This window comes from Thermobia domestica, chromosome 13 (assembly GCF_964235325.1).
Source record: "Thermobia domestica chromosome 13, izTheDome1.hap1.1, whole genome shotgun sequence".
NCBI lineage: Eukaryota > Metazoa > Arthropoda > Insecta > Zygentoma > Lepismatidae > Thermobia > Thermobia domestica.
In genome coordinates, this window is record NC_137466.1 from 37,104,194 (window position 1) to 37,223,842 (window position 119,649).

The following is a 119,649-nucleotide window of genomic DNA, read 5'->3' on the forward strand; positions in this document are numbered from 1 at the left end:
GAAGGTAATATGAGACAGAAGAACCCTAAAAAATTAAGCATATGGTTGCAGTGATTCTATGTATTTAAAAGTATTTCCTTGATCGATATCGTATCGTACAGTAAATATCGTTCATCAAGAATTTAGGCTAATACAGTGGACTCTTTTTTTAATTCGAAGTCCAAGGGGACACGAAAAAACTTCGAGTTATCCAAAATTCGAATTATCCAACAAGATTTATTTTCACATACATAACAACCAAGAAACCAAAGTACTGTGCATCAAAAACATATTCATATGGTGTAGACTTTACCTTTAAAGCAGCTTATTATTTGCGTGATCGAATACCGCAAACTAACAAACGACATTGACTCCACATAATTTAAACTACGTGTACAATGAAAAATATATTTACGTACAATACTACAACATACATTGAATAGCCCAAACAATTAAACACCACTAACAATTTGAATATTCTGTTCTCACTTTTAAGAAGTCGTAAACCTCATTTGCTTAAATTTGATTGTTTTTGTACGGTCAATAAATCTTGAATTTCATGTATTGCGTGGAATACGATATTAATAACATTTGGTTGACTTTATCAATAATTCATCATAAATTTTCAACCAATTCTGAAACAAGATGAGATTGGCACACGTTCTCTATCTTTACTTCTTCCCCAACTCACCTTTATCATTACATAGATTTTCTATTTATCTTCTGTATTACTCTTCCCAATGGCTGCATCTGGATAACTGAAAACACGTTAAAGCTGCATTTCTCTGTTTACATCTGTCCAACATTAAACATTTTCAACTGTATTTACTTCGAATTATCCAAAACATAGGTTCAAAAGTTCGATTTATCCACGATTTTTTACTATTGTTTTCAATTCAGTTTTGAAGGGGAATGGACTTCTGTTCGAATTATCCAATATTTCGAATTATCCAAGTTCGAATTAAGGAGACTCCACTGTACTTACTTAATCGTTGTAGAATGTTGTTATAATATTACACCATTCGACAAATATAGGTTCACGATGGAAAGAAATGAAAAGAACTAAAAAATGTGTGGATATCGTTATTATTTAGTACAGGGCACAAATTTTTAAGGTCAGACGCAATCGCCAATCCAAAAATGATGGTCGTACAAATTATGAGAGGTGGCCCTTCCCCATGCGGTTTTGGTTTGACAAAGATAAAGATTACATCAGGGGATAAAATTCAATTGATTCAATTGAGGGTGAGGAAAGGAGGGGTGAATTACAACGTTGTGAAGACTTCACTTTCCGTGTCCGTTGTGAACACTTCATATTCCGTGTTTTCTCTCACTCAGCGACAATTATTTTCGTGCGAAACAGAAACTGCGCAGCCCTGTGAGTTTTGGGCAGAAACCATTCCTACTGAGCACTGGTCGCCAGCTCAAAATTTCCAGTCGACGTTGGCGACCGGAATTTTTGCGCCCTGATCTAGTATCTCTTATTATGAATACAAGATTTTGAAGGCAATTTCCTCTTAATTTTGGAATTAAGTTTCTTACCACCTTACCTCGTATAGACATCAATACAAAGATAACACGAAAAGCTTTTTGGGTGATACGATTTTCTGAATCTAACAAAGCTATAGGCATTCAAAGTAATGAACCGATATACTTTGTTCGTTCTTGGAAATCAACTTAAGAAGCTATCCTTCAAACCGTCTGGAAACACACCCTCGATTTCTGTACTGAAATGCTGTAACGTCACTTTGTCACTGTTAGACTAGATTTCCCCTGAGTGCTTCCTTAAGTTTTGGAAATAATAATAATAATAATAATAATAATAATAATAATAATAATAATAATAATAATAATAATAATAATAATAATAATAATAATAATAATAATAATAATAATCATACAGTGAAAATATCAAATCCTCAGAATACGAATGTTATACTACGAATAAACCCATATGACACCTTGTTCTCATTGTAACCCTTTTCTTTACGGAAGAATCATTCAAGAACACGTTTAGGATGTTCAATTGTATTGTACTTGCAGTTCTGGAACATTAATGTTTAATGCGTGGTTAAAATTGATGAAATATTGCATAGAAACTAATTCGAAATTTAGAGAAAACCTCGTCAGTTAAAAAACGAGGTTTTACACATTAATTTACAACTTCAAACGCTTTATTCAAAAATGTTGTTCTTGAGGATATCACCCATTTTTCGACCACACCCTTCAATTGAAATTTACTATTGATATTTTGCTAGAATAATTGCTTAAATATTTTTTTGAGTCTGAGTTCCGTCTCTTCTGAATCGAAATGAAAACTTTTAAATTTCTTTGCTTATGGGTCCGAAACATGGACATTATGAAAAACGATAAGTAGCTTTCGAAATGTTGGTGTGGAGAAGAATTGAGAGAATTAGCTGGCTCAAGTGGAAAACAAATGAGAGGGTGTTTGAAATGGTGGGAGGGGGAAGAACAATTTTAGATATTATTAAGAAGAGGAAGAGAAACTGATTGGGACGTCGGCTAAGAAAGAACTATATCATGAGGGACGTGCGAGGGTATAGTGGCAGGAAAGAAAGAGAGCTTGTTGGATCAAGGATGTTATAAAATAGAGGATCTGCCCATACCTATCTTAATCATACGAACTGAATGAAGCCAAAAAAGCAACCGAACATCGTCTAAGCCGGCACGTCTGATTGGCTAGTCTCGTTTCCACCATGATTGTTGGCTCGAAATATTGCGAACTTAGTGGCGTGAAGTGGGCAGAGTAGGTGTGGCGAAGCTGTGACGTATGGCTTCTCGATTTTGTTGTATGTGCAGATTCTCTATTTTATAACATCCTTGTGTTGGGTACAAATTTTTCACAGCCAAAAACAATTGATCTATTTAAAGAACTTTGCTTTGCTCTGTACGTACCAGAAGATTAATGGCGGGGTGAGGAAACGGTAAATTTTATTTTCAGTGTCTTTGTTTTTAGAAATTCTGATAGTTATAGGGTTAAACATATAATCTTTCAGAACAAGGTATAAGCGTTTATTCCTTAATCTCGAATGCTTAGATACCAAAATAAGAACTGGTGTTATATACGTGAAGTGGTGAGCGTTATTTGTTTTTGAAACACACACATATCATTATCAAGAATTGTCAATACATTGATGGATGAAGGTCCTTCCAATACTTTTTGACAACCATCTATCTTGGACAATTTGCTCCCAATATATTCGCCATCCAATATCCAATTCTAACCTATACATCGCCACACATCCTTGTAGTAGGATCCTGTGTAGATCACTCTTTCTCACTTGTGATATCAAGTAAAAACTTTGGTAACTTTCTTTCCTGTCTACCTTGTATGGTTGTTAAAAAAATTAGAATAGCACCACTGACCATACCAAATGAACTTTTTCGTGGTTAAATAGCTATAGCGTTATTTCCAGACGAGTTCTCGATTCCCGGTGGTAGTACATGATTCCGACGCCATGTCGAACTGTAGGTTCACATCTCACATAGCCTTAATGCTGAAAAAGAAATTTGAAAATACTCAGTCCTATGCTGGAATACTCAGTCTTGGAAGGTTTGAGGTGAAAATAATTTTCCCACTAAACTGTCTTCTTCATTTCTTTCTACGCCTTCAATATATGAAACAGCATTTGTTCACTGTCATGATTTCTTACCCTGCGGAAATAGGCTATTAATAATGTTTCTTATTGAAGCTATAATGTACTGTAGACAGAATATCAAGCATACTCAGTAATCACATTCACCACGCTTGTATACATATCTTAACACGACAGACATTTTTCATACTATCTTATTGAATGAAGTGGGTTAAAATTCTTATTCTCTTTCAGGGCCGTGCCGTGTAAAATTTTCGCCCGTGGCGCGAGTATACGACGGCGCCCCCATACATATATTCCAAGCAATTTTCCCTATATTTTTTCCTTATTCTCCTGAATTTCGCCCCCCCTTACTTCGGCGCCCGGGGCCGTCGCCCCGCTCGCTCCCCCACGGCACGGCCCTGTTCTCTTTCCCTCTTCGCGTACTCCATTGTATTTATCAAAGACATTAATCGTATCTACGCTAAAGAAATTAATATTCCTGAAGTAAAAAATCTAGATAATTCTTTTGGAAGTTTGTATCACTACTTTTTTGGTTGGCCGAAAGCTGACAGATGACGAATTTCCGCTCAAAATCTTATCAGGCAAAGGTGTCTGTGTGTGTTTGTGTTTATGTGTGGAGAGCGTGCGATTTTGATGTTTTCTTCGTAAGCACTTTTATTTAGGTATAGAATTGCCGAAACAGCCGTGAGGTCAGCACGTTAATCAAGACAAGAGGCTGTGGTGGTACCCAAAACGCTCTTGATACAGAGTGCTTATTGTTTGCTGACAGAAAGAGTACATTTTGCATAAGAAATAATACTAAGCGCAATTTAAGAAATTATTTTATAATTTAGGAAGCACCGGCTACTTGTGGGAGAAAAGTACACATTATTCCTAAGCTCATTCCAGGGCCACCACGGAGGCCAGAGCGAGACAAGCCAACCACTACAAGAAGTTACATTGCCTGTTTCAAGTGGTTGGTTGCAGGCTGGTGCTGTTGAAGGTGTTCACTGTGTGGTGCTTGTTTTTTTTTCAGTGGATAGTGTAGTGAATATATGTTATGTATCTACATTTTGAAAGGAGAAATTAAGTGTTGACAGTAATGCAGTGGTACGATATATTTTGGATTCTTGGTGCAACTCTTTCATGGACAGGGCAAACGACAATGGCCTCTGGTAAGTCCATCCGATTCTCTTTTGTCCTTCTTGAATAACCATATGTCAGGGACAACGTGGGTTCGTATTTCGTTCGTGTCAGGTGCAGCGTGCGTGCAAGTGAAAGGTGCATTGACAATCTTAGCTATAACTATTTGCAAACATATTTATATGGTAAACTGGAAAAAGATGTGATCATGGATAAATTGTAACGAAATAATTAACATCTGGGTATTGGAGTATAATGCATGGATTAAAAAGAGAAAAAAAGAGTGAAGAGAGGAGGCGTGTGTTCGCCTACTTTGAGGGTATGGTAAGAAATTGGCAGAACAATCGACGCGTCATCAGGAATATTTGAATCCAATCAAGTGTATCAATTACTGAAACCATCTCGCAAGATTAATTTTGAATCAGTAGTTTTTCAGATCTTTGTAAGAGTTTATATTAAATTTTTGTTTTAAATGTTCTTTTTAAACTTCTCAAAGATCGTTGTTATAGCGGAATTATGTTAACTAGGGATTTTTAACTAGAACCACTGTAACAGCTGTTTCACCACTGGCCTACACAGAATTTGATCAAGGGAGAATTTGCTTACCACTGGAGGCAAAGCTGGACCTAGGCAATTTGCCGCCCGTGCAATGGCATCATTTCCGCCCCCTTTCTCCGGAAAGAACGAATCTTAAAAACCACGGTTTTAAGTATGTTATCCCAACGAAGGGGAGGGAAAGTGCAAATATCGTTGTGCCTGTTTTTCCCTTTTAATAAGAATCCATTATGTTAGTGAAAGATAAAGCAAACACACCAGCAAAGAAAAAAAAGATAATAATCCTTTTTATAGAATTTAATATCGAGCTTTAATCTCAATATATCAGTTTTCAATTCTAGTGCAACTGGATCTTTCATCTTTATTTCTTTATTTTCCTTCTACATTTGTTAAAAAAATAAAAATCTTGTTTTCACCCTCAATATAAGAAACTTGTTTGTGACAAAGACTAGTTTTCATATCAAAACTGTGATAACTAACTAAATGAAGCAAGTGTTCACTATTGTTCGAAACTTGAGTTCTTGTATTGATGCTGGGATTTGTTTGACCATTTGCTTTAGCACTGTCCAAGTAAACTAATGCGACCTAAACATAATTTATGAATGTAGTATTCAAATAGAAGGTCAATTTAGTAAATTTAACTGCCATCATCATGAAGTCTGTTATCAACAAGAAATATTTAATTTAAATAATATAATTATGATAGATTTTGTTGCCCCTTGAAATTTGCCACCCTGTACAAATGCACGTGTTGCACATATGGTAGAGCCAATCGTGAGTGAAGGAATGTCATTTTAGGACATGCGCGATTAAGATAAATGATATTTTTTCCACAATAATTTCGTTGAACAGAGGGAGGTTATAACCTGGAAGCTCTCCCCTTGCGTATGTCACATTGTTTCATCATAAAATAATGAAAAGGAGCAACTATTTATTACCCTCTGTTTCATTAGTATTCAATAATTATCCATAATTATATATATATTTAGACTCGTTAAGTCAAATGAAATATATTGTAATGGTCATTTCCAAACATTGCTTAATTATGTTAATTTTCGTAACGAGACATTGAGTAATAACATATTACCGATAAGTTAATTTTTATGATCATTGGTGAGAGCGGCGGTAAGACATCTGCAATATTTGTTACCGAGAAGAAAATAAAAAAATGTTGAATGTAATTCTCACTAATGTACTCCCTGTAAACTACAAGAATGGATAGTTCCAGAATAACCGGAATGATATTGGGTTTAGGACATGGGCGTTAATCCTGTAGGGCAGCGTTTCCCAACCTTTTTCAATTTGCGGCACACTACGGATGTAACTTGAATTCTCGCGGCACACTCATAAATATTATTATTTGTAAATATAAAATACTGTTTTTTTTTAAGTGATTTCTGATCTCACAGAGAAGAAACCTTGATCACTGGTTTTCCCCGTGGTAAATCATTATCTTATTTTTCGTTCTAATTTTAAAATAGATAGCAATCGCAATGAAATATTGCACTCAGGTTTTTAAAAATACGCTTTTTCGAAAACTATATCCAACCTTTCACTAAGAAGGAAGATCACTAAATAACGAACGAAGAAACAAATCTGTTGTACTTTTAAAACAAATGTAGGTAGTTAGTATGCATGTTTGCCATGTTTGCTATGTCGAAAGGATTAAATGATATTTTAAAATTTCAAGTTACGAAATATTTACAACAATAAAGAAGCAATAATGGTCATAACAATGATAACAAATACTTTTTTCAACATTAAAAATGTACAGAAAAGTAAGAAGGTATGAAACAAACTTGTAGATTCATAATAGAGGTTTATCGTAATGTGAAATACAATTATACATTTTCCCCATGTCTTGCAATTTGATACCTATAGAATTAACAATTTTGTTTCGATTTCCTCGCGGCACACCAGCGGCTCATTCACGGCACACCGGTTGGGAAACGCTGCTGTAGGGGGTCAAGGAGGATCAGGCTCGCCTTTGTATTTGTATTAAAATCCTCAATGATGTCTTGTTACATAATATCTAACATCTCAATGCCCTCCCCCCGAAAGTTATACAGAAATCGGCGCCACAGGCTTTGAGACGATTCTTTATTGGAATGTGTACATTCCGATACAACTTCTACCCAGCACATAGAATAAATAGGAAAATGAAATGTAATGAACTCTACCAGTTTAACGTCCTACGATTGTCCTTTTAGGCTGAAGGAGACGATGATTTAGTATAGGCAAGTGAATGATGATGAAAGAATTGCTACAATGAGAATGTAGAAGGAAACGAGAGTACCCACGGGCACGATGTTGTACACCACAAACTTTCTTGGTCGGGGATCGATCCAAGGACCCCATGCACCCGAAGTAAGCGCTCTACCACTGAAACTGAATCAGCGTGTCTCCTCAGAGACAATAGGAGACAACGGGTCCCAACCCAACAACATTAATAAACTTGATGTTCCCAGCACAATATCACGTGACTTAGGTCCGTACCGCGGCAAATGCAAATGCTCTGCTACATTTACTATATCAAGACAGTACTGTTCTACTAAATGTTTTTGAAAAGAATACTCCCTATCCATTTCAGAGACCGAATAGGGCTGTAGCTCAAGCCCGTAGCTGGGGTGGCCAGAATGGATCAGTCCCTGTGAGCAGCTTCAGATTCCCTGAATTTTCCGTTGTTTGTTTAGATCAGCAGTGCCGTTTCAGATTTTACTTGGGCGGGGGGAAAGCGGAAGGTAAAACTCCCTAACGTAAGTAGATCTTCACGTTCTTCGTTGATATATTATTATTCTATTGAATAAAATCACGATCGTCGTTAGAAGCATAGGCGTGCGCACGTGAGGGCAAGTGGGGGCGCTCGCACCACCTAATGATTTGGCATTGCGTTTTTTTCGATTTTCAGCTAATAAGGATTATATTTCACGAAAACGGACCCTGAAAGACGTCTATAATCATCGCTATACAAAGTAACACTTTGAACTTTGCAATACTCGACCAAAATTTATCGACTTAATTATATTTCAGTCTTTCTTCCGTTTGTTTACTCCCAGCAGTAGATTATCATATATACACACACACACCTAATACACTATCTGTAAGCTTCTGTGTCCGCCACCTTCCCAGATACTTCAACATCCTCCGGGCAAATGAAAATAAAAATTAAATTATAAAGAAAGTAAAGATTACAAGAGGGTTGCATATCTTCAAGAGTACCGCTATTGATTTGTCCCCCCCCCCTAATCCAAGAGTCTGCGCACGCCAATGGTTAGAAGGGACGGGTAGGACATATCCCAGGCAATAATTTTCTGTGTTATGTCTAGAAAACAAACTGGGACGTATTTTACCGCTAGGTACAGTGATATTGCTGCTAGTTCGGTTCAGGCAGGCTTTTATCATAGGCAATTTGTGTGGGGATACCGACAATTTCATTTCCACAGTTGGCAGCCCTAGTCATGTCTCTTATCAATGTTTAATTTCTTCTACGATGTTAAATGTGGTCCTTGGTAAAATCTATATGTTAAAATGGCTAGTTTTATAAATGAAATGAAATCTTTGAGTTATGCCGTTTAGGCTAAAGGAGACGGTGAGGATGAGAAATGAGTGAAATGGCGAAATGAAGAAAGTGAGGGGAAATTGGAGAACCCCGAGGAAACCCACGCACACGCGGAATTACTAGTTTTATGTGTTTGTGGTCAGTGCCCAATTCCTTTTGACAATGAGATCTCAGAAACCATAACCTCTAGAAACGTACTGCTTTCAGTGGTCTATTTCAAATTTTGTGTAGATCTGCCAGTTCTAATTTTTTTAAAAATAAATAAAAAGTGCCGTTATTATTCTATTCATCATATTATGGGTCTTTTTAAGTCCATAAGATTAACGTTGTTGCTAGGGTGAAGCTAAAGTTCATGTCCTTGTGTTAGGCAACCAGTAGAGGAGTTGCGTATGTCGGGTTGACGGGCGTTGCAGGCGCTTTGCTTAAATCTGAATGGCAAAACCTTATGCATGATGGCAACTTGAAAGGCTTGAAGAGCCGTAATGAGGCGTATTTGGACGGATATAGATTTACAAGGGGAAAGATTCCATTCGACATCACCTGTCACTTCTCCAAATTTGACACAAACTCACATCAGTATCTATATGTATGTTTGTCTATAGCAACTCATTCCCTTTGTGAGTCGTCCTGTCCTTCACTTGTGTCTGTAAAGAGATATGGGCTGATATAGTAAGGAAGTGGGAAGGAGATCCATTGTCATAACAGTGTTTCTTTCAGAGAAGATGTTCCAGTGGGGGACTCTGAAACTACGTATTAACAAAGCCTACAGCTACTTGTCTTATGTTTTTCTGAAGTAGGCGCAACAAGACGTTTAATTGTCACTTACCGATTCAAAGTTGGTAGTTACAGACAAGGTACCACCTAATCTCTAAATATGAAAAAATAAAAGTAGCTTCAGCACGAGCTTTAGAACACTTGTAAAGCAGCACTAATAAAATATTTAATTATTTATTGTATTCTGAAATTATCTCTCACTGCTGGTACTATTCTAGTTAAACCTACCATATTTTCTCCATGAGAATACGGGACACCTTAGATCTCCCAACCTCCCCAACTTTCCAACACAATACAATGAACTGTAGCTCTGGTTATGAACAAAAGTATAATGGGCCGCGGTGGCTCAGTGGTAGAGCTTTCACCTCTGGTGCATGGGATCCCTAGTTTGATCCTACCTCGCGCCAAGTGAGCTTTGTGGTGGACAAACACCTTGTGCGTGCGTTTCCTCGGGGTTCTCCCGTTTGCTCCCACTTTCTTCATTCCACCATTTCATTCATTTCTCATTATCACCATCTCCTTGAGCATAGCAGGCATAACCATGAGACTAAAACTAAGAGATTTCGTTTTATTTATTTTTTTCAAGAATATAATAGGCGAAAATTCAATAAGTTGAAGCTGCTTTTCTCTCTTCGTACCCTGCAATTAATCGTACGGACTGAAGATGCCTAAAACTTTAGATGATGTCTTATAAAAATGCTTTACAGGAAAACAATATGCAAATTATTTAAATCGGTGGTATACAATCTACCTTCAATATTATTCCCGCGTTTAGCAATATTTATTTACATGACTGTATTCGTCGAAATTACGTTCGTGAGTTTAATCTGATGAAAAGCTGATTTTTCTCCTTGTGTCGTGCGTAATTGTCAGAACCAGATTTACGTATTTCTAAGACCTGAACCAAAACACAATCCTGTGCCCCTAGTCTCTCAAAAAGATTATACTTCTTGTTAACTGATCTAATGTTTTGCTGGAGAAAGGGTCAGTCATCTTCCCTATGCTTGTAGATGTAGAAACATTCCAGCCATCTTATGTTTTTTTTTTCTTTAAAAAAAAAATTCCGGAGAGTGTCCGAGTTTCCACCAAGTGCAATGGAAAAAGTAGCATTGCAAATTTCGCTCGCTATCAAGTTGAACAGGGTGGTGTAATAACCTCCTCGAAACTGTTACATGCTACAGCTTATTGTTCATTCACTAATACAGGGTTCCCAGACGATGTCAGAATTTTTTGTTTTGCACTTTTCGAATAAGCTGATATTGATAGCAGAAATGGAACGGAATTAAAATAGGGACATTTCCCTGTTTCGACTAAATTTATGGGGACGGGAACACTCAGGTCCAAAATCGGGACTGTCCCGTTTTTTACGGGGCATATGGCAGGCTTAATTCTAGTACATATTAACTTTCTCTCCTTCGGGGGGCACTGCCCCCTTTAAACATGGCCGAAAGAAATACTGGTCATATGAGAACGATGCATGAGTAGACAGCGCAGGTTCAGCTAGTACAATATTAAAACTTGAAGCAACTATATCAGGAGCAGTAACGGGCGGAGAATTTTGGTGATGTGGGTGCAAATTGGGGACGGATTAGACAGAATAAAATGAAAATGCTGACATGTAGGAAATAAATACATTTATGCACTAACTTAAGCAAATGCATACATGTATCTGTAAACCATGAATACATTCTAGAAACTATCTGATAAAAACTAAGTGTGTAAGGGTACGTATTTCACAATGTAAACCTCTTAAGTACAACAAGCATAAGATATTTTATTGATTTATTTGATTTTAGTGTCCCTTTTAGCAGCGAGGCTATATGAGACATAGCCCTAAAACCAGTTTCCGAAGTGGAAAAAAAAAGCAGAGGTGTTATATTTTATTACGATTTTGACTTGTCATACCGGCTATCTAAATGTTGAAATACAGTGAGTTATGTTGCCTAAAAGATTGCATTTCTATTTATATTATGACTGAAAACTATTGGAGTGTTTCTCTGCAGTTATGGGGGCAGGGACATTAAGAGACTTTGATTCTCTAGCAACAACTTTCTGAAAAAAAAATTAAAAATACATCCCCTTATGTTGTATTATAGAGAATTATAAACGAAAATACTCAAAAACCGAGTTTTTATATTAACAATTTCCTGCGGAAAAACTCCCGGACCTCTACTCGACTGAGGGGTATTGCAAACTCCCTGAAGATCCGCCCCATAGCAGACAATCTCTAAATCCGCCCATGCTCAAAACACGACATTTATATGCATTAAGACAAGAAGACACACACATACATAAGAAAGAAAAAAATCAATATGACACATCAAAATATAAACTAGATGAACTTCTTTCAAGATAACTCATTTTAAAAACAAAAATTAGGAAAAAGATAACAAAAATGTCGGTGTTGTCAACTTAGAAATTATTTCTACATAAGAGATAAAATCTTCTTACGTGTAAAGCTATTCGTCAGTTACTGTGTATAAAAATGGACTTATAAAAGGTATTTAGTATGTATTTTCCAGCGATGGTATGTCTTGATCACTGAAAAACACATGACATACCACCGCATACCGTCTCACTTCGACCACTGCCTAAAACTGAATGTGAGATCCGATCCACTTAGCGTATGGCTATTTGAGAATGTGTTCGGGGAAACACGGTCAAAGTGACTACTCGGTAATTTTACTTTTGCCAGAGTTATAAATCATACTGTGAGCCAGTTAGGGTTTCCGGGTCTTTTTGCCAAGTCCAGGTCTATACTAGCTGAGTTCTAATACTTTGCACAAAGCATCTTCCAAGCAGCTGTTTCTTTCTAAAATCCCCTTGCTTGGCAACACGTCTTTCCTTTTTGTCCTTCCTTTAGACATCTTTTAAACAGCAGGCGGTCTATTGTTCCGAAACGCACCAAATACGCTCGAGCTGACGTTTTCTCCGCGTTTGTGATTAGCCATCTACATTTAAATACATGGTCAGCGTATTCCAAGCGTACGCATGAGCAATAAATACGCTTTGCAAACGCTACCAAATAGCCGGGTACTTAAGCTCTCGCTGAAAACCACTATGGAACCATGGCCATAAATTCTTCAGTGACATCTTTAAAATTTATGTTCATAGAAATCGGTTTTTCAGCAGAAAGCAACATGACGGAGCAACATGAGCCGAACACAGAAAAGAACAGATATTCGAAACTAAATGAATTATTATTGGAGGAAAAATGGAGACCGAAGTTAATGTGGGTGCAGGTCAGGCGCGCACCCAGAGTTTTTGTTAGGAGGTGTTCAAGGTTTGGGGGCACCCATTACTACAAATCACAATATCTATGTAACATTGAACGGGTATTATTTCCCTCTTGCTCACTGCTGCATGCACCCATGCTTGTTACATGTGTTGTCACTGCCTACAAAAATAAATTGAAAAAATACAGGAAATGTTCTGCCATCACTTGTAGATTAACCTTACTTTATACTCATCAACAAGAAAAATAACGGGACATGTAGGAAACACACACAAATGATACTCGTAGCGAAGACCGTACTCGTGATATAATACTTATTCAATGTCACTTATTAGTCATTATTCCTCTGATGGAGAACTCCTGACTTTGCTGACCTTGAATCGTAAGACTCGTGGACGAAATTAAGCATTCTTTTGCACTTCCTCACTGTATTTTTCTCATTTCAAGGAAACTAATCTAGCTATAATAGACTACATTCCAATCATATATATATGTATATTTGTATTACATCACGTTTATCTGGAAATTCTCATCGTTGACTTGAAACTACAACCATTACGATAGTTTGAGATTAAGTAAGAGACTATCTCGTTACTACTGGGCTGATTTTTATAATATGAGTATACCTTTCACATGATTTGATCCCGGTTACCTCATGTTTCGCAGAATCCTGTTTTGCAGAATGCCTTATCAGTGTGCAACGTTGCTAAGTTGACCGATTTCTGTTCTGTAGAACTATCCTAGCGGCTAAATTACACCTCGATTACCTCCTGTTCTGCAGAATCACATGGAATGTTTTGGTAGCATGTCAATATTAAAAATATTTAACGAAAGGAAAAAATACCAACATAAATCTAAAGAGGATCAGCTCGCATTAGAGCTTTGTCGTGCAAGTCCAATCGTGATTTACTGCAACAAGAACAAATTAAAAATACACAGATAAAAGAAAAATCATTTGCATTGAACAGTAATGGCATAAACTTTAATAAATTCAATGTACAGGTGCGACTCTTAATATCGCCTTGTCTTCATTGGATTATAATTTCAACTATCCAAATGAATGCAATGAGATACTTCAATAAGTGCGGAATAAGCCCAACTTCGCCAGACCTAAACTTAATCTTAAGAAATCGAGTACGACTGTCTAAATGTCTTCACATTCTTCTCCGCAAAGTTAAATTTCCTGTCTCTGGCAGTCGCATTGAGACTGATCTTCAAGGTGACCAGAATTTTTACTTGCAAAAACAGGACACATACGAATCAGCGACGCGGGGGGGGGGATAAATATGTGACTTCCAGATTGTATTTTGGGACGCAACAGTGTTTTCAATTTACAAAATACACAAGTAAGAATGACAACACAGCGTGTCTAACTTAAGTACTACCCAACAAAACTTTTAACTACTTGAACACTCAGAAATCGAACTCAATTCCCACTTGAACCACAGAACATTCAATTCTCATTTGCATTCAGAAGTTCCAGACACGGCTCAACCTTCCCAATGAGTGTTGGTACGGAAGAGTGTAGAATTTGCATCGGCCATTTATATTTTGAATAATAATTACGGGACACCTGGGTCATTTTTGCTTAAAAACGGGACATTTACGCGTCCCGTTTGAGAATCAGATAAAAAAACGGGACAACGGTTGAAAAAAGGGACTGTCACGGCTAAAACGGGACGTCTGGTCACCTTGCTGATCTTGCTTCCCGTGCAAAGTACATAACTATGAAAATAGATATGGAGAAATTTTAAATGTTCTATCCATCACTATATTTTCTTTCCTTTCACTTTACGGTGTGCTGATATACCAGCCATCTTGACTTTCTTAATAATTATTGAAATAATTTTTTTGTTACAGACAATTTGTATACGTGATTAGAGTGATAGGATGGAATCAGTTTTTCAACATGTGGTACAAATATCGGCGTACCTCTGGTGCAGTACAGATTTTCCACAAACCTATGTGAACATTAAAATCTCTCACTCTGCGAAACAGAAACATATTCATTGGATTATTTTTTGTTCTTAAAAACATGGCAACACAGCGTTAAAAAAGCAGTTTGAACTCCTTTTTGGCGAAACAGGAACACACATCGATCCCAGGCCAAGTGAGTTTGTGGTGGACCATCATTATGTCTTTGGGTTTCCAGCGAGGGCCTTCCGTTTCCTCATACATGCTCATTCTACAGATTATTTTTAAATAATTTACTTTCATTAATCATTTGTCTTCTTTGAGAATAAGCGTAGGACGTTATAGGCTATACAATATTTTATTTTCAATATTAATTGACATATGTGAGTGAATATTCGATTAATGAAAATATTTTTTTTTTTTCAAGTCTTGTAAATCTGATACCTGAAATCCTAATTCTCAATTTTCTTCGTTAACTTAAGTTTTCCTTTCACTCTTTTCGAACAACAGCAAAAGAACCCTGGCCATTCTACGCGTATTCTACTTGATTGCTGCCTGCACCTAGCTATGTTAGGTGAACAGCTGCAGAACGTGTCAGAGTAGAACACTAACGTAAGATAAGAACATGAAATAAGATGAAATCTTTCAGTTTAACGTTACGCGATATATGCAACCCACTGTGCAGTACTGTCTCGTTGGCTGTCTATACGAACGGCGTTTGCATCCTTCCTACGTGTTCTCCCATCTTCGTGCATTGAGATGAATCTGCGTCTCTTTCCTATACGGGCGACGTATGCACCCAGAGCAAAACCACGTATTTTCTGTTTTCTTTCTTTCTTCCTGCTCCTTACCATCATTTTCGCTCATTTCCGTAGCACATTGTGTGCAATGTTGTGGCAATGGATCCGGATTGGTCCATTTCCGGATGTTCTGCTTTCTTCGCATGGGTGTATTCTATCTCATTGCCTTGCGTGGATTATGGGTAGTATTTCGTACATTTAACCTTTTCCGATATATCTTCTCGTTCTCGCTATATTCCACATAATCTCATTTTGACCCCATTTTTATGCCCCTATTTGACCCTTTCAATGTACTTGTTCGCCGATATAGAAAAATACGTGTCGCTTGTTTTCGATGTTCTCTATGTCTGTGGAGTCTTATCACAATCGGCCTGTTACACCGGTGTACCCTGCCTTGCAAGACAAGAAAAGGTAGAATAATCGTCAAAAACAAAATTTTCTTGTTCTCCTGTAAATTATTTTTTAAAAAGATGTTCATAAAGTAAAGCCGTTTATTCAGCTGAATATATAATACAAAAATTGACTATACCGTATAGGGTATTCGAGTGAATTTATCTCCTCTACTTCTCTATTGCAATCTGAAATGGTAGAAATCGATAGTTACTTGAGGATTTAATATTAATTGGCATAGAACGAAAACGTTAAGAGAAGGCGACCAATTATTCTTATGCGGATTCAGTATCCGAAAAATAGATTTGATCTCAGATTTACTATTCTACTGAAACCAGACGTAGTAAGAAAAAATAGAACTCTCAATTTCAATATTGATTCGTATATTGTAAGACAGACATAAATAAGCTTTATTTCGCTCTTGTAAGCATGCATTTCATATCAACAAAATACATTGCGAAACACTCCATTTCGATTACTCTATAAAACTCATTCCATTCGGACTGTGTGCGTATCTTACGGCGATGTGATAATATTGTGTTAACAATAAATTCTAATTTCCAACTAACATGGTGCTGCATGTAGTGGGTTGCCTGACATTCCGGGCGCTGTGTTTGAATCGTAACGTTAATACCTACTCTCAAGAAGGATTATAGTGTCACAACGAGATCTTATCGGATACAGGTTTATAGGCAAAAATATTTCCATTTGGAATCATTTGTCACTCTTCCAATTATTTTCGCATTACGTTGATAGTTTCCAGTTGAATAAATTGTTTTCTTTTATGAAGATCACTATCTTTCATTCACATGAAACTAAAAGCTGTTCTAGGATTATATTTTTCTTTTTCTTTTCCCCTTCTTACTAGTTATATATATATATATATATATATATATATATATATATATATATATATATATATATATATATATATATATATATATATATATATATATATATATATATATATATGTCTGTCTGTATGTGAGGTCCTGGCAGCCTATACACAGTTCTTTCTTTCGAACGGAAAATACGTTTATTCGGAACACTTATACGGAAACGTTTTCAATTATACGTTTTTGGGAGCCGCGGTGGCTCAGTGGTAGAGCGTTCACCTCTGGTACTTGGGGTCCCTGGTTCGATCCCCGCCAAGTGAACTTTGTGGTGGACAAACACTGTGTGCGTGGGTTTTATCGGGGTTCTCCCGTTTCCTCCCACTTTCTTCATTCCACCATTTCATTCATCACTCATCATCACCGTCTCCTTTAGCCTCACCGGCATAAAACGTGGGACGTAAAACTCGTTCAGAGAAATGAAGATTTCATTTCATTTCATTTCAATTATACGTTTGCTGCAAAATGTTACTTAGGGTTGTACGTTAAGTCCAAAAACTACAGAATTTACGCATGTAACCTACGCTTTTACGTACACCATACCCATTTTTTCTCAGTGTGGCACACAATACTTCAGACGATCCCTCAATGCCTGTATGAATGATAACCTTTGCCCAGAACTGCTTTTGTGACACTCGGAATAATACATGTTCTATTAAGGTGAGTACTGTGCTTTGTGAACTCACTGTATAACATGTTCACGATGTCTGACAGGTTGTGTTGTCTACTAGAAGAAACGAGACGAGAAGTAAGGTCTCACACCTTCTCTCGTAATTTTTTTGTCGGAATTCTCGTGTCGTCTCGATACTCGGAACGCTTTTCTCATCTTATCTCGATTTTTCGTCTCTTTGTAAGTTTATGTAAATATATATGATAAATATATATGATGATTAGAAAGATGATAACTCTCGTCTCGCTTTTCCGAGACGAGAAATTTCTTGATTCTCATAGGCAACATTAGTTCGCCTATGTCTTAGCTCTATAATCCTGCTTTAGTGTTATATGATTCATAGTAAGAAAAAGAAACAACAACTAGAATTTAATAAAATAATAGGTCAATAGCCTAATTATATCATATCCTTCATGAATCTCTCGTGACGCGAAAAGATTCTGATGACTTCTAGGTGAAATCTAGAAAATCAAGCTATATATATATATATATATATATATATATATATATATATATATATATATATATATATATATATATATATATATATATATATATATATATATATATATATATATATATAGCTATAGCAATCAATGGAATTTAAAAACAGGTATTTGGTCTCGACTCTCGTCTCGTTTTCGACATGAACTGAAAAAAATTCTTTTTTTTGTACAACACTACACAACTCAGAAGTGATATGTTGCGATCTCTATCGTTTACCATTGCCTTCTTGCGTACCGACTCTTTGGAAGATTAGTGAATTCCTAATGGAATTTCTTAAATGCGTTTCCAGCAGTGTGTACGATATTTATGACATTCAGTACGTAGAAATAGACTTTTCATCAGTAATAAATCTATAGCTTTGTATAAATATTTATTATTATTATTATTATTATTATTATTATTATTATTATTATTATTATTATTATTATTATTATTATTATTATTATTATTATTGCTCTCGCCGTTGATCTAATGGCTAGCATTTGCACCTTTGATGTACGTGATCCCGGCTTCGATTCACGGTAAGAGAATATTTTAACACATTACGGTGATTCCGATTTTATTTTAAATTGTAGGCTCACGTCTCATATAACTTCGTATAAAAAAAGGGACGCTAAACTTTCAATTAATACATTACTATTATTGATGTCCCTGCTGGTCTAGTGGCTAGCACCTGCGCCTTTGGTGCATATGATTCCGGATTCGGTTTACCGTGAAAGACTATTGAAATTTGAGCGCATTACAGTGATTCGGATTCCCCTATGAACTATAGTTCCATGTCTCATGTATCCTCGGTGCTGAAAAGGGATGCAAAACTTCAATGAATAATTAAATTATTGTTATTAGTTGCTGAGAATTTGAGAAAGCAAGTTTCAAGTATAATTGGGAGGTTATTATTATTTTTTTTCTATGTCTTAAGCGTGGTTGCCACGTTAAATGAATCTTGTAGCTGTCATTAAAAAAAAATAATCTTGAAACAATATCATATCTCACCATGTAAACATAGTCTTGAAAGGGACACACAACATTTTTCTTTTTCCCTCTTGCAAGGAGTTGAACCATGTGCAACTTTCTGGGACGTCTTGCTAGCTACCTGCTATCGCTCTCCTGCTGACATAAAGGAAAAATCAGTTTCGCCGCTTCCGAAACAACGGATCTTTTGGACAGGGAGGGAAGCGCGCCAAAATACAGGTTTTTAATGAGGAGGTTCACTGTTTGTCCACTAGAGTGCAGTCCGTGCATGGGTGGAGATGCCTTTCTTGCTTTCAGGAAGTTGTTAGATCTAAACAGTAAATAGAAAAATCGGGTTGCATTTTTTTTTTTTTTTTTAATGACAGCAACAAGTTCTTGTAAGCTGACAATGTGCCTTAACATGGACTAACACAGATACTGCCGGTCTTCTTTCCCTTGTTTAATTCAAAAACCTAGAGTTCCCGAGTTGTATCGTTGTATGTTCCAAAGCGGTTATTTATAGAATATCCATAAATATTTAGAGGTGATTCAATATGTCCTGCTTTTTCAGAGTGATTAGAACATGTTTGTCTATGTTTGGAAGATAAGAAGCGAGTGTCGAAGGAATGCTGCGTCTTTCACTTGCCTTTTAACAAATCCTTCGGAAGACTGAAACAGTTTGAATCATAATGGTGAAGCTAGGCATTCAGTCTTACAGGTTATAACAAGAAGGGATTTGTTTAGAGAGAGATTATTACACTTTTGGAATTTTGCACGTGTAAAATTCAGTAAAGTAAATAAATAAATGAATAATCTGTTCCAACATCATAAAAAAAAAAAAAAAAACTAACAATTATTATTTGGACACTTTTTTAAAAGCATAATGAAAATTATTTTCCTCGATTTTCTCTAAAACTGCGCATCAGGATTTGCTGTCACCCATCATATTTCGTCACCACATTTAAAATTTTTTATCTTCATAGTAAACTAATAATTAATTTCGGAAGTGTTTTTCAATTACTATTTTTAAAGGCTTGAATTAAGTAGAGTTAGCGACTATCTATCATTAAATATTTGGAAATACAGACTAAAAATAAATGAAATAAAATCTTTCAGTTTGTGTCCCCCATGATTATGTTCTTTTGATCAGGCCCGTGACGTGGGGGGACGAACGGGGCGACGGCCCCGGGCGCCGAAGTAAGGGGGCGAAAAATTTGGAAAAAAAGAAAAGTTGCTTGGAATATATGTATGGGGGCGCCGTCGTATACTCTCGCCCCGGGCGCTGATTTTCCACGGCACGGCCCTGCTTTAGATTAAGGGAGACGATGATTAAGGCAAGTGAATGATGATGGGAGAATTTATGGAATGAGAAAGTGGAAGGAAACAGGAGTACCCCGAGAGAAAAGCCACGGACACCATGTTGTCCACCACAAATTTACTTGGCCCAGGATTCAACCAGGGATCTCACGCACCAGAGGTAATCGCTCTACCACTGAGCCATCAATTCATTTTCATTTCAATTACCGTATGAACCGTTAGCAATTTAAATTAATGTAATCTTCTTTTAACGGATACAACCCATTTACGCACAAATATTCATTTCATTATTTATACGTTTCATTGTAGAAGTAAACTGTGTGGTTAAAACTGTGGGTGAGTTGTACTTGTTCGCTACATTCATTATTAATCATAAACCTGAAGTATATGCAGTGTATGACATTGTGGGATTCTGTTACACATATGGCTCATTGAAACAATATGGTAGTGAATGTTTTCATCCCATGTAATGGCTTGCAATATCTCCGCGAAAAGCTAGTTAGATATCGCTGCTTTGCAGGAAGTTACTATCTAAATGAGAAGGATGATTGATTTTCCACTTTGATACTCAAGTGTTATCACACAAAGGAAGATTATGGGAATTTTATACAAAATCCTGTTATCTTCGTTACGTCACTAGTTCTTTATATGGTAGCGTAAGAAACAACATTTAACTGACGTTACTCAAGGGCGCCCACAGCAGTGACAAAGAGAAATAATGCTCTCTGATCTTGAGTACTGTTTTAATTTTATTTGTGAATTTTCTAGAAAAAAAAATGTTCACTAGTGACGTAATAAATGTGAGAACATAAATTAAATGAAATACTGTGAGACCGCTTTCGTTCCTAGATCAATTGCCAGGAAGTTTTGACCTTATGCAGCACCGAGGTGAGAGAGAACAGGACCTACTATTAACATAGGTTTCGAACCACAATCGGGATTTGAATTCGAAAGAGTTGTGGTGGGCCCGCAGACTATAAATGCAAAACGGTTAGAGCAGCTATTTTCAAACGTCGTCTGGACAAATTAACATTTAATAGAAGAGTTTTAGATCTTTGTAATTATGTGCCCGAATAAAAAAGGAAAAAGTTAAATTTTTATATGTGTGTCGTAGGAAGTTTACCTCTATAAGTCCGAATTTCTTTTGACGTGAACTCGATATCTCGAAGCTATAACTAACTCTATGTAATTGTCATTGTTGCTAGTCCTGTCCTGACATTGTTGCTATCAGTGGCGGATCTAGGGGGGCGATCGGGGCGATTGCCCCAACAGAAGAGGAAACATTCTTATTTTATATATAAATAAAACCAATCCCAGAGTTTGGAGCTCTTAAAAGTAGCTCTAAGTAGCAGTATTACAACCCCCCCCCCCAGAAGTCCGTCCTGGATCCGCCCCTGACTCATCTATATATATAAAAGAGAACGCACAAATCCTTTGTGAACTCATCACGCTAATACGGCTGAACCAATTTCTTTCATTTTTGGGGGGTTATTATGATTTGGACCCTAGATGGTTTTTATCATATCACTTTAATTTTTAATTACCAGTGTCTTGAGATAATTGACCATTCAAGTGTCCATACGTACAAATCCTTTGTTATTAGTTCATCATAGGTAAAAATAAACGTATTTATATGCAACCCGCATGACCATGTGACTCGGCGGGTTAACATAAATGACAGGCGCTATAATGTTAACATTTACTGCAATTTGAAAGCGAAAAAGTAAAAATTATCTAAGTAACAAAGTTTATTGCGTTCCGGGGTGACCGCAGCGAAGCGGGGTGAACGCTGCTAGTGTCTAATATTTTATTTTTACTAGTCAACTTATTTAATTTAAGGAACTTTCATAACTTCGAGTTACAGCAGTTACATAGTCACTTTTTATAAGGAAAGCTCAACTTGGTATCTCGAGTTTTGTTGTGGCCCTTGATAACTTGAACCTTGATTACTCGAAAAAATCGATAACTCGAATTTTTATCAATTCCCTTCAGCTTCGGGTTTTTGAGGTCCCAGTGTTGCTTCCAGATCGCCGGGAGACTTTCGAGTCACACATGATCTACTATGAAAAGCGAGGCCCATATCCAGAGATGTGACCCGAACAAATGTCGTGGCCTGGTGACTTATGACGTATTCCCCACTATTGATTCAATCCTGAAGTGTTAAGAAATAATTCATCTCGGGTTTCAACATTGTTTACCTTAAGAGTAGATATGACAATAGCCAACGAGAAGCGGTCATGTGGTTGGAATAGATCCAGTGCCCCAAGAATAGATTCTATACCCTCCAATAATCCTCTATTCAAACCGGCAGTGCTAGAAGTCAATCATTTCCAATTTCAATATTGAACTCCAAAAACAGTATACGAATAAAAGATAGCGAGAAATGGCTTTATTTTCTAATTTAGATTATTCACCTCCTCCCACCCAAAATGAAATGAAATCTTTAGTTTTACGTTCCACGGTTATGCCGGTTAGGCTAAAGGAGACGATGATGATGAGAAATGAATGAAATTGTGGAATGAAGAAAGTGGGAGGAAACGGGAGAACCCCGAGAAAACCCACGAGAACTGTGTTTGTCCCCCACAAAGTCCACACTGCGCGAGCTGGACTCCAATTTACAACTGGAAATGGTAAAAATTCAGTATTATCTCGGTTCCACTATTGATTTCTATGGAACAAAAATAGTAATTGGGGAAGATATTTTGTTATTTGGTATGGACTCAGGATCATAAGATTAGAATTTCATCTCAACTCTTCCTTTTCTACTGAAACCGGATGTACTAAGAACTAATACAACTTCCAGTTTCAAAATTGATTCCTATGAGAAACTGTTTTTAATATGGATTTAGTATTCGAAGAACATGTCCCATCTTTGACATAATCCTTCTATTGCAACCAGAAGTTATAAGATCTACTATTTCCGGTTTCATAAGAATAGGTTACATCTAGACTCTTCCTTTTCTACTGAAACCGGATGTATTAAGAACTAGTACAACTTCCGGTTTCAATATTGATTGCAATGATAAACTAGTTTTGATATGAATTTGTCGTCCGAAGAACATGTTCCATCTCTGACATATTTCGCCTATTCAAACCGGAAGTTGTAAGGTCTACTACTTCCGGTTTCAAGGGAGAGTCTACCATAGCTTCATAATGTGAAACGAAATTCACTTCTTTCCCAATTATTTGTGTTACGTTGCTATTTGGTAGCATGTAATTGCATTTTTTTTTTAAAGAAAAGAATGTGTATTGCATTGCGTTTAGCGCGACATTTCTGTAATTGCCTTGTTTTGCATTGAAGGTCAAATTACATCATAAAACAAAATTTTATCATCTATGTTTCATTTGAGTTGAAACAAGACACTAATTATTTGCTCTTTGTACACGTTAGAGTTGTATTCATAACTTGATAATACTTTTTAAAAGTAGCAACATGAAAAACGAGACATTGAATCGAGGCAAATGATTGTCACGCATAGCACGAGTGCAGGAATGCGTGTCATGGGTGGGTTTTTAGATGTTTCCGTGCTGGAGTATCAAACTGTTTCATTTAGAGAAGGATATCTCCTGCAAAGTTGTTACTATAATAACATATACGTACCTAGATAGATACAAACTTAACACTTGAGGTATTCAATTTGCGTCGTTTACAATAGCATATTTTGTGTATACTGCAATAGGATCTTTTAGGTTTGACTGAAGTGATAACATTAAATTTACGCATGTCAGATTAAAAAAAAAAAAGTATTTTGCATAAGAGGTTGTAAGAAATATCATAATTTTTACTCATGCTTATTTGTATTCATCATTCTTCCCTCCCATTTATTTTTTACTTATATACATATAAAATAAGAAAGTTTCCCCTTCTGGGGGGGATCGCCCTGATCGCCCCTCCCCCTAGATCCGCCCCTGAATGTTACAAACATCCAAGACCAATCTTACGAAATGTTCGCTTCACTTTTTGGGCTATATGACTATGATGATTAGATGGGTGGTCAATGGAATTGCGTTTCGGTGATAGAACTGTCACGTCTGGATCGAGGAATCTCTGATTTGAATTCCACCGAACTATTGTATATTAGCCATTTTTTTTTTTTTTAATGTAACGGGGCGGATATTGTCGTTAAAATTATTCGAAGAATTTTTCTTCCATTATTAGAATATTTGAGTATAAGAATTTTAGTTTCTAATATTCGAACAATCATTGGAATATACGAATATTCTTGTTTATTATTCGAATATCGAGGAATATTCTTGTTCAAGGTTGAAATAATTATTCTAATATGCGAATATTCTTGTTAAACGTACGTTCGGCCTATTTTGCTACACTACAGTAACCACACAGTGGTAGGGGCCGCGGTGGCTCAGTGGTAGAGCGTTCACCTCTGGTGCTTGGGGTCCCGGGTTCGATCCCAGTACCTGCCAAGTGAACTTTGTGGTGGACAAACACCGTGTGCGTGGGTTTTCCCGGGGTTCTCCGTTTCCTCCCACTTTCTTCATTCCACCATTTCATTCATTACTCATCATCACCGTCTCCTTTAGCCTAACCGGCATAACCGTGGGACGTAAAACTCAAAGATTTCATTTCATTTTTCACACAGTGGTAGCAGTACCGGTAATAGTTCTATCTGTGCTACATAAATAAGAAGTTACATCACTCTACGGGGACATACTTTCGATTCTACCCTAGAAGGAGTTAAAGCCTTTACCGCTTCCACTGACAATCAGGGCCATATTAAAGAATAAAGCGCTTTTGATCTGAACAAGTTCTGGTGCCTCCTTTAAACATGTCATCATCCTAATTTGTTAGCCTTTCGAACTAAGCTACTCATAGGTATGGAAAAACTCTCATAGAATGATTATAACCACTCGTCTATTGACAAGTATGAAAGCAAAAACGGCAAAGGACAAGGAGTAATGGCTTTTTCATGTGGTTTCAATGTCGAAGAATAGGATTCAGTGTGAACTTGGAACATGCGATTGCATTACTTTTCTTTATAGGGTAATGTGGCACAGTGATGGACATACAGTATATGGTGGTGTTGATGACAGGATTCCCTACCTGGAGGGGAGGCAACTTCAGCCTCCCAAATAGGCATAGGTTAAGCTTGCCCACCCTACCGGTAGTAGGTTTTCATCTCCTAATGATCATGCCTTTTCCAGCAGCCACCCTACACATCAATCATAAGAGTAATGTACAGTCTACCTCAGCTATAATTTGAGATAGGCCGGGTTTGAACCCTGTTATCCATACCAAGAAAGAAAGATTTCGCCATATTTTTAAACGGGAACTACACGTGCCATTGGATCTGGAAGATGCATTAATACCTAAGGTGTACATGGTACCCCAGCACATAAATTTGAGGTAGTCAGGATTGGCCAGCAATGGGTGAATTCGGACGACGCTATCGGGGGATGAGAGACTTTGCCTAATTCCCAAATTGATGAATAAGACATGCCATTGGTTCCAAGAGATGTTGTGGTTGGTGTGTACCTAAACTCGGATTTTGAAAGTTCTGAGTGAGGCAGGGCCAGAAAAATAGCAAGCATCCTCTGAAATTCCATGAGATTTAGGATTTAGGTTGGTCTCTGCTGGGCTGGGGTCATCCCGTGAAATTCTATGCCTTGGTGCCTTGGCACTAAGAAGGAGGGGAGCATCGTAACACTCAGGTGTCAACACTCTGGATGCTAGTGGACTTCCAGAAGCTGGAAGACTTCAAAGCGCAATTGGGAGTTCCCTCAATCAGTAGGTATCAGCAATGGAATGGATCGCTGGGCCGCTTCGGTCACAACTTTTTTATGGGTCATCTGGGTCTGGGTCTCGCTTCTCAGACCCAGTCTGACCCGGTGACACAGAAACATCCGAAATATCAATTCTGCAGCATTACTCTAGAATTTTATAGTAGATTAATAATGTTCGCCCTTGAGATCAAACATTGATTTGTTTGATTCTCGGTATGGCATTTCTTAATCAAGATACCATGTTTTGAATAAATCAAATACAATTTCATGTTTTTTTGTCTTCCCGTATATGGGTTTTGAACATAACCTGTAACTTACAAAAAGAATTGACAAAAAGCTTTTTAGGTTCAGCGGTATCTTTCACATATTCTAAACAAGTTTTAGAGGTCATTTGAACTTTGATGATCTCTCGTAAGAGAAGCATATAGTTTATCTTTTCTGTAATTCTTACCCGTTTATACTCTCAATTACCTTGCAGTTATCTTTCAGTGCAATGCTTTGACACATGCAGACAGAAACAACAAATGGGAAAGAAAATTATGAATTTAGTGAGAAGACGCAGAGGAGAGAATTGTGTTTTTTACATATGAATTAGAAGTCTCAAATATAGCCCACCAGAAAAATGAATTATACATATATTTTTTTAAAAATATTACCATGAAAATTTTCCTCTAATCTAATATAGAATTTTGCTTATTATAAGATCTCAAAGTATTGTTTATATTTTCTACCTTATAAACACATTGCACAAATGTAGAAAATTAAGAGTTATTCTTATCCATTGGAGGGTGAGAGGGGAGGAGGGGTAACTTCACCCCAGAAATGCACGAAGGTATAAATATACGTGTATTATACAGTGTTTGCTAAATACTTTATCATTTATCACATATGAATATACGCGATACAACTTCCATGTTTTACAGCCACATCTCGTCCTTTACCACGCCGCTACATGTGTTATTTCATTCCTTTGCATCAAAAAAAGTTTTCTAACAGTTTCTGCAAAGTAATTGGCAATTATTGACCTGCAGTGCAAAAGGTGAATGGCGCGACATTTCCTCTCTTGGTCACAAAGCATAGAACCGGTACAGATAACAACCTCGAAACAAACTGTGTTCACATTGAGTTCAACCACAGGTTATTACACTATACATCGTCTTATTGTTTTGTTATTCGGGCACTATAAAGGAATAACTCCAGAGCAGTGAGTTTATGTCTTGAGACTGCAGAAAATTACAAAAATAAGACCACGCTCCATTGACATCTCCTTACAACAACAGTTGATAGAGAATGAATCATTTCTAGCTATTGTTTTCTTGATTCTGGTTTTATGATGGTTTGTTAAGATATATTTATTTATTTAACAATCACCAGATACAACTCAGAGGCCATTTTTTTTACACTTTATATCTAACAACAACAAGAACAATGGAAAGAATTTGGAAAGGTATCGGCCATAGCCTGTTTAGTAGGTACTATCCCGGCATTTGCCTGGTAGGACTGAGGGAAACGCTGGAAAACCTCAAACACGATGGTCGGCAGCAGGATTCGAACCCACGACCTTCCGAATGCGAAGCCAACGCTCTACCACTTGAGCTACTTCGCTCGGTAAATAGTGATGATTCTAATTGATCCAATGATCAAGTTACTCTTGTCGGATGTACACTCATGTCCAAAATGATTGTCGCATATCTATAACTGTCTTCTTGTAAGAATATAATTCGATAATGATTTTGCAGGGTACTTTTAATACTGATACAATGTGAGTAATCGGGAATTGTATATTTGTGGTAAATTTGATAGGAAAAGAATTATAAATACGAAAATTAGAGTGAGTAAAACAAAATGTTGCTAAATTGACAAGAAAGTTTTATTTTCGTTTTATTGTTCTTATTTACTGCTCTTTTGACATGAAATTTGCCACATACATGTCTTTGCCGATTATACACATACTAACATTATAAGAAATACCGGGCGAATTCGTTATCAAATTATATTCCTAGAACAACATATTTATAGTCATGCGACAATAATTTTGGACATGAGTGTACATATGTGTATAACAAATTTCGGAAATTTAATATCCGATCTTCATATACGAAGTGTGATCAAAAATACAGTGAATAATTTTATTAGAAACAAGTAATAAGCTTACGAGGGAACCTATCCAAGTGCAACTCTGACTTCGAGTCGAGTTGCACTTGGATAGGTTCCCTCGTTAGATGGAATTTTACTAGAAACAAAGTAATAAGCTTAGATGGAATTTTATTAGAAACAAAGTAATAAGCTTACATAGAGTTTTATTAGAAACAAAGTAATAAGCTTAGATGGAATTTTATTAGAAACAAAGTAATAAGCTTAGATGGAATTTTATTAGAAACAAAGTAATAAGCTTAGATGGAATTTTACTAGAAACAAAGTAATAAGCTTAGATGGAATTTTATTAGAAACAAAGTAATAAGCTTACATAGAGTTTTATTAGAAACAAAATAATAAGCTTAGATGGAATTTTATTAGAAACAAAGTAATAAGCTTAGATGGAATTTTATTAGAAACAAAGTAATAAGCTTACATAGAGTTTTATTAGAAACAAAGTAATAAGCTTAGATGGAATTTTATTAGAAACAAAGTAATAAGCTTAGATGGAATGTTATTAGAAACAAAGTAATAAGCTTAGATGGAATGTTATTAGAAACAAAGTAATAAGCTTACATGGAATTTGTTTTAATCTCCTTCTAAGTACTGTTGTCCTTGGCTAACAATGCACTTACTCGTCCCAACGTTGAATCCATGACTGGAGGTATTTCTGGAAGGTTTCTTTCGGAAGGGCGTTCAGCTGCTCTCTCGTGTCTCTCTCAATGTCAAACGTCTTTCTTTAAACACGGTTTTAATTTTTGGGAAGAGCTAGAAGTTGTGTCATGTTATATCTGGAGAATACGGTGGATGTGAACAGACAGGAATATTTTTTTTCGGCCAAAAATTCCTGCTCGTCAGTCAAAAGTCAGGGAACTAATTTCGCACTCACTCTTCTCGTTTTCAAATCAGTGGTAAAAATGCTTTATACGGATCCGTACGAGTTGTTTAGTTCTTTGGAAAGCTCTCGAATAGTTGTTCGCCTGCTTGAACGAACACTCGAATTGTTTTTTTTTTGTTACGTTTTCCACGTTTTCTTGTTTTTGAAGTTAATGGACGTCCCGAACGTTGCACGTCTTCTGCCGATTTATTTCCGCTTTTTAATTGCTCATAGCACTTGTAAAGTCTTCAGAGTTACAGCGTTACCGCTAGGGATGGCCACAAAGTTCCGGTTTTCAAAACCGGTTCTGGAACCGGTGCCGGACCTGAATCCGAAAACCCGGTTCCAGAACCGGATCTTAGGGACCGGTTCCAGACCTGGATCCGAAAACCCGGTTCAGATCTGGATCAGAAAACCCGGTTCCAGAACCGGATCTTAGGAACGGGTTCCAGATCTGGATCTGAAAACCCCCAAAGACCCCTAAAGGAGGCAGAAAGTTCACCTTCAAAACACTGCAAAGAGGACCATGCGCTTGTTCCCTCCCCGCCCAGACCCGCTTGTGCCCCCAGAAAAAAATTTTGGTCCACCAGTGGGTGTTTAGCCAAATGAGTTGACCAGTTTGTCTGTTTAGCCAATGAGTTTGCCAGTTACCCAGTCTGGGCGCCCGCCTGTCGATTGCACCATTTCATCTAGCACACTGTTCACAGCCTGCCAGCAGCTCGGGTTTAGCGTAGAGATGGTCAAAAATTTTAGGTTCTTGTAGATCCTGTTCCAGAACCGGAACTTGGGAACCGGTTTCAGACCTGGATCCGAAGAACCGGTTCCAGACCTGGATCCGAAAAACCGGCTCTGATGTGTTTGTGTCTGATGAAGAGGACGTTAGGTCCTTGAAACTGTAACACATTGTAAGTATAGTTTTTAATATATTTCATTCTGCTCTGGTCAGAACTGTGTTTTATTTGTTACTCTACTTATCCAGAGCCATGGAGTTTGTTCATTAAAGATAATTGAATTTGTAAAAAATAAAACGAACTATGGCTTTAAGACCAGAAATAGTAGAAATGAAATAATCAGTTAATATTCAGTCGAGTATACCTGATCCAGCCAACCAACCTTAACGATAATCGTATATTATCGTTATTATTGCAATTCTAATAGTATTTTCAAGATCTTAGATTTTACTAATTGACTAGTATCTTCAAGATCTTAGATTTTACTGAATTTTACAGTTTTGTGTATTTAAATTTTGAAGATTTTTATTTGAGTTTTTTTTCCCACTGGACATATAATATTTTGCTTGAAATTACGGTTCACAATGGACTACGGTTGACCAGTTAATTGGGCAACATTTATCAACACATCGGCTTCATTCGCGATATTTCTCGTTTCGTAGACCAGGATTTGCTACTGCTTATTTCAAATAGTTGCCAATTACTCAGTCTAAAAACTTTGTAGCTGCTCCACCGGAGATCGAATCGGGACATTCACACTGTAGATATCCGTGTGTGAGCATAAAATAACGCCCCAGCTATTTCCAAAATTTGTTTACGATGTCAACTAATTCGATTTGAACACTGTTGATCATGGGTCTTCTTAACGGTTAAAAGAACAGCTGGCAACTCTGCCGCCCATCTACCTAACGGTTTTCAAGTATGTAAATTACTGTTCTTGTAACCGCCGTGAAAGGTGTTCAAGATAAAGACAATGACTGGAGCCTGTTCTGCATGTTGGCTTACAGAGAAAGAGAAAGTGGGTGTCGGAGTTGACATTTTCAAGTAGAATCGTATGCTGTTCCTAATGACTCTTACTCGCACGCATCGGCAGAACACTATTTGAGGAGCTCTTGAAGAAGAGAGAGAAACGTGGCTATGGTATTGTGATACGAATCTTGTATCTTACTATGACTCGTCCTTGTTACATATAAAATAGATAGAGAAACTTCGCCTTCTTTTTTCCCACACCAGGAAGTAAAGTAACTGATTATTATATTACGACGTGATTCATTTCTCTGACGTATTGCTTGGTACGTATTACCTGACTCCGTGGCATTTTGAAGGATATGGATCTGCAGATACATAAAAGAACTTTGAAGATGCCCATAGTGTAATAAAACAATTGTTTGTTTCTTTTCTTTTTTTCTTTTCGTAAAAGAGAACAATATCAGGTGATACGTATTTAAATTATAGGAGCCTCGGCGTACAGAGTTCCTTTGTTAAGAATATAATCTCTTGACCGTGACAGACCAGAGCCTTATGTTGGGAGAAATATAATGATTGACGTGTGCATAAGTGAATAATCCATTGTTGTTCACTTCTTGTAACAGTGGTATATGGACAGCTTTTCTTCTGAAATATATGAGGTCGACGTATTTGTTAAACTGTGAGAAGCGGCCATACTATCCTGATGAATGTCACTGCAGAATTTGTCAGTACATGCAGATATGACCTAGATGAAGTGTCCCTACCTCGAATCGAACCCAAGATTGCTAGCACCAAAGGCAAGAGAGACAGCGACTACGATACGCAGAGCCACTATAGTTTTAATTCCTCAACATAATCCTTAAAAAATTATGTGTTTATGTATGGTTGTTAGACAGCTGGAATTGAAGATTTGCAAAGCTCTTGATCTTACTGACTCTAATGCCAGTGCATATTATTATTATTATTATTATTATTATTATTATTATTATTATTATTATTATTATTATTATTATTATTATTATTATTATTATTATTATTATTATTATTATTAAATAATGATTGATGTCTTCATATATTTATTTTATTTGGTACTACTATCGAAGCATAAATTGCATTGGAAGAAAGGGGCCGCGGTGGCTCAGTAGTAGAGCGTTGCCTCAGGTGCTTGGGGTCGTTGATTCGATCCCAGCTTGCGCCAAGTGAGCTTTGTGGTAAACAAACACCGTGTGCGTAAGTTTTCTCGGGGTTCTCCCGTTTCTTCGCATATTCTTCAATCTACATTCATTTCTCATATTCACCGTCTCCTTTAGCCTAGCCTTCATAAGCATGGGAACATTTAATTCTTACATTGAAAGGAAATACCCATTAAATCAGAATAGCAATGACTTACTACGTATTTACTTTTTATTATTTTGCGCACGTGTAGTAATAGGCATGCGCACGGGGCAAATACTTGAATATTACTATCTTTTCATGTTTTAACATCCTTTCAAATATGTGTCAATTTTAAACAGTTCACACATGCTTCTTGTTTCGAGTAGACTATGTGTACAGTTCCTCTTCCCCTTTCCCTCTTCATAATTCGTCCGTCCGTGTATGTTTATGGCTGTTGTTATAACTAGTTTTTGAGAATAATCGTGGTTAAGGAATAAAGATGCGTGAGTGGTGTTTTAGTTTTCATCAGTGTAGATTGCGCTGGAAATGATGTTCTTTGTGTTGAAGAGAAAATCACGACCTCATTTTATTGGTTTCAAGTCCCAAGGGCGTAAGATTCTTGTAGTTTGTAACTAAAAAAAATAAGAAAAAAATATTGCAATAACCTGTATTTCACTTTTTAAAAAAGAAAGAGAAAAATAATTATATCATTTTGTATGTTGCTCTGAAAGAATGACACACATAAGAATCATTTGAAGCAAAGATTGCCAATTCTCAATCGAGGCTCTCTCAGGCTTAAGTTCACTATTTTCAGTGACACTTGCGCCTACTAATCTCAATGAGTAATATTGTCCACGATACGAGATGAGTAATAAAATTTCTTATCTTGTAAACAGTGTTGCTAGATCTGAAGATTAAAAAGTAGCGAGGTGATGCTCCAAAAGTAGCGGATTTGAACTATTTGTAGCCCAAACGTAAAAATGAATTATTTTTGCAGCTATGCACTTTTACCAATCCAAATATTTTCATCGTTGCAATGGAAACACGAAAAGTTGGAAATACACGAGATGTCCGGATTGGCAACAGTTAGACGGCGACTGCAGTTTTACTGTTGATAATGGCACATTAAAACGAACTTCATACTTCGTCAGGAGCAGTAGAACTACGGTAGAACTACAGCTGGGTGGACGGTAATGGTGTAAAGTGGGCGAGTTTTCAAATTTCCTAGCAGACAGTTTCCTTAAGTCAGTTTTAGGTTCTGGAATAGACTTTACAAAGTTTACAGCATGTTTTTTTTCACTGTTATTCCTCACGTCTTTGATTCAGTTCAGTTGCTAAGTTCTTTGTCTGGAAGCAATGAATTTTGGAAGTTTTTATTGTAACTTCACTTACTCATTATGATAATATCGATAATACAGCAATACAGTTAAATTTGCGATGTTCACGTTTACACAGCTCCGTACAGTCTCAGTGATACTGCAACAGCGCAAACTCAACAAAGGTATAGTGTTGTCAGATCTGGAGATTATAAAGTATTAAAACAAGAATTCAACTAGTATCGGTATCGGTAGAATTAAAACAAGAGTTCAATTAAGAATTTTGGTAGCGAGGCCACTTAATATCGCCAAATCCGATACTTGTAGCGCAATCTGGCAACACTGCTTGTATATTTTGTACAGCTCTCGTCTCGTCTCAATTTTCTTCTTTCTTCTGGAAAGTTTTCTCGTCTCGTTTTGTAATTTTATGTACAAAATTTACGCCGTGATTTGTTTTAAAACATCTAGAAGTTACCAGAATCCGTGAGAGCAACACGAAGGATGTGATATAACAATATTTAAACTATATTTATTATTGGAGTATATTTGTGTACGTTGATAAATGCTTTTCGTTGTGTTCGTGCAACCAATCACTTTAGCAATTTATAGTTCTTATACTATGAAACATGTAACAGTAAAACTTTGTTTCAGATGTAAGACTTCGAGGAACTAGTGTTACCCATGAAACTCGTAACATTTCTCGTTTCGGAAGGGAAGTGACAATTGTCATGTTTCTCGTCTCGTTACGAGCTTACAAAGGCGATTCTCATCTAGTTTTCGAGACGAGATGAGATGTTTTCCGCCTTGTAGGCAACACTATCAAATTAATCTTACGCTGTTTCAGGCTCGTGTTGAGAAACGGCTTGGGTTCGCTATTCTCACTGAGGCTCGCGCTCGCTTGGACTTTGTTTGATTTGCTATCTATTTACGGGGCTTGTGCAAACCTATGGATTAACGAGTCACTTGAGACTCGACTTATGTCCCGGGCATCTGGAGTAGCCGAAATACCGATCTCTACAGCATTCTGCAAAATTTTACAATCGGTTTATGATGCCCACTACTGGAGTACGAATGTTGACATGTTGTGATATTTCTTCATCAAGTACTATGGCTTCAAAATTCCAAATATAATTTCATGTTTATTCGTCTTTACAATCTGATTCAACCTAGTTGAACACAAACTATTTGGACTTTGTGGTACCTCTTATACATTACTACACGAGTTTTACATTCTCGCTTGGTTAACTTTTGACGATTCCTCGTAAGGAAAATATGTAGCGTTTCTCGTTTTTCGTGGTTCGATTTTCTTTATGCGTTTATTCTTGAAGAGACCTTGTAGTTATGTTTCAGTGCAATGATTCTCTGATACATATTGTAGTTATGTTTCAGTGCAATGCTTTGACACACACAACAAGAGAATAAATTTATAGATTAGTGAGAAGAGAAAGGGATGAGATAATTGTGTTTTTTGAAATTACTCTAGCAGCTTCATTATACTCTGCATGTATGAAGATATTAGGTCGTCTCCGGGTCACACTGGGTCAGGTGAGGTCACAGGTCTATCCAGATCATTGACTGTGGTGAGTTACTTGCTATCAGATCTCCCGGGTCACAAACCACGAAATTCGTGACATATTTCAACTCTGCGGGCGGTCAATTATGAGCTTAGACGAATTGAACCCAAAGCCAGGGAAAGGTTACAGCAAAAGCATTGACCGTCTTCTTAACAAGGAAAGCTAAAGTTTCTTTTAATTTCTGTTATATTCAATCGCGGCTTTCAGTCTTATTCTTGTTTCTTCCTTTCACTCAACCAAGAGGTTATTTTCTCCTTCTAATGCATTCTATAAATAAATAAATAAAAAAAAAACATTGTAAAAGGTATTTTCAAGGTCATTAGCTTTTATTTTTGATCATAAGATATTTTCAGATTCAATTAGTTCTTGGTCGAATTTGAGGAAGAAGATTGCATAGTAAAAATCCTACTACATAGGATAGGTGCTGATTGCCACGGGTGCTGACTGCCACAGCCAATTATTGGTGCTGATTGCCACGACTGTCGCTAATTGCAAATATGAAGGCGCTGACTGCCACGACGGCGTGCTGACTGCCACGAGCCTGGGAGAAACTGTATTTGGAAAGAGGAATTAATCCCTCATACTAAATTTATGATTATTAATTTATATAGTAAGGATTAATTTAGTAATCATCACAGCAAATCTATGTGGCATCCTATAAGTTACAAAGTTGCTCACTAAGTGGAACGACATACACTTGAATGTTTATAAAGGGATTGTCTTTTCTGTTATATGTACAATTTGCACATTTTATTGTTTATATTAATTGTTTTATTGTAGCTATTATTTAATGGATATGATGGTCTGAAGCCAGCTGACAAGGGAGGATTGGGAGAAGCACTCGCCTGCAGAGAAATAAGCATGTCATTTGAAGGACCAATTCATGCTGATTACAACAGGTAATAAAACTCCTGTACGTTGAGAACTGTTCGAGATATTCAGCTTGGAAATTTATGAGAAAATGAGTGGATGCACGTGTCAATGCGTTAAGTATTCTCACCCATGGCGAAGCCTGATGGTTTGAACTTGCTATTGCTTGATCACTGGGGTCCATTCACAGACAAATTATCCATTACAAGTTGCATGACGGATGGCAAAGACCTAATGCTTGAGAAGATACCAAAGAATTGCACACGATTTATGCAACCATTTGATGTGTTTTGATTCCGATCAATCAAAGATTATGGCAGGAGATTTGTACATAGTATGAATCTTCTTCATCTGGATGTTATAATGTACCAACGAAACAATCAAATAAAGTTCGTGTCCATAAGAATCACTTCCGATCACCGCGATACATTGGATTGTTTCAGATTGCGTTCTGCAAGGCAGGTTACGAATAAATTATAGGCCTATAACTCTTGAATCACTTGTCGAATTTGCTTTTTGCTTTGGTTCTGCGAACTGTTCTCTTGAGGATGCAACACAATTGCACCTATAAAATGTTCATGGTGCAAGGAAGTGTTTTGCCTGCGTCATTTCTTCATAAAACAGAAGAACAACAGTGATCAATTTTCATCTCTAATCTATGATTATTTTGAACAATGTAATGATGACTAATTGTATCTAACAAACCCGTTAGTTATTGCGAAAGACTTTTTTCTGTTACTTCCGATAGCTTTCAATTCGTATTATCAATATTCGTTACTAATTATGTTGTACTTAAAGCGTATAAATGCGTATATCCTCATTTTCTCATATAAACTTCCAAGTTGAATATCTCGAACCGTTCTCAATCGTACAGGAATTTTATTAGCTTGTTATAATCAGCATGAATTGGGACTTCAAATGGCGTGCTTAGTTTCTCTGCAGGCGAGTACTTTCTCCTGAACTTCTCTTGTGAGGTACAGCCAGCAGTGCTGTTTTGATGGAACTTTTAAGAGCTGCTCGGTACAATTTGCACAGCTGTACACAGTTCATGCTGACATAGGGAGTTCAAGTGAGAATACATAAATCGTACCAATTTTGTACGCACCGCTCCCTGACAAAACTGAAAGTACACTCATGTCCAAAATGATTGTCGCATATCTATAACTGTCTTCTTGTAAGAATATAATTTGACAATTTTGTAGACTACTTTTAATACTTATATTATGTGTATAATCAGGAAATTTATATTTGTGATAAATTTCATAGGAAAGGAAATAAATAAATAAGAAAATCATAATGAGTAAAATAAAATGTAACTAAATGGACAAGAAAATTTTATTTTCGTTTTATTGTTCTTATTTACATGAAATTTACCACATACTTGTCTTTGCCGATTATACACATACTAACATTATAAGAAATACCGGGCGAATTCGTTATCAAATTATATTACTAGAACAACATATTTATAATCATGTGATAATAATTTTGGACATGACTGTACATACCACCTGTGTGTACCTGTTTACCTTTGTTAGGTGTTGGTCTGAACAACACGATCCTAAGGATCATCTAGTTTCTTTCATGCTTCGTGGCGTCCGGTAATGTTACGTGTAGCAACTTTCTCTCAGGCTCGTGGCAGTCAGCACGCCATCGTGGCAGTCAGCACCTTGATATTGGCAACCAGCGCCAGTCGTGGCAATCAGCACCAATAATTGGCTGTGGCAGTCAGCACCCCACCCCTACATATACCCTTGTTATCTGTTTTACAATTTTAATCATTTAACGATAAATAAAAGCTTTCGAATTGCATTAGGAAGGCAATAGTTCTTATCTTTTCCCTTAGAAGCGCCACATAAATAATTTAAACCAGCATTGAATCATTGTCCCATCTGTTGACATAATGCTTAATTAACTTATTTGATGAAACTTGAATGAAGTCAATGTAACGCCTCGTCGTATGCAGCCAACCAAGTTTCTGTGATGACGTGGGTTGTTTAAGCAGCAAGCACTCGAATAAATATTTCAAACTACTTAATTTTACAGTAAAATGATAAGCTATAGCGAAAGTTATGTCAGATGTGAGGTTTACGTATCTATAAAATTTCAGAGCTTTAGTTTGTATGGAAGTACGTGAAATTTAAGTGTCAAGATTTGACTCTAACAAACAAACAGACATGCAACCTAATATAAGCATTGTGAGAAAAAGTATTAATTATATAATCATCTAATAGATATATTGAATATTTACGTTTAATATTTGCGGAAAATATTGAATAATAATAATCAGCGGTGCAAATCTGTCTTCAACATTGGGGTGGACGGGTAAGACCATTCCCATAATTTTTTAATGCTATGTTCAAAATATTTATGAAGTTAAAAAAAATGCTGTGGAGGACCAGGGGAGCAGAGTTGTTTTCAACGTTGGGAGGCGAGCAGATTTGAGGCTTATTCTAGTTGAGAGAAGGGGAGAAATGGGACTCATATTACGGTAGATGAATCTGATTTCTAAGGGGAACCTGTTGTATATTATATATCACGCGATATAGATGAACTGGCAGTCGGGCACAAATCATGACACTTCTCTCCGAAAAACACATTTGAAATTGGATTATTGGGGAAAGAACAGTCGTCCCAGTTCCAAGTTTGGGGGGACGTCTCTCCCTCATCTCCCTGAATTTACGCTAGTAATAATAATAATAGTTTTATTATTACTAATATAATTGCTATTAAAATAAATTGTATTCGTAGCCGTTTTGTGTCAACAATTCCATTGTTGCTGTCAGGACCGGACTTAAGCCGATTGGATCGATTGCTTCCAATTGTGCGTCGCGCCTAAGGTGGCTAACACAAGAGTGTAATATACTCTTGGGTTGTCGAGAACAAACAAAATATTGCGAGTTAGGTGGTAACCTGGGATTGACCAAGATTGTTCCTTATTGAGCATCGCACTTTTTAAGGTCAGTCCTGGTCGCAGATTTGTCTATGTGGAATAGCGAGGCGACTTTCAGAACTAAGACAGGCGACCGGAACATGCACAAGCCTTCAAGTAAATAAGTCACAAATTACAGGTCTAACATTTAGGACTTGTCAACGTTATCCTTTCTTCCAAGTTAGGGTTACCATACTTTAGCATTTATGCAGAGATATCTACATTTTGAGCGTAAAAGTTTCCGTCCGCGTACATTTTCCCAAATTGACTGATTTGTCCGCATTTTCTAAGCTGAACTGTATTGTCTTCATAGCGTGGTCTATCGGAGTGGCAGCAGCGATTATCTGAGTATGACAAGTACTCTCTTAGCGTTATGTGTCGACTTTTTCCGTTTCTTTCGCATTTACGCTTCCTATTCTTTCTACCAAGTTTTGCTATGCTATAGTGTTCTGTGTACATATATTTAAATGGTTAAATGTAGGTGCACCGTGATTCTATTGATATTTGAGATTATGGTGACTGTTCCAAGTTGTTATGACGCATCCTGTTTATCAGTCGCACTAAAGCAGCAAGGGGTGATTCACTCAAACGTTGCTAAGTTGAAGGAATTCGTATGTATCACGGAAATAGACTCATGGTTGTCAAATGATTGCAACCACTTGTCAATAATACGAGAAGATATGGACAGTGGAGCATTAAATACTCATCTCCATATTAGAAAATAGAAGTTTCCTGCCAGTGCTGCTATATGTCTATACGTCCAATGTTATCAGTAGACATCGGATTTTTATGCACTTAAAATTCATGAAATATGCATGCAACTATGCTGTTAAATGTGTTAAAATATGCACTTAATAGGCTATGCACTAACAAAAAATAAGAGAGAGCATTTTCAAACATACAGCAAAGTAATGACAGAACGTTTGTAAGTGACATATGACATAAGGATATACTTTTCCTTTCAGGGACTCCTCTTCAGAATTTATTGTTGTGATATTAACTGTTCATGTATTCCTATTTTAAAACACACATTCACATATTATGAGATTAAAATGAACAAAGTGATATGGGAACCGATCTCTAGATTTTTTTTAAAGTTATATTTCAGAGTTATTTGTGAATGAAATAATACAAGCCCCACTTTCTATATGTTTCCACTGAAGGGTTTACTCCCGGTAATTAGCCTTACAGCATGTCACGAGATGCTTCTCTACATTTTCTGGTGTCTGGTGTCAGTTTGTGATGTTTGTCTGTTAGAATGACATCTCAATATCAACAATACTTATATATATATATATATATATATATATATATATATATATATATATATATATATATATATATATATATATATATATATATTAAATATATATGTGTGTGTGTGTGTATGTATGTATGTAGAATTTTTATAGATGTTACCGGACAATATTTATAGATAGAAGTAAGTTGAATATCTGTGTTTTGTGGCAAGTTTGATTTTAACCCTTGAAGGTACGAGGCAGGTCCACAAAATAAGTGTACTAGGGCACTCGCGGGTAGAGGGATTTTTTTTTTATCACTATGTTGGTTACACTCCCGTGTAGCTTAGCTCCTACCCTTTCTAGCGAGCTCCATCGCGCCTCAGTACGACCAAAACTGTGGCCACAGTAACATCTCCCGTGAAAGGTGTCATTAAAAATCTGCCGTTATCTCGTTGAAATTCGAAGCGTTATCGGTTATCTCGTTGTCAAGGGAAAAATCTTCGTCTGAAGTTTTTAACAAGATCAAAAAAAAAATGAGAGATGGAATTCAGAACAACAGGATGGGACTGCTGACGAAAAGAGTATACTTTTTTGCACGAAAATGCCAGACCACATATGGCTGATGGAACAAAGCAGCTTTTGGAGACATTGGGATGGAGTTTTGATCCACTGCGCGCATTCCCCTGACCTGGTGCCTTCACACTATCAGCTGTTCACCTCCCTGAAGATGCACATGGTTTGAAAAGAAATTTGAACTAACAAGGAAGTGAAGGTAGAGGTGAACGATTGGGCAAAAGAGGTATCGGCACACTTCTTTGGCCAATTCATTAAAAAAAAAAAAATCCCTCCTCTCACTAACGTAAGTGCACCGAGAGGTATGGCGAATACGTGGAAAAATAATTCACAAATGTACTGATGTAACCATGTAAAATTTTGTTTTAAATAATTTTTTTTTGAAATCTCCAAAAATCTTGGGACACTTATTTTCTGAACGTGCCTCATATTCCCAGGGCTTCAATTGTTATTCGGAGTTTGTCAAGAACAAGCGTCAATTTCTTTTCTCCAGAGCACCCAAATTCACCAGGGAGCTCCTCCGTGGCTAAGCGGTTAGCGCACGCGCCTTTGGCGTGGGAGGCCCGGGTTCGATTCCCGGCGAAAGCTCATGTGGTTCGGATGCCACGTTAATCAGTAGGTCCACGTCTCATATAGCCTCGCTGCTGAACGGGACGTTAAACTCAAAATCAACTCAAATTCACCAGGAATTAACTGGAGCTGGTGCTTAACTTTATCAACTGGAGTTCAGTTAGTAGCATCCTCACTTTTCTAGTTTGTGCATTATTTTCAACACGATCTTAAAATGAGTCTTTATCATTATCAAATTTTTACTAACTTTTTGATAATTGAAAGCGCCTTTGCTCTGCTGACTTTTACATCAGATGAATCAAATTTTTACACAACACTTTTTTTAGTTCGTCAAAATATTTGCAATAAAACTTTGCAGCCTGAAGCCAAATTCTTCATCGGCTAAGAATGGGTTCAGGAGAAAGAGGCGTGATACGCTTGCATGTACGGGATTCCTTTCACAAAGAGTTTATTTATGTTTGATATCAAGAAATTTACATGCGAAAGCAGATTGAATTTATTCTGCTACCAGGGGCCTCATTTAGGGGGCGGGCAGGAGGGGGTAATTGCTCCCCCCCACAAGAGTTTGAGGAATACATATACTTTAATTGAGTGTCTACTAATATACTAGTACAGTAAGGGACACTTGTGAATGGTACACTTTTGCCGTAAATTTCCTTATGGGTGTACCATCCAGAAGTGTCTCTTACTGTACAAAATGTGAAAGTCTTAATGTCGATGATGCTCTTGCCCCCCTCAAGCGAAGTCTGAAATGACGCCCCCTGTCTGCTACTCTATGAAGTCCATTGGTCGTATGAAGTCCAGAATTTGATGAGGTGTTTCTTCTGTAATAAGAATGTAAATTTAATTTAATTTCAATTTGATTGAAAACTTGTGGTAACAGAATGCAGTTTTTTTTTATTATGTAATTATAATTTTATATTTTAGTATTGTTACAATTTTCAGTTTTCTTAAACTTCGTATTGAAACTGTTGTTAAATTTTATGTTTAATTGGATTTTTTGGTACTTTTTGAAATTTTTTGTAGTAAAAGTTGTGTTTTTATTGTTGTTTTCAAATAAACTTAACGTATATGTTCCTTTCAGGTTTACATCATACTGGAGACGCTCACAAGAAAATCGTGGTGTGTTACGTTGGAACTTGGGCAACGTATCGATCTGGTCTCGGACAATTTAATATTGAACACATTGATCCCACGCTATGTACTCACCTGGTGTATGCATTTGCTGGTCTTAATGCATCTTCTTGGACCATTCGGAGTCTAGATCCTTATCATGATCTAGAGGAAGACTATGGGAAAGGTGAGCTTTTTTAAGATAAGCTGTCTCGTATCCAGTAGATTCAAATGTTTTATTTGTTATGATATGTAAATTTTTCGAATTTAGGAACAGTGTTTGTAGTTTAAGGGAAATTTCATAGGTAAATTTAACAAAAAAAAAAAAAAAAGGGGGGGGGGGATGGAATATTTCGATATAACGTGAATATCCAGAGAAATTCTCACGCTGAGTGATTGACCAATGTAAATGCTTAAAATTTTCTTTGTTCTTCAGAAATAAACCAATGCAATAGGAATAGTTTCTATGTGTGTGTTCAAAGTAGCATAATTTGCACCCCTTGTTGACTGAGTATATTTGTGTGTACTTTTTGTTAAAAAAAACTGAAGGAAAAAATAAAAAAATAAAAAAAAAATAGAAGTGAATGAATAAAATAAAGGCCTATGTTTAGCAGAAGGGGTTCAGCTCTTTTCTCCGAAAAATGTTACAATTTTGGTGATTTCTGTTCACATTCGGTTAGTTTAGGGTAGGTTAGGTTAGTTTAGTTTAGTTTAGGTTAGTTTATGTTATATTAGTGTAGGGGTCACGCATGATTTTCCAAAAAAAAAAAGAAAAGAAAAGAAAAAGAAAGTGATAGAATTTTGCTTACTTCTACTAATATTAGGTTAGTTTAGGTTAATCCAGGTTAGCTTAGGTTAGTTTATGTTAGGTTAGGTTAGATTTGGTTACGTTATGTTACGTCTAAGTACTTGCATCATTCATTTCTCCTGTAAATTTTGTCTTTTTTACGTGCTTCTGGACCCCTTGTACTAAACACACTCTAAAATAAATATGGTTGACACTTCATTTAATATAACTAAATTAATCTTATCACATAACGTCTGTGATAGGAATTGGATAGTCAACAAATTACGGAAAATTTGATAAGAAAAGGGATATTTTGTGTCAGTCGAGGGAAATTTTCTTAACGAAACTTGCTGACTTAGGACCTTATAGAGAAGTTATTATAGGTAGAGATGCCATTTATCCCTATTTCTTTAGTAGGACAAATTCTTTCGATTGCTTATTCTCGTGGTTTTCCTTTTTCAACAAAACGAACAAATTGTTTCTTTTCTGTTATAAATTAAGTAAATGCTCTATTTGTAAATGTTGTCTGGCTCCCACATTATGACTTTTCAATTGTGAGACGTGGAGACGTCATTTTAACAGTGTTCACGCTCTTGCTGTAACGAATTGCTTTGTTTGGCAGGCATTTTTTCTTTCTTTTCTTTTCCTTTTTACTTTTGAGTGACGATGACAAAGAAGACACGAAATAAAATGGAATTCGAAATTTCAACGGATTTACACGTTCCATTGTCTCTGCATGCCGAAAACATGATTTGGATGTTTATCTATTTGTCCTTATGTGGCTACACGCTTAAGAGACCATATAGGTTCAATATATAGGGATCAAAATTTGAACTTAGGTTTTTAAAAATATTCTGGAGTGACGTTTCGAATTTTCTTCGTACCCCCGAATATATGGAGTCATGGAAATGCAAAATTATTTTCATGATTTTTAAAAATGTATTTCATAAATTGATTTAAAAAAAAAAGTTCTCGGGAGAAGACACTGGTAAGCGCCACTTCCAGCAAAATTAAGTTATTAGGGGAAATGGGTTAGGTTTGAACAACAGAACAATAATATAGGTCATTTTCGATCATTTTAAAATATTTCCCCTTCCCCTAAGTTGCACCGTAAAAATGAAATTATAAAAAACATCCCTTGTCCGAACCTCATCTATGTGGCGAATTTGCTCGAGATCGGTCTGGTGATTTAAGAATTATCAAGACTCAAACGTAGTCACTTTCATTTTTATGTATTTTTAGATATCTACCACTTCTCTAAGTTGCACCGTCAAACTGAAATGATAAAAACTATCCCAGGCGTGAACCTCATTTATGTGACAAATTTGATCGAGATTGGTCAGGTGATTTAAGAATTATCAAGACTCAATATATATAGATTGTACCGTTTTCTTTGGAAAAAGATAGAAAGGGTAGTTTACAGGTGGAATGAGCATTTTGCTTTCGAGGGCCAACAATATTGATGTCTTGAAATGGTAAAAAATAAAATAAATTCGAGATTTCGACATACAGGAGTTAAACAGAATAATGTGAAAAGGCCAAAAAGGGTGAAAGCGTGACTAATACGGTATGGGACCGTCGTTGTAGTGAAAACAGCCTGAATTCGTTGAAGGCGAGATTGATGCAGATGATGAATCGCAGTTAATAGAATGTTTACCACTCTTCCTACAAAATACGCTCCTATTCCTTTAGAGATGATTATGGAGGAGAACGACACCCCACACAGTTTTTTTTTTTTTTTTTTTTTTTTTTTTTAACAGTTGAATGGCTTGATTATTTTGAGATATGGTGATTATTAAATCCAAGAGGTGCAAAAGTTTTTGTTCATGCTCCGTAAACCATACTGTGACTTTCCTATTTGTGTTACAGGGAACCAAATCATTTTGACATGTGCCATCCCAGCAGAAACCACTGTTTGGGCCGAGGTGAGAACATGGTCCCTAAAATTTGATCATATGATTTGGCAGTTATGGTTCCACGTAATGGTACAATGAGTCCTACAGATAACCATGATATTACCATCCACACTATTACACAACCACTTCCATACATTGTTGGTAAAAGACAGTTCGGAACGTACACACGTCATGCTGTAGGAAACAATATGAATATTAATACATCGGGCCATATGACATGCTTCTCTTGCTTTGCAGTCCACTGCACCACCGGAGTCGTTTGTTAAGGTTTACTGATGTCATCAGGGACTTGCCTATAGGAGTCACAGCATAAATAATATTCGTTTCATGGGACTCTCTGCGCACTATTTTCGTGGAAATTGAGTCTCTCATTGATAATTGAATTCTAGAGTAATTTTAGTAGCAGTGTCATATTTCCTGTCACAATTAATTTTGAATGCCCTTTTAGCTTTGTGTGACAATGTTTCGAGCAATGTTGTGTTTAGCAGATATGGTTTTCTCACTAATTGTGTGTACTTGTATAACATTGGAGGCAGTGGCTTTCGATATCTTACAAAGAATTTTCTCGTAGCTGTGTTGTTAGCGTACGTGTCTTCTGCACGGGAGACCTGGGTTCGTTCTCGGTGGGAACTCATCTAGTTTGGATTCCACGTTAAGCTCTGGTACATGTCTCATATAGCCTTGGCTGCTGAAAGGAACCCTAAACTCAAATGAAATGAGAGTCTGTAAAGTCTGCCATTTGAATACTCTACCTTCACACTGCAGCACTCACAGATGAACTGAGTACTGATAAAGGATAGCATGCTTCACGCCATACATAGTCAACAGAACACGATCGTCAAACTTAACAAGTGTTGTACAATTACATTCGAAACTTAGATGTGATTTCCGACTATTGTTCACATTATTTTTTCCAACCCCTGTATGTACACGTTTAATAACCTAAGATGGATAATTGGACTTCGTTCATCTGTTCGTTTCTACGTACAGAGACCTAGAGGCCACATCGCATAATTCATCGAAGCCATATTTTAAAAGATCGTTGTAATACCATTCTGTAAAATTGTATGATCGCTTGTTGTTAAAAAAGGATGATTTTTTTAATATATCATCCACATACAATAAATAGTTGCAAGTAATATTCTCAGATATATCATCAATAAACAACAAAAAGAGTAAGATCCCCAAATTTGACCTCTGATGTACTCCAGAAGTAATATTACAAATCGAAGAGAAGTATTTCCTTTATTCTTATCAAAAAATTCCTGTCAGATAAATACGAAACAAGTCAGTTAATTATACAACATGGTAGATCGAATTTAATTAATTTACCTAATAATATATGATGAGGTAGGTTGTCAAATGCCTTTGTAAAATTCAGATAAATCACATTAACTTGATCACCATTATGAAGAACAGGGAGCACATTATGCATTATTTGATAAATTAGTTACTATAGATCTACCATTCAAAATACCGTGTTGATTAATAACAATCTTGGATTGAATCAAATTATATGTGTATTTATATATTATTTTCCAGAACTTTTAAGTATAGCATTCATTACTGAAATAGGTCTGAAATCACTGATCCTACCTCCACTTGTTCTAGGAATTGGTGTTACTGCAACAATATTCCAAATACACTTGTATCAGGATTTATATTAATATTTAGGCTCCAATTAAATAAAGAAGCTAAAAGAGTAGCAAAGAGTTCAGCTATTCCTTTGATCATAAAAACAGGATTGCCATCAATGCCACAAGCAGATTTAACCTTTTGAAGATTTAAAGCGTCTAACATATGTTCAATAGTAATTACAGATGGTTTAATGGCTGAAAAATAATTGAAAGACCTTAGTATTTCTACATCTTTATTAGGAAATTTTTGAAGAACTGAAGCAAAATATTTAGCAAAAGAATCAGTCAACAATTTATATCAGTTATAAAACCATTATCTTTAATAACGCCGGATGTTTCATTACTATTAACCCCATGTATATATTTCCAGAATTTTGTTAGAAACATTTCCTGAATAATTTTCAATTTTCTGATAATAAATTTGCTTATCTTCATTTATTTAGCCTTAAAGGCTCTTTGACAATTAGAAACTGTAATACAATCACATTATAAAGAGGTAATTTTGTATTTCTTATGAGCTGAATTCTTTGTCCATAACAAAGAAACAACGTCTTTCGAATACCATAAAGAATATTTAGAGATTTTTGACCTTGCCATAAGAATATTATTTTTCATAGACAGCACTATGACATCCTGAACTTTTTGGGCTACTAAATTTATATAAGTTCCTAACAAAATATTAGACCAATTTGCTTCAGCAACCTGATGATAATGAACTAAAGCAATCTTCTTTTACAAATTGAAATCGCTCAGGAACTTAATATAATTTCAAACCGTTTTGAAGGAAAACTTTAATTTCAAGAGGATTATGATACAAGTCAGGTTTCACCATATTTTCGTAATGATTGTTGAACACAATACTAACATTAGATATTACCAGATCTAAATCAGATTGAAGAATTAACAGTTAAAATCACATTATAAATATATATATATATATATATATATTGAAAGAATTTGAAATTTGATATTGAAGAAATAATGTATACCAGAAAATATTTCATTATTAATTCAGTTAATTTTTGAAATATTGAAATCACCAATAATTAAAACATCGTAATTAAGAAGATTTAATTTATCGAGATATATTTAAGATAATTTTCAAACTCTTGAAAAGAAAAACCAGGGTGAAAATCCACACATGAAATCAAGAGATTCTTAGTTGATTTACATTTTAATTCAATTCAAACACATTCATTTGTTCTTTCTAAGTCAGTTCTACGATGAACAGGAAAATGTTTCCTAATAACTAACAAAGAGCCTCCACCTCCAGTACATGTATAGTCACTATATTTTCTATCAGTTCTGAAGCATATATATATATATATATATATATATATATATATACACGTGTCAGGAAAATAATCATAGTCATTGTATATATATCTGATTACCAGGTCTCTATAACTGCAATAATATCATAATTACAGTTAGAAGCAGAAGAAAAAAATCGCTACTTTTAGTTCGAAGACCACGCTCATTCTGATCCAAATATTGAGACTAGTCATTTGAAGAACGGGAATCACTCCGTAGATTCGTCATGTGACGTAGTTTACCATAAAAAGGACCAATAAGAGTTCCATTTGGTCACACCGATAGATCGTTTATAATGGAAAACTCTGATTGATTCTCTTCAACATGAAATGAAGAATAAGAAGCATGTTTAGTTTTTAATTTAGCACATACTGCATTCGTAACAGTTTGCTTTTTAACAAAATATTCAACTACATCTGGTGTGAAAGATGGACTAAACTTTATTGCAAACAAAGCTTTCTTTCTAATTTTAGATTTCAAGCCTAAGTTACTTGTAGTGCATCAAACTACAAATTTTCTTTGTTCTCTTTTTAGAATTCAAACTATAAGATCGTTCAATTTCACAATGTGAAATCTGTTTCTTGTTTCTAGAAAACAACATGTGACCAAAATTCAGAATTTTGATCCGAAACAATTTCATTGACAGACTTATTATTCACATTCAAACTCCGAAATTGATTACGATTATTTACGTCGTGTGCTTTTACATGAAGTTCAAGTTTACACTTCTTTATATTCCTTAACTAACAATTGTCTTAATAATATATTTTCACTTTTTAGAGCAGCAATTTCAGCTCTCACATTATGAAGTTCTTGTAAAAGCACATGGTTTATTCTATTGAAACCTTCATCAAAAAAATCAGAGTCAATAGATAATTGTTTACGACTAATGTTTCGCTGAGTATTTTTCTTTTCTTCATTTTCTCGATTTTGAAATGTACGAGGATTTAAGCCACTGGAGGCTGCCAATATTTAAGATTCCCTAGTATTTGATTTTAAACAGAAGTCACACTTACATTAATTTACTTGTAAGGTATTCACATCATTGCTATGTAGTTTCAAACATGTTACATGGCTCTTACTAGAACATAATTTACATTTCAAAGTTCCTTTTTTTTTTCTTTTTGTCTACCATAAATAGACATTTTGGACAATTATCGGATGCAGGTGCCATTAATGTACACAAAATCATTACACATCTCAAAAGAAGAATAAAAATAAATGAAAATCATGCACTCTTACTTGCCAATAGAGTGGAATATAACAAAACAAAAATTTGAACTCGCTTCCCAGCCTGCCAGAGGATCCAAAATAGAAGAAAAACAGACCTCACGATCTTTTCTACCTACCACAATAGTAGATGGAACTTGGACTAGATGGAAATGTCCCAGTTGGGCCACTGAAAGCTCTACAGCAATATACGATCACTGTAACATAGTTACAGTAACCGGTTGACTAACTGCTTTCATTGTTGCCCCGCTCCATCGGTCAAAGATAAAATAATAAGATCTAATAAAGAAAAGAAAATATTTGGCACACTTGGAGGAAGAGACGGCTCATGTTGAAAATTTGACCAGATGATATAAAGAAAGCTTTAGAAATTGAGTAGCCACGGGGCCAGAGGCCGAGAAGCGATACTACTACTACTACTACTACTACTACTACTACTACTACTACTACTACTACTACTACTACTACTACTACTACTACTATTACTACTACTACTACTACTACTAATAATAATAATAATAATAATATGTTTAACCCGTTGTAACCAACAATTGATATATGATGCTCTTTTATGCATACGTTATATTTTAAGTTAGATAAATATAACCCTGATGATTAGAGTTATTTGAGTGCTTTTTATTTTTTTTATTTATTTTATTTAATATCGCGCAGTCTTTATACTATGATATTTTTCTATTGTACTTACGTACGATACCTAACAGAAGTTTTTGCTTGATATTGGTATTGGACACAAATGTATTAAATTACCTTGGATATTATAGTGTTATACTTGGCTAACGCTGTTCTTAGCACCTTAAATATGTAATTAGATTAAATTAAATTGTTATTACAGGCTCTTACAAGAAAATGACACTGCTGAAAAGAGCGAATCCTCATTTGAAAGTAACGCTTGCCATTGGAGGATGGAACGAAGGCTCTGGAAATTATTCGTCGCTTGTAGCATCTCCTGCCAAACGACAGGTGTTCATTGCAAGCGCCGTTGAACTTATAAAGTAAGTTGTTCGGTTTATTTTTTTGTTTTAACTTTATATTTATTTTTATTACTATTATTCGTATTAGAACATCTTTCTACTATTTAATATCATTTGAGTTTTAACATAGTTTTTTGTATATGTTTCCTTTCTTTTAAAAATAAGTTTACTTTTTAAAAATCAAGATTCTTGACTGAATGAAATCAGATTGTCTGTGTAATAAGAGCTAAAGTTTTACAGTATTTCAAAATGTACTATTCTTAATCCTAAATCTTAATTATATCCTGTTGCTTCATTATTCCATTTTTTAAAACCAATGACAATCCTGTTTGAAATGGTGCGCTGTGCTTAGTTACTATCGATACCAATGCATCACGCATAGAAATGTCTATTCAAAATGTTAGTGTGACATCATATCTTCCCTATATGCGTCAATCGGTAAGTTTAACTTATAAAGGACCTTTCTGGTTGCAATGATGTCATCAGACTTTGCGGGAGATGGCTGAAATTCTGTTCAAATGTAGGAAGAGACTATGTAGATTCTGTTCCAAAAGCAAATTGTCCTAAAATGGGTAAAATGGGTCAAACCAAGCGCGAAATATTAACATTAATGTAAATGGAAAATCAATGACAAGCAAATAATTCCTCCACTTATCTCAAAAACCAAAAGAGGGAGATGGCTGAAATTCAGCTTAATATAGAAGAGACTATGTAGATTCTATTCCAAAAGCAAATTGTCCTAAAATGGGTAGAACATAGTCAAACAAAGCGCGAAATATTAACATTAATGTAAATGGAAAATCAATGAAAAACAAATAATTCCTCTACTTATCTCAAAAACCAAGAGATAGATGGCTGAAATTTAGCTTGAATATAGAAGAGACTATGCAGATTGTATATTTTAAAATCAATTGTCCTAAAATGGATGAAACATAGAAGAAAAAAAACGCATAAAACATTAACATTAAGTCAATGGAAAATCAATGAAAACAATGATGTTATCTACATATCTCTCAAAAACTATAATAAGGAGATGGCTAATTGAAAGCTTATTGCAAAGACATAATGAAGAGTTTAAAAACGATTTATAGCACGTAAGGTAAATATGGATAGAACATTGTCAAAAGTCAAGTTGTTTGAGTAAAATCAATAAATAATGATAAAGTATATACATCTTCGGCAAAATACCCAGGTCACCTCACGCGGAGGTTTACGTGCTTGAAGTGTCTCACATCTGGATTTGGAATCTCCGGACTCGATTTAGCGCGCAACGTGGCTTTTGACCTGATCACTTGACACAGTCTGGTCCTTATGGCAAACTGGATAGGCCCTTAGTTTCACTGTGCGCGCTTCATATGTTACATTAGATTTCATACAGTGTTTTCCACGTAGAATATGTAGGTCTGTACCAAATGATACAAATATTTGAAGGATATGTAGGAAATAACATAACCTGATCTTACATAACTTACTTATCTGTAACTAACGCATAATAAAGTACCCTCCACCGATAGATATTGTTGCGTCTGTGTGTATATTTTTTTTCATTCACACGTCCCTTTTTACAGAGAATGAGACAGAGAGATCATAATTAAAAATCGCAAGGTAAGTCCTGTAATCGAGGAACACATATAGACTTCTACTGATAAGCCAAATGATGGGAAACACTGCCTTGATACGCATCATACTTTGACTAGACGAGTAAGGGTTTCAGTGTCTTGTTGAAAGACGCTGTACTGGTTTTCAAATTCAGTTCATTGTGCATAGAATAACTCAAACGAAAAATATAGAGCCAATAAAGCGCATTCCTGACCGGCACGAGTGAAGAGGTATCTTCTCTGAGTGAAGAGGTTCTTTATGTCATTATGTGGTTATGATGCGACTTGTATCGTTCTGGGGATTAAAATAACCTGACAACCATTCTTCGTCTGTCAAAAGAAAGAGTATTTAATCCAAATAATCATTAACTATCTGAGACAAGAGCCAATTGCCATAAGCAACTTATTTAGCTATTTTATTCTTTCAACTTGTGCACTACGGTCATACGTTATGCTCGAAACGGAGCTCTTTTTAACTTTTGACGGAATGTTGAGTGAAAAACGGTTTGTTGGGATCATCTTCGTGTCGATTTTCGGAGTCTTCTAACTGTGCCATTACCAGATCTGTCGATTACCTCTGGGAGATTTCATTTTCAATAGTTCATTGCCTTGTTCTCACAACCAATCTTGTTCTCCACTTCCTTCAATTGTACTTGTCGTGGGGACCTTGTTGAAACTAGGATATTTTCCCACACATGTCTTCAATCTCATGAATGGAACACATAAAATCCCCACAATGTCAGTTCCAATCCAATGTCAGTTCGTTTTTCAACTGAAAACTGCACCATTTTCGTTGTTCTCGAAGAATTTTGTCACAGCTTTGGCTCGGGGACATGGAGCTCCATCATGAATAAAGTTGAAGTTTGCGTCGTCAAACCAGACTCCAATCTGGTGAAGCAGTTCTTCTTGAAGAACTTATAGGTATTAGTCGTCCTTCATTGTTCCCTCTACTATATACATACATACAGTCTCCCAAGCCAGAAGAGACACATCACACCCCAAACCATAACTGAAGTAGGATGCTTCACAGTGTGTTGGAGACATTCCAACAGTCACTGCTGCCAAGCACACGGAAAGTTCAAAGTTGACCTTAAAAGTCACTGGTCACGGACGCTACCGGTCATAGACGGCAGCAGACACGGGAACACATGTACAGTATTAATAGAGAGTAAACTTATTGTCTCTTCACAGAAATAATTTTATCGTATTTTTATAAAGTTTTTTTCTATTAGCAACTCCCCATTTTTACTCCAAGTGTTGGCATAAATATAGAATGTGGGTGCTTAACGATTACTAGCTATTCTATTTTCATAAAAAGCTTGTTAGCTAAGCAGGACACCAACTGGCGATGCAAATGTAAACTAACCAATCCTACTTTTACTACTAATCTAATAATACACTATTCTTTCTAATCATTAGAAAAACTGAAAAACTACTATGGTATTCATGAAAAGCAACCTGGCACTACTGCACATTTATGGCTCCCGTATCCGTTGGCGTCAGCGACTCATGGCTGCTCTGACCAGTGACTAAGAGTTATCATACATCAGCATTTATGCGAGGAAGTTCGCATTTCGAGAGTAAAAATTTCCGTCTGCGTCCATTTTCCGAAATTTCTTGATTGCCTGCATTTTCTAAGGTCAAGGGTATTGTCTTCCTAATGTGGTCTAGTGAACAGTGCCGCATTTAGGAGCTCGGTGTCTCTAGGCACTTTTCCTCTCGGCGCTCCCAATAATTGTATGTTTCTCCATCCCGCCATCCCTATCTTAAAAATAAAACTTAACTAAATTATGTTTAATTAGTGAATTAACAATTTATTACAATTAAATTCTACTCACTAGTTACTACAGTTACAACTATGTAACAAAAACTAACAAATGGGAAATATGCTCTCAATTATTTCTTTATTTCTTACGCTATCATTAAACATATTAGAATAGTAAAAATGGATTGTTCATGAAATAGTATAAATATTGTGCATACATCATAGAAGTCATTATTTTCGATTTCACTTTCAGGTAGTTTACCATGGGTGTTTCTGGCATGTTAATATTGGGGGGGTGACTAAAATGGTAGTAGACCCCAACTAAAGTTATTTCAAAATTATGAGTAAACTGGAATCTACTTTACTAATGGCATCCGCTCTTTAGCAACACAATTCATCATAATTTTCTTACATTACTGGTAGACTACCTGTCAAAAAAAAAGTTTATATATAATATGGTTCTTAGGTAATTTCTTCACCTTGACATTCCTACCGGTGAACTTCTACTCAGTGTTCTTAAACGCATTTGCAGCAGTGTAGTTTTATAGTCCTCATATATTTCGATTTTTTATGTAACAAAATTTTAACTCTCTGAAAGAAGTCTTACGATGACACTTGTTCTTCATTTCGCTGTATGTTTCTGAGCTTGTGCGGTTCACCCTTGTTTACTTCGTTTTCCGTTTTAATATCTAAAGTGTACAGTTTATTCTTGCTGTCATCCGGCTCCTCAATATACTCTTTCCATCTTTCTCAAATTCAATTCGCTCATTAAACACTCATTTCTATCTTTAGTTTCTATATTGTCATAGTAGTTGTCCCTTGCTGCCCTTCTACAGTATTCGCATGGAATTTATTCTCATATATAATATTCAAATTTCTCTATCTTTTTAAATTCCTATTGTCACCTTCGCTTCTATTTTATATTTCCCTGTCTTTGTAGATTTCCCTTCTTAATTCGCAGATAAACTTTTTATACATCCTTTTCTTCCCTTCTCCAGTCTCCCTTCGTCATGGAAACCAATTGTTGCTGGTTAAGCAATGAAAAAATTGTGTACCTGCGGCCGATACTATTTTGACTAACCAAACGTAACTTTAAAAAAAGGAAAAAAAAAAAACTTCTTTGAAAGTGACACACTTCAGGCGGACATTCTAATCACATTAACCTAATGTTTAAGAACAGACATAACTTTAATTTTTTCTATGTTTTTACTTCTTCCATATAGATCTAAATACTTTCAACATTGATCCATTTATCTCGTACTCAAAGTATTTCGGGGGGGGGGGGGGGGCGCGTCCACCCTTGTCTCCCCGCCAGAGACGCCCGTGTAGTTTACATTTTACGACATTGCTTCGTTTAGAAAACTTATATTTTGCTTGAAAGTTGAGTGTAGATGCCAGGTCACTGTCGATTGCCAGAATAGCCAGGGCGTTTAATTTTGACATCTCCCATGGAATTTCGTGGGTGGGTCCATATCGGTATATTGAAGGGTGGAGGAAACCACGCTGGCAGGGCAGAGGAAGATAAGCATGCTGCATCATTACTGGTAGATTTGGAGCACTTTTATGTTAACGTAGATGGGAGTTTCTGGTTTTTCTATTTATTACTACATAAATTCGAATGCATGGCGCTTCTATCAAATGCAAACATTCTATTTGCTTTCGATGTTAAAACATCGCAAAATATATAAAAAAAAATTAAAATATTATTTAATTTTTAAATTTTTCGGCCTTCAAAAATTTTGCGGTTGCGCTCGAGGCACGGGCCTCGTGGGAAATATGGCACTGCTAGTGAAGGTCAATTTCAGACATGCGACATATAAAAATATGTTTAGCTATTATATGTATTCAAAGAAGGAATTGTTAAAAAGGATAACATATACTGAAAAACATAAATGGGCAAAGTCAGCATGATGCCATTTGATTCCTATTGTTTAATCATTTTCACATGTTTCTATATGTTTTTAATAATCTTTTGCAAGTAAACTTTAAAGCAAAAGATAAAACTTAGCATTCTTGTATCGAAAGTTAATGTTTCTGTAATGAGTTAGCCAGATTTAAGTGTGTCACCATTTTTGTGTTTCAGAATATACCCTACAGTGGCTTGTTTGGCAAACTTTGAACTTTCTGCATGATGTAGTTACTATGATTGGTGTGTATAACCAAACGTGAATGTAGTTTATATAACCGATTTCTCCGTAAGATATGACTGTAGTTACCAGTGGCGTCTATAGCCGATGTTGTAATGTAATGTATGACGTATGACGCCTGTGACCTAACCTCTTTTTAGTATCTGGTTCCTACATACCCACATGAAAAAAGATAATGAGCTATGTAACTCCTTTCATTCATTCCATTCATGTAACGATATTTTATTGTTTTGTTAAATGGAAAGCTTTTATTATCATTTAATAATTTATACTTGATACAAATGTATATTTCCATTTCAGAAAGCATGGTTTCGATGGATTGGATTTAGATTGGGAATTCCCTGCAAAAAGAGGAGGTGCACCAGAAGACAAGCAGAACTTTGTGTCATTGGTTGAAGTAAGTTTTTTTTTTTTTTTTCTCCAGGACTAATTTGTGAAAGTTGTTTTAGTTGCTCTTAGCAAACAGTTTTCAGTAGCAATTCTCATTCCATGAATTCAGCACCACGAATATTGTGTTACTTGCTTCTGAATTGTATATATTGAGTGATACACAATATTGACTGATGATATTAGTGATGTAAAATACCCTGATATTTACTTGAACTAATCTTGGTATATGTCTGTTATTTAGTAAGTAGGGAAAAATTTCCATGGAAATTCCCACCTTCCTCAGCGGTATTTTTTTAAAGCATCACATCACGTGGCATCCATCATTGTGCTATAAAATAAAAGAAAAATATTTTTTTTTACCAAAAGAAAGTAATTGTGTAAAAACCATTACATGCGTGTAGTCAATAGGAAATAATCTAGTTTATTTTGATTTGATACATCTTAGAATAAGAATAGGATTATTTAATGTCGTTAAACAACAAGATATTGTAATAGATAATACCAACATTTAAGTTGCGTATATGTTAATGATACGAGGGTCATCCAGAAAATAAAGACCGTTTAGTTGTACAAAATGAAAAAAACAATATTTATTAAAAAAAAAAACAATTCTTTTACATACCTAAAGCTTCCTTCATTTCTCTGCATAATCACCATCTTCATTTAAACATTTGTGGTATCTGTTCAAGAGCTTCAGAATTTCCATGTTACATTCTTCGGCCTCTAGTTTATTAAACCAGGTGGTCAGTGCATTCTCCAACTCTTCATCACTTCCAAAACGTTTACCGCCCAGAACTCTTTGAGTTTAGGGAAAAGATGGAAATCGCTATGATCAAGGTCCAAAGTATAGGGTGGATGATCAAAAATTTCCGATCCGAATTGATCCAGCAATTATTGAGTTGCAGCAGCAATGTGAGGCCGGGATTGTGAAGAAGCACACTTCCTCGAGAAAACATTCTTCGCCTCCTGTTTTGGATGGTTCGTCGTAATTGTCTTAGAGTCTCACAACAACGATTTGCATTGATCGTAGTCCCTCTTTGGCATCAAAGCCATCGAAAGAACACCTTTCGATCTCAAAGACGGTTGCCATCACCTTTCATGTTGAGAGAGTCTGTTTGAATTTTCTCGGTTTTTTGAACGATGAAGGATTATGCCACTCAAGTGATTGGCGCTTGCTCTTTGGGGTGATGTGAGACATCCAGGTCTCATCACCAGTCACAATCCGATCAAGAAAGGCGTCCCATCTATGTGTCATCGTGTCTTTTGCTTGAATGCAGTCACCACGTGGCATAATGAACTGGCGGCAGGAAAGTATAACATGGGAATTCTGAAGCTCTTGAACAGATACCACAAATGTTTAAATGAAGGTAGTGATTAAGTAGAGAAGTGAAGGAAGCTTTAGGTATGTAAAAGAATTGTTTTTCCAATAAATATTGTGTTTTTCATTTTGTATAACTGAACGGTTCCTATTTTCTGGATGACTTTCGCATTTACAATTATAATTATACATAATATTTCTTACTGTAAGTAAAAAACTCTTTATGTATATATATATATAACCGGCTCAGGGAGCTCAGGGAAACATAATGGTAAGTGTCGCTTCTGGTGCAATTGAGTTATTACATGAAATGGGTTGGAATCTAACCACAGAATAGTATGTAGGTAGTTTACTTTGGGAAATTACCTGCAGATAGCAGGGATTTTTTTTGACATGTGTCATTGCATTGTATTGTATGGGAAGGTTGATTTTTTTCAGTTTACTTGAAAGTTAGAAAATGTTACGTAGCATTGTGTTGTCCCGAGCAGCTACTTCTTACAAAAACGTTCAAAATTTTTAATACATAAGGTTCCTACTTATGTATTATGAATTCAGATTTCTGTAATACTATGCATATACACATTTGACTATTAGCCACTTTCTAAAAGAATACTCAAAATTCTTAATCTCCATTTCTAGGTGGTAATATGCTATATAAATTCATTCCAATATACTTATAGATGTTTCGCGTTTTGTTCAGTCTCTAGGGACTACTGATTTCATTTTAGTACATACAGTAGTTTTGCGTGAGTGAACAGTACTTACCGTTTTCTTTGACATTCGTGAGGCAGTTTAGTATATACATGGAGGGACTTGTCATTGTTTCAAAACCTTTGAAAAAATGTCTAAAAGATTCCCTCGCTGGAATTTCTGTTATTGTTCTTCTTTCTTTCTTTCTTTTTTCATTTAAATATTATTTGTGGCTCGGAAAAATTACCTCTAATAAAATGCCATATGTGAAATGAGAATGGAAGTATGAATAATATGCAATGTGAGGTCAAAGTATAACGTTTCTGTTTTAGTATGATTCAATTTTTAATTTACTGTGAAACAGCCAAGTTGCAGATTTACTTATTCCTCATTATTGTTTGTTTGTATTATACTGATCTTATTTGTCTTTGATTGTAAACGTCGTATCATAGCCACACAGAACAGTAAGCAATCAAGTAGATCGTTAATGTTTGCAGAAGGAGAAAAGGTCCAATTACACTTCTCTATGGCACTCCTGTTAAGATATCAAGGATGCTTGACTTTATTTTCTTAACAAAATACCTGTTCTCTACTTTCTAAATACGATCTAATCAGTAATAGCTCAGTTCCTCTTACCACATAATTTTTGTAATTTTTCTGAAACAGTATCAAATGCTTTTCTTAAGTCAAGTAACATTGTGCAAGCGAATGAACCGTTTTGAATGGTATCAGTTATCTCAGACACAAGTTTCTCAACAGCTTTGCGTGTGGACATACCTTTCTGAAACCCTTATTTTTCACAACTAATTAAATTATTATTTCAAAGTAATGGGTTAATTGATTTTGCATATTCATAATTGGTACAAGGAGATTGATCTATAGTTGTGGAGCAGTTTTTATCCCTTTTTTTTATATACCGGAATGGTAACAGCAATTTTAAGTCAATCTAGAAACACTCCTTCTATTAATATACAATTTATTAGGTGAATGAAGGGTTATACTGTTACGTCTGTATTTTTAAGTGTACTATGAGTAAAGTTGTAATAATCTCGCTACGGGATGTTTTTAGCTTCCGTACGACTGGCAAAAATTAATTCAGATTTTACTTTTGTCAACTGTGAAAAGTATATGCCATGGGAAGTCTTATAGAGTCCGCCTATTAACAGGTATCAGAGGAAAAATCGTAAGAGAGAAACGGTGTTTTCATATGGGTTCCGCATCCCAAGAATACTTGCCATCTACATCTTTATCCCTCGATTGTAACTGGAAGTGCTAGAAATGAACTATTTCCGGTTTCAGGGGAGCAAAATCGGTTATAGATAGCGAGAAACTTTTCTCCCACATAAATTTAGTGTCTCAAGAAGAGGTTTAATATCGACCCTAATCCATCTATTGTGCTTACGCAAAACACTGGTATATCAATAAACTATACAGGGTGTTTCAAAAAGAACTACAACTTTGAAAAACTCGTATTGATTTATTCACTTACGTTACAGACAGGTTTGGTGTCATTTTGTAGCAAAATACATCAAGTTTTGACTCACGTAGTACATTAGTTCAGAAACAAGCACCGCAAGCGCTAACGGCAGTTAGAGTAAAGATGGCTGCATTTACTAATCCCGAGCGTGCTAGCTGTGTGTTTTGTTTTGAAGAATCCAAATCTGCGACAACTGTGCAACGTAATTTTCGTGCAAAGTATGGTAAAGATCCGTGGATATCGTGTTTGTTCCACCCATACCGGCTTCTGTGCCAGATCTACCTCTCAATTGTACGAGTCGCACCTTACACGCTGTGGTGGGTTTGGCAAGAAATCGACTTCAGATAGAATGGATACCCCATTACCAATGAAAACTACATTGAACCTCTTTAGGTATAAGGTTAAAAAAAAAAAAAAAAAAAAAAAAAAAAAAAAAAAAAAAAAAAAAAAAACTGATATATCATATTTTGCTACAAAATGACGTCAAAACCATGTCTGTAAGCTAAATAAATAAATCAACATGAGTTTTCAAAGTTGTAAAGTCCTTTTTTGATATATCCTGTATTTATTGCTTGTAATGATATAAAATGAAAATACAATGTAAATATTAGTTTTCCGTATCAGTGGTTTATTGTCTATTCTTCCTCGTTTATTATTATTGGTTACTCGTAAGACCTAAATTAAAATTCGGATCTGTAGTATGAAATAGCATTTCTATAATGACAAACAGAATTGAATCTGTACAAAATTGTTTTATTAGATTGTCATGTTTCAATCATCATCATCATCGTAGGTATTCTGCTCATATTGGCTGGCCGCTTGCCGCAGCTGAGAAGCTTCCATGCTCCACGGTCCTCCACTAACCTCGTCGTTTCCACGTATGATCTTTCTGCTTTCATATTGTCCATTAATTGTAGTCTCCTTTGCCTCCTCCCTCTCTTTCCTGCTACCATAGCTTTCTCTTTCTCTAGCACGTCCCTCATGATACAATTTCTGTTTAGGCAATGTCCTAACCAGTTCCTCTTCCTTTTTCTCAATAATATTTAGAAGTGTTTCTTTTTTCTCCCCCGCCATTTTTAACACCTTCTCATTAGCTTTCCATTCGACCCAACTAATTCTTTCGATTCTTATCCACACCCATATTTCGAAAGCTTCCAGTCGTTTTTCGTCACTTTTACGTAATGTCCATGTTTCTGCCCCATAGAGTACCAACACTCCACACGAAGCATTTTATGAGTATTTTTCTACTCTTTATCTAAGATCCCACTAAACAGACTTTTCTTCCTCCCAAAGGCTTCTTTCGCCATTCCTATCCTTGCTTTTATTTCACGTTCGCACTTCATGTCATTACTAAGAATACTATCCAGGTATCAAAAACGATTCACTTGTTCTATTTTCTCCCCTCCCACTTTTGTATTTGACACTGACCGCTTCGTTCCAGTTAATCATGGCTTTTGTCTTTCTATCATTTATTTTCATCCCATATTCTTCACAGCCCTTCCTCAAGTTTTCTAATATCCTATTTATTTTATTTTCAGATTCTGCAACAAGCCCCATATCATCTGCAAATCTAATCATTCTGCCTCCTACCGAAATGCCATCTTCATCATGTAGGCTCTTTTCCACTATCTCTTCTAGATAGACATTAAATAGTGTTGGCGAGAGGCAGCATCCTTGTCGAACTCTACTTCCAATTGCACTTTTCTCTGTTAGTTCCTCCTCTATGTTAACACTAACTTGTTGATTCATATATAAGTTTCTTATATTTTAAAATGAAAATTAATTATTATTTTAATACATATTAAATTTGGAACAAATACTGGAGATTAGAAAGCTTAACTAGCAGAAGGAAAGTTTTCATGAAGTTTTTGTAGAGAATCTACTAGAAAATATACATGGTAGTGAATACTGTTTACTTAACATTGGCTTCAAAGCGCCAAATTATAAGTGGTACAACTTTAGTTTCCGTACAATGAAAATGTGAAATTTTAAGAAGGCTGTTTGATTCTTTTAATAGGTTTTAATTTTAGGCCAATTATATTAAAGAAGCTTTTTTTTATAATTTTACTAGTGTGACGAGTCTAGTTTTATTATGCGAAATATAATTTTAATGTTACTACTTTAATTTTGTGCTTTGTTTATTTGACTTTTTTTCTTTTTTTTAAGTTCTCCCTGTCTTTCCTTTTCATAATTGTGTATGTTTTCTGATACCATACAAAGTGTTGGGTTTATGCTCTAAGCTGTTCGCTGCACTGTAATAGAAAGGACGACGACAACGATAATAATAATAATAATAATAATAATAATAATAATAATAATAATAATAATAATAATAATAATAATAATAATAATAATAATAATAATAATAATAATAATAATAATAATAATTATTATTATTATTATTATTATTATTATTATTATTATTATTATTATTATTATTATTATTATTATTATATTTCACTAATAAATTTAACTTAATATTCTAGGAGCTGCGACAGGAATTTGATAAACACAACTTACTTCTAACAGCGGCGTTTGGTGCTGGAAAAGACACAATCGACATTGCTTATGATGTTCCTATGCTTTCCAAATACCTGGACTTTATCCATATGATGTGTTATGATTACCACGGAGCCTGGGATAAGAAAACGGGAGCGAATGCTCCACTGCGAGCGAGACAGAATGACTCCGAAGAGGATCAAATCCTTACTGTGGTGAGTTATTGCTATTTTGAGCCATAATGCTATATATATATATAATGCTTAGGTATATAAATAGATGATAATAGTAGATTATATCAATATGAATATATGATCGTGTTAGTGAGCTTGTGCGCTAACATTTTCGATAGTTATAATAGTTCATTTGTCTGTTGTATTTATTATTTTGAATACAAATACATCTACTAATATTATTCTCTTATTTATACATAAACTTTAATACATATTAATAAATTTGTTAATTGTACATCTGATAATTCTTTACCTGAATATTGTATAAAATGAAGAGTGGTTTCGTTCATGTTATTATTCGGGTTAACCATTTTATATTGGATTAGTGGTTAGGTTCGTGTTCGGACTGTATTTTTATAAAATGGTTTCGATTCTCATACTTCTCTCTGTTCGGGATGCCATTTTTATAAGCAGAAGTGGTTCGATTCTATGTTAGGAGCACTATTTTTATAATATGGTTGATTCGGTTGCTGTAGAACGTCTCACATTTGGTTTGGTTCATTTCTTCATTTTCCCCCAAAGTGAATTCCAACCTGGTACAGGGTGATTCAGTGACAAATATTTACGAAATGTCAATCACATAATGCATGCGTCTGTACAAAATATCGGGCAATCGGATTTTGTTCAGACGAACGTATTAATCACAGAAACCAAAATCACTAACATATTAGCATGCAATATATGAACTAACATGCATATTTCGTGCAGCAAACATGAATAATTAACATAATTTACGTTCCTAATTATATTTTGGATCGTCATTTAAATTCTTATTCTTTTATAGGCCCATTATACTTACGAATACATATATATTTACAACATTCAAATCACATAAGAATAAACTAAAACTTTGAATTATCGCTTTTAACATCGTTCATTTCATATCCAATGAAGGATTTTACCGGAAGTACGTCGATTTATGCCAGCAACGCGTATAACAATTACGAGCACTACCGCACATACTATTTATTTAACACGTTATTGTACTCAGTAATACGATTTCATGGCACTGTTTTAACATATTTTACTGTGTACTGAAACTTCACGTTTACTTAGAAGTACCCACGTTTTCTTAATTCGCATTTTTCAGCATGTCTTCTTAAACATTCACTTTAAAAGGTGTAACTTCCTGGCGCAGTTTATCACAGTAGGCGCCAGAATGAATCGTGGAATTTCATTATTTGTGTACCTTCGCCACTTCCTGAAGGAGCACTATCACTGAGATTTTTTGAGAGGATGAAGCTATAATGAGAAATTTTCATTGTGCGCTGCCACGTTGAAGCATATTAATTAGGAATCATAATCAAGCATTTTAAAAACACTAATTATTAATATTTTCTTGTTATGACACGATGATCCGAGGTATTTTTGGATCTATGTTCTAATAATATAAAATGAAGCACTGACGAGGATGGAGTTTTAGGCATTTAGGAGAGAGAGTATATCACAGTAAAACATGTTAACTTGGCTATCTCTCTAACTTTGTCATTAGCCAAACTTGGCCGCATTTATGTGAAACTTCCATTTTTCCCAGGAGACATGGATTAAGTTGGACACTTCTCAATCTTCAAAATTGACCACATTGAAGTAATGTTGTTTTCATGCTGTTAATGTTAAATTTACTTCTGTATGTTGGACACTTAACATGAATTTCATTTCGTAGAATCCCTTTCAGGATTGTTGTGTGTTTCAGGAGGTTGATAAACCAAAGGTAGAAAGTCAAAAAATAAGTCTATTAAAAGTAAGTTCTACAAAAATATAGCAGACAGTGCGTATCCTTTAATACTTGGATCTGTTGTTGATAAGTGTATCCATAGATTGGCTCTGCCATTAAGACTTTCCATTCATGTTCTCTGTTGCAAGACCTTTCCGTAGTTCAATCCAGATGGATTTGGATGTTCTTTGTTTCGTTACCTCTTCGAATCCTTTTCCTTCTGGCAAGTTTGTAGGCAATTTAAAACAATGGGATTTATATTGCAAAGAGTTAAAAAGAAAAAAACTTATTAACTACTTGTTACTAGCTTTCAAAATTCGTCAAACGAGCACTACCTTGCCTATAGAAAAGGCAGTGTTTGTCTCACAAATAGTAGACTCATTGGACTTATTACTTATCATGTTTGAGGCATGCAGGATAATGCGATTGAGTGACAGAATTAGGATTTTACAAAATAGTAAGTTTAGGGAAATAATATTTATTAGTAATGAATGAAGCCAAAATGAATAGTTTGGAAGATAATCAGTTAAGAAAAGAATTTTCAGATGGCTAGAATAGGAACAAGCAAAACTCTCATTTTTGAACTGTGCCGGATGCTATTTTTGTCTAATTGTCGTTTTAACAAGTATTCAAGGACATAAATACGGTAATGTGAGATACCTTTTTCTGTTACAGGAGTTTTAAGATTATACCCCTTGATTCTATTGATAACAGTTTTACTTATAATTAAATGTACCTTTTAAGAGAAGGATCTAAGTCACTTTTGTTGAGGATTTCAAACTCTATGAATATCTGCATTGACAATAAATGCTGCTTTTTTTCCGAGCAGGAACTGTCTCAGTTCAGGCCATAAACAACGTGAAAGATTATGACACTTTGCCTACAGTAAGATACTAAGTCAGCGACTTTGGTACTTTTTTTTTTTTTTTTGCCCTATCTTTATTTTACAGATAATGGTTGAAACAAGTAATATGAAATCTTTCTCAAATTGATGTTGCAGTTCTTCAAGAAAACATCAGTGTTCCTTGAGGCACATAATTTGCACGAGGAATCAAATACTACTTCAAATAATAGCATTTAATTTTTTGAATATGTATCTAGAGAAAAGAAGGTGTGTTGTAGTAAGAGAATGGAGCGGTGGTTTGATAGTTTTTGGCTTTACTTCGGAAAACAAGCCTTGTTCTGTCAATTTTTCGTACGGAGTTTGCTCATGAAGATGCCTAGTGTGATGTTCAAAATGGAGAAACAGCGAAAGAAGTGTTTTACTAAAACTTTGTATAGGCGGTAATACCATATCAATATCAATGCCATTTCCCAATAGCGGTGTATTTTGGTTTGTATACTTTGTTGTTAGGCTTCTGGGGCTGCAGTGGTTCAGTGGTAGAGTGTCCTAGGTCCTTGGTTCTATCCCAGTTCGCACCAAGTGTACTTTGTGGTGGACAAACACTTTGAGTGTGTTTTTTCGGGGTTATCCTGTTTCCTTCCACTTTCTTCATTTCACCATTTCATTTATTTATCATCACCGTCTCCTTTAGCCTACCCTGCATAAACGTGGGACGTAAAACTTTAAAAAAAATATTTCATTTTTTTATTAGGCTACTGTAGATCATGTATCTATAAAGAATATACCAGTAGTTGATACTAGAAAAGCTATGCAGTCCATCTCCAGTAAAAGAATAACCTTTTATATTTCAGTTTCCTGAGTACATGTACATAAACATAATACTATAAATATTCTATGAAGAAAAGCCATTGAGAAAGGATTCTGGTAGAATAATCTTAATCCCTAATATAATCTCATATAACTAAATGTAACACTTGATCGATAAGTGTGAAATTTCAGTTATATCAAGTAGTGTTTTGTGATTTATTTCAATATTTAAATCATAGTATTACTGTATTTTGTTGTAAAAAGGATCTAAGTTCTACGATGTTTAATATATTTAGGCTTACCATATGTCCGGTTTACCCTGGACATGTTCTGTTTTTTAAGCTAAAAATTTTTGTCCGGGCGGAATTTTAAAATTTGGTAAAATGTCCGGGCTTTCCTGTCGAGTATCATTAGTAGACAATAATAGATCAATGACATTTTAATTGTTTTAACGAAAGTTTAATTTGTGTGTGACAAAACTTAGTCTTACGCTTAGCGAATGTGTTATGTGAAATACAATTATAAACAATTCACTTGCAAGGAATTTCATGCCTATCTCTTAAGTAATAAACAATTATTGAACAAGATAAGATCTACAGAGAAATATGCTTAGGCCAATCGTCAGAAGAAAGACGAACAAAGTAAATGTCAGAGTGACAGAGATTGAGGTAATTGTTTGTATTTGTAAAAATGTACAAGTTTCATGACTAGTTCCCTTACTAATACATGATTTAAACAGTTCACTAGTCTGTAAATGTATTGGTATTAAAAGTGCTTTGTTCTTGAAATTGTCAGCAAAAATGTCCTCTTTTTTGATTTTCAAAATATGGTAAACCTAATATATTTCCTATAACATCTGTTTTAAGAATACATTTTTTAAAATATAATTATCTTCAGAGTGGCACAGAGAGTAATACTTAACCTTTTTTTTTTTTTTTTTTGTAAGTTTTGATCTACTTATTGTCTTAAAAAGTTTTCCTTAATTTCCCAGAAGATTATACAAAGTTACTTAGGTACGTTTTTGAAGGAACACATTTAACTGCTTCAATTCACTTTAATATATTTTTTTAAAATTATTTATAATGTAATTATTTCAGGAATATAGTATAAAATATATGATGAAACTTGGAGCACCTCCAGAGAAGTTGGTAATGGGAATTCCTTTGTATGGAAGAACATTTTTGCTTGAAAATTCTAGTCAATCCGAATTTGGAGCACCTGCCAAAGACAGAGGATTTCAGGGACCGTATACGAGGGAAAATGGTTTTATGGGATATAATGAGGTGAGTGGGCTGTGATATGTATTAGTTTTGACAAAAAGTTTTCAGTTAAAAATTGAAAATCCGTTATCATAAGTAGACGTTAGGAAGAAATTCAAAACCAAAGGAGAATAATTATAATAGAAGCGACTGAATATTAGCCTCCAGTATGCTATAAGAATAATTCAAAAGACAACCAAATATTTTTATTAATGAAGATAACTTTTGTAAGTTTTCAGTATATTTTGTTATCTAGCGCAGAGGTTAACCCTTACAACACCAAGTTTTTTTTTTTTTTTTTTTTTTTTTTACCAATGTAAATTTCTCATGGAAGAATGAAGTTTTTTCTTTTTCCATTGACATAGACAGAACAATTATACAACTTTTTATATTTTAGATAGCACAACATGCGTACTATAATTCTTGTGAGTCAGTCGATTTAAGCAGCTTCTAATCTGGAGTACAAAACTTATTTCTTACAAGAAAGGTACATGGATCAAAAACCACTTCATCCTGACATTCCAACATTCCAAGGGTTAAGCTGCGAAAATGAAAGAAAATATTTAGCAATAGAAGCATCTTGAGCAAACTTAATTTCATCTGTATTCTTATTTTATTTATTTATTTGAATGTTTAGTGCTAAAACCAGCCAGAAGCATACTATAACAATATATATGTCACACAAAGCAAGTTGAATATAAGACACAAGTGACAGTATTATTTATACATTGAATGCTGAAAATAAATACATTCTATTTGGCGGGAGTCCTGGATTCGATTCTCAGCGGAGGCACGTGTGGTTCAGATCCCACGCTAAGCTGTGGGTCCACGTGTTATATAGTCTCGGTGCTGAAAGGGATGCTAAACTCTAATTCAACTAACCACCCAACTAACCAAGCTCTCCATTAAATTCTGTCCTGAGACAACTGAATCGAGTTTCTACTTTGTGCTCCAATTTCTGGAAGATCCATCTTAATATTATTCTCCCATCTGCGCCTACGTCTTCCTAATGGACATTTTCCGATTGGATTTCCAGGAGCAACTTTGAAAGCGTTTCTACTTTCTTCCATTCTGGCTACATAACTTGCTCATCTGAGTCTCCTAGACTTGGTAACCCTAACAATGTTTGGTAAACGGTATGAATTATGTAGTTCCTCGTTATGAAGTTTCCGCCATTCCCCATTTCTATTCCTCTTGGGTCTGAATGTTCGTCTCCTGATTTTACTTTGAAATAAGTAGTAGAAAATGGATCGATCTGGGCCAACATAGAACAACTCAGGAGCCCCTGGGAAATCGAGCACCTTGAACCGTGAACCCACAGTCTTTTACGACCTCCATTTTAGGGGTGTATTTGTTCCCTTTTATGAGCACATTTTAGGGGGTGTACTCGTTCTCTTTTATGAGCATTTTTTAGGGGTGAACTCGTTCCCTTTTATGAGCATATTTTCCAACCCCTATTATAGCAGAAACTACGAACACACAGCAGAGCAGATAATACATAAGACTCGTTCTCTTTTATGATCACTTATTCAACCCCATAGCAGAGAATACATGGAGACTATGAACACATAGCATAGCAGATAATACATAAGATTCATTTCCACCCCTATTTTAATATAGCAGAGAATACATAAGATTACATACTTTTTCCACCCTTATTTTACCATAGCAGATAAAACATAAGACTACGTAACATAGCAGGGATGTATTCGTTTCCACCCCTAATTGAACATAGGATAGATTTAGACTCGTTCTCTTTTATGAGCTTATACATTCCCTTTTATGATCATTTTTAGGGGTGTATTCGTTCTCTTTTATGACCTCTTTTTCCAACCCCTATTTGAACATAACAGATAATACACAGACACTACGAACAAATATTTTAACAGCACTCATATGTAATAAGGGAGTGTACCCGTTCCCTTTTATCAACCCCTGTGTAACATAGCATTCGTCAATTACTGCATGTCCCAAAAGCACTGACCATTGAGGTCAAAGGTCAAAATACTTAAAAACCAATAACTCAAAAACTGAGCCACATTTAGTAATAGATCATCAAAGACCACATGTCCCAAAAGTGTTGACCATCGAGGTCAAAGGTCAAAACTCGAAAACGGAGCCACATATTGAGGTGGTGTTTCCACATTTAGTAATTGGTCATCAATTGCTACAAGTTTCAAAAATAATGACCATCGAGGTCAAAGATCAAAATACTTAAAACCTAATAACTCGAAAACGGAGCCACATATTGAGGTGGTGTTTCCACATTTAGTAATTGGTCATCAACTACTACAAGTTCCATAAATAATGACCATCGAGGTCAAAGGTAAAATACTTAAAACCTAATAACTCGAAAACGGAGCCAAATATCGAAGTGGTGTTTCCACATTTAGTAATTGGTCATCAACTACTACAAGTTCCGAAACAATGGCCATCGAGGTCAAAGGTCAACATACTTAAAACCTAATTACTCGAAAACGGAGCCACATACTCAGGTGCTGTTTCCACATTGAGTAATAGGTCATCAGGTACCACAAGTTCCAAAATAGTGGCCATCGAGGTCAAAGGTCAAAATACTTAAAACCCAATAACTCGAAAACGAAGCAACGTATTGAGGTGGTGTTTCCACATTTAGCAATTGGTCATCAGGTACTACAAGTTCCAAAATAATGACCATCGAGGTCAAAGGTCAAACTCGAAAACGGAGCCACATACTCAGGTGCTGTTTCCACATTGAGTAATAGGTCATCAGGTACCACAAGTTCCAAAATAATGATCATCGAGGTCAAAGGTCAACATACTTAAAACCTAATAACTCGAAAACGGAGCCACATATTGAGATGGTGTTTCCACATTTAGTAATTGGTCATCAACTACTACAAGTTTCAAAAATAATGACCATCGAGGTCAAAGGTCAAAATACTTAAAACCTAATAACTCGAAAACGGAGCCACATATTGAGGTGGTGTTTCCACATTTAGTAACTGGTCATCAAAGAGCACATGTCCCAAAAGTACTGACTATCGAGGTCAAAGGTTAAATATTTAAGCTTTAATAACATTAAACAAAGCCTGTGTAACCTATTCAGTTTTGTACCAAGCAGAGAGAAGTGAAGAATGAATAAATATTACTGGCTTACTTCGAGAAAGAAAGCAAAGATATGCCATTTTAACTATTTAAACAAACGAAAGGATAGATTTGAATGACCTAATCAATTTTGTACCAACGAGAAATGCCATTTTATCTAGCTCAGAATTTTATATAATTTTGTACTACTCAAATAAACAAAAAACCGAAGAAGGATCATTTTAACTAACTCAGGCTTTTATATCATTTTGTACTACTCCAATAAACGAAGGAATAGAGTATTTAGTTTTATACCAAACAGAAAAAAAAGTGAAGATTAGGTGGATTATTTTCTTTTGTACCATCTGGAAAAGAGAAGAAGAGCTACTTTAACTTAGAACAAACAAAAATTGACCATTTTGACTAGCTTAGAATTTATGTAACTTTTGAACTACTGAAATGTTCTATTTTTGTATCAATCAGAAAAACCGAAGAAGGATTATTTTAACAAGTTCATAATTTCTGTAACGAAAGAATAATTTCGATGTTCTACTTTTTATACCAACGAGAAAAATGAACTAGCTGAATATTTTATATCATACGAAAAAATAAATTTAAGTAACCTATTCAATTTTGTACCAATTAGAAATGCTATTTTAACTTGCTGAGAATTTGAGTGGTCTAAAAAAGGCGAAGAATGACTATTTTATATAATTTTATTACTCAAATAAACAATGGAGTATTTAGTTTTGTACCACCGAGAAAAACAAAGAAATTGCGCCATTTTGGAGTATTCAAATAAACAAAGGACTTATAATTTGTGTCAACTCTAAAAAGGGCCATTTTAACTAGCTGAGTATTTTATACCATTTTGTATTATTTCAACAAACAAAAGGAAAAAGCAAAAAAGGATCATTTTAACTAATCTAATAAACGAAGGCATAAATATGAGTGAGCTATTTAATTTTGTAGCAAACACAGGATCATTTTATACCATTTTGTACTACTTAAATAAACAAAAGAACAAAATTGTACTAACCAGAAAAAGCGAAGAAGGCCCACCTTTTTATACTATTTAAACAAACGATGGAATAAATTTGAGTGGCCTGTTTTTTGTACTAACCAGAACAATCGAAGAAGGTCCAATTTAGCTAACTCAGAATTTATATACCTTAGTACCAGCCCAATGAAGTAAAGAACAAATTTGGGTGGTCTACTTTTTTATACCAAACAAAGAAGAACCCTTTTAACTTGCTGAGTATTTTATACCATTTTGTACTACTCAAATAAACGAAAGAATAAAATTGTACTAACCAGAAAAAGCGAAAAAAGACCATTTTAACTATTCAAACACAATTTTAACTAGTGCAAAATTTCTGTACCTTTTTGGGCTATTCAAACGCAAACGTTAATTTGGATGGAGTATTTATTTTTTTACTAACAAAAAAGAAAGCTGAGAATTTTATATCATCTTGAACTATTTAAACAAACGAAGGATACATTTAAGTGATCTATCCCATTTTGTACCAAGGAGAAATGCCCTTTTAACTAGCTCAGAATTTATGTACCTTTATGTGCTAACCTAAAAAAAGCAAAGAAGGTCCATTTTAACTAACTGAAAATGTTATATCTTGTACTATTTAAATAAACGAAGGAATATATTTGAGTGGTCTATTAAATTTTATACCAATGAGAAATGCCATTTTTATGTAGCTCAGAATTTCTAGTGCATGTTGTATTATTTAAACAAACAAAGGGATAAATTTGTACTAACCAGAAAAAGCGAAAACGGACTCAGAATTTATGTATAACCTTTGTACTGCTCAAATAAACGAACGAATAAATTTGGGTGTCCTACTTCTATAAAAACGAAAAGTGCCAGTTTAACTAACTCAGCATTTTATACCATTTTGAAAAATTTAATAAACAAAGAAGGTCCATTTTAACAAGCTCAATATTTTATACCTTTTGTGCCATTTAAAAATAAATAAATATATTGGAGTGTCCTATTTCTTTTGTACCAACGAGAAAAAAGCGAAGAAGAACCATTTTTAACTGGCTTAGAATCTTATACCTTTTGTAAAATTTTTACTAAACCGAAAAAGCAAAGAAATACCATTTAACTAGCTAATAATTTTGTGCTACAGAAATAAACAAAGGAATAAAAAGCGAAGAAAGACCATTTTAAATAGCTCCGCATGTTATACATTTTCCTACTACTCAAACAAACGAAGCAATAAATTTGAGTGGCTTATTTACTTTTGTACCAACGAGAAATGACATTTTAACTAACTGAGAATTTTTTATATCATCACGTAGTATTTAAACAAACTAAGGGATAAATTTGATTGACCTATTCAATTTTCTACCAACTACAAATGCCATTTTAACTAGCTCAAAATGTATTGTGCTAACCTAAAAAAAGGCGAAGAAGGTCGAGTTTAACTTCTGAGAATTTTATGTTGTCTTGTACTATTTAAATAAACGAAGGAATATATTTGAGTGCTCTATTCAATTTTGTAATAACGAGAAATACCATTTTAACTATCTGAGTATTTTAAACTATTTTGTACTATTTAAATAAAAAACGGATAAATTTGTAGTAACCAGAAAAAGCGAAGAACTCAGAATTTATGTATAACTTTTGTACTGCTCAAATAAACGAAATTTGGGTGTCCTACTTTTATACAAACGAGAAAAAAATGAACGTCCATTTTAACTAGCTGTATTTTATACTATTTTGTACTATTTAAATAAACAAAGGAATAAATTTCTACTAACCAGAAAGGACCATTTTAACTGGCTCAGAAGTTCCAATAAAATTTTGTATCATTTAAACAAACGAAGGGATGACTTTCGAGTGAGCTTTTTAATTTTGTAGCAAGAAAAAAGCAAAGAATGGCCATATTTTTTATCATTTTGTACGAACCAGAAAAAAGTGAATGAATACAATTTGAGTGGACTATTTCCTTATGTATCAACTGGAAAAAGTGAAGGGACATTATAGCTTTTGTATTATTCAAATAAACGAAGGAATAAATTTTTACTTACCAGAAAACGCAAAGGTCTATTTTAACTAACTCAGCAGTTTATACCTTTTTGTGCTATTCAAATAATCAAGGGAATAAATTTGAGTAGTCTATTTTTTGTACCCATCAGAAGAAAAGGGAACAAGTACCATTTTAACTAGCTCAGCATTTTATACCTTTTTATGCCATTTAAAGAAATGAATAAATAAATACTGGTGTCCTATTGCCTTTTGTACCAACGTGGAAACAAAAAGCGAAGAAGGATCATTTTTAACTGGCTTAGAATTTTATACCTTTTTGTAATATTTAATCAAACGAAGAATTAAATTTCTGTGACCTATTTCGTTTTGTACCAAACAGAAAAGGCTACACAAGTAAACAAAGGAATCAATTTGTACTAACCAGAAAAAGCGAAGAAATGCCATTTTTAACTAGCTCATAATTTCTAGACCATGTTGTACTATTTAAACAAACGAAGGGATAAATTTGAGTGGTTATTCAATTTTGTAGCAAGAAGAAAAAAGCAAAGGACCATTTTAACTAACTCAGAATTTTATATAAATTTTGTAATACTCAAATAAACGAAGAAATAAATTTGGATGGAGTATTAGGTTTTGTGCCTAACAGAGAAAGGAAAGAATTAATCAAGTAAACAAAGGAATAAATTTGTACTGACCAGAAAAGGCGAAGAAGGATCATTTTAACTAAATCAGCATTTTATACCTTTTTGTGCTATTCAAATAATCGAAGGAATAAATTTGAGTGGTCTATTTTATTTTTGTACCAATCGAAAGAAAAACAAAGAAGGTTCATTTTAACAAGCTCAGCATTTTATACCCTTTTGTGCCATTTAAAGTGCTAAGGTGCTCACGGAACAATTTTTATAGTGGGGCGACTCTAAAGTCCAAAGTTTTCCGATCACTAACTACATATTTGAATATAAGATTTAACCAATCAGAACTGCCATTGGTTACAGACGAGAGTTGCGTCATAATTCAATGTTAACTTAATTGTGTAGAACAGACTGCATAGCAATTAGTGTTATTAAGGGATGAAGACCTTCTAAAGAAAACTGATGAATGACAACGAATCATTGCAATTAATAAAAGAAAGAAGAAACAGCATGCTTGGCCATTTTGGATCACTGTACTGATTGAGGAAAAGCCAGAAGAAAGACTAGACGAAGAAGAGATCATATCAAAGTAAAAATCAGTTTACCAAGGAAAAGAACAGTTTTCAAAGTTCCATGTTGCACACCATCTATAGAAAAGTGCTGAATTATTAGCTGTGAACAGTTTTATTCAACTCAAAAACTATAATTCTTTCTGCTACTGCAGATGTTTAAGCTTCTCAATATTAATGCACTTTAAATAAAATAAGAAAGGAACGGTACGAAAAAGTTACCTAACATTTGTATTGTTAGTATAGTGAGGGTCCTAAGGTACAGTGTATTGAGTGCAAATCTGTTTCTTATATAGCATGGGCACCGTGGAAGGCAAACGGCTATTGATATTATTTTTAGTGTAATTTCAAAGCTTCTTATATACTGCATTTTTTACGTGACGGAAAAGGCAATTAAAATTTATTTAGAAATGCAACTTTAAAGTTACCCTTTTTCTGGGTGACACAAGAATATACAAAATAGTACCACAAAAAATAGAATACTCAAATATATTCCTTCGTTTATTTTGCTTTTCTTCTGATTGCTACTAAATTGAATAGATCACTCAAATTTATTTCTTCGTTTATTTGAGAAGTACAAAATGGTGTAAAATGGTGAGCTAGTTACAATAGACCTTCTTTGATTTTCTTCTGATTGGTACAAAGATAAAATACATTACCCAAACTTATTCCTTCGTTTATTTGAGTAGTACAAAATGGTACAGAAATATTGAGCTAGTTAAAAATGGTATTTCTTCGCTTTTCCTGTTTGGTACAAATTTAACCCTTCGTTTGTTTAAATATTACAAAAAGGTATAAAATTCTAAGACAGTTAAAAATGGTCTCGTTGGTACAAAAGGAAATAGGACACCCTCAATAAATTTATTATTTTCTTAAATGGCACAAAAAGTATAGAATGCTGATACTTCGCTTTTCTGGTCAGTAGAAATTTATACCTTTGTTTCCTTTTTCTGCTTGGTACAAAACTAAATAATCCATCCAAATTTTAGTATTACAAAATGATATAAAATTCTGAGTCCATGTTCGCTTTCTCAAATTTAGCCCTTCGTTTGTTTAAATAGTAAAACATGGCCTGGAAATGAGATTTCTCATTGGTACAAAATTCAATAGGCCACTCAAATGGTATATCAAGCTGAGCTTCGCTTTTTTCTGGTTATTACAAATTTATTCCTTTGTTTATCTGTGTAACTTTTTTCTGTTTGGTACAAATATTACAAAAAAGGCATAAAAATATAAGCCTGTTATAAATGGTTCTCGTTGGTACAAAAGGAAATAGAACACCCATATTTATTTATTCCTTTCCTTAAATTGCAAAAAAGGTATAAAATGGTCCTTCCTCGCTTTTTTCGAATGAGTACAAAACTAAATAGACCACCCAAATTTATTCCTTCGCTTATTTGATTAGTACAAAATGTTAGTTCTTTCCTTTTTCTGCTTGTTACAAAAGTGAATAGGTCACACAAATTTATTCCTTTGTTTAAATAGTACAACATGGTCAAGAAATTCTGAACTAGTTAAAAAAGGCATTTTTTCGCTTTTTCTGGTTAGCACAAAAATGGTATTTCCTTGCTTTTTTGTTTGGTACAAATATTACAAAAAGGTATAAAAGTCTAAGCCTGTTAAAAATGGTTCTCGTTGGTACAAAAGGAAATAGGTCACCCAAATAAATGGCACAAAAAGTATAGAATGCTGATCCTTCTCCTTTTCTGGTCATTACAAATTTATACCTTTGTTTACTTGATTAGTACAGTGTTAATTCTTTCCTTTTTCTGCTTGGCTAGTGAAAATGACTCTTCTTTGATTTTCTTCTGATTGGTACAAAAATAAAATTTCGTTTATTTGGGTAGTACAAAATTGTACAGAAATATTGAACTAGTTAAAATGGACCTTCTTCACTTTTTTCTGGTTCATACAAAGCTAAATACTCCATCCGAATTTGAGTACTACAAAATGATATAAAATTCTGAGTTAGTTAAAATGGTCCATGTTCGCTTTCTCAAATTTAGCCCTTCGTTTTGTTTAAATAATACAACATGCACTAGAAATTCTGAGCTAGATAAAAATGGCATTTCTCATTGGTATAAAATTGAATAGACCACTCAAATTTATCCCTTCATTTGTTTAAATAGTACAAGATATAAAATTCTCAGCTAGTTAATATGGCATATCTTTGCTTTCTTGTTAGTCCATCCAAATTAATTTTTGCGTTTATTTGAATAGCCCAAAAAGGTACAGAAATTCTGCGCTAGTTAAAATTGTGTTTCCTTGATTTCTTTCTCATTAATACAAAAGTAAATAAGCCACTCAAATTTATTCCTTCTTCACTTTTTTTCTGCTTGGTACAAAATTGAATAGATCACACAAATTTACTAAATTAGGAAACGTCATCTCAATATGTGGATTCGTTTACGAGTTTGACCTTTGACCTCGGTGTTCAATACTTTTTAACATGTACTAGTTGATGACCTATTTCTAGATTTGGAAACAGCACCTCAATACGTTGCTTCGTTTCCGAGTTTTTGACCTTTGACCTCGATGATCAGTATTTTTGAAACTTGTAGTAGTTGATGACCAATTACTAATGTGGAAACACCATCTCAATATGTGGCTCCGTTTTCGAGTGATAGGCTTTTAAGTGTCATACAAAGGGCGTATCCCACATAAACTATAAGACCCAGGTAAAAATAAATATAATATTCGTAATCAGTATGTTTGAAAACCCCCATATGCCGAGTTTCATCCAAATCGGTTAAAATTGTCATAGGAAGGGCGTATCCCACATAAACTATAAGACCCAGGTAAAAATAGAAATGGTATTCGTGATCAGAATGTCCGAAAACCCCTATATACCATGTTTCATCCAAATTGGTTCAAAGGGCGTATCGAATCGGAAATGTAAATCTTTCTGCTATGTGTTCGTAGTTTTGCTATGTTTAAATAGGGGTGGAACGAATATAGCTCTACTATGTTTCGTAGTCTTATGTACACCCCCTTTGCTTTGTTACATAGGTATTCATTGTCTGGGGTAGAAAATGTGATCATAAAAGAGAACGAATAAACCCCTGCTATGTTTCGTAGTCTTATGTATTCTCTGCTCTGCTATGTGTTCGTAGTCTCCATGTATTCTCTGCTATGGTAAAATAAGGGGTAGAAAAAGTACGTAGTCTTATGTATTATCTGCTATGTTAAAATAGGGGTTGAAAAAGTGGTCATAAAAGGGAACAAATACACCCCTAAAATAGATGTCGACGGTTCAAGGTGTTCGATTTCCCTGTTCAAATAGTGAATGAATCTTATGTATTATCTGCTATGTTAAAATAGGGGTTGAAACTAATCTTACGTGCTATCTGCTATGCTATGTGTTCGTAGTCTCCATGTATTCTCTGCTATGGTAAAATAAGGGGTGGAAAAAGTACGTAGTCTTATGTATTATCTGCTATGTTAAAATAGGGATTGAAAAAGTGATCATAAAAGAGAACAAATACACCCCTAAAATAGATGTCGACGGTTCAAGGTTCGATTTCCCTGTTCAAATAGTGAATGAATCTTATGTATTATCTGCTATGTTAAAATAGGAGTTGAAAAAGTGATCATAAAAGGGAACGAGTCCACCCTCTAAAATGTACTCATAAAAGAGAACGAGTACTCCCCCTAAAATGAACTATATTTAATCTTCGCTATGTTTCGTAGTCTCAGTGTGATTTCTGTTATGGTAAAATAAGGGTTGAAAAATGAGCCATACTCTTTTATTAGCTCTGCTATGTTCAAATGGGGTGGAACGAATCTTATGTATTATCTGCTATGTTCAAATAGGGGTTGGAAAATATGCTCATAAAAGGGAACGAGTACACCCCTAAAAATGTACTCATAAAAGAGAACGAGTCTTATGTATTATCTGCTCTGCTGTGTGTTCGTAGTTTCTGCTATAATAGGGGTTGGAAAATATGCTCATAAAAGGGAACGAGTTCACCCCTAAAAAATGCTCATAAAAGAGAACGAGTACACCCCCTAAAAAGTGCTCATAAAAGGGAACAAATACACCCCTAAAATGGAGGTCGTAAAAGACCGTGGGTTCACGGTTCAAGGTGCTCGATTTCCCAGGGGCTCCTGAGTTGTTCTATGTTGGCCCAGATCGATCCATTTTCTACTACTGAAATACTTTCAGTCTGTGTTCTTCCCTCAGAGTAAGCGACCATGTTTCACAGCCATACAGGACAACAGGCATGATTATCGTTTTATATATTTGAAGCTTCAAATTCCTTGACAGAATTCGCGAAGACAAAGAATTTTGAACTGAATTATAATACGAATTCCCTGCTTTTAGTTAACATTTAATTTCTTCGTGAAGACTTCTGTACTTCTTTCTATTGTTCTTCTATCATCTCCTGTGACATTTATATCATCAGCATATGCCATAACCTGGTGAATACCATTCAGCTCTAGGCCCTGGTTGATGTCTTTGATTTTCCTTATAGCGTATTCCAGGACAAAGTTGAATAATAATGGTGACAACGCATCTCCTTGTTTCAGGCCATTCTCGACGTGAAGGCTCGTACTTCGGGATTCATTTAAATACATCTTAGTTAATTTAACTAGCTTTTTAATTTTCCAAATTCTTTAAGAATGTTTCCTACAATGTTTCCTTCCTAACCGAGTCGTAGCCGTTTCGAAAATCAATAAATAATTAATGTACCGGGATATTATATTCTCATTTCCTTTCTTGTATTTGTTGAATAGTAAATATCTGGTCATAGTTGATCGATAAAGCTTAAATCTGCACTTAAATCACAAAACTATAATAACATTTATAGTTACATGAAGAATACATACAGTGAAGATATACAGATAATATGTATGTGACACATACAAAAATTTTCTCCATTACTATATATGATTAGCGATATAAATGGTATAGTTTAAGATAATGTTACAAATAGATTATATATATATATATTTCAGTCATTTCCTTTTTCGTTTTACATATTCCTGTTTAAGTCGAATAATTGTTTTATACACATAACTTTTAAAATTGGACCATTTTCTTGAGTGTAACTTATTACTATTAACACCTGTTTTCCTGTGTGTCTCCTATGCATTTCAGAGATTAATTTGTTATCAAATATTTATGCCAATATAATTTATATTTCTGCTTTCTCGACTATATTGCTGCTTGACATATAAGTTGTTACAAAGTACATCTTGTAAATGATATATATATTTATATTTATCATTGTTTATATTCATAGTAATTCATCGATCAATAGCGTATTTTTTCTAACTTTCTCTGTAAAATTTTTCTATCCTTGTCACATGTTATTTCTTTTAGCATTTTGTATCATCAGCGTACAAGAGAATTTCTAATCATCTATATCATGGACTAAGTCATTAACGAAAACTGAAAAAAAATAGTGGGCCCAACATATACAGGGTGTTACAAGAATTTTGTCACAATATTTTGGGAATAAATTTCTCACATCAAAATAAGAAAAAAAGCTCATACGGATCTGTGGTCGGAAGTACATAGTTTCGTTGTTATAGAGTGCCGAAAATGTTAAAAAATGAAATTTAAAGGTCCATAGTTCCACTACTATAGGACCGATCGTAGTCGGGTCAAGACATCACTGAGGAACTAGTATGTGAACGATCCAAATATTCATTTTTCAGAACCTCCGGTACTTGCACAATCATTTTTAGAGAGTCTGTTTGGGAGTACTTGATCACTCTCCACCTACCTCTCTAAAAATTGATGTGCAAGTACTGGAGCATTCTTAAACATGGATATTTGGATAGTTCACATACCACTTCCTCAGTGATGTCTTGATCCGACTACGATAGGACCCATAGTAATGGAGCTACGAACTTTTCAAGTTCACTTGTTTCACGTTTTCGGCATCCTTTAACTCCGAAACTATCAATTTTGAGCATAGGTTCTTATGAACTTTTTTTTTTTCTTATTTTGATGTAAGGAATCTCTTTTCAAATACTGTGACATATTTTTGTAAGATTCTATATATATTGACTAATAGAACGTATGTAATACATATTTCAAAATCAGGAAAGAAATCACGTAATTGCATTCCTGGAAACAGCAGAAAACTGTCCAATATTTAGCACGCATACACTAATATCCTTTTACAAGAAACATAGAGGCTTAATATATGTTATGCAAAAGGCTCTTCACATGCTTCTACTGTTATTATTAGTGGAACCCTTTAAATTTTATGTGACGTGTTTTCCAGAGTGACGTTGGTTTAATGTACTAAATTTTATGGGGAAAAACACGGTTATATTATTGCCCATTAAATTCAAATTTATGTAAGTGCACTCAAGCATGCCTATTCCTGGTCTATTCCAGGTAATTAAGAAAATTCCCCTATGCGATAATCTTGATGTACATCATGTATATATTTTTTGAAGGTGGAATCACAATACTACGTGGTATTGATCTACTAAGAGAAAAGGATATAAGACATCAACATTATCGCCTAGGAGAACCTTTGATTGACTTAAGAAGTATAACTTGAAGTAGTATTGTTTCCGGACGCTTTACATATTTACATATGAATATAGAGGTCTCATTTTTCACGTGAAATCTGCTATTACACGTGAGCAAGTAATAATACTTTGCTTACCATAAATATCCTTAAACACAGAACACATGGCTGCTTACTTGACACCATCTTGGATAATAATTTATTTCTTTATTCACTCACCCTCAATAAAGAAAGATCACATAAATTTAAAGAGAGTTTTTAGTGATTTGTATATATAGTACTATAATTGAAGATATAAAATTAAAAACGTATAGATACAGAAAAAAAGAAAGTAAAATGAACAAGGGAGGTGAATATTAAATCTACATAAAGTAAAAAGTACACAAGTAATAATAAATATCTCGGAGTATTGCAAAACATTTGAATAGGCTTTACAAGCTTGCCTAAGTAAATGTAAATATTTGTGAAACGGGAGACTAAAATCCAAATCTTCGTTTTGACATGTAAGATTAATGTTGATTGAACACATTCTTCTTACAGGCGAATTCTTAAAATGTTCATATATATGTAAAATAAAAGTCACTGAGTTTGTGACTTAATAACTCTTGAATCCTTGAACCACGCGACGGATCTCGATCAAATTTTCAACATAGATGAGGTTCAAGCCTGGGAGTGAAGTTTTCATTTCACTTTGAAGGTATAACGTAGCGGAGAGGGATGGAGAGATATATAAAAATAAATATATATGAAAATATATAAAAATAAAACTTAATGACTCTTGAACTATGAGACTGATCTCGATCAAATATAGATGAGGTTCAGGCCTGGAATGGTTTTTATCATTTCACTTTGACAGTGCAACTTAGGAGAGAGGGAGGGGGATATTTAAAAAAAAAAGATCGAAAATGGCCAATATTAGTGTCGAATTGATAGTTTTCTGGGTCGCTCAGATGAACAGTGATACTTCCGATGCCGTTTAAATCTAAATTCAGCCTCACAACTTGAGGAAGGGGGATATATATATATATATATATATATATATATATATATATATATATATAAAATCGAAAATGACTGATATTAATGTTGAATCCATAGTTTTCGGGGTCGCAGAGACGAACAGTGACACTTCGAATGCCGTTTAAATCCAAATTCAGCCACCATTAATACTTTATGTCCAAATTGAAACGCATTCTCCCTGTGCGAAGAACAGGTATTCTGCTAGTTTTGAATAAGTCTTGATGTTCAATGAACGTTTTTGATATATACCTAACTTACTTAAGTATGTCGCTATTATTAAGAACATTCACAACTAATTTATATAAAAATATTTGGTCAGCCTATCCAATAAACTGTTATATTCAAACTCACCTAGTAATCTTTGATAAGATATTCTCTTCAAAAGTACAGGTACGTGGTATTTTTTAAAGTAATATATGTTTACAAAAGTTTAGCAAGGAATTCTACAATATTGGTGTCGCTATATGAATTTTTACGCTTCTTTACTGTTCATGAACGGCACATCAGAATACGCTCTAATTTTTGTTCTTGAAATGAAAGATAAAGGAATTGGAGTTTTGATATATTATTACAAAATAAGGAATAATGATTATGAATGATGATGATGTAGTGAACTGGAAGACCGAGTTTAAATGTAACTATAAACCAGCAATCTGCACATTTACTCTTCTTGTCAGGCAGGACTATTAAGAAGTTAATTCTTATTACTGATTTAATAGAAAATAATAGAATTTAATAAACTCTCACTGAATATAATGAAAGTTAGTAGAACATGCCAATGCAAGGCTTATGTATGCGGGTCAAAGAACCTGAGTTTCCTTTTCCTCAATCCTCAATTAAGAGTGAACATAAATAAAATTACTTACATACATATAGTTGGGCTTGTGGAGGTGTGCAGGTGCACTGTAACAATTACATCAGTCACACACTAAAATACTTTATAATTTTCTTTCGGGATCGTAACATCATTCTGGGAAACGCATCTTCTCTTCCTTTCCTTAGTCGCTTGACGTGTTGTCGCTGCGGTGTGGAACAGAGAGCAACTCAAACTTCCAAGGTCCTTAATTCCTTCCCGATCGTCGATGGTCTTCGAACCTCACTCCTCTTAGCTGCTGACGGAACATCAGCTGGTGACGGCGTTGAGGCTGGAGATTCACAACTCCGTTGACATCTGTCCTAGAATAGCCATCGAGAATCAAGAATTGAACAAATTGAACGCATTGATCCAACTGATTGAATTGAACAGATAGCATTGAGACCATTTACTTTCTAAACTTGTTTTTATATTCCTCTCAATTTCCGTGTTTAGTGTTTGTTTATCACTTTCACTACTAGTCAAGTTTGCCATTTCTGGATATATTCGTGACGTTGTTTGCCTTTCACTCATGTTTGTTTAAAAATAACCACATTCACTAGCTTGTTTTTGTCTTATATAATTAAACACTTTATTTTTTAAAACTATAATTTCGCCCATTTTGGCCTACGTTATATTCCTCCGATCACGCTTTAACTTGGTGTGACTTCGGAACTAAGTACAAACAAGATCTATATAATGGCCCATACAATCGACCCTATTCCAATCTAGGTCTGACAGTATTATTAAAAACCAACTTCAGGACATTTTCATTAAGATTCAATATATTTCTTATTATAAATTCTGATTGCTTGTAAGAATTACTAACAGAGTACTGCACATGTTCCTTGAATGTTAATTTGCTGTCTGTAATTATTCCTAGATCTTTAATAGATTGCACGTAGTCCGTTATTTGCCCATCTATGGAATACGTTGGAGTAAAATTTATTTTACTTTTCGTTAGAACCATATAGGAATACTTTTTCAATTGGAGTAAATTTCTTAAGCTCCGCTCAAACAGCGCATTGATATCTTTTTGCAGTTGATGACTATCCTCTATATTCCGAATATCTTTATAAATCTTTATGTAATCAGCATACATTAGACAATCAGCATATTTTAAATTTGAAAGCAAGTCGTTAACACATAATATGAACAATAATGGACCCAAATTTGAACCTTGGGTACACCTGATTTAGTACTGTACTCGGTTGATTTAAAGTTGCTTATATTTTACCTAGTGTTTTCGGTTTCTTAAGTATGGTTATTGTTGTAAAGGTCTGGAAAGAAACCAGAAATTTTTGGTAAAAGAAAACAGTTTTTTTTACCGTTTTCTTCCCGAGCGCGGAAAAAAAAAACTGAAAATTTGGGAAAAATTGAAATTTTCGAATATTTTACTCCATTATGCTTTTAAAATGAAAACTATTTTATATTTACTAGTTTGCAGTTTAGATCATTGACTACTTATGTTTCTTGTATTAGAATAGGAAAAATTTGTGGAAACAAATATATGTGCATCACTCTTTTAAAGTTAGCACCGTGATAGAATGGAGTTATGGCTACAAAAGATACTAAACTATAATCCTAGTTAGATTAATTAACGTAGACACATTTAAATTATATTAAACCATCTTACGAAGTTCCCGTTTTATGGCAGGGAAGTGTTAAAATAACGGGGCTAGAATCATTTTAGATAATATCGGTATGTTAAATATATATCTTATGGAGATACGTATCTTCCTTATGCTGTGTAAAATTTCCGAAAATTTTGAACCCATTAGAAGTAATCTTTTTTTCGGAAATATTGGCAAAAACTCAAAAATATAATTTAAAAACTATTTCTTCGCCTGATGCTAATCTTATTTGCAGTAACGTGTCTGCAGTATATACACAATGTATTTCGCTAGCAGGAAAAATACTTAAGGCAACAAGTTTTAATTTTATTTTTTAGTTTCCTGGTATCTGGTAAACTCAAAGAGAGAGAGAGAGATGATCTTATTTAGACATACACACATATACCGCACAAGTGCGTAAATTTCAGCAGCGAGAAATATATTTAAAAATTTAACATGTGAAACTTTCGTTAGATATTATTAAAGACTAGTAGAATACGTTTCTCGCACGGGGAGAATACGTTTCATTTTGGACATAAAGGTACCAAAACTGTCACCAATGAACTAAGGAACCCCCAAAACTATAAATTCGACTCTAGTATCGGTCATTTTCAATTACTTTTACATGTCCCCCTCCTCTGCCCCTTAAGGAGTACTAATGGGGTTGAATTTGGATTTAAACGGCATCGGAAGTGTAACTGTTCATCTCGGCAACTCCGGAAACTACGGATTTGACACTAATATCGCCCATTTTCGATCATTTATATATATCTTCTCGCCCCCAAGTTGTGGGGATGAATTTGGATTTAAGGGTCATCGGAAATGTTACTGCTCATCTCAGCAATCCTGAAAACTATGGATTCGACACTAACATTGGTCATTTTAAATTTATATATATATATATATATATATATATATATATATATATATATATATATATATATATAGAGAGAGAGAGAGAGAGAGAGAGAGAGAGAGATAGATATAGATATAGATATATATATAAATATATATACCCTCTTCGTTCCTCCAAGTTGCACCTTCAAAGTGAAATGAAAAACCATCCCAGGCCCGAACCTCATCTATGTTGAAAATTTTATCGAGATCAGTCTCGTGGTTCAAGAATTGTTAAGTTACAAATATAGTCTCTTTCATTTATATATATATATAAGTTTTCACACTAGAAACAGGTGTTTGTTTTCATACAAAATTGTGTACATAGTTTATATAAAAAAAGTTTATATTAGAATGTTAAATAATGGAAATTAAATGTTTTAGTGCATGAGTAATAGTGAAATTTGTCTATTGCTCTCTCTTTTAAGAAGTAATTTGGTTAAAATTAACAAAATTTCACGAGATCGAAGAGCACATTAAGAGCTCAGTTTCATTTAAGAGCCCTATTTGTTGCAACAGAAACGCTTCATGATGGTAGATGTGTATGCAACTGTAAAAGTTCTGTAATTAATGCAGAACTACGAATAAACGACTAAAAAGCACATGAATGGAAATAAGTACAAAGTATTCATTTTCAGGAATAATTACAACAGTTTTATTTTCGAATGCTTCTTTTATAAATATTCGCAATATTGGAATTTCTCAACTTACATTTTTCACGCGTTCGAGAAAAAAAATCAGTTCCATTACTAGAAAAATTAACCTAATACAAAGATTTTTGTTATTTTCCCATTTTTTCATTTTTTCCGGAAAGCAACCGGAAAAAAAAAAGATTCTTTTACCAACAGGCTCCAAATTTCCGGAAATTTTGCAACACTAAGTATGATTCAATAAGCTTCAATAAGTGGGCAGAAAATTCAAAATTACCTAGCTTAGACAACAAAATATTATGATTGACAATATCGAAAGCTTTGCTAAAATAAATGGAAAACGAAGAATATACGAGATTATGCATTGCAGACCTACGTGGAAAAATTTCAAGCTGAATTTTAACTACATCACATTTAACATGACTAAAGATATGGTTATATAAAATTTACTCTTGCTGATACACAAACTATTGCTATTGGTTTGTAATCTTGAATTATTTGTATCACCAGATTCAAGTACAGGACAAACCTGTGTTAATTTCCATAATGTTGGGAATGATTTCTGTTTGATTATTAAATTAAATATTGAACTCAAACGTTTCATAAGTAATTCCGAACGCTCTTAAGTATATATTGAGATATTCCATCAGAACTAATTGCTCGTTTGGGTTTTAGTTTCTTTATAGTATTTTTACATTCTGTATAACTAATTTCTTCAAGAGGTTGGATATTAGGATCTTGCTAGTCATTATCATTGAACCACATCTTCTTCAACATTGTTACCATAGAGAGACTTCAAATATTTAACAAATCCGTTTGCAATATCAGTGTTACTTATAAAAATATCCTTTCAAAGTCTCATATTACAAATTTCTGTTTACCCCTTTCCTTGGAAAGTAGATTTCAAAAGTAAGATGAATTATTTTTATTTTGAGTTCTATTTCAGCAATGTATATATCGATCAAATTTTCAACATGGATGAGGTTCGAACCTGGGGTGATTTTTATCATTTCACTTTGACGGTGCAAGTTAGAGATGGGGGAGGGGTAGTATATAAAAATGATCGAAAATGGCCGATATTAGTGTCCAGTCCTTAGTTTTCTGGGTCGCGGAGATGCATATATCCTGTTTAAATCTAAATTCAGCCCCGCAACTTTGAGAAGGGGGAGGGGGATATGTATATAGTAATATCAGTCATTTTCGATCATTTATATATATATATATAAATGATCGAAAATGACTGATATTAGTGTCGAATCCGTTTTCGGAGTCGTTGAGATAAACACTTCCGATGTCGCAAAATGAAACATATTCTCCCCGTGCGAAGAACGCGCATTCTGCTAGTTTTCAACATACTTCGTTTATCATTTTCTTAGATTTCTAAAGTTCATAGTCCAAACATTTCACTACTTACTGTGTAACTCCGTTGTTTTAAAAGTTTCAATTGTTCCTTTAGTAAACCAGCAAAAATACTTCTTAATAATATGTAGTTTTGCATATGAAACTGTTTCGTCATATATATTATTAACAATCTTATAAAATGTAGTGAGGGCATCGTCTACGTTAGTACTGTTTAATTAACTAGTAAAACCTGCATGAAGAAACATGTATAATTAAAAAAAAAACAATACTTTTCCAAAATTTCAAGTTATTATATATTAGTTCTTAACGCTACTGATTAAACGTTTGTTTTAAAATCAACATTTAAAGGAGAATTGTGAATATATGGTGTAGCAAGTGGTAAGTTACCCTGGGTAGCATCAATACATTATTTTATATTAGTCAATGCCAAGTTTAATTAGAATTGTCGTAATAATACGTTAACATTATTATGACAATGCTAATTACATTTTAGTGTAATAGACATTTTTTTTTGCACTTTGTTAATCGAGTTAGCACACCATAAACTCTACAAAGAAATACAACAAAATATGATTTTCAATGTAATTTGCATCTATGCTTTCCTAACATAATGACTTCATCATTAAACAATACATACAAGGAATTTTTACAGTGCAAGAATTCACAATATGTAAAATAATTACCGTTAGAAAGCATCAAAATTATACCTAAATAATTTGTGAGAAGCTCTTTCAAGTTAATTCAGTTAACTTCCAAAATTTATCCTTTTCTATTGTTTTAGTATAGTTTCGAAACTGTTCTGGTTCCATTATCAGAGAAAAGTTAATTAAAGTTACAAGCAGAAACAAGTAGCAGAAACGAAGTTAGCATTTGTCAAGAACATCCTGAGCATAATGCAATAGAACTGGTCAAGTATTTGGTACAGTTTCACTCAATTATTATTTGTCGAAGTTATATGAAGTTTAAAAGTTGTTAACGGAAAGCTTGTGAAGTGGGTACTAAAAATAATTTCTGTACAATGAATAATGCTTTAAATCCGAATTTAATTCTATAATGTTTTCATACATATATATTTTTATGTGTTGTAGATCTGCCTAGACCTCACCAATTTCAATAGATCGTCATGGAATACATATTGGGATGATGAAACGTCCACGCCATACATGGTGCAAGGAAATAAATGGGTCAGTTACGACGATAAACGAAGTGTAGCAGAGAAGGTAAGCTAACTCTCATATTCTCATTCAGGAATCAATTCTTTGTTACAAATTTCCTGTTTTCCACGAATTTGTGATCTTTCCGTATCTCCAATGCCATTTAGAGTAATTTGAAACGCGACACAATTTACAGTATGTGATTATTTTTCTTCACTAATCAAAATGTAACATTATCTAGGCACACTCTCTTTCATTACAGATTTTTTAATGAATAATAAAAACGTGGATAAGTTTTGAGAAGCTTATTTATATGTAAATATGTCCTCCACATGTAGCCGAACAGTTAGTGCGTGTAGTCCTGCGTATTTTAAGTGTGTAATCCTGGGTGTAGTTCTCGGTGGGAGCATAGATTGTTCGAATTGATCTATTATTATGAGGCAATTGAGTAGTTATCTGAACTAAAAGTTGCAGATTTTAGCGGAACTTCTGGTAGTAATGGATGAGTCAAGCATAATGTATTTCCTGCAGTAATTCTGGTATTCAGTTTCCAGTGAGCTCCAAAGGCATGAACCACATATGGAATTTACGATGGTTATACTTTGTATTGTCTTATAAATGTTATAATTAAAGGGAGAGTTTTAATTTTTGTTTGTTTCCGAAAGAATAAACCTTTAAAGGGCAAATGGAACAAAGATAAGGATTTGCACTTGCATAAAAATAAACTGAAATACCCACGGTATATGCTTTTCGACCTTCAGTTGTCTTTCCGATTTTTTTTTTTTTTTTTTTTGTCCATTTCCTTTATCATTACTACAAAGTTTAGTTTCTTTGCACTTTTACTTCGTGTGTGTATATGTATATTACCTTTTTGTTTTGTATATAATTCACTTATAAGAAACAATTATTATAGTTATTTATCTTGCAAAAATCTTGTCAGAAAATGTCCAAACATGATAAATAAACCACTCGATAGAGCTCATTAAGTGTACTGATATAACTGATTCTAAAAGGTCATAAGTAGTTTTCGTGAAGAAAGAAAGAAAAAAAAAATGTTTGTAAACCTCAAAAAAACGAATTTGTTTGTAAACCTTAAAAACTGCCCTGTTCTTGCGAACGTTTACACCATTTTGCAGAAAAGCAGACATCGTTGTTTGCTTCCGGGATGCTGACATTATACATGCTTCCCTTTTCGTGCGTATTCACCCGTTCGAGCCCAAGTACTTTCCTTGTACGTGATATAACTAACTTTACAAGTGTCAGGTGTTTATGTCAACAATATGACTTCCAGAGTCGTTCCTACTCTCATACGTAATCGCTCAATATATATATAACCACAAATCTTGGTACAAAAATAGTTGTCCAATTGATAAACAACTCTACCACTTACGTACACGTACCGACATTATCACAAAATCTTAATAAATATAATCGAAACAAGAAGTACATCACTCCACAGAATATAAAACATATAGATTTAACAACTTTTCGCAGCTATGACCAAAACTTTTTCTATCCCTATTCCGCCATTGGCCATATGCATAATTGAAATTCAAAAATAAGCCCAGAATTATTGCAAAACAACTTTAAATGAAAACATTGATAATGCGTTTCCATTCCTTATCCAATTCACCTTAATCTAAATTTAATGTAGTTTTTTTTCCGTTCTTATAGAATACAATGTAAACAAATTCCTTTCACTGTATGATATTGTTTTCCTGATGATTTTGTCTTCCTTAATACTATGCTTGGGCATTTACAGATGTTTGGATAGATCTAAATCTGCAGAATCGTGCTATTTAAGGTCTCCTGTATGTTCCTTGATTTTGGTATTAATATTTGCCTAATATTTGTCTAATATTTGCTTTTACGAATGTAAGAGCCATCAGATTGGCATATAGCTTTATAAACTTCCGTGTGTATCCAATTTTTAACAAAACACATAAACTTCCGTGTGTATGCAATTTTTAACAGAACACATCTGTAAAATGTTCTCTATATTTATCGGAGATTTATAACTTTCCTGTCAACTATATTTCTTGGAAACTTTATTCAAATTAAGTAATAATATTGGCCAGAAAAGAAATAGAAATCCATTTATTATCAGAATTGCTGGAAACTTTATTATTGGTTATCAAATTCATATGCCAAGCTAATTTTCTCTGTATTTCCGAAGTATCCATATCCATTTATTTTAAGTCAAAAATTATTTTTACTTGATTTTTAATTCCTTCCTCGTAGACATCAATCTGCAAACTCTAAGAAAGAATTGTAGTTAATAGTTGCCTTTAATATTAAACGTATATATTGATTTACTATGTATCTGCAAACCAGAAGCAGGAAGTCTCGCATATAAGTTGGATGTTAATTTGTTTTGCGTACTGAACAGTAGATCGAGAAATTTCACTTTATTACCTTTCCCAATCCAATCGTAAATTTACAGTGACTTTTGGAAGTATCGAATTCAGTTCCTGAAGTAAACTTGGCAGTTATTCTTCCGTTTCATAAACTATAAGCATGTTATTCACATATCTATGGGTATTTGTCCTGTCCTTTTTTCAAAATGTTGCATTCGAGATGATTTCATGATTAGAAATATTATTGGCTAATAAAGAAGGTTAAGGATTACCCATGACTAAACTCCTATCTGTTAGTGTATCTTATCTTCGAACCTAAAATAATTGTTATTTAGACTTCTCGAATTTTTAAATCATTAAAATACGTATTCTCGTTTATGCAAACTTGAGTACAGTCTAAGACCAAATCGGAACAGATTTGAACATTCACAATACGTATATAAGTTATTATTATTATTATTATTATTATTATTATTATTATTATTATTATTATTATTATTATTATTATTATTATTATTATTATTATTATTATTATTATTATTATTTTAGATTGTCCGCATTCACTAAAAATCAAATAGTTTTTAGAAATAGGGTGTTATTTATAGTTTACTTATTTAACCAGTTTGCTAAGAAAACCAGGATGCTGTTTCCGAAGGACAGTACTTGGCCAACCATTTGTCACACCAAAACTGTTTTATATATAAATGTAATTAGCTATGCACCAGTAGCGTCTTCCGACGTGGATGTTAGGGCGTTGGCAAGAAAGGAAAAATATATTAACCCTCACAACCATAGGCGATACTAGAGGCGGAACCCCCCTCTCTCCAGGAGCAAAGATGAGCCCACCCACATTTTTTTACTGATCGAAAGTATTGTGATAAATTATTACGCATAACTATTTTAGTGGCATTCGTATTCAGCATACGAGTATTTAATAGTGACTATACTTTGCCCACCCATCGATTTCCCGAATATAGTCTGTACCTGGAAGTTCTTGCAATTTTCGAAAGTAAGGAACATGATCGTCACCGCATAATGTCTTAGTTACGCCAACCTATAAATAGCAATTTGCTTCTAACAATTTAGTCTGGAAATTATAAAGAGGAATCAAGGAGGATGTTATTAGGTAAGAAATACATTTAATTATAATAATTATAGTATAAGTAAATATACTCTCAAAATATGAATCTGAAAATAAAAAACAAACAATTATTTACTTACAATTACGTGAATTTTAGCTCAAGTCGTCTTTCTTTGCGTAGAAACCTCTGGATTACTGCTTTAGAAACAGTAATAGGGGCCCGAAACCGTAAGTCTTGAGGATGACCCACTAACGACAAAGTAAATGAAAATTAGGGAAATAAAAAAGCAGGATGGAAAACCGTTCTGTAGCTTAACGTCGAGTTTTTTTTTTTTTTTTTTTTTTTTTCCGCATCAACTGATACTTCGAACACAATTTAGATCGAGAAAAAATGATGTTTCTTTTCAGCGTACTCCTTACATGTATTTTAGGAAGAAGTCGATTGCACCATTAACTTTTGAATTGAATGATATGTTTAGCAATAAAAAAGTGCGTAGATCATACCCCCCCCCCAAAAAAAAAATCCGTATTGCTATAAAATATCTGTACATCCACAAATAAATCTACAGATTTGGCAACGCTTGAGAGAAGCAGAAAACTCAAGACGTTGATATCCTAACCAATGCCTTGGATCACACAAGCACGAGGTGAAGGACACGAAGCGGATGCACAATAGGAGTCTTCTAAAACAGTGAAACTTCAGCCATAGCGTTGCCAACGACTTACTCGCAGAGTTTTCTCCTTAAAACATGACGGAGACCGCACAGCACTTCTCTGTTCTTTTGCACTTCAACAGTTGATTCTGTCTCGTTGAAAATAAAAAATCCCAAGTTCTGACGATCCGTTTAATTAAATTAAAATACTCTTTTCTTCATTTTTCGTTGGGCGTTAACACACGACTTGCACACCCAGAGAAGACGCTACTGCTATGGACCATTAAGTGTGTCAGTTTTGTGATTTAATTATTCGTCGTATCATGCCAGAAGCTTTATAGTATGGTAACTCGTCCATCTCAAATAAACGGAATGGCAATCGGTCGATTTCGAGTACAATAATTTGTAGATCCTAAAAATATTTTACCTCATTATATTTCTTTTGTTAATGTTTGTATTTTTCACATAAATATGTACATCATTCGTAAGGAATCAGTGTATCTTTCCTATGATGTGATTCTATATGATTGGAAGGATCACACGGCATAAATTTATTACTTTCAAGCGACGAAAGGAAAGAAGAAAATATGGCCATCATGAAAATATGGCATTCGAGATTTCAATGGATTTACACGTTTCATGGCCCATAACTAACTCTATGGCCTATGGAACTCGGAAATGCAATGCCACACTCACAAAACCTCTCCACTGACTTCTGTCCTTAGCCAACTATATCCAGTTTCTACTTTGTATTTCTATTTCTGTGAGATTCATCTTAATATTGTCTTCCCATCAGCGCATAGGTCTTCCTAATGGTTGCTTTCCGATTGGTCTTCCAGTCAAAACTTTGAAAGCGTTCCTACTTTTTTCCATCCTGGATACATGACCCGTCCACCTAAGCCTCCTAGTTTTGATGACCCTAACAATGTTAGGTAAACGGTATAAATTCTGTAGTTCCTCATTATGAGGATTCCGCCTTTTTCCATCCCCATTCCTCTTGGGTCTGAATATTCACCTTAGGACTTCAAATACTTTCAGTCTGCGTTCTTCTCTTAATGTAAGCGACCATATTTCATAACCACATGTTTTATATATGTATTATGGTTTTATAATTATGGTTTTATATATTTTAAACTTTAAATTATTGGACAGAATTCGCGAAGACAGAAGATTTTGGACTGAATATTAACATGAATTTCTTGCTGTTAGTTGACATTTAATTTCTTCACGGATATGGTTTTGGTCTGTTAATGTTGATTCTATATATATGGAAGTAACCATTTTGTCGAAAGTATTTGATAGTTTAACTATCCATAATTTTCAGCATTAGGGTCACGGCAAATCACCATATAATTAGTTTTCTCTGCATTTACTTCTAAACCCATGTCCCTACAGCCGTTTAGGAAAACCTCTGCATTTCTTTCAATTGTCCACATATAATCTCCTATCAGATTTACATCATCAGCATCAGGTGACTACTATTCAGCTCTAGGCCCTGATTGCTATCTTTGATTTTCCTTATAACGTAAGAAAAATTGAGTCATAATAGGGACAACACATTCCTTTGGTTCAGGCCATTCTCGATGTGAAAGCTCGAGGACAAGTATTTTCTTACTTGGACTTTACTTTGGAATTCTTTAAAAACATTTTAATTAATCTAGTTAGCTTTTTCGGTATTCCAAATTCAATAAGGATGTTATAGTCACCAGCATAAGTATCTCCCCCCCTTGAGTGCTCTAATTCTATTACTTGGAGTCCATGTAGAAAACATTTATATGGAAAGATATTAATAATAATAACAACAATGAAAATAAAACATTTTTTCTCTAAACCAGAAGCAGTTTTGCAAAATCCATCCTCATAAATCATAATTATTCGATTTTATATTTAAGTTGAAAAGCTAAAGCGAACCTACACTATGAATACTTGTTTTTCTTTCTTGACAAAGTACTTCTCTTTACATTGTAGTTTCAAAAAAAAGTCTTTGATTTTTATGGTGATTCTAAGTTGATAAAGCTGTCGTGTATTTCTTTAGAAAACAAAGTTTCGAAGAAAGTGAAGTTAATGTTCCCATTAAGTTCCCTTTTATCATTTTTTTTTTTGTTTGTTTTGTTTTTGTTTTTGACACTGTTCTTTCTTCATTTTGTACTACCGTTATATTTCAGGTAAAATTTGCCATGAAGAATAATCTTGCTGGTGTTATGGTTTGGGCCATGGATACAGACGATTTTCGTGGTGACTGCAGTAACAGAGGGGAAAAGTTCCCTTTGATGCGTTCTATACATGAAGCCATTGCAACCACGTTAGATGATATGAGGAATGAAATTGGTGGTGCTGAAAGACAAAACAATTCAGGAGATGAGAACAAATCATCTTTTCTACAAGCTTCCATAATCAGTATAGTTTTTGCTGTTATTGCAACAGTTTTTAATTCTATTCTGTGAATAGAATAAAGCGTTATCAAATTAGAATCAATTCATACCCGTTTTGTTTGATTGTCTAGAAGCAAAATAGAATATGTTCAGACAGTCTTTTCTATTTGAAAATTATTTGAATTTTTTTACGATTCCTTTTTCTTTTTTTAATTATCGAAGTATGTGTTTGTGTGATAAGTATGACGTTGTGTACGTGCCAATAGATATGTGTGTATGTCTGGTTCTAGAAATACCCTTTAGTAAATTATTTAGAGACCTTATTGTTATTATTTTGATACATTGCTTTTATGTTGTGTTGCTTACCCTTGGAACCTAAGAAATGGTGAATCACAAAGAAAAGCGGTGATATAAAGTAGTAACACTCAAAAAAAAGGCACTATGAGAAACTAAATATTCATTGAAATTGATAAGTGCAGAACATTCTTTTGTATATAATTTTGGAGATAATTTTTTTATGAAATTAGATAAGATTATGAATGATTCATGTATATTAGTATTTTCCAACTTCTTAATTCTGTATTTAATCTCAATATGCAAATATATTTTTTTCTTTCTTGCAAGTATAGATTAAGTGTTTAAAAGAAATATATAATGGTGTAAAAACAGGGGTTGGAGAAAAATATGAAAACACCTAAAAAAAATGCACATTGCCCTTATTAATAGCAAATAGGACCACCTTTGATACGCAGAACGGGTGGCAGTCGACAGGGAATGGAGAAATAAAGATCGCGTATGGTTGTCAAAGGGATATTGAACCATTCTTCCGCCAAAGCAGCTGCAAGTTGTTGTAGAGACGACGGTGGAGCAGTGGGCTCGGACCATGGTCTCCAAAACTGGTCACAAGGGCTCAATGATATTGAGATCTGGCGATTATGGAGGCCATGGCAGATGTGACACTTCATTTTCGTGCTTATCAAACTAGTCCTGGACGATGTGATCTGTATGACCAGGGGCTCTGTCATCTTGAAACACGGCATTACCATCTGGGAACAAAGTTTCCATCATGAGTTGCAGCTGGTCACCCAAAATGGTTACGTAGTTCTTGTTGGAGACATATCCATGCAGGGTGATGATGGTTCTGGCTGAATACCAGGATATAGCTGCCCAAATCATCACTGAACTACCGCCATGCTTCACTCTTTGTAACAGACAGTCTGTATCGTACGCTTGTGCTGGCGTTCTCAACACGTAAACGCGGCCAGCAGTTGGAAACAATGTAAAGGAAGACTCATACGACCAGATGACAGCCTTCCACTGCTCCATTGTCAAGTTTTTCATGGGAGTTGCACCACTGTCTCCGTATTGCAGCAAGGTCAACTGTCACGAGTGGTTTGGGAATTGCAGATCTGTTATAAATACGCTGCTTGTGGAGTTCTCTTCTGACTATTTTGACGCTAACAGGATTCCTAAGCACTCTATTCAGCTCCGCTGACTTTTGGCGCCGTGGTGATCTGCTTTGTCACAATCCTACCAATATGCATCTGTCTCTGTCACGCAACACACAGTTGCGTCCACGCTGGTGCTTCGCTGATGCGTTTTTTTTCGGAATACTCGTAGGCACTCATGATCATCGAAACTATGCCTCTTGATACACCAAACATTTCCGCTACTTTCGTCAGGGAAGCCCCCACCATGCCCGCACCCACAATTTGCCCACTTTGAAACTCTGTCAGCTCAGATACCGATCCCTGAATTGTAACTGGCCCATCTGTTCGTTTAACCAAGTTGTATACCTCACAGGTTGTGCCGGTGACTACAGCGACACCTACCATCAGACGCAAATCGTGTTTAAAATGGTTTTATGCCAGGTGTTTTCATATTTTTGTCCATCCCCTCTATGTGGTTCATCGTAAGAGGTTTAGTACTCTGAGCGCCAAATAAATCATCTAGTAAACTCCTGATAAGCTTAGTAGAGAGACAATTGGTAGATGTGTGTTCCGTAATCTCTCGTAAAAATAAAAATATCGGGTACAAATCTTTCCTAATTTTATGCCAATTGAAAATTTAAAGTATAAAGATGATTGTCGAGCTGGCCATTAATTGAAATTTATTAGCTATCATAACTTTTACGTCACCAGTTTTCTGTGTATTTAGTTGTAAATCTAATTTCCGTCCTATTCTATTGAATGAATGACGAAAACAATTGAACTCAAATGCAAAAATAATAAATAAAATGAAACTGTGTGTGTAAAATATCGATATACCGAATATGGTTCATGTAAAATTGTTTCAAATGCAGTGCCTTGTCACCTGTTCATATATCATTTTTAGATTTCTGTAAATGAAGCGCCTGTTTCCTCGTACTTTTTCTTTCTTTCTTTTTTAAAGTATAAAATACAGAAAGGCTTTTAGAATATATACTGATCGTGAAAATTTTTAGAGGAATTCATGACATTATGGACCAGATTAGTTTTGTTTGAAAATCAAGTTTGGGAAATCTATTCTTACACCGTGTAAGTCTCAACTAGTTACTTTTCATAAGCTGGTGTTTTGCAAATGTTTCTTCATTGACAACTTGGCTATGTTTCAGAATGTATCAGTTTTTCGCTTTCAAGAGTTCTTAATTCTACCATGAAATGAAAACAGAGAAAGTGGTGGTAAGATTATATATAAGTGATTCACATCAAAACTTTTGATTTAAATAGTTTTGTCTTCACAAGAGTATCAATTAAATGCGTGAAAACTATAACGGTAACACTTTGTTCAAAATTAAGATAAGTTCATAAATGACTACTACATACCAGAAATTTAGAGATGGATGCTATGTTTATCTCTTAATTTAATAAAATTATAAAATTTACCTTTGCACTCATTGTTCTCTTGATTCAGTACTTGGCTTATGTGAATATTTCGACTCGTTCAGGAGTCATATTGTCAACTATTTGTTATTGCAAATATATTGTTAAAAGTGTTAAAGAAATCTAGTGTAGTTAGGGTTGCCAACTCTGAAAAAAAAAAAAACCGAAACCCCTCAAAATTCCCTATGATATAGGTCTAAGTGTGAAGTATCTCTGTTCGGACCCCATCCGTGGGAAGCAAATGTACTATCGTCAGCAAAAGTGCACTAGCACCTGTATTCTGCATATCCTTCGTACATTCACTAATAAGCTTAATAGATACATTGTGCTATAAATGAGAAACTAAAATCGGCATTGATTATTTTATTGTATTTACCAGTAACTGCCACTTTTTTAAAATTGTGGAAACAGATGAACAAAAGTATATTAATATTTACGTGACAATTTTGGATTTGGAAAATGAAATTTATTCTTTAAACTTATGCTTCGACTTCAGGAAATTGCTTTAAGAAGTCCTTTTTCACTCTGAATAAATGCATAAAATTTCTTACACGTTAATTTCAAATTATCCCTGATACAGTCTCTGTCATCTCTTTAAAATTAGCTAAACAAATGAACAAAATTTATTAATCGTTGATACATGGTGAAAGGTGACAGTTTTCGATTTACAGAATGAAAGTTACTTTTGAAATCTATACTTCGAACTAGATGAAGTTGCTTCGAACTAGATACAAATTAAAAAATAAAAAAAAAAAGTCATAAAAGGGTTGGTAAGAAGTTTGTACCAGTCACCGGTTTTAATCAAAATAACAGCAATATTTCCGGCCGACCGGTGAAAAACCGGCCAGTTGGCAACTCTAAGAGTCCATTTTCTTTACATGACTTATATAAGCAGACAGTGATGGTATTATAGGAATCCCAGCCTGCAGAAAATAACAAATGACTGCGAGCATGGCTCCCGAACGAGTCGAAATATTAACATAAACTAAAATGGAGAACACCATGGGTGCAAAGATAAGCTTTATTATTTTATGATTTTATTACACATCAGAAAGTTCACATAATGAGATGTAACTAGAATAACGTTATTTGCCACAGATATAATGATTTATATTCGTATTTTTCTTACGAAACTTATGGAATCAGCCAACATTAAACTTATTTTTCTCGAAAACAAAATATGTGCACTTATACCGTTATTATTTTCGCTCATTCAATTTGGTAAATATAGCATTTAACTACTTATATCTCAAAATTCTACTAAGTATCGATGGGGCAAAGAATACTGAATTTTAAATATCATTTCGGAGTTGTAAGAGGTAAAAATGGCGTGAGTATCATTATTCTTGTATAGGATAACATAGGAGGTACGCTTTCCAATTTATATAGACACAAAAAATATCTTTTTCGTTATTATGTTTAACTTTTTTGTATATTGGTTCTGTTAACACTGTCGGTGAGTAATTTATATTATGTTTTGTTGTTTCAGTATAAGATTAATTGATCACATGAAAAACAATTTATAAATTATAATACAGTAAACCCTCGTTAACACGAATTCCAAGGGACTGAAAAATCAGGAGTTCGTGTTAAAAGAATTCGTGTTAACCGGGGACCCAGATTTTATTATTCGAATACAATTTCTCCATACATACGCACTACAGTATACAGACTATACATACCACTACAGTATATTATGTATGTCATAGAAAACACTAGAGATGGTATCGAGACGAGACTGAGTAGTCTCGGTCTTGTCTCGGTTCCAAATTCGAGACGAGACCAAGACTATTCTCTGTCTTGATACCATCCACAGAATTATATCGAGACGAGACTGGGAGTTACGGTCTCGTCTCGATTTCGAAAAGCACTCATCGGTCTCAAATTCGAATTAAGATCGAGATCGAGACTAGTTTCGGTCTCGGTACCATCCTCTGAAAAGTGAAAACACTTCAGTAAGTTTATTATCCTATCTTCGAAGATTAAAAAAAAAAAGTTTTTACGCAGAAAATCCAGGTCAATTTATAAAATTGATAACTCCGCTAGCAGGGTGAGTACCGCTAGTAACGGAAAGGTATTTATGACTGCTGTCACCAATTTGGAGTTACAGGGGAGGGATGTTTTGTCTCGAGCTGTCACCAGCTCGTCTACCAAGCAAGCACCTGCATGTTCAGCGCTTGACGGAGGACAGAATCAACACCTCATAAGAGAGGGAAGATACCTGTTTCTAGTTTTCCTCTTATTTACAAGGCAATTTTCGTCTGTATAAATACTGTATGTCAAAACTGATCTGGAGTGAAATCTGAAATAAGAAAAATGATCTAAAAAAAACAAAGGATTGAAAGTTCGTGTTAAATCAAAACCTTTACTGACTCAAGGAACTAAAAATTAGTTCGTAATTCGTGCTAACCGAAATTCGTGTTAACCGATGAAACTTCCTATAAGATAACGTACAGGGATGCCGGGACCGAAATTTTGTTCGTCCTAACCGAGTGTTCGGCTTAAGCGAGTTCGTGTTAATGAGGTTATACTGTATATGAGCTCTAGTTTCTATGTGAAAATGATGTCCGAATAACATCCCACTGATTTCGTAGATAATTAAAACATAGCAAATATTAAGGTTTTAGTGATTCGAGGTTTATGTCTGCATCAAATTTTATTTGTGGTGTGTCTGTCTGTACTTCTTTTGCTATGTACTCTTCATATGACATTTAAAAAATCATATATCAGGAAGTTTTTACACTTAAAAGTAAAAGCGTTTAAAAGCTATACGTATTATTTCAATTATATGCCATGTTGAAATGAAAACGGAAGATTTAGTTTTTATTCAGTTGAATGAAAGGTCTCGTTTTTATTCAATTGAATGGAAGGTCTAGCTTTTATTCACTTCAATGGAAGGTCTGGTTTTTATTCGACTGAATGGACGATTTAGTTTCTATTCAGTTGAATGGAAGGTTTAGTTTTCATTTAATTGAATGGAAGGTCTAGTTTTTATTCAACTGAATGGAAAATTTAGTTTTTGTTCACTTGAATGGAAGGTCTAGTGTTTATTAATTTGAATAAAAGGTCTAGTTTTTATTCACTTGAATGGAAGGTCTAGTTTTTGTTGAATTATTGGAAGTTTTTTTTTTTTTTTTTTTTTTTTTAAAATTCAAATGTATGAAAGATTTAGTAGTTATTAAATTTAATTCATTGTTACTTGAACAAGTTGTGCACAGTGTTTAATGAAATTAAACTTGTATACTTTTCATTCAACATAAATTTAAATAGAGAAAGTATTGTAGTGATAATGTGAGAGTGCGCATGTGTGAATGTGACAGACAGTTTATTTTTTTAAAGTTGCACATGTTTATTCTATGGAAGATATGAAGTATCTGTAATATGGTGAAAATGGTGAATTTAAATGTATAGTAATATAAATACGAATATTCTCGAAAAAAAATCTTTGGATTCAATTGTGAAAAGATTTGTTAATTTTCGACGCATGAATATTCATATATATATATATATATATATATATATATATATATATATATATATATATATATATATATATATATATATATACAAGCCACTTTTGCTAGAAAACTGACTTGCTCTCTCATATTTTTTATGTAAGTACTTGTGTTTCTTTTGATAAAAAATTTGTACTGGTAGTTCGGTTGGATCTGGTTTGTGTATAATCAATCTCAGCACTTTTGTAGATATATATATTTTAACATCACTTTTATGATGTGATCTCGACTGATTGTAATTGTGAGAGATTATATAAATACTTTTTATCGAAGTGATAATGGTTAGAATTTAAGATTTTCTTTTATAAATTCTGTTCGTATGTAAATGTTCAAAAATTTACATTATTGTCATTAATGATGTTTCATCTGGCATACGTCTTCTCTCTATGTTTGTATTATTTTTATTAACTAATTTTGTAAACATTGTGTATATATACATTGACACGGCATGTGTGACAGTTCACATATATACAGTTTTAGACACAAAGACATCACGTAGAGCATTTTATAAATAAGTAAGGAACATATTTATTTTGAACAACTCTTTTGTAAATTTTGATGCCAAGTTCATTAAAGAAATTATTCAAAGAAATTCGACTATAATTTAGTTTTAGTTTCATGTACTGCACGATGTCAAAACAGCTTGATTATTATAAGTATGCCTTGTTCCTCAAATTTTCTTAGAGTAAAGATGAACGAAAACCATTATGAGTTTGGATGGATTTCTTATCACTATTCAATATCGAGTGGGATTTTGACCTAAATATTTTAATAAAACTTGTCCTTCCTGACAGTTGCATTTCTCTGTTTTTTCCTTCCTGCACGTGGTCATAACAATCAGGCAAGAAGAACTGTTCCTATGGCAACAGCACGTTCAGCCAATTATAGTGGCTCATTTCTCTCGCTCTGCAATGGTAAACTTCCATCCTTTCCGTACATTGTCAATTTGATAAACAAATGCACATTGTTTTATTCGAATGTCAACTTGAATAGTGGACCTGCTGGTTATTAAGGGCATTCCTTTTAGTTCTCTTTTGTGTCATTTAATTTTATAAAACTAAGATTTACTTGCAGTGAATAATTTCGTGTTTCAATACCCGACGCAAAAGGTGGCCACACAGAATTGAGCACCACGTGCGCACAGCGAGCTGTCAGAAAAGACAACTAGCATCAATTGCAGTGTAGGTGGAATAGGATACTGCGAAATATAATAAGTTCTTACGCAATTAAATATAACTGAAAAGTATACGTATAAAACGTTTTAAACTCGTTCTGTTAACAAAAAGATACTTACAATTGCTAATGGATACGTATTTATATATTAAAAATAAGCACTAACTTTGCATACACACCTTGTATTTTTTGTTACATTATTGCCTCTCTGGGTCCTTCTTAAGTAACTTCTCTCTTGCTGCTGTTTTTTTCTTAAGTATTCATCCACATGGAGGACTTACTTGAAACATCAGAACTCAGTCTGCCGAAAACTCAATATATTTTTATGTACAAATTACTTTTGATACTCGCAAACCTTCACTTATTGACATCTATTCTCAATTTCAGCCACGTATATGGTATAGAAAAACAATTTTTTTCCACTTTGCAAGAATTAATTTAATTCTGGTTCTTTATTCTGCTTAAAGTGTTGTTGGATCTGAGCGCAAATGGGTTTCCTTTCCAAAGCAACAATAATTGGGATTAAGAGGGCCCCATCACGGCAAAATTAAAATACCGCTAATTTTACAGTAATTATGTAATATCTTCAAATAGATAAAATATAATCGGAAAGTGGAACAAGAGCTCTCTAGACAATATTATTTTACATGAGATATCGTTATCATGACTTACTTATCTGCTCTCGATTTCAAGCCATTTAGCAAATCGGCACTATTTTCGCGTTTATAAATAACTGCAAACGGAAAACTACTAGGTGACTCATGATAATGGTATCTTATGTAAAATAATATTGTCTAGGGCGCTCGTGTTCCACATTTCGATTAGATATCACATAATTGCTGTAAAATTAGCGGTATTTTAATTTCACAGTGATTAGGCCTCATAAGTGATTTTGCAAAAAATGTATTAAAACATAGTTTTTAAACTTTTGTTTTTAGAATTAGCAGAGGATAATAAGAACGAAATTTCACAGAAGAGAAGATCTTTTTATGCTTTTCAGCAAGTTGAATGTGAGTGAAGATAGATAGAAAAATGTCTTTATGTAAATAGGACTCTGTTTGCGCCATAGTGTTGGAAAAACATATTTCTTCAAATACATATAAATAGTTTCTTATCGTTATTAGTGGCATATTTCTGTAAGTAGTTTTTCTGTACAGTATAAGCAGCTAAAATTCAATTTTCAAGAAAAGATGTTCAGAAGTGAAGGCATGTGAGGATCTACAAGCTACACAAAAATTTATTGGGTTTTCGGCAGATTTCGAGTTTTGATGTTTCAAGAAAGTCCTCCCGTGAAGGAATAATTAAGGAAAGAAATACCAGCAAGACAGGAATTACTTAGGAAGAAACCAGAGAGGGTCAAAATAACGTAAAAAGAGGAAATAATCTTTCTGGGTACAAGGTTACTTTTAATATACACTTTCAGTTCTGTTGACGGTATGTATGTGAAGAAAAACGTCCTAATTATGTTTATTGTTATGGCGTAACAATAGTGAAAGACACTTATTAGCAGGAGATACATTAATTTAAGTGTAATCGACTTTTCTCTCTTTTAATATACTTCTCCATATACCAAAAGATACAGGGTCACTACGAAAGTTTTGAGATACGCATTGTTGTGGCTAGTGATGTGAGGTGGAAAATTTTCCGTTCTAAAAAATATCAGTAATCAAGTAACAATTCCTCAGAAATCGTAAAATTGATTAAATTCATGTATAGAAATGTTAAAAAGAGAAAGATAGTTTAAAGAATCTGAAAATTTTCATGGCTCAAACAATTTTCAGTACTATGTAGGAACAGGTTAAACAATTTTTCGTGAATTGAAATATTTTCTGTCTTATATGGAAAAATTGAAGAACTTGTAATGAGTCGGAAAGTTTTCATCATTTTGATGAAAAAAGTAAAACAACTTTTTGTGAATCAGGAAGTTTTATTGCTCTATAGAAACAAGTGAAAGGAATTTTCATAGATCGGAAAATTTGCATCACGATGTAGAAACAAGTCGAAAAAACTTTTCATAATCCGGACAATTTTGGATATTATCTATAGTGATGTTAGGTGGAAAATTTTCCACTGTATTTAACTGCATATAGAGCTACAAAACTGAATTTCTGTAGAGGAAAGTTAGTCAGCAACAAATTATAATTTTCCAATTAACTTTCGAGAACCGGAAAATTTTCTAATATTTCAAGTTGGGAAGTAAACTTTTACACAGTGTTTCTCTCTCTGTCTTTTCCTCTGCGAGCTCCTTCGTTGCTAAGCGGTTAGAATACGTGCCTTAGGCATGGAAAACCTGGCTTCGATTCCCAGCGGGAGCTCATGTAGTTCGGATTCCACGTTAATCAATTGGTCCGGTCTTATATAGTCTCGCTGTTGAAAGGGACGTTAAACTCTAAATCAACTCAATTCAACTCTCTCTCTCTCTCTCTCTCTCTCTCTCTCTCTGTGTGTGTGTGTGTGTGTGTATGCAAAGTGCAGAGAACATACATCGAGTTCGTAGAGTACAAATATCCCATTCTATTATTTTATTGATTTAAATTTCAATGTATTAAAAGTCATGAATATTTTCCGATTCATAAAAACATACTCTACGTATTCCTACATGGTTGTTTAGTCGCAAAATTTATTGGTAATAAATATTGTCTTAAAAAGTTTCATGAAGTGAAAATCTAAAGATTCTTCATTTCAAGAATGTTAGAATCCACCTTTGATCTTACAATATTAGATTTCGTCAGTTTAATACGCATAAGACGGTTTTCTCATAGCTTTACAACTTTTATAGATTTACATACTGCAACATTTATAAATAAGGAGAGATAATATAAAGTGCCTACTGTAAATTTTTGACTACCCAAAATTCGAATTTAAGTAACTCATGAAAGCAAATACTAACCATTTTCTGGAAATAAACATTTATTTATTCATATATTCATTCAGAAGAGAAAGTGAAATATAACTAATAAGGAGGCTGATTTGTGTAGTTGTTCTTCCAATAAAATAATAAAAGAAACATAAAAAGCTGCACTATTAGCGCTGCGTTCTAAAAGCAACAAGTAATTTCATTTTAATTTACTAAACAAAAAAACATATTTCTTATATATATATATATATATATATATATATATATATATATATATATATATATATGTACATGCTCTATCGAATCGTCATTATTTCTAATACGTTTTTATACATAATAATGTTAGTTTTACAATACAAATATCTGCTCTAAGATATTGATTATACAAAATTCCAATATTGAAATTATGATTTACGAGTGTTAAACACAATAAAATCATTTTTTCTTATTTTCTGTTACAAAAATAATCTTCATAAGGAACTTTTATGTAGTTATTTCATTACATATGCAGGCCTACATGTGAAGAAATAGTGGAATTTTCTGTTTCTGAAATTAATAAATTCAGTAAGGTTTCTTTTCAATTTCTTGTTACATCTTAAATATTGAAATGGGATATTTGTTCTCTATGAACTCGATGTATGTTCCCTGCACTTTACACACACACACACACAGAGAGAGAGAGAGAGAAACAGTGTATATTTTTACTTCCCAACTTGAAATATTAGAAAAGTTCTGGTTTCCGAAAGCTAATTGGAAAATGTTAATTTGTTGCTGTCCAACTTTCCTCTACAGGAATTGGATTTTATAGCTGAATATGCAGTTTAATATACTGGAGAATTTTCCACCTAATATCACTATACATAATATCCAAAATTGTCCGGATTATGAAAAGTTTTTTCACTTGTTTCTACATCGTGATGAAAATTTTCCGATTCATGAAAATTCCTTTCACTTGCTTCTACAGAGCAATGAAACTTTCCGATTCACAAAAAGTTGTTTTACTTTTTTCATCAAAATGATAAAAATTTTCCGACTCATAAAAAGTTCTTCAATTTTTCCATACAAGACAGAAAATATTTCGATTCATGAAAAATTGTTTCACTTGTTCCTACAGTACTGAAAATTGTCTGAGTCATGAAGATTTTCAGATTCTTTAAACGATCTTTCACTTTTTAACATTTATTTACATGATTTCAATCAAATTTACGAATACTGAGGAACTGTCACTTGCTCACTGATATTTGTTAAGAACGGAAAATTTTCCGGAAAAATGTAGAAGAAAATTTTCTACCTCATATCACAGCTAAAGAACGATGTAGGAATAAGTTGAGTATGTTTTTATGAATCGGAAAATTTTCATCACTGTACAGGACAGACAATTTTTCGATTCATGAAAAATTGTTCCACTTGTTCCTACATAGTATTGAAAATTGTCTGAGCCATGAAAATTTTCAGATTCTTTAAACGATATTTCACTTTTTAAAATTTCTATACATGAATTCAATCAATTTTATGATTCCTGAGGAATTGTTACTTGATCACTGATATTTGTTAAGAACGGAAATTTTTCCGGAAAAATATAGAAGAAAATTTTCCACCTCACATCACGGCTAAACAATGATGTAGGAATAAGTGGAGTTTGTTTTTATGAATCGGAAAATTTTCATCACTGGTTGTGGCACAGTATTTGAATTCCAATAATTGCGTTCGGTAGTGGTATCCAGAGCGAAGAAGCGAAGCAAGTTTCAAAAGTGGTTTTGGAGGATGCAAAAGAGTGTACAGTGTAGTGGTGAATACTTTCAGAAAATGTAAGTGTTAAATTGATTTTAAGTATGTAAGTTATTTCACATTTCAAAACTTTCGTAGTGATCCTCGTACAAGTTAAGCACTTTCGCTACATACCTCACCAGATAAGGGAATGAGAAGAAAAGAAGAAAAAAATCAGTGTTGATATAAAACGTCTAGGTGAGGTCTGTATTGGCAAGCAGGATCACGTGGTAATGATACCAGGCTAAAAGTAAATAAAGGTTTTTGGAAGAAGACAAAACAAATGGGTCGGTATGAGTGCAGAAGAGCAAAGAAATAATAAATACAGAGAAAAGTTAGATACGGACAAAAACAATTGAGAAATAAAGTATATGTAAATTAATTAAGAAATTAACAAAAAATAATAAGTACGTATGAAAAAGAAGAATTTAAGAAAACGAAATAATGGGATATAATCCAGAATGAACAGGACATAATAAATAAATAAATAAAAATTAGATAAAGTATACGAAATTGAGTGAGCGTATTGAGGTATGAATATATAAACCAGTGGCGTATTTAAGCGGAGGGGCTTTCGGGCTTAAGCCTCCCCGAAATATTTACTATATTAAATAAATGAAATATCTTGCAGAATTTTCACATTTCCAGGAATAAAGTTAGAAAAGCTCCCCCACCCCCCGTAATAAAATCGTAAATACGCCACTGATATAAATTAAGAATGGTTTGCGGATAGAATGACAATGTGTCTTTTCATCCGTTTCCAAGGGACACGGAAAAATCTTGGTGAAAGATTTTGAGCATACTTACGCGCACTGGGGTCATTCAAATCAATAAACAACCGATTCTATGATTAGTATACCAGTACCGTAAGTTGTCTTCTTCTTCTTCTTCTTCTTCTTCTTCTTCTTCTTCTTATTATTATTATTATTATTATTATTATTATTATTATTATTATTATTATTATTATTATTATTATTATTATTATTATTATTCCAATGACACTAGTAGAAACTGTAAGACAGTGTTGTTAATTTCGTAACAGGGTCAATCCATTCTAAGTGATCAAGCATGTGCCGCTCGACCATCTGTAAAAGATCTAATTTTTTCGTGAATGTTTATCCTACATAAGAGTACTTCAAAACCAAGACCACAATTAATTATTTTTTTCAACATCGCATGGCGACGTAGCGGCTGCCGCCATTGTGCGTTTTCTCGGTTTCAAGCGTTTACGTTGTTTTGAATATCTCAGTATGTATTTATCCTAACAAATTGAAAATTGCTGGACGTCTCCAACTTGTGCAGAGCTAAAATTTTGATATCTTAACATTTTTACCTAAAACCACTTAAAAAGAGTGAAATCAGGGCCTATAGTGGCAACATTTTTGGACATTAAAGATATGTTTGGGAAGAGGAAACAACTGACGTAGAGGTCTGAATTTCTGTGTGCATGTAGGCCTAGTCTGGAATCATAAGTTTATACTAAAAAATTTGCAGACCTGTAGCTGCTTCCAAAGGTCTGAAATAAAATCGTAAAGTTGGGGAATTATGCCAATTTGGCACATTTCACTGTCCAATATCTCTAATGGGCCTGAATAAAAAATCTGAAATTTTGAGAATAGTTACTCGTTTAGTATATCATAACACACAACAAAGCGCGTTTTGTGTTTCTGAGCGGAAGGGGATCAAATGCTTTTAGTTACTGTTTGCACAATTTATATGGAATCATTATTATTGTTCATAATAGAAGTGGGTCACAGAATTTTCCAGCATCCCGTCAGTGTGGATGACTTCAGCTCCGACAATGACTCTTTTAACCATTTGACTGCTGTGTCAAAATTTTTCTAGCATCTCATAATATCCACATTCGGATCGCTTTCCCTAATGTCAAATGTTTTATAGGATATAATAGAGTTTAAAGGCCTGAATTATTCCTTGATCCATGGGCTGGAGTAAAGACGTACTGTTTGGTGGCAAAAATATCATCTTTATATTAGGATGCGCCACTTCAATCTCTTGAGGCATGACCATAACCGTCTTGAAATCTAAATAATTTTTCTGTAAATAAATTTTAACTTCGGGAGCAAAACAATTCTGAAACCATCCTTTAAAATGGCAGCAGTAACCCTGACTCTCTTGTTCGCTCCTCAAAACAGTGGTAAGTCAGTTTTGCTTTTATTTTTTAAAGCACGAGGATTTAATGATCTATACAGCATATGCGACGAAATTAAGCCTCCTGATGTATCAGAACAAAATAGTAATGTGACTTAGTCATTAGTTGCCTTAAATCCAGGTGCAGATCTCTCACTTTTTGATATGAAGAATATATTTGATGTTTCTTCCCAGAATAAACCTGTTTCAATTGCATTAATGGGAGAACCCTAGGAAAACCAACGCACACGGTGTTTGTCTACTATAAAGCCTACTTGTTGAGATCTAGAATCAAACTAGGCACCCTACACGCAAGAAGCGAGTGCTCTATCAGTGAACCATCATAGACTCCTGCTGCTGTAGTGTCTGAATCAAATGCAGCTTCTCCAACCATTTTCATATTGTGGAGTGCCAGTCAGCCAATTTATAAATATTTTTCTTCCGTAGAAAAAATAACTTTGTCTTTTGGCTATTTTGTCCATTGTTTATTTAATTTATTTATTTATTTACAAAGATGATTCCAGATACAACTGAGCCCCAGTTTATACTGGAATATCTAACAAATCTGAGAGATAGTAGCATAATATAATAATAATAATAATAATAATAATAATAATAATAATAATAATAATAATAATAATAATAATAATAATAATAATAATAATAATAATAATAATAATAATGTGTTAACTTTGTTTTTGTGTGTGTTTTTCACTTATTTTTACTTGATAGGGATTGGGTGAAGGTCATTGTGTTCTTTATTGATTTGTGGTAATCGTTATTTGTTTGTTGATATGCGTTCTTCATTGCTGTTCTGATGATTCTACTTTCGAGCAACAGAATTAGAAAACAAGTTTGGTAGTAGTAGTAGTAATAGTAGTAGTAGTTTTTAATGGGGACGTCAGCATCGAGGCCATTTGTCCCCGTCATGATCAACACAATTACACAAACAGGGACTGCCATAAACAAAACGAACCCGAGAAATATTCCCACCTCCTCTCATTATAGTTAATACCATGTTTATCCTGGTGTCACCAATCGCCAGAGCCTCATTAGCCTGTATTACAATGAGTGTAGTATCCAGGATGCACTTCGAAGAATTGAGGTTGGATTTGTGCACTCACAAGGGAGCGCCCCTTACCACCCAAGAAAGTTTAGTGATCGTGAAAAAAAAAAAATCGAATTGAAGATTTCCAAAGATTTACTCGTTTCATGGGGTAAAGATACCAGTAACGGTTCGTGATCTGTAGAAGTACCAGTTGCAATGTTGCAATATCAAAGTATGTAGTTACGCGCAAGTGTTCCCCTCCCCCCAGCATTCTTGAGTCTTATCAAAAAAATATTCAGGAAATATGAAGAGGAAAGTCCTTATAAGCTCCATTTGTATATTTATTGATTAGTATTCTCTAATATTGATTTAATATATAAGTTATTTCCTTTTTTTCAAACAACCACTATCAATGTACGTTTATACACTATTTATATACAAAAACTTCTACGTTCATGTTATTGAACAAGAGATAAATCGAATATATAGTATGTGCTGTAAGCCATGAATGATGGCGTTAATCCGAAAAGAAGAAAAAAAAGCAAGAAAATTGCATGCACGCAGTTAAACAAAATTATTTAATTATATAAACTATGCATTATTTGAGAATGGAAGGTCTTTCTTCGATCTTTCGGGCTTCAAATTTTTCTATGACTTTATTGAAATCTGAAATGCTGCTCGCCAAGTTTTTCTGAATAGAAAGCATCGCTACTGCAAATATTTTTCGCTTTATTTTCTTTAAGGTGGATCACTACCCGGAAGTCAGTATAAGCATTAGTTCTTTGCCTCAATCAACGCGTAAAGAAATGGAACTTATTATAAGTATTACACTATAAAATAGAGTTATGCATCAGCTACAACATGAGATACTATTTTCTGTGCTTATGTATTCTGTTAGCTAAAAAAGTAACATATAAGAGGAAAACTTGATCAGTTTTAAGATGAGTACGCAAGATGGCGCTTGCTGTTAGATTTTACTACTCCTGCGCTCAGTTTTATTAAATTTTTACTTACAAGCATAAATTATTTTACAAGTAGTTGTCTCATTACGGAATATGGATATTATATTACCATTTTTCGTGTTATGTTTTACATTTTATAAAAATATTATTCTATATTTACGGAAATAGTTTTAGCGGCTGAATCTCATGCTTACGCAGGACGCCATAAAAAATCACTTTTGATCAAAGAATATAATTAATTCATATTTTAAAGCAGGCAGTAGGCCCTATTGAGTAAAATGGAAATAAAAGCTCTCATTTCTCTTTGTTGTAAATCATGTATAAAATGGGATCGTGTCTAAACACTTTTCTATCCGTAACTCATGTGGCAACATCGCATGTATCGCAATGTGCTCTGCCATCTAGTGAGAAAGTTTGACCCTAAAGGTGACTAGCGATCCAGCTTAAGGTACAGAAACACCTCTCTGCTCCGACAATATGCATTTTGTTGGCATTTCTTTGTATGAATAAAGGGACAAAGAGTTCATTTTCAGTAACTACGTATTTTTGTCTGCTGTTCTATTATAAAGAAGCATGAAATATAAGATTTTTTCCTTCGAAAATGAAAAAAAAAAAAATAATAGTTTAACATTCCAGCAATTTAGGCTAAAGAAGACAGATGAGTATTGAAAGTGAATAATTTGAGATTAATTTTTTATGCTCTCCGCCGGAAATCGAACACGGGATCATGTGCACGAGCGACACACAGCTAGGAATTAGACCAGTGGTAAGATATTCTCTTCTTCGAGTCTCGATCGCCCCCCCCCCTCCAGAATAGGATATTTTTTATTTTAAAAATAAAATCTATCCAAAGAATTTTTACCTTTGTATTATAAATGTAAAATAAAATCTATTGACTTCGAACGACTGCCCTCCCCCAAATATTCAGCTTGGATCCGCCCCTGCTAGAACCAGACGCGTATTTGTTCTTTGCGAGTTTCTGTTTGGTGACTAACTTCTTTCTTCCAAGCATCTATATCTCACTCAACCTATCAATTGAATCAATCGCTGCGAAACGGAGGAATTCGTAACTACTACAGAAGCTGAGTATATATACCAGTTGCAACGAAATAACAACTGGAAACGCGTAATACGGGAGGATAGCAGCGATGCAAGAATAAATCCACTTCCTCATGTTAAGAGATAGGAGTTCGCTGCCATATGCTCAATGTTACTGCTTCCAGTGGCAACGCTTGCTGCCACTGGATTTGTATATCACTCTCTTTCTTTCAGTTTTTTTAAATTATTTTTTTTAGAAATGCATCTATACTGTTTTGCGCTCAAGAGCAAAGATTTATTTTTTACAGATACACTACTTTAATACTTAAAAATGTCTTTAGTATTAAAGAAATATCCGGTTGCACAACCATGCAACATATAGTACCAGCCGCCACTGAAAGATACTGAAAAAGATTTTTCGACATCTGCCTGTCTGTTTGTTCTGATGCACCTTTACCTAGAGGACATATCGTTCAACGTATCTCAACCAGATTTTAAACTTAAGGTTTTTATGTGATCTTCCAGGGGAATTTTCGAATTTTCTTCCTACTCCTTAAAATAAGAGTAATTTACTGAAGGCTGAAAATAAAGATAAATGCTATTTTTCTAAAAAAAAAAAAAAAAAAAAAAAAAAACGGCTATAACGATTTGTTTATACTGTATTTCAAAAATAAATTTCTCAATAATAACCCCATACTGTGGTATAAGTCATTTCTCTGGGGAAAATCAAGAAGGAGTAATTTATTCTTAGGCTGAAGTTCTTTCCAATTATTTTCTAAAAAATGACGCAGGCCATTTTGTTCATACTTGATAAATAAATATTTCACTAACAACATGAACATATATCATAACTCATTTGTCTAGCAAAAATGTATGAAGAGTAGTTGATTCTTGAGGATGAGTTTTTTCGGACGATTTTCTCAAAAACGACTAAGGCAACTTTCTTATTTATTTATTTATTTATTTTTTTATTTAATAATTGTCTTCAACAGAGAATATATTCTAGAAGACCTGAACAAAATATTTTACAATTCTATTATTTTAACAGATTTAAAATAATAATAATAATAATAATAATAATAATAATAATAATAATAATAATAATAATAATAATAATAATAATAAGTATAAGTATAAGAATACAGATAAATATTATACAATTAATTTTCTAACAAACTATTTAAAATTGAAATCGATATACATAGTAGCAAAATACATGAAATTTATACACTTATAAATAAACATGTGAATATACTTTATAGAAATTCATAAAACATTTTGTAGCAATAATTCACAACAGGCTCGTATCCAGGGGGTTCTAGGGGTATGTTTCAGAATCCTGCAGAACTTCCGCAACAATTTTTATAGAGGTAGTTATTGAGTATTTCAGATTATATGCCCGTAATCAAACTGCCTGTACCTTGTTGCCTGAGTATCTTAGGATTCTGAAACATGTATTTTTGGATAGAGCACATATTAGTTCCTAAGTAAAGTCTTGACCCGAATACAGTAGGTCCCATAGTTTTGGAGCTATGGACCTTTAAAGTTTATTTTTCATGTTTTCGGCAGCCTATAACTCCGAAAGGAAGCATTTGTGCACCCGGTTGGTCTATACTTTTCGACTTATTTTGGTGTCAGGAATCATCTCCCAAACTTTGTCGGCGTTGTTTTGAAATACTTTGTGTATATCCCCTCCCCTAAGTTATACCGTCAAAGTGAATAGATAAATACATCCCAGGCCCGAACCTCATCTATGTTGAAAATTTTATTGAGATCGGTCAGGTGCTTCAAGAGTGATGAAGTCGAAAAAACAGTCACATTAATTTTTATATTTTTAGTCTCACCCACCCCTTACCCTATGTTGCACCGTCAAAGTTAAATGATAAAAATATTCTAGGCCCGAACGTCATCTATGTTGAAAATTTGATCGAGATCGGTCGGGTCGTTCCAGAGCTATTAAGTTTTATTTATTTTTATATATCTGCCCCCTCCCTTCCCCCTCACTTAAGTTCTACCGCCAAGTGATATATACTTGAATTGTTTTAAATAAAAAACTCCAAATCTCATCTATGTTAAAAATTTGATTAAGATCGGTCTGGTGGTTTAAGCGTGATGAAGTCACAAAGACAGTCACTTTTATTTATTATTTTTTTTTTTTCCACATATATCTCCGTCCTCCCTCTCTCCTACATTGCACTGTAAAACTGAAATAGCGAAAACATCCCAGGCCCAAACTTTATCTATGTTAAAGTTTGATCGAGATTGGTCAGTGGTTCAAGAGTTATTAAGTTTATTCATTTCATATGTTTCCCATCCTCCCCTTCCCCTGCCCTAAGATCTACCGTTAAATGAAATGATAAAAATCTTGCTACGTTTAAACTTCATTTATGTTGAAAATATGATTGAGATCGATCCGGTAGTTCAATAGTTACTAAGTCACAAATATAGTCACTTTTATTTTTATATTTATTAATTTTTGTATATCTCCCCTCCTCCCCCTCCCCTACGTTGCTCTGTCAAAGTGAAACGATGAAAGGCATCGCAATCACGAACCTCATCTATGTTGAAAATTTGATCAAGATCGGTCTGGTGTTTCAAGAGTTATTAAGTTCTTTTATTTTTTCTATCTCCTACTCCCCTAAGATCTAGTGTCAAGTGAATAGCTAAAAGCACTGCCAGGCCAGAACTGCATTTAGGTTGAAAATTTGATCGAGATCGATGGAGCGGTTCAAGAGATTAAGATCACAAACATAGTCACTCTGAATTTTATAATATAGATAATGAATTCACATACTTGAGTTGTTTTAAATAAAAGAAAAATGTTCGTATTTGAATTCAATATTATAGAAGTCTTTCTTAAGTATGATATGACATGTTTCTATTTTGAAAAAAAACTAAAAATAAGTTTCAAAACAAAATCCTATCACATTATTACTACTACAACTGTAATAATATTGAATTCACATACTTGTTTTAATTCACGAAAGAAAGACTTATTAAGTATTTGAATGTATTATTATTATTAGTTATATGATTACATCATTGAATTAAAAAGGTTCTGGACTTTTTAAAACAGTATGATTTTTTAAATTTAATGAATTTAAAAAAAAGTACAACATATATGTTATTATATGTATATTTAATTACTTAATTGATCATAAAACATATTTATTAGGAAATGGATAAACAAATAAAACAATTTTCTAGAAACAAAAGAATACAAACTATTTATTGACGATGATAATATTTACACAAGAAAGAGAACAAGCACAAAAATGATGGTAAGTATATTACATTTTTTAAAAAAAGTCTCTTAAAGTCAGTTCTTAATTAACACACAATTAAAAAAAAAAAAAAAAAAAAAACTTGTTACTGTAGGTATTATTTCATTTTCCTTTGAAACTATCACTTCATACTTTTCTAATGTTCACTTTAGGTATTCCTTCATTTTCCATTTCAAACTGTCACTGAATATTATTATTTTATGAAAAAAGTTTTCATATTGATGATGATTATAATTTGATGAAACGTGGCTAAAAGTTATATTGTGCAATGATGCTGACCATACACACGATGTCGTTCATTTATTCTCTGAAATGTAAAATGTAAAACATAATTTAAAATTAATTTCATCCATAATAATGAACAAATAAAGAAATTATAATAATAAGTATGCAAAACAAGTTTTCTGTACTAACAAAGAATAATTAATGAATACCTGCAGTACTAGATAGAACAATCTCAGATCGTTTGTTTCTGACGTTGATGAGAATGTACTGTATAATGAAAATCTTTTAAGGACTTTCTTTTAACCTTGAAACATAGAAATAAGTATGAATAGTGTCCACATAGGGACGATTTCATACTTTGAATTTCTTTATTATTGAATTTACAATAAAGAGAACTTCTACGTAGAAATTGAATGTGTTGCATTAAATATGCTTGAAATCCAAATGTATCAAAGTACATTCGGTGCATGCCCATCAGTATTAATATATACGGGTACCCAAAGGGTACCTATTTTAGTAGATGGGTCTGTATTTATGATGATAGCTGCAGGTACCGGAACATGTAATGGTAATTCATTGGAGGCAAATACGCTTACATAATGATAATGAAATAAAGAATTTGTTTCAAGACTGTTTGATATTTCTAGTGCAGATGACATGATATATAAAAATACATATACACACATATATGGTGTGGTATTTAAATAATAATAATAACGTACCTTTAAATATCCATGATGATGTTCCACTGGTGATCCACTTCTAAGGGGGACTGGAATTCTCCATATGTAATGCATGAGTCAGTGCTAGTAAGGGGTTCTTAAAATGAACTTCCAGACGAACACAGTCATGTCTAATAAGGTTGCAATTCTGCACCACGCTGGCTTCTCCATCTTGCCTAATGTCGAAAACAAAGATAGCGTATTCTTGAGGAAAATCAAGGCGAGGAATGTTGTTACCATGGTTGGAAAAGTGAATACCTAATCCACAGAATAAGGTGTGAAATAAAGAAACATATGGGTTATTTTCAAAATTTGGTTGTAAAGGTTTTGAAGGTCCAGGTTTTCCATCAACGTATAATGAGAAGAAATTGATGTCAAAATGTTTGAAATTAAACGGATTTGAAGTTATCGTTCCTGTATAGACATCATTTTGAGTAAATACCACAGTCACTCGAGTTGGTAATACTGCCATTAATAAAGTATTTATTGTTTTTGATTGAAGATCCTTTGGAATGGCAAATGACTTCATTTGCACTCTTGTGAGAGGATATTTTGCAGATGTTGATTATAGAAGCTTGTTATGTGCTAGTTTTATTGTAGAACTAACATCAATCTTTTTAATATGTAAATCAGCGTCTAAAATATTTACTTTAGCTTCAACAGAGGAATCACTACCGATGAGACAAAAGTTTGGCTTAGCACTAAGTAATTTGATGCGTAGTTCTACTCCTTCCATTAAAAATTTATTCTGATTAAAAATATCACAATGAATATGCGCAAGCATGTAGAATTTTACACAGTTTTCTGTTAATTCATAACGCTGTTGAAATCCCTTATTACCACTAGTTGTTGCATCCATATGTCCAGCAGTATCTTGAAACCATAATGCACGAAGAAGATGAGTGTTTTCAGCAGAATTACCATAATTTAACAGTTTTTCGATGTATGATCGATATGGATGATTATGAGATGGAAATGAATTAATTTGTTATTTAATACACTTCCAATTCACTGAACATGGAATTTAAAAAATCATTAATAGGAGCCACAACCTAGTCACTTTCTCCAAATGCTGATCCATCAGATTTAACGATTTGAGCTTCAATATAAAGGAGAGTGTGTGGAAGATCTATGTATTCATCACTTGTTTCTGATATGCCATATTCTATAGGTGCATTATCAGCTAGTGGACTGATTGGTTTATATGTAACAACACGATTACCTAATATACTGATTTGCGTTGGTTTTGTAGAAAAAATATCTAGTTCACTTTTTACACACTGATCATGTAAGAAAGCCATGATGATAATTTAATCAAAGATATCGACTGATAATTTCCTCTTTCTTTAAGACTTATTTTTCTTTGCTTTCTATGTACGTTTCCTTTTTTACTCTTGTACTTCTTCTTCGTGATGATGTGTAATGATGAAGAGTTAAAGATGGAATTATGTGTAATTCTTCTTTTCATTCGTTGATATTCACATGTTAACATTGATTTCAATTTATTTTTAGCTTTCAGTTTATGGACCTCACATCACTCATTCGTTGATGAAAGGATTCGTTTACCAAAAATGACGTCATTAATAACGTTTACTTCAGATTTTAATAATTCCTTTCCTATTGTTTTAGCGCCTTGTTTTACTAATGGCATAACAAAGCGAAATAATCCTCCAAGGAAACTTCCAATACCATGTCCAACTTGATAAGGTGATCCAACATAAACGTTTCCAGTTCCAGAAAGAGTTTGTTTCTGATAAAATTGTAAATATAGATTATTCATAATTGTTGATGTTGTCCATTGGTCGAAAACGTAGTTTAACGCATACAGTTCCGAAAGTAAATGCCAGTGAAGAGCTTGTACTATCTCTTATATCTTTTTTTATGTGATAAACAGGCATCTTTTCTGTATGTACATAATGTGGAGGGTTAAATTTTTTTTATAGCATCACTTCCAAATGCATGATTTATAGGATTCATATTTATGATACGTTATAATGGTGCTACTGTATCTCCAACAAATACGGATTGAATTATATCACAATATACATACATTGTAGATGGAAGTCCTAAACGTAAATTTGGAATTCTTTGGTCTTGTTGCATATCCTTCAAATCAACGTTTGGATCAAATCCCAACATCGCACTAACACTTGGTGATAATGCAACCATCACATCTACATCTGTGTCTTTATGAAGACGTTGTATAAAACAGGTATTACTTTCACGAATGTAGGAAATATGTAAATTTGTGAATCTGTTGTGCGTATTAATTATCTTTATCAACTCTGAAATATCAGTGTAATAACGCACAGGAATAGTTACAAAGTTCCTCCATTCATCACTGTTTGCGGATTTGTAAAAAAAATATTATTTTGTTCATTAATATTTAAAATTGAGTGAGGATAATGAATTTCAACAATAGCTATTTCCCATTTTTCACGGAATTCCATTCTTTGATGAAGTTTAGTAGTGTATGATGTTAAGGTGTTATTAGGAAAATATTCAATAGAACTATTACTGGAAAGGGTAATGTAAAAAATCTAAATCAGGTTCCATTGTACTTCTTGATCTTCTTTACGGATGATGCAGGTATCCAGGAATAGAAAGAAGAAGAATATACTTTTCAGTGAACAAGATATTCTTTTCTGTTGCCTTTCTTCTTGTGCATATGATTTTATCTATGTAAAGAGTTTTTGATAACATCACAGGTTGTAATTCCTCTCTATAAAATAATCCATCCAGTGGTTCCTCGTTTAAATCTTCTATTTCATAAACAGGTGGATCTCTAGGTAAAATCTTCTTCACTTTAAACATTTCCCATGTCCAGTTTTATGTGTATCCTTTATCAAATGTACGTTTAGTTTTACTAATTCGTACTGTATCACCAATCTTAAGACGATTTGAAAAATTCGGATTATTCTTCTTCTTCGTTTTACTATCATACTGAATATGCCACACTTGTAATAGATTATTTTGAGAAACGATTGCAGGTGACATCTTAACCCATTTGGGGCCAGCGTCCTATTTTTAGGACACTTGATATTTTATTTTTTATAACAAAGAAGAATAAGGTTTTCGTGTTCTGCTAATTACAGGGAGCAATTGGAGACCTGTCATAATGCACTGTAATTTTTTGATACATTTTTTCCTTCCCTCTGTAAAAGACGGACCCTTAAATTTATCTGTATAAGTTACTTTATTTGGGTATGTTTTGGGCAACGTTATTTTTTTGTTTTTAATACAAACAATGCATTGAATTTATATATATTAGGCAGCAAGAGGCGGCAAACAGACTATAAAAAGTTATTTTAGTTTTGTTATTACTTTCGGTGCTGTAGATGTTGAAACATTAGTGTCATATAAATAGGACGCTGGTCCAAAGAAATATACTACTAAGTAATGAAAGCGAATGTATAGATAGACTGACGCCCTTGATTTTTCGCGTTCTTACGCTTATCATTCATTGTTCAATACTTAGAAACTACAATTTTTTACTTTTCTCAATTGAATGCAATTTACATCTAAGCTTTAGTGTAACTACAGTAGAGAAATAAGTGGTAGAAAAAG

General features: G+C 34.1%; 1 protein-coding gene across 1 annotated transcript; it reads left to right on the forward strand.

Annotated features, from left to right (window-relative positions):
- The first annotated feature begins 4,205 nt into the window (after nucleotides 1–4,205).
- Nucleotides 4,206–101,649, forward strand: LOC145668106 (putative chitinase 2). Its single transcript, XM_081735633.1, has 8 exons — nucleotides 4,206–4,753; nucleotides 42,057–42,272; nucleotides 49,823–49,982; nucleotides 55,772–55,868; nucleotides 61,833–62,060; nucleotides 66,541–66,726; nucleotides 87,954–88,085; nucleotides 94,276–101,649. The coding sequence occupies exons 1-8, from the start codon at nucleotides 4,681–4,683 to the stop codon at nucleotides 94,552–94,554; spliced, it is 1,371 nt and encodes a 456-aa protein (XP_081591759.1). The 5' UTR covers nucleotides 4,206–4,680; the 3' UTR covers nucleotides 94,555–101,649.
- The last annotated feature ends 18,000 nt before the right edge of the window (nucleotides 101,650–119,649 follow it).

Excerpts from the sequence above, each read along its gene's own strand:
- LOC145668106 (XM_081735633.1), top strand. The coding sequence starts at position 4,681 with ATGCAGTGGTACGATATATTTTGGATTCTTGGTGCAACTCTTTCATGG. Across the intron at positions 4,754-42,056 it reads GCAAACGACAATGGCCTCTG|GTTTACATCATACTGGAGAC; the intron begins GTAAGTCCATCC and ends TGTTCCTTTCAG. Across the intron at positions 42,273-49,822 it reads AGAGGAAGACTATGGGAAAG|GCTCTTACAAGAAAATGACA; the intron begins GTGAGCTTTTTT and ends TTGTTATTACAG.